Genomic DNA, 144179 nt, shown 5'->3' with positions numbered 1-144179 from the left:
ATTCCAGTGTCAGAGTATTAATGCTATTGGTTTATTTTTAAGTTCTCAGTGAGAGTAAATAAATATTTTTGTTTAACAAAATTTTAAATTATCCTTGGAAATTATTACAATTAAGGATTTCATACAGGTACTGGGTTCCAGATGGATTTAAAATCAAGCTGCTTTTCCTTTTTTTCTCCTATCTAATACCTAATTGGTCTAACCATATTTCATGTAGGTTTCTTTGAACAGTGTTTTAAACAGATTTCTGTCCCAAATTTTATATTAATTAAAATTGTATTTAATCTGATATATTATCTCTTACTTTCAATGTAAATTTAATTTTGTTTTTTCTGCTCACATTTTTATCTTTAGACTTACACCATATTTCTGTCTTTCTCAACGTCTTAATTCTTCTCCATTTAATATTATCTGAAATTTGAGACAGGGTTTTGATTCTTCAAGTTTACTACAGAGCTTATAATTAAGTTCAAATTTGATATTATTTCATCAGCAATTTTCCAAAAGTTTCCTAAGATGACTTCATTTATAGAGATTATTATTTGCTGTTTATATTCTGATTCCACATTGATTATATATAACTAGAGGTATCACTAAATCTACTTTATAACTACATATAAATAGAGGTTATTGTAACATTTGAATGATAATGGTACTGCTCATAGTAATTGCATTACAATGCAAAAGCTATGGGAATAGATGAAATGCTGTTTTCCCGTAAAAATCTATTCTGCATTTGTTCCTGATGCCATTGTACTACCTCACTATCTTCTTATATATTAATATCAGCATCATGCAGACTAGTTTTTTTCTATTCAAAAGGAAATGGATTGCTTATTTATATTTTCTCAACATTATGCTTTGTTTTTGAATTTGAACTTTTTTTTGTTTCAAATAACTTTAAGTGGTCCAGAATGTTTATCTCTTCCCTTAATAGTCTAAGATGTTTGTCATCTGGACCTGCTGATTTGCATATGTTAAATTTCCCAAGTATTATCTTTGCCTGATTTTTGTCAACAGCTATTTTGTAAAGTCATAATTACTCTCTGATTACTTTCATGTTTTCTTAGTTATTGTCAGAAAATCACACAGGCATAAATAAGGTAATCATTCCTTCCAATCCTAAAATCATCACAATGAGTTTTGTAATTAAATATTCCAGCTATTTATGAATAATTGTAAACAACAAAATTTGGTTCTTAAGTGAGGACCTTGAACAATGACGAAGGAAATTGATCTTCACACTGTCTACATCTTAGAACATGTTAAAAAATACTGGCCAGATCACTTTGAAACTGATATTTTTATTCAGTGCAATATGGAATCATGTTATATGCAAACAACTATCTCTTTATTATGACATTTTTTTTTTGAGACAGAGTCTCACTCTGTCGCCCAGGCTGGAGTGCAGTGGCACGATTTTTGCTCACTCTAACCTCGGTCTCCTGGGTTAAAGCAAGCCTCCTGCCTCAGCCTCCCGAGTAGCTGGGACTACAGGCATGTGCCAACACTCCTGGATAATTTTTTGTATTTAGTAGAGATGAGGTTTCACCATGTTGATCAGGCTGGTCTCAAACTCCTGATCTCAGGTGTTCCACTTGCCTCAGCCTCCCAAAGTGCTGGGATTACAGGCATAAGCCATTCCACCCAGCCTATTATGGCATTTAAAAAAAACCAATGAATTAGGGTTATTAAAAATAATCACTAACTATTTCTTATTTGGAAGGAAACACATTGCTGAACAAAGGTTTAGGGAAGCTTACTGATTATGAATAATCAATGAGTCATGGATTTATTATTAACTCTTTAGTATAAGATAGACTTTCTACTAGGCAATAAAGATTCAATGAAAGACACATACATTTTTTTCTCCCTTAACAATTATTCTCTTGGATAAGACAATATGTATGCATGTATGTATGTATGTATGTATGTATCTATCTATCTATCTATCTACCATCATTTATGTATGTGTCATTTTTACACAGATGCTGTATTTGAAGGACAGTGTTTAAAAGAGTGTTGTACATGATTTTACTCTGTTGGGTAGGATATCAAAAATGGCCTCTCTAAAAAGATAATATTTGCATTATTTTAAAAGAAAGAAGGAGGTTTTGAGGTGGTGGGAGCATATTGGGTATCCTTAAAATAGGAAAGAGCTTGATGTATTCTACAAACAAAGGGACTCTTGGATGTGGATGGACCTGAGTGATTAAAACAACCAAAATTTATAGAAATAGGCAAAGATGGATCCATCACTTCATTTATATTGTAAATATAGTTCGAACTGCTCTTAGAAGACAAATACTAGCGGTCAATAACTGCATGAAGAAAAAAAAAGTTTAGAAAAGCTTAGCATAATCCAGATGAAAATTTACCAGACTTGGACTAGGGTAAAAAACATTTGTACCTTAGTAAAACTGACAATTTTCCCAGATGAACTGGATGTGGCAGAATAAGATAAAGCAATGACTAAGAAGAATGCAGATTAAAAAAAAAAAATGAGCAAATAAGAAAACAGTGCCATAGTTTTGCCTTTCCTTGGCTTTAATAGTGAGAAAATTAAGAGAAAGATTATTTTATGACATGAATCAAGAATTCAAGAACTCTTTTTTGACTATGGTAAGTTTGAGATGTGTGAAACACAGCCCAGCTTCACTGAAACTCTGGAGAGCAGTCTGAAATAAAGATGTAAATGTGTGAGTCTTCAGCATATAGATTCTATTTCTCATCACAATATTGAATAACCCATTTAAGTTAGAGCTTTTAACAAAAAATAAAGATATAGATGGAATCTAAAGATTAATATGGGTACAAATGTTTGCATTTTATTTTTTACCAAGATTCATTAACTAGCATTTTCTTCATTACCAAAAGCAAAAATAAATAAATAAATAAATCATCTACAGGAATTATAGCTATTGTTTTAATCATTTTCGTTTTGCTGATATCTCAAAATGTGGTTTATTGTAGTAGTAGACATGCCTGAGATTTTCCTATTTAATATCTTAAAAAGTACACATATTACTAGAATACAAATCTTTTAAAAATATATTTTGATGCTTGATTTTCTTTATACTATTTTATCTTTTGCATAAAAACAATATTCTAAGAATGGGTCCTGATGTTTTACCAGGCTAACAAAGAGATTCATGTCATATACACAAAAATAAAAATCTTAAATTACCTCAAAAGGGGAGACTGTAGAGCCTAGGAGACTTGTCAAAACTGAGACAGTAGATCAAAGAGAAGGAGTCAGTAAATAAGATGAGGAATGACTGATCAATGACTCAGAAGAGAAATCAGAAGCATCTGGCCATTATTAAAGAGAAGATTAATCACATAAATAAGAATATACATTATTTACATGATGAATACATTGTCTATTAACTTATTTATTAACATTTATTGTAGGCCAATGTAGCACTAAACATCTGGGATTCAAAGATGTGAAGTGCGTGTTGACTGCTTCCAAGTTGTCCATAATCTGCCTGATTTGCACTCAACTATACCCTCACTTATGTTGACTTAAAAATGCATCCTTAATGTTATTGTGTAGTATAAGGCAATAAACAGGTTGACTCTTTCTAGAGACCTAAGTAGAAGCCCCAGTAGAGTCTTATTTATTTAAAAAGTTGCACGGAGCTGTGAACAAGCTAGGAATGCTGGCTGGGATAGATAAGTTAGCCTACAGGGGGTCGGAAACAGTGGAAACAAACCTATTTATTGAATTGTGTGAATCTGGTCCTGGAACAAAATCTCTAGTAAATGCCTTCAAGCAGTTATGTCACTATTTATTTTTCTGAGAACATAAATTTCATTAAATAGATGATCATCCTAAAATGTTGAAAACAGTAATTGATGGATTTGAAATAAACATAACTTTCATGCCAATGGTCCTTAAAAATAATCTCCCAGGCCAGGCACAGTGGTTCACACCTGTAATCCTAGCACTTTGGGAGGCCAAAGCGGGTGGATCACCTGAGGTGAGGAGTTCGAGACCAGTTTGATCAACATGGTGAAACCCCATCTCTACTAAAAATACAAAATTAGCTAGGTGTGGTGGTGCACACTTGTAATCCCAGCTACTCGGGAGGCTGAGGCAGGAGAATTGCTTGAACCCGGAAGGTTGCAGTGAGCTGAGATCATGCCATTGCACTCCAATCTGGGCAACAAAGGTGAAATTCTGTCTCAATAATAATAAAAAGAAGAATTTCCAAATAGGTTGTGGGCTGCTAAAAAGACGTTCTAGGTTTTATGGAAAACCTGGGTTTAAATCTTGGCTTTGTCAACTGGTAGATGAATCCTAATACAAAGTGACTTCACACTGATATGAGTTAATTGAAGAGGCATTAAGAACAAGTTGTTGTTGTTTTTTTTTAATTTACAAAAATGTATAGACCATATTAAGAAAAAGAACAAAGATTGTGTAAGTCTCCAAAGTTAGAAATACTGGGGAACTTTCGTCACTGCTAGGCCTGATAAAGTGGGAGAGAGAATATGTAATTCAGATGGGGGATATAGCTGTAGAAGGAACTGAAAGGTAGGAAATGTGACTTGAGGTAGCAGAAAGCACACTTAGATAGAAGAAAACAGCCAGGTAGAGGAAGCACTGGAGGACCATTTACTCTGTCCTCTCTTTCTCACTGTTTTCTGATCTTCCTCTGTTGTCTTCCATTGGCTGAACCCAACAAGAAATCAAAATGCAAGAGATCCCTTTGAAGCAGTCCATGGATATCAGTGATCTGGAGAGCAAAGTATCTTGAATAAAAGTTGGATAATGAATAAGAAGGATTAATGGTGATTACCTAGGATGCAAACCAAAGAAGGTGATGTCTCTGAGACATTTTTTTCTTGTCTAAAAAAGGCAAATAAAACCTCTCATAGTTTATAGAGAATGTGAAACAGACCCAGATGCCAATCCTAAGTTATTAGTACTGCTTCCCTCAGCTTTACCTTCTCTGTGCAGTCCACAGCAACACAGAAAGATTCCATTGTAAGAAGCTCTACAAATAATAGTCATTTGATGTTCTGTCTCACTCTAGTGAGACAGAAACAAATTTGTTTCATTTTTTTAAAGTTACTATATCAATCTTATTTCACCAATTATTTCTCATTCCAAGAATGTCTGTAAGTTGTTGGTTGACACTGGAAATTTCCACAAACCCTGCCACATTTGCCAGTGTTATTACCTCTTAATATTCTTTCTCAACAGCCAGAGACATCCTTCCCTCCTTTTCACTTTGTCTCTTTTATCTCTTCCTCTACACTATTCCTTTCCCTTTTATTCCTGTATCCACACCTTTCTTCTCTCTCCTCATTTCTGTTTTATTTTTGTTTTTCCAGGTGAGAGAATAATGCTAACTGTTAAGGAGTGATTGGAAAAGTCTGAATATTATCAGGCTGTGAGAAAAAAAATGATTTTTTCCTGTAAGTTTGCCAAACTATAGCCATGGGAGTAATAGACTCCAAGCCTTCATATTTCTTTACTGTAAAGCCATTTTCTGATTGAGCTAATGGAGACTTTAGAGTGATGGCTTGTCAGGTGAGCATATTCCTGCTGTGTGTCAAGTCATTTTTCTTCTCTAAAAATGCTATGGATTAGTTATGCAGTTTCATTTGTAAAATCAGTGAGAAGAGGAATGGTGATAATTTTGATTCATATGAAGAAAAACTGATATAAATATTTTATATGGCAGACTGTGAAACCCTCTCAAAAAGAATATATTGTGACTATTAATCAGTCAGATTAAAGTTGAAAATAAATTAATTTCAAACGTGTAAAATAAACTACCACATATATATATATGGATCTTCTAACATGGCTTCTAAGTTTCTGTGTACCTAATATTTTTATAGGTCTGGGTTGTCATTCAAATTCTTCCTCACTGTGTAAGTTTTTTGAGATTAAGGCTGAGGTTAAAGCAAGTATAAAGAGTGATTCCATCTTACGGGGCGTCATTAATGGAAAAGTCCCCTTAAAATATCTGAGTATAATAATTTGAAATTTCTATTTTTGTGAGTTCAATCCAAGATATAAAGTACCATTCCTTTATGTTACGTTTATAATCCAAGCTAGTGTTCAATTGTAGGTGAAGACAATTAATTAGTATTAAGAAGTCCACATATAACCATTAAATATCTCATTGCTCTCTCTCCTTCCTCAACTCTCCATAAACACTGCCCCAAATACCTCTCTGTTTTCACTTGCACTGTCTCTCCAGATTGGTTTCATAACCTTTGCTAAATCTATAAAGCCAATTTCACAAATTAAAAATAAATAAATAAAAATTACCAGTTAACTCTAAGGAACTCCCTAAAAAATGGGCAATTGATTCTGAATCCATGTAATGTTATAACATGGACTGATGCTTATAGTTAACTTTTAACTTTTAGATTAGATTAATCCAGTATATGTATGTTACAAAACAGACCTTCTGGTAGAAGTTTGTTAAACTTAACGAACATATGGATCTAAACCTCTTCTTCTCTCCTTTTTTTATTAGCTGATGAACTGAACTTGAAGGTTAACAAAAACCTTTACTAATATCATCATTTTGTAAAAATAAAAAAGATGAACATAAATACTAGATTAATAAATTTGTATATAAATATTGAATTATTGTTTAATAATTCATTATTGTTCTACAATTATTGTTGAATAATTAAGTTGGACTATTCTACCCTTTAATACTTACAAAAAAAATAACTGGAAATCCAATTGTACGGTTTTATAATATCTCTTAATCTCTCACAATGTCTCTGATTTATAGGACTATGGGCAGCTATCTTAGTCCCTTCTGGACCCTAAGTTCCAGCTTTGTGTAAATTAATTCTGTCTATCAATCTTCCAATAACAATAGATTTGCTGTCCTTGTTCTGCACTGGGTGGATCCAGTGCCTTTCTTTAATTAACCTTTTCTATTGATAAAATTCAATTTATACAAAGTATTAAGTTCATACAATAGCTTTGAACTACAGAAATAAAGTAAAAGTTAGATTCAGGATCAGGTGTACCTGTTCTAAATGATCACTGAACAGTCCCATTGGCAGTGCTCACTGGCATGCTATTCTATTCTATATCTCTGCTTTTTTTTGATTCTCCCATTTATCCTCTTACCTTACCCACCCATCCCACCTCTCAGTACCTCTATTCTGACTTATGCCAAGGAACCCAAGGCTCGTCTTTCTCTATTTTGAAAATCCAATTCTCTGAAGCCCTGAATCTGAAACACAGATCCAGTTCCACATTCTCCTTTCTGAAACCTACCAACATGCATATCTGATAACTACTTAACAACAAAAAGGAGCAGCAGAAAACAAAAAATTTTACTAATAGCATTTTTGCATTATATATAATAAAGCAGCCATAACAAAGACTCAGAATACTAACTTTAAAGATCAATGTTGTCTGTCTTGTAAATCCTACTTTTTACAGAGTTTGCCTTTTCCATGATTAAAACCCTGTAAAATAGGGTTTCCCACTTATTCATGTAACAAACATTAAAGCCTACCTACCATGCCTCAGTTACTAAGTCAGGAGCTAATGAGTATAAGTCATAAAACTATACATGTTCATTGAACCTAAAATGGAGAAAAGCATCAAATCAATAATGAGAAACTGGATGAGGTTTCCTAGAGAAAAGTATAGATGGCTGTGAATAGGGACTTAACGTGGTCTAGAGACCATGGGAATCAAGAGATCTACAGTGCAGAAATCTTTCAATTTGGTAAAAAAAGATGGGTAAACATAACAGCTGATTTTTACAAGTATCAGTTATTTGAGCAGTATGTTCATAATTTTGTTATATGACTCTTCAACTTATTATTATTTAACATTTTATTTAAATCAACTCATTTTTAAAATTCTTCTTTATCTAAAATGGTATTATCCATTAAGTCATGGGAATCATGCATTAATTACTTTATGCAATACAGTACTTACATAGCCATTAAAAGTAGTTCATCTAGGTGACTACTGAAAGCATTTTTATTATCACCAGTTCAGGATAACAGTGGACTGTATTATAGAAGATTTGTAAGAGCATGTGCTCAGGGTCTAGCTGGGCTAACTGCTTGCCCTTGAACCAAGTCAGGAACCAAACAAAGGATTAGTCATTAAATGTGCAGAATAAGCCATGCTGTTATTCCTCCATTTAAAATTACCTGCCCCCTCCAAAAAAAATTGATGCAATGTACACTTCTGATAGATCATGAGATATGGCATTCTTCTTCAGTACAGAAAATAATAGCAATGCTAAAAGTGGTATTTAGTTTCTGAAGAAATGGGTTATTAGAGACGATCATCACTATCAAGACACGGTAGAAATGTTAACAGGCTTTACTAGAGTCATGAAATAGGGATAACTGCAAAAATGCAATTCTCATCTAAATGAAGAAGTGACAATGGAAAAAAAAAACAGCTGGAAGTTATGAATTTGCTAATAATCCTGCACCTGTACACAACAGAAATACAAATAGATTGTAGAATTTCAGAACTCAGAAAAAGAGAACTAAAACAATTTCAAGGCAGATTTTAATGCGAGAGAGAAGCAAAAGAACGTGGATATATTTCTTTAAAATTATTTGGTATTTTAAACAAAAATGTAATTTATTAGTTTTTGATAAAAATATTTGCCATGGTAGAGCTATCATATAATAAACTATAATATTTAAAGAAATTTCATGTCAAATTTAAAGAGACTGAGAAGGCACTGAATGAGTATTATAATTGTTACAATATTGGAGTTCACATTCTAGGAAAAACTAAAAGAGTGGTCCTATTATTTCTGAAACAAGCCTATGATCTTTTATTTAATTACTTCTGTACAGTGAAGGTGACTGTCCTGAAAAAGCAAAATATTTGACATGTTGGTTGAAACTGATTCAAGTACAGAATTAATTAAATTATTGGAATTTCACTGATTGTTAAGATAATAAAACCAAAGATTCTTTTTTTCTATTTCTAATTCTTAAGAAATGTTATTTTCTAGAGAGTTATTAGAAAATTCCATCAATCTCATTTAAATGTAAGTCCTTTCTAATTTTTTTTTTTTTTTGAGATGGAGTCTCATTCTGTTGCACAGGCTGGAGGGCAGTGACATGATCTTGGTTCACTGCAAACTCCGCCTGCCGGGATCAAGCGATTCTCCTGCCTCTGCCTGCTAAGTAGCTGAGATTACAGGCACCCACTACCATGCCTGGCTAATTTTTGGATTTTTGTAGAGACAGGGTTTCACCATGTTGGCCAGGCTGGTCTCAAACTCCTGACCTCAGGTAATCCGCCTGCCTCAGCCTCCCTAAGTGTTGGGATTATAGGCATCAGCCACTGCACCAGGCCTCTAAAGTTTTAAGACACTAAGTTTGGGGGTAGTTTGTTAACAATAATAGATAATCACAGCACAGGGGCCGGGCGCAGTGGCTCACACCTGTAATCCCAGCACTTTGGGAGGCCGAGGCGGGTGGATCACCAGGTCAAGAGATCGAGACCATCCTGGTCAACATGGTGAAACCCCGTCTCTACTAAAAATACAAAAAATTAGCTGGGCATGGTGGCGCGTGCCTGTAATCCCAGCTACTCAGGAGGCTGAGGCAGGAGAATTGCCTGAACCTAGGAGGCGGAGGTTGCGGTGAGCCGAGATGGCGCCATTGCACTCCAGCCTGGGTAACAAGAGCGAAACTCCGTCTCAAAAAAAAATAATAATAATAATAATAATCACAGCACATGGCAGGGTATGGAAAAAACATGTAATGAAAACATAAAACCTGCTGACAAGAATTACAAATTAAAATATGGGGCATTCTAGCTTTCCTTTTATAAGGACAGAACTGGATATCAGGTGAAGATATAAAATTGACAGAGAAAAACTGCAGTTTAGAACTAAAATTTTAAAAAATTATAATAAAAATAAGTTTATGTTGAGGACTTACTTTGTTTCCATGACAGAGCTAAGTATTTTAATCTTTATCTCATTTAATTCTCACAAACTCTGAAGCATGCACTATTAGTATTCCTATTTTACAGATGAAGTAATTGAACATGAAGTAGCTGGCAGATAAGAATGGCAGAGCTGGGGTCATTGCAGCCCAGATATTTTGAGCACAGAGCCTTTCCTATATAACCAATATACTGTAACAGTTTTATATGATATGATTGAAATTGTTAAATATGTATACACACACACACACATACACACATACATATAGGATGAGTGATCATGGTCTTATTTTCCAACTTCTCTACATAATAAATGTATCAAAATATTTATAGAGCATTTAATATGATAGAAAGTTAGTGGTGAAGAAAACAGACAGGGCCTGGAATACTAGCTTAACAATTGCATCAGAGAGGATCTTGCAGGAAGGCAGTAAATTAGTTTAGGCATTGAGCTCTCACTTAGAACACAGAATAATATTACAGGGATGTCAGTCTAGTGTTGGATACATGAAAGCAATTTTAATATGCTAATTTTGAATAAAAAGTTTTAATACATATGAAGAGCAGTAGTGAATATCAAATCTGCAGCAGGCATATAATATCCTACAACTTCGTCCACCTTAATCACTAGCAAGACATAAAAAATCATCAGCATCTTCAACATTACAGTGGAATCCATTCCCTTCCTAGCTCTGGCCCTGTTTTTTGCTCATTATTCTTGAGGACTTTCCATAGAAAAAAGAAAAGAGACACTCCATTTAAAGTGTATTTCCTATAACTCCTTTTTTGGTTCTCGTTTTTGTTCTGTTTCATATACCCCACCCTAAGTGTTACAATTGTCACTGTCTGTGTGTCAAATTAGCCCAAAACTAGTGATGACTTAAGAAACAAAGATGATGTTTTTTACTCAAGAATTTTCTATTTGAGCAGCACATGCTAAGGAAGGCTACTAGTGTAGGCAGTAAACTGGAATTGGAAGATCCATTTTTAAGACTTCTCAGACGCATGGCTGGCAAGAATGTGCTGGCTGTTGTCCAGTGCCCCCCCTTCTTCACAAACACTTCTCTCTGTGACTACCTAGATTTCCCTGTAGCATTGTGAGTGAGTTCTAAAACACAGTAACAAGAATGTAAAACATGTGGCATTATTCAGAGCCAGAGGCAGCTCCCAGTTTTTTGAGGACTGGGGTCAAAAATTGGCAGTGGGCTGGGCAGTGGCTCACATTTCTAATCCCAGAACTTTGGGAAGCTAAGGCAGTTGGATTGCCTGAGGTCAGGAGTGCGAGACCAGCCTGGCCAACATGGCGAAACACCATCTCTACCAAAAATACAAAAACTTGGCTGGGGGTGGTGGCAGGTGCCTGTAATCCCAGCTACTCTGGAGGCTGAGGGCAGAAGAATCACTTGAACCTGGGAAGTAGACGCTGCAGTGAGCCGAGATCGTGCCATTTAACTCCAGCTGTTGTAACCAAGCGAGTTAGAAGGAACACACCACACTGAGTTCCAAATTAAGAGTCCTTTATTGATTTGCCGGCGACCGAGAGATAGCTAATGCTCAAAATTCTCTTGGCCCCGAAGAAGGGGCCTGATTATGTTTTATACCTTGATTTAGGTAGGGGAGGGAAGTACCTAGCTGAAGCAGAATTTTTCAGAAGCAGAAAAGCAGGTTAGAGGAAGGGGCTGTGGGCACAGCTGGTTACCAAACAATTACCAAGAAGCGGGGCGATCAGTCTCCTTCTACACAATGATCAAAGGGAAACTTTTCTTACAATAGCAGGGGGGAGGTATGCCAAGAAGGATGCAGTTACAATGGTTACCAGTGTTGAGAACAGTAGGCTTCAATGCTTCTAAGTGCAGCATGACCCAGTTATGCACCCAAAGGGGCTGTGGTAAGGAGGGGGAAGCCAGGTTGGAGTTTACAGCTAAAATAGAGTCAGTTATGCTAGCCCAGGGTAGGTTATTACACAGCCTGGACAACAAGAGCAAAACTTTGTCCCAAAAAAAAAAAAAAATGGCAGTGGATCTCTTTTATCATATTCTAATGATTAAGTAGCCATGGAATCCACCCAGATTTACCTGTAGAGTATATAGACCACTCATTTTGAGGAAAATATATGGAAGCATTTGCAGTGTAATCTATTTTAATCCACACTGGTCAAAAAGTATCCACTTTTTTGTTTGTTTATTTTAGACTGACCCTTGCCAAGGCCTACCCACATTTCATCTCATTAAAGCTAGGATACTGTTGTCTAAATCAAATTCAGATATGGATGAGGCTTCTTGGGTGCAGTTCATATTAATATAAAAACAGGTGAATTAAACTGTTGTCTGCCATCCCCATACACGACACAAAGTGCTGGAATCCTGGGAAAGTAAGTTAATCATATTTACTACCATTCCAAAAAGGAGTGGGGTTGAAAGACAAACGCTTATAGTACTCATGGGTCCGTACAAATTCCTAAATCCATCGGGCTGCATGTTGCCAGTTCTTTCAGTAGGGCCCAGTCCTGCTATCTATGATTGTTTGTAGGTATTGACTTGGCTCTGGAAGATTTTCCTTCCTTCTTTTAAATTATAGTTCATTTCTCACAAGAAATGGCCCAGATGTTTGCAACTGAACAGCCATTTTAGTCTGCTCTCTGCCCACAGAAGGTAGAGAATCCAAAGGTCTTTTATGTATTTATTGACTTTTTAATTAATTTATTTACTTAAATTTTATAATCTTTCTTTCCCATCCAGTAAAAGAGGGTACAATTTCAAAGGTTTTAGGTTTTTCTTATGGCAACACATCACATTCAAGGACAAAAAACAGAATTCTGTTTATCTATTACCATGTAAAAACAATGAATCTGCAGTGTGGGCAGGTTTTCCTAAAGACAACAACACTTTGCTCGATGGCGTGTCATCTGGGACAGGTTACTTTGAAAATAGCTCAATCACAAGGGTAGAAGATATAAGCTGGCTATTTTCTGGGAACTCAGTCAGGTATGCAGGCTTGAGGCCCTCGCTCATTCTGTACATGAGCCTCTCCATAGAAGCATTAGGTCTCTTTTTGCAGTATGGTAGCTCATTTACAAAAGTGAGTTTTCTAAGACACAAGAAGTAGAAACTCAGCTTCTTGAGCGCCTTAAACTACTCTGACAACAGTTCTGAAACTGACGTGTGAATAATAAATAGCATCACTTCCACCATACCAGAGCGCATTCTGTTATAAAATATCGGTACTTAGACTCTGACTCTCAGAGTTAAGAGTATCCAAAAATTTGTGCTTATCTTATTTTATACCACTAGTTGAGATTATTTCAATTTTCTTGTAAAACTTATATATCTGAATATTTCCACAATTTTGATACATTCCATCTTTTCATCTTTATAATTCTATCTGCTTCATGTTAGAGCTGAAGCCTCTTCCAACTACAGAAGTGAGCTTGTATTCTAGTTTGGACAATTACAACACTGTATCTCTTTACTGGGATTGAATCCAGCCTGGGCATATGAATCAGTCAAAGTCAAAGTAAATAATACTAATAAATGTTAATCAAATATTGGAAAAGATGTTCTATGCAATATAATGTGTGTGTGGGATTTCTTTTTACTTTCCTTTTTTTTTTTTTTGAGATGGGGTCTTGCTGTGTTGCCCAGGCTGGCCTGCCACTCTCTTGCCTCAGCCTCCTGAGTAGCTGGGATTACAGGCACATACCACCCTGTCCAGCTAATGTCCTGTATGTATTTTTGGTAGAGACAGGTTACGCCATGTTGACCAGGTTGGTCTCCGAACTACTGACTTCAAGTGATTTGCCTGCCATGGCCTCCCAAAATCCTGGGATTACAGGCGTGAGCCACTGCACCTGACCTGTGTGTGGGATTGTTAAAAAATATTTTTGTAATTATTTGCAGAGTCTATCTGAAAATTATAGCAACACAGAGAAAAACTGAGGCTAGAATTAAAATTATTGTGTCAGCATCTAAATCCAACTATGCCTGAAATAAAACTTCATTGTAGATTTTTCCATTCTGTGAATATATATATTTATGTTGTGATAGTTGGTTAAGTTTGCTTGATCTAGATTTTCTTTCACTTTCAAGAAATGAGCCATGACTATAGATCATTTTCTTCTTGCTCTCTATCTCCAAGATGTTTATTTAAAATAACATGTTCAGAAGATGTATAAAACTTGTCTAAGCTTGACTGAAGCCTACATCTTCTGCCTCATTTTATTCCTGTACCCACACCTTGCTCTTAAAGTACAGTTATATTGGCTTGCATCAAGTTTTAATTATTCAATGAATTTTCCCAAATTTCACCTTTCACTCAAACAGGTCTATCTTTTCTATTCATAAGACAAAAACGTACTCATTTTTTAAATTTTGGTTCAAGTATCAGTTGCCTGTGAAGCAGTTAATAGCCCACAAAAGGGAGTGGCACATTTCATCTATGTCACCTTTATTATAATTCTGTATGTAAACTACACTATAGATCGTGCACCCAGAGTGTTTTTATTACTATTATTTCTTCATGTATGTATTCCATTATTAAATTCCATTCTTTTCCTAGAGAGACAATATGTAATTAATTTGTTCTTCCCCTATTATAAGCATATAAATTCAACATACTAATACAGACTAAAACATTTAAAGTAAATAAAAGATCAGCTGGTGAAAATTAAGGTAACCATAAGGTGTTAAATATTTCTTTTTTAAACTTTGATTTGTTGACATCTTGGAAGACAACTTTTCTTCTTATTTTTTGTTCGTGATTGCTACAATGCTTTCATGTAAGGAATAAATTCAAGGTGAAGAATAGAGTTAGCAATGTTTGGCAATACTTAATATATATTAAGTAGGAAATTGTAGAAATAAAATAATGTTTTAAAAATGTAAGTATATCATGAAAAACTAAGAAATATTGGTTTAATATGAATAGAGTAGTGGAATATGGATTCATAAACCAAATTCTTGTTTCCATTTCTTATCCAGAGTCTCTAAAAATTATATTACCTTACATGCCTCATTTTTCCTTCTAATCTCAATAATTTCAGTTGCTGTATCTTTTATTTATTTTTAAAGTTTAGTATTTTTTCAGTCTTATACATATCAAATTGTAAATAGTCATTATAAAGTTAAGAGCTCCAGATAATATATTTCAAATACTAGTATGACTAATACTGATTACTCTGGGAAAATAATAAAACTATATTCATGTCACTTTTTGATTTACATATTTCGATGACAATGTTAAAACAAGTGAAGTTATTGCATTAAGATTAATACAAATACTGCAGATTTTTGTGAGGTGATTGGAAACATCTGCACATGCACTGTTGTATGTCTCGGATTAGTTTTATAAGTCTGCATTTAAATATTAATAAAATGTTATAACTTCAACAGAGAGAAAAGCAGCAGAGAACAGGGCTTTAGGAAAAGATTAGACATTCTGTCTTTGTCATAGAGCATTTGATGTGATAGGAAGACACTTAAGTAGAGATGTCTGGGAGACAGAGAGAGATAAGAGACTAGACAGAAAGAGATCAGAAGCAAGAAAGATCATTCTATCAGGATAGATAGAAAGCTGTGGGGAAATGAAAGCTCTAACTATATGATTATAGAGAGGTAAGAAACCTGAGAAAGTACATAAAACATAAATGAAATTACCAGTGGCGCCCATCAAAGCAGACTTTTTGCTACTAATATCATTTGTATAGCTTTTTGTGATTTATGAAAAGTCTTCACATGCATTATATAATTGTAATAATGTTTGCAAGAGTGACAATTACCATTCTTTTGTAGACACTAGTGGTCTGGTCTATTGATTTAGTGGCTATGTTTTTAATAAGGCAGAAGTGTCTCTTAAGAGGTCTCGGACCTATCTATTCAATAAACATTGTGGTAGGGAATACATTTGAATAAAAACAGTACAACATTTTCTACATTTAACATCCTCCTCCCTCAGCCAAATAATTAGCCAAATGCCCTCATTTTGTCTATCTGCCAGCCTAAGCTTCTTTGTCCATCTCCACTGTAAACAGCAATTGCCAAATTTTCCCCACATTTCTGAGCTAACCTCATTTCACTCATCCAAACCTCTCAACTACAATAATAACAGCAAGCAATTACACAAGAATTACATGCCCTAGGACTACTTTAAATTTTTGAAAAAGATGAATTATTTAAAATTCAGAGCAACTAATGAGTAAGAAGTATTATTCATATTTAACAGACAAAGAAACTGAGGAACAGAGAGGACAAGTGATTTTCCAAAGATATGCAGCCAGTATTTGTCAGAAATGAAACTGATTCTAGGCTTTTTGAGTGTATGTATCTATTGTGCTGAAAGATGGTAGTTCTTGAAAAACAGGGAGTAGGCAATCTACTGATCAAAACTTAAAATGTTTGTCTTATGTAAAATATATACTGATTTAGTCTAGAGGTAACTAGTAAGCATGTATTATGTGACAGACATTCTTCTACACATAGTGGATATGTTCTCATATCTGTTTAGGCCTATCTGATCTGCAGAAATACTCTGAAGGGAAAAAAAATTATGTATTTTATGAAATAACTTTTATATAATATAAATTATATATACATATATTTATATATAATATATAGTAATGAATTAATTGCCTGGCATGGAATATATATTTGGTTGACCATAGTAACCTCCACTAAACATTTGCTAGCTTTACACTGCCATCAAAAATGTATGAGAGTTCTTTTTTTCTCCACACCCTTGCCAACTTGTAACTCAAGTACATGTGGAATATTTAGAAATTTGATAATATACAGTTCATTAATAAATATTCAAAATATCAAAAGATTGAAGTTGTAGAAAATGTGTCATATTATTACTGTAAAATTATGTTTCAGATGTTTAACAAATAGGTCACTTAAAATCCACTTAGATCGAGAAGTTAAGAAACACATTTGAAATAACCCTATATAAAGCAATACATCATGATAGAAATTATTAAAAATACAGACTTGAATGACAGTTAGAATACTACATATTAAAATTTGTGAAATGCAGATAAGAAAATATACAGCTTCCAATACATATATTGTAAATGGTTCAACCTCAGAAATAAATAACTGAATCACGCATGATAAGAAGGTAGAAAAGAAAAGAAAAATAAACCAAAAAGATTTGGAGAAATAAAGTTATTCTTAAAGGACAGTATATTATTAAAATAAGTAAAAGCAGCTATTCAATGGATGGCATCAATAAATTCTAGAGGTCTCTAGAAAAGCTAATATAATTTATAAAACTCTAGGGAGCCCAATTAAGAAATCAAGAAAATACCGTGAAGAATGTGGACAAAGGTCATGAAGAGACACTTCTCAATAGAAGACATATATACGAACAAGAAGCATATGAAAAAATGCTCTGTATCATTATTCATTTGAGAAAGGCAAACATAACTGTCCATGAGACACCATCTCACAGTAGTCAGAATGGCTATTATTAAAAATTTTTTTTAATAACAGATGCTGGCAAAGTTGTGGAGAAACGTGAACACTTATAAACTGCTGGTGGGAGTGTAAATTAGTTCAGCCACTGTGGAAAGCAATTTGGAGATTTCTCAAAGAACTTAAAACTACCATTCAACACAGCAATCCCACTACTTGATATTTGCCTAAAGGAATGTGAACATACATATGCATGTATATGTTCATTGCAGCACTTTTCACAACAGCAATGACATGGAATTAACCTAGAGCTCTGTCAATGGTAGACTGGATACAGAAAATGTGCATATAAATCATGGATTACTATGCAGCCATAAAAAGAATGAGGTCATGTTCTGCATGGCAACATGTATGGACAAGAGGCCATTATCTTAATCAGGAGACTCCAATATTTTGGCTTCCCTGGGCCACACTGGAAGATTAATTGTCTTGGGCCACACATAAAATACACTAACACTAATGATGGTTGATGAGGTGAAAAAAAATGCAAAAAAAAAATCTCAAAATATTTTAAGAAAGTTTATGAATTTGTATTGGATTATATTCAAATCGATCCTGGGCTGCCTGTGGCTGGTGGACCACAAGTTGGGCAAATTTTTCCTAAGTATACTAATGCAGGAACAGAAAGCCAAATGTCACATGTTGTCATGTATAAGTGGGAGCTAAACATTGAGGACATGGACACAAAGAAGGGAACAATAGACACTGAGATCTACTTTAGGGTGGATGATAAGAGAAGCCTGAGGATTGAAAAACTACCTGTCAGGTACTATGACTAGTACCTAGGTCATAAAATAATCTGTATGCGAAGCTCCTGTGACATACAATTAACCTACACAGAAAACCTCAACATGTATATATGAAAGTAAAATAAAGTTAAAAAAGAAACAACTATATAGATATAGTTATAGAAATATATATTATATATAAACATATATATCCTAAATACCTCTTCTAATAAAAAAAGAATGTCAATAATCAAAAATAACACCATTACAGGTCTCAGAGATATTAAAAATGACAAGAGAATACTATATATTCTATTTTTAAGAATTACACTGCATTTTAAAAATGTAATTTAAAGGGACAAATTTCTATAAATAATTCAAATTATCAAAATAATACTCAAGACAGAAAAATGAAATAAAAAAGGGGCACTTATTTTCACCATTTTTATTCTACACCACACTACATCATTAATGCAAGAAGCAAACAACAACGAAGTAATGAGATTTCAAAAGAGCAAACTGAGACAACTGGAATTACTTTTAAAAATACGATTATATAGGTGGAGATAAAGTAATAAAATTAGTAGGAGAATTTAGTAAATATGTTAAATGTAAAATCAATTTGCATAAATTTCAGTCATAATGCTCTACATTTGCAATATTTTTAATAGAAATAGAAATTAAAATATAAAACCATTTTAAATTGCTTGAAAATTATAAAATGCCCAGAAATAATTCTAACCAGGGCTGGACACAACCGCTACATAATTCCAAAACATAGAAACCTCGAATAATTCTATTATCATTAAAATTACTAGATCATTTACTAAAAATATTAGAAAAAAATCTATAACCAAAACGATTTTATGTCAAGTTCCAAATAAAAATTTTTCTAAGAAAGTATAAAGTGTTCTAGAAAAAGTTAAATAATATCAAATTTAATGAAGACGTGAACCATGCTCATTTACTGAATGACTCAATATTATTAATATGCTTGTTTTCTACAAATTGATCTATAATTCCAATGCAATGCCAATAAAAGTCTCAACAGTTATTTATGTGGTTTTACTTGTTTATATCCATATGTGTGCCTGTATAACTGAAAATCTTGACTCTAAAACTTCATGGAAATGCAAAAGGCAAAATGTTGCATTTTGAAAGACAGCAAGGTTGGAGGAGTCACTCTACTCAATATTAACACTTGTGAAGCTGCATAAAGGCAGTGTGGTATTCACGCAAGCGCTCAATACAAACCCACAAGCAGATCTATACTTATGGACACTTTATGAAAAATAAAGTGTAAAAATATTTTGTAAAGTAAGTATCAGTATAACTGGTTGGTCTTAATAAATGAAGAAAAAGGAGGAGGAGGAAGAACAAAAAGAAAAGGGGGAAAAAAGAGAAGAAGCAATTAAAAAAAGGAAACTGACTACAAATTTTACTAAACAAGCAAACAATAAAAATTAATCATATACTTAAAGATAAACAATGAAGCTTTTACCACATAACATAGAAAATATCTTTCTGTCCTCAGAATACAGGAAGCTTTCTGTTGTGGACCTATAAAACTGAAACCACAAAGTAAGAAGCTTCATAAAAATAAGTATTTTAGAAAAGACCTTGTGTTTGCTGAGAGGCACCTTGACAGCAATGGTCAATAAACCTGTAAAAATGTTTTCAACTTTTTTAGTAATGAGAGAAATGTAAATTAAAGCCAAAATGTAAAACTATTACACACCCAACAGATTACCAAACATTTAAAAATATGCAGCTGGGCGCAGTGGCTCATGCCTGTAATCCCAGCAATTTGGGAGGCTGAGGTCAGGAGTTACAGACCAGCCTGGCCAACATGGTGAAACCCCATCTCTACTAAAAATACAAAAATTAGCTGGGCGTGCTGGTGGGTGCCTATAATCCCAGTTATTCAGGGGGCTAGGGCAGGAGAATCGTTTGAACCCCAGAGGTTTAGGTTGCAGTGAGCTCAGATTGCACCATTGCACTCCAGCCTGGGCAGCAGTGTAAGACTCTGTCTCAAAAAAAGGAAAAATTCCAGGGGCTGGCTTGTTGGAGTAAAAAGACCTTTCATAAACCACTGTAATTCCAGATTAAAGCAGCACACACCCAATGCTATGCCTATTAAGAAGTAACACCAAGGGTTTAACACTGCAGGAGAAATAGTCTTCACTAAATCAATCTATTCATTTCATAAAATAAATAAGCAAGTAAAAAAACACCAAAAATGAGCCCAGAAATGAGGAGATCAATATCTAGAGTAGCTAACATAAATTACCGAAAATACTAGTTTCCTACAAAAAAATTATGAGGCATACAAAGAAACAGAAATATGAAACTCAAGAACAGGAAAAAGCAGACAACAACAATTTTCTGTGAAAAGGAAATATTGAGAGATTTCAAACAGCCATTATAAAATATGTTCAAAGAACTAAAGGAAACAATTTTAAGAAGTAAAGGAAGGCATAATGTCAGTGTCCCACCAAATACAGTCTATCAACAACGAGGTAAAATGTATGAAATATAAACCAAATGATAATTCTGGAGCTAAAAGTCACAATAACTGAATGAATTATTCATCAGAGGGGTTTAACAATAGATTTGAACAAGAAGCAAGAATCAACAAACTGTAAGATAGATTAGTCAATCCAAGAACAGGGAGAAAATGGAATAAAGAAAGTTGAATAGAGTCTCAGAGAAGTGCAAAGCATTTTTAAAAGCAACAACATATGCATACAAGAAGTACTAGTGGGAAAAGAAAAAGTGAAAGAAGCAGAGAAATACTTGAAGAATATATAATAACAAGAAAACTCACCAATTTACTGAAAAACATTAAGCTGCAACTCCAAGTAGAATAAATGCAAAGAGATCCACACTTAGATACATGATAAAAAAACTACTGAAAGCCCAAGACAAAGAGGACATCTGATGATAGCTAGAAAACTAAAACCAACAAAGCAACCTCAATAAAATTAACAGTTGGTGTCTGTATAGAAACAATAGAGGCCAGAAGATATTGAAATGGCAGATTAAAAGCAGTGAAAGAAAATGAAGAGCAAAACAATAATCTTATATCCAGCAAATTATCTTTCAAAACTCAATGCAAAATAAATGCCCATATATAAAAAAAGAGAATGTGTTGCTAGATTGCCTGCTTTACAAGAACACTAATAAAATTCTCAAGTCAAAACAAGTAAACCCAGATAGACATCTAAATCCACTGTATTAGGCCATTGTTGCATTGCTATGAATGTAAGGAACCAGTCTCCACATCACCCATGGGTACCCCGAGTTCAGTGGCGACAAAGGATTGAGAAAAAGAGATTAAGAGTGAAAGTGGGACCAGAGGCCATCATCATTTATTACTGCGGGCAGTGAAGGCCCCGAGCTGAGTTTCCCCACAGTATTTATTGGTTACAATCACTTTGATCTGTAGGGTAGGGGTAGAGTGATGGTGAGGAGAGGGTAATGTGATAGTGGAGTGAATCGGTGAGCCAGAAGTGGCTCGTCATTGTAACGATTGATAACAGTGATAGTTTGGGAGTTTCATAAAACAAGAACATATGGTTATCTTTAGCCTATTATCTATGTGCAGCTGGTAGAACTCTGGCCTCACAAGGAGCCAACAAGTCTGGCTACACCTTAGTGCTACAAAGGGGTTTTACATCCTTGAGCACAATGTCTACGGTAACAGAGTCTAGGTCACCCTGCACCGGAACATGAGGCATGAAGAAGCCTTCGTCTCCTGAGGCCTCCTGGGTCCTTCTGCAGTTTATTGCTCCTGATGTCTTTTATACATATAACCAGTTTATGTATGCACACTGTAAGTCCTTTCTCTTTTGCTGCTTCCACCAACAATAATTAAATACCTGAGATTCAGTTATTTATTTAAAAATGAGGCTTAACTGGCTCATGGTTTTGCAGGCTCTGCAGGAAGCATGGCTCCAGCGTCTGCTCAGCTTTTTGGAAGGCCTTAAGGAGCTTGTTTTTTTTTTTTTTTTTAAAGAAAAAAAAAAAGGAAGAAAGAAAAGAAAAAAAAAAGAATGAAGGAGAGGAAGAAAAAGGAAAAGAAAGAGGGAGAGAGAATGGGAGTATTGCTTTATTGCCCAGGCTAGAATGCAGTCTAAAAATGGGAATTGAAAACCTCTTTTATGCCAACAATTGTGCTTAACAATGGAGACAGGAAGGAATAAGGGAAGAAAATAACAAACAAGCAGCCAACCAATATTTCATTTAAACCTATGAAATGCTACGCAATTATTGAGGAGTGATTTACTTCCAATTATGTAGTCACTTTGGAATAGGTGTGATATGGTACTGATAAGAATGTATGTTTTGTGTATTTGAAGTGGAGAGTTTTATAAATGTTTATTAAGTTTACTTGCTCCGGGTCTGCCTTGTTAATTTTCTGTCTTGTTGATCAGTCTAATATTGCCTTTTACCATTATGTAATGTCCTTCTTTGCCTCTTTTGATCTTTGTTGCTTTAAAGTCTATTTTATCAGAGGCGAGAATTGCAACTCCTGCTTTTTATTTATTTATTTATTTTTGCTTTCTGTTTGGTTGGTAAACTTCCTCCGTCCCTTTGTTTTGAGTCTTTGTGTAACATTGCATGTGAGATGGGTCTGGATACAGCATACCGATGGGTTTTGGCTTTTTATACAGTTAATAATACATATGAGTTTAATACTGCCTTTTGATGCTAGTTGGCTGTTTTGCCCATTAGTTGATGTAAGTTCTTCATTATTTTAATGCTCTTTACTTTTTGATATATTTTTGGAAAGGCTCATACTGGTTGTTCCTATATATGTGTAGTGCTTCTTTCAGAAGCTCTTGTAAAGCAGACCTGGTGGTGGTGAAATCTCTAAGTACTTGCTTGTTCGCAAAAGATTTTATTTTTCCTTCACTTGTGAAGCTTAGTTTGGCTGCATATGAAATTCTGGGTTGAAAATTCTTTTCTTTAAGGATGTTGAATATTGGTCCCCACTCTTTTCTGGCTTGTAGGGTTTCTGCTGAGAGATCTGCTGTAAGTCTGATAGGCTTCCCTTTGTGGGTAACCTGACCTTTCTCTCTGGCTGCTCTTAGTATTTTCTCCTTCATTTCAACCCTAATGAATCTGAGGATTATGTGCCTTGGGGTTGGTCTTCTTGAGGAATATCTTTGTGGTGTTCTCTGTATTAGCTGGAGTTGAATACTGTCCTGCCTTACTAGGTTGGGAAAGTTTTCCTGAATAATATCCTGAAGAGTATTTTCCAACTTGGATTCATTCTCTTCACATTCAGGTATACCTATCAAACGTAGATGAGGTATTTTTACACAGTCCCATATTTCTTGGAGACTTTGCTCATACCTTTTTATCCTTTTTTCTATCCTTTCTTCTGCTTGATCAATTTGACTGTTAAAACTTGTGCATACTTCGCGAAGTTCTCGTGTTGTGTTTTTCAGCTCCATTAATTCACTTATATTCCTCTAAATTATCTATTCTCGTTAGCATTTCGTCAAACCTTTTTTCAAAGTTCTTAGTTTCTTTGCATTGGGTTAGAACAAGTTCTTTTAATTCACACAAGTTTCTTCCACAAGTATCATCCACCTTCTGAAGCCTACTTCTGTTAATGGAATGCACTCGTTCTCCATCAGACCTTGTTCCATTGCTGATGAGGAACTATGATCCCCTATAGAGGGAGAGGCATTCTGATTTTGGGTATTCTCAGCCGTTTTATGCTGGTTTCTTCCCATCATTGTAAATTTATCCACTTGTCGTCTTTGTGATTACCAACTTTCAAATTAGGTCTCTGAGTGGACATCCAACTTGTTGATTCCCAGCACCGAAATCTGAGCAATCCACTGTGCCGGCCAAAACAGCGATGTTAAGGTTGATGGTGCTTTTCTGCCTGGGAATCTCTGGTCTAGCTCCCTTCTTGAGGTCATCCTTCAATCAGCTGAATAGGTGACTCTGTCTTCCTGGAGCTCCAAACGTCAGCCAAAAGGGGACCCAGTCCCGCTTACTCTGCACCAAGAACCGTAAAACCGCCACGCCGCCCACAAGAGTCGCACTGGCGACCCATGGGGCTCCTCCGCTGGGAATCTCCTGGTCAGTGAGCAACAAAAATTCATCTGAAAGTGTGGCGTCCTCTCGTTCTCTGCGCTTTCACTGGGAGCTACAATCCCGAGCTGCTAGTGATCAGTCATCTTGGATCTCTCTCCAAGGAGCTTGTACTCTTGACAAAGACAAAGTGGGAATAGGCACTTCACTTGATGAAAGCAGAAGCAAAGGAGTGGTGGGGGGTTGAGGTAGGAGGTGGGTGCCATACAATTTTAAACAACCAGATCTCATGTGAACTCATTCACTATTGGGAAGACAGCACCAAGGGGATGGTGCTAAACCATTCATGAGAAATCCACTCCCATAATAAAATACCTCTCACCAGGCTGCACCTCCAACAATGGGGATTACATTAAACATGGGATTTGGTGGGGACACAGATCCAAACCATATTATCCACTAAAACATATTATATGGAAAGAGAAAGAGGAAGAACCAGTACAATTAATTGCATAATTGCAAAAGGCAGTACAAATGCATATTGTAGCTTCTCTTACATGATTCAAAAGCAATCATATAAAATAATTGTATATATCAATATGTATATAATTATGTTGCAGTTTATAACATATATAAATGTAATATATTTGACAATAATAGTACAAAGAGATGGATGTTAACACAGTTGTATTAGAGTAAAACAATGACATTGTGAACTCTACCCCATGGGAACATGTGAAAAGAAGCAAAAGCGATAAATAATGCAATAAATACAGCAAATTCTATAAATACATACTTGTGTTTCTCTCCTTTTTCAATAGACATAAAATTACATAAAATAATCATTATAACAATGTATTTTTGGGCCCATAATAATATATACACACAGGAAACATATGCATAACAGTAGTCAAATAAAGAGAAAAAAGAAAAGGAGAGACTAAAGCTGTATATAAGCAGTTTACTTGTCATGTGAAGTACCTTCCGGTAATTTAAGATGTATATCGTAAGCCTAGACAAATTGCTAAGAAAATAACAAAAAACTGGGCTGAGCACAGTGGCTCATGCCTGTAATCTCAGCATTTTGGGAGCCTGAGGCAGGTGAACCATGAGGTCAGGAGTTCAAGATCAGCCTGGCCAACGTAGTGAAACCCCATCTCTACTAAAAATACAAAAATTAGCCGGGCATGGTGGCATGTACCTGTAGTCCTAGCTACTCAGGAGACTGAGGCAGGAGAACCACTTGAAGCTGGGAGGCAAAGGCTGCAGTGAGCCAAGATCATGCCATTGCACTCCAGTCTGGGTGACAGAGTGAGACCCTGTCTCAAAAAAAAAAAAAAAAAAAAAAAAGAAAGAAAGAAAGAAAAGAAAATTAAAAACAGAAAATAACATAAAACTTTTAGCTAAAAAGAAAAAAAAGACCTTTAAGGGAACTAAAATATTGCAATAAAAAATATTTACTTAGTGCAAAAAAATCAATAAATTAAGTATAAAATGAAGAAGATAAGAGGCATTTAGAAAACAAAAAGTATTATAGCATGCTTAAATTCAATGAGATTATTAATAACAAATTCTGAATGAAATACATAATCTAATTAAAGGCAGACATTGTCAGACTAGCTAAAAGTCAATATGTAATTATACATTGCCTAAAGAGACACATTTTAGATTCAGAAGTACAAATATTATATATGAGAAGTAAAAATAGAGAAATATATATATATATAAAATAAATAATCACTAGAAATTTACAGTGGCTATATTAATTCCAGACAATTTGACTTTATAAAGAAAAACTAACAATAAATAATATTGGAGATCAAAAGGGTAAGTGGAGATCAAAAAGGATATATAATTTCATAATAGGTTCAATTTATTAGGAAGTTATAACAATGATAAACTTACAGCAAACAACTAAGTCCCCAAATACGCCAAGCAAAGGCAGACATAATTAAGGAACAAAATAGATAATTCAATAATAATATTTGGAGATTTCAATATCTGACTTTAAGTAATGGATAGAAGAACTCGACAGAAGATCAACAAGGGAATTAAAACATACACACCAGTAACACAAATTAGATCTAATAAAACTTATAGAACACTCAACAAAACAGAATACACATGAAAAACACAAGAAGGCCAGGTGAGGTGGCTCATACCTGTAATCTCAGTGCTTTGGGAGGCCAAGAGGGGCAGATCATTTGAGATCAGGAGTTCGAGACCCAGCCTGGGCAATATGGCAAGACCCTGTCTCTACTAAAAGTACAAATAGAAAGTTGGGTTTGGGGTTACGCACCTGTGGTCTCAACTACTTCGGAGGCTGAGGTGGGAGGATTGCTTAACCATAAGGAGTGGACTTGCAGTGAGCCGAGATCTACCACTGCACTCCTCCAGCCTGGATGGCAGAGCAATACCCTGTCTCAAAATAAACAAACACAAGAAACATTATCCAGATTTAGCATTTGTTAAGACCATTGGTTAAGCCAATAAACAAGCCTCAATAAATTTAAAATTATTGAAATCACACAAATTGTACACATTGAGTGAAATTTAAAATGAAGAACAAAAAGAAATGTGGGAAATTCACAAATAAGACTACTAGATAACAAACTGGTCAAGGAAGAAATTACAAGTTGAATTAGAAAATATTCTGACTTATTGAAGATGATTATAATGTAAAACACAGAAGATGCTAAAACAGTGCTTAAGGGAAAATGTACACCTTGAATGTCTAAATTAAAAAGAACACAAAACTTCCACCTTAAAATACTAAAAGAAAAGCAAGCTAACTGCAAACCAAGCAGAAGGAAAGGTATAATATGAATTCATGATGAAATTAATAAAGTAAAAAATAGAAAAACAATAAAGTCAAGAAAACCAGTTCTTTTAAGGTTTACAAAATAGATAAATCTTTAGCTAGACTAGCTAAGAAAAACTGTTTAAAAAGTATAACGGAATAAAACAAACAGTTATGACATGGTTGGTTATCCAAAAGAATTAATTTTTAAAAAAAATCTACATAAGAACATACACATGAATTTCCATAGCTGCATTTATAATAGTTAAAATTTGCTAATAACCCAAATGTCGATCAACTGATGAACAGACATACAGAATGGTAAACCCATGCAATGGTGTATGATTCAGCAATACAAAGAATTGAATTGTTGTTATGTGCTATGCCATGGAAAACCTTGCAAACACTATGCTAAACGAACTAAATCAGGCACAAAAGACTACACATAGGACAATCCTACTCATATAAATTGTCCATGGTAGGCAAATCTACAGAAAGAGAAGGTAGATGAGTGGTTGTCTAGAGCTGTGGGTGGGGAGTGGGATGGGTGTTTTATTAATCAGGGTTCTCCAGACAGACAGATTTAATGGGATATAAACATATCCTGTTACAAACTACTATATATATATATGGTAGTTTATTAGGGAGAATTGACTCATATGATCACAAGATGAAGTCCCAGGATAGGCAGTCTGCTTACTGAAATGCTAATCTCTAACGCCCTCACAGACACACCCAGAAACAATACTTTGCATCCATCAATCTGATCAAGTTGACACTTAATATTAACCATCACAGGGGTTGTAGGGTGATGACTAAGGCTAAGTGTACTTTTTTTTTGCTTCTGTTTCTGTTTTTCGTAATGAAACTATTCCAAAACTGATTGTGATAACTGGTGCACAACTCTGCAAATATACTAAAAGTCATTGAATTGTGCACTTCATGTGGATGAATTGTATGGTATGTGAATTTTATCTCAAGCTATTTAGAAAAAAAATATCTAAAAGGGTATTAATAAAATATTATTCCCATTTTTAAAAACACATGCAAATATATTAACATGAAACAAATAACAGATAAAGATATCTGCCAATTATAGGGAGATGGATATTGGGGAGAGATATATAGATAAAAGAACGTTAAAAAAAAAAAAAAGAGTGAAACCAGCCAGGTGCGGTGACTCATGCCTGTAATCCCAGCGCTTTGGGAGGCTGAGACAGGCAAATCATAAGGTGAAGACCAGCCTGGCCAACATGGTGAAACCTTGTCTCCAAAAAATTAGTTGGGCATAGTGGCCAGCACCTGTAATCCCAGCTGAGATTACAGAGGCAGGAAATTCACTTGAATCCGGGAGGCAGAGGTTGCAGTAAGCTGAGATCACGCCACTGCACTCCAGCCCGGACAACAGAGTGAGACTCCATCTCAAAAAAACCAGACCTCTAATGTGAAAAATAGAGATTCCTTCTTGTCATGACTACTACTGCTATAGCTTGTCCATACATCTGCTGAAGTGCTCGTAGAAACAAAAGTTGACCTCAACAAATATTAGGCTTCTGCCAGACTGTACAAAATTTTTCTAATGTGCACCTTCCCTTCTTCTCCATAGCCAATGAAATAGGGAATTATAAAAAAAAATTCTTATGTGTACATTGCATTAATTCTTCACTGTTAACCATAGCCTCTGGGTTATTGAACAAAGCTTATTGTAATTTAAATATTATAAGTGTGTATACATATATAATATACATATATATATATACATATATGTGCATGTTATTTTATATAATCTTATTGAGATTAATAACAACTGGGAAATGCCCCAAAATGGTGTGTAATTATAAAACTTACCGGTTGACTTAGTAGTTAGCTTAGGAGTTAAACTTGGGCTAGATTATATATTAGTTATGCATCTATTGACTAGTCACTTACGCCTCTAACATTGTTTAATTGCCTGTAATTTTGGCAAAAAACTACTTATTTTGAGGATTACAGAAAATTGTATGTTATGCTCTTATCACATCGTAAGCACTTCATAAACACTTGTGTTATGCCACCGTCTTACTGCAGATCACTTTGAAATGCCTAGTATGTCAGATGTAGCAAACAATGCATCTGTTAATTATTTGCAGAAATATGATACAACATTGATGTTCAAATGAATACAGCATAACAATTTTTCTTGAATGAAGCCTTGATTTTGAGGCACAATACATGGAAAGATAGTTACTCTGCAGAAAACATAAATAAAAACAAATTATAAAAAATAGAGATGTAAAGAATTTGTGGGTAGAATGCAATATAAATCCAGATTAGAATGTGAAAAGTTTTGAAAATAGTAGCTATAATAAAACCTTTCATCACATAACATCTAACATCATATTCATTTTTACGCTGATAAAACTATTGAGCTTTATAATCAAAAGTGACAGTATTTTGCCAACCTAAGATAATTACTGCTCCCTACTTATGGATTTTTCTCTGAACTCATGTTTTTAAAAGTCCTACAATTTGCTTTGAAATCATTTATTTCTCTCTCACAGAATGAATACTCTTTAAAATCAGGATCTGAAATAGCTACCTTTTCTTAATGATATTTAATAATTCTCTAACATGCATGCATGTGTGCATCCATGGGTGTATGTGTCTACATGCACACACATATACACATATGTGCACATATACACAGATATATTAGTGTATGTTTATGTATATATACAAACCACAATAGCCCCAAACAGAGGTAGTCTGATAGAACTATATAATCTCATCCATCCGTGGTTTTTATGTTGTGCTTTAAGACACACTAAGGAAAGATGATTGACTTATATAGAAATACTAGGAGAGGAATAAGTTTGTAGGTTTCTGTGTCTTTATTGCCCTTAAACAGAGCAATAAGGTCTTGCTTGTCTTTCATCTGTTTATTTTTATACTTTTACATAGAATTATTTGAAGAAAAAGCACAAGGATAAAAAATAATGTTAGAAAATTACCTATTTCAGAAGATCAGCATTCTTGCTGTTAGCATGCACCTGCATCTTATCACATCCTAGCATAAAGTGAGCAGAGGCTTGAGAAACACCAGCTTGATTATTGGCAAGCAGTAGTAGAGCAAAACTCTTGAGGTATTGTTTTCACATATGACCATATGACTCATGCTTAAGCACGGTACAGAAAGAATTACAGGCCTTCTTAATGAGAAAAAATAAGCAGACAAGAAGGAGGGAAATATGTGGAATATGTGTACCTTTAATTAAAATAATAGAAAGACGGTGTTCGTAGGATTTTTATAGAATTAAAAATAAATTCCAGATCTTAGAAATATCTAAGAATCGTAGGCCGGGTGCGGTGGCTCACGCCTGTAATCCCAGCACTTTGGGAGGCCAAGGCGGGTGGATCACGAGGTCAAGAGATCGAGACCATCCTGGTCAACATGGTGAAACCCCACCTCTACTAAAAATACAAAAAATTAGCTGGGCACGGTGGCACGTGCCTGTAATCCCAGCTACTCGGGAGGCTGAGGCAGGAGAATTGCCTGAACTCAGGAGGCGGAGGTTGCGGTGAACCGAGATTGCGCCATTGCACTCCAGCCTGGGTAACAAGAGCGAAACTCCGTCTCAAAAAAAAAAAAAGAAAAGAAAAAAAAAAAAAAAGAAATATCTAAGAATCGTTTAGTTTCATGTTAGGAAGACCTGCCTAAAGATGATATTTTGATCCCCTTTTTGCCCTCCAGAAAGCACATGGATTAGATATCAGACAACTAACTAGATTCTGCATAAATGTTAATAAAATGATAATTATTTTAAGGAATTTTTAAAACATAAATACCTGGATTATCATTACATATCAAAGAGACAATAATCCTGAGAATCATGAGTCATGAAAACATGCTTTCTTTGGAGGGAAAATTTTCATACTAGATGAATATTCAATTTATTATGCCTGGATACTTGTATTTCATTCCATCAGTTATGGGTTCACTCTATGCCATCAAGAGAAGAAATAATTATTTCTTAATATTCAGCCATGTAAAGGTGGCATTATATGCAAAACTAAATCAACTTTAAAGACTGGCATAGGGTAACTTCTTTAATTAGCTAAGGCTAGGATCTTTGCAAAAGCTCTGCAAAAAGACTGTGTCAACTGTAGTATGAACTTGGCACCTACAGCAGATGACGAGATTATGCTGTAGCTGTATTCTAATTTGACAGAATAAACACCTGCCAGTAACAGGGCTATGACACCAAAAGCCTGTGCACATGTGCTGTGGCCTTAGTTTGGCCTTTCAGTGAATCTAGAAATGTCAATGTCAGAAACTGTAGATTTCTAACTCTGACCCTGTGAACAAAAGCATGCTATAACTCATTTTCCTACTCTGAAAAACATAGTCAATTAAGAGCCAAGAAAAATGAAGGAGGTTTTTGACCTCAATTCCACAAGCACTTTCACTTTATTTCTGAAAGCATACCACAGTCACCAGGCTGGCCACAGAATTCCCTAGCAGGTGCTTTGTGGTGAGCTAAAGCCTGGCTAGTAAGACAGAGAAGCTGTTTAAGGGCACTAAAGCAAAAATTAAAGTGGCACAGTACAGTGGCTTGTTTGGTGGGAGATCAGGGAGTAGCAGATGGAACAGACTAGAAAGTAGCAATCAAAACTGTGTACCATCAGAAACATGGGAAGATACTGTTACAAAGCAAAGGAGAAAAGCAAATTCTGCCAGTCATGGCAAAATGTGACTAGCATTGATGGACAATTCTCATGAGTTATTGTGTTACTTTTCACCATTGATTATGCTAGCATAGCATTGCACAGATAGATAAGGAAAAGGTTGTTTGAAATCCTACTTAGTATTTTAAAAGCAGAAGGCACTGTGCTAGATCTTGAGAGGAATCAAAATAAGAAGCACTCTTTAATCTTAAGTACAATACAAAGAAAAATGTAGCTTCCACATAAGTATATTCAATGTACACATGGATTATTTCTTCAGTCATGCAGGTAGACAAGTACTGACAGGAAGAGCAAATATGAAAATGCATCTCCAAAATTAAAATATATCATAGCCAGTCACATGGACCATTATTTATAAAGCATATCTGGCTTTCTAGTTACAAAGACAACTATGGCTACATACCTGGATTTCTGGAATAAACCATTTCATACAAAACAGAAGCCACAAAGACTGTTCTTAAATACTGTTTGCAGAAGCATTTTGTTGGGAATGGAGGAGCAAATAAAGGTAAATATGTCTGGATCCTAGATTTTAAAAAATACAATGTTCTGTGATAAGTATGAATATGGAAAAATATAATTACAAGAGAGCTATAGATGAAGTTTCCTCAAAATATAAAGTATAAAGGAAGCAAGATTTGGAAAAGAGAGATAACATTTAAGGTAGGTCTTGAATAATGAGCAGCAATTTGATAAACAGAAAAGCGAGATGACATTTCTGGTATTATAACAGTAAGTAGAAAGACACAAAATATTAAGTATCCTGCCATTCGATTGCTCAGTATGCTTCTAAAACTGCACTTTCCTATTAGTAGTCTATATTACATTGGATTTTTTTTTTGGCTTCTAAACTGTCTAAACTTTCTATAAGCTTTCTAAACTCTCTACAGAAATCATTGTTGCATTCCCCATGTCGAATACAATGTTTCTAATTTAATAAGTATATAATAAATATTTTAAATGATGACTAAAATAGTGAAATTTTTATTTTGGCCTGTGTTATGATCCATATAACAAAACTGGCTTACAAGATGATATAAATTCTAGATATTTTAATGGATAAATTTCAAACTAACAGTGGCTTCACAAAATTAAAGTTCATTTCAACTCACAACACATATTTCAATGCAAGTGTACCTGATTTCATAGTTCTTCTCCAGTAAATGACATAGGGCTTAGGCATCTTTCATGTTGTGGATCTTTTGAGGTCCTCTCTTCAAGGCTCTTCTAGATGGCAGACATGTAACTAAATCTATTTCCTTTACTTCTTATAGATGGTAGACATGTAACTAAATCCTGCCATCTTTAAGAAGCAAAGAAAATGGGGCCAGGTACGGTGGCTCACACCTGTAATCCCAGCACTTTGAGAGGCCAAGTCGGGTGAATTATGAGGTCAAGACATCAAGACCATCCTTGCCAACATGGTGAAACCCATCTCTACTAAAAATACAAATATTATTTGGGTGTGGTGGCGTGACCCTGTAGTCTAGCTACTCGGGAGGCTGAGGCAGGGGTATTGCTTGAACCTAAGAGGCAGAGGTTGCAGTGAGCCGAGATCAAACCACTGCACTCCAGCCTGGTGACACAGCAAGACTCCATCTCAAAAATAAATAAATAAATAAATAAATAAATAAACAAGGATTGTGTGAGGTATCTTTTTTAAATTTTAAGTGAGAGGATTTAAAATAATGTATAGTCACTGTTGTGCTAAAGTTAGCTTACAATGATTTACTGTCCTTGTCGTTTTTACCTGTATATTCAGTTTATGTTGTTAGCTTGAAATTGGCTATGGGAGACTATTTAAATAACAGAGATTGTCAAACTCTATAAATCTAGGTTGTTTTTATCATCATCATTATTACTATTAATTTAATTATTTTATAATTAGGCAGCCTACTAGCAAACCAGTCTAATATTTCCATCCACTTTCCATTGATTTGGTTTTGTTAGATAAAAAAAGGACATCCAGTTATATCTCAATTTCAGATAAGCAACGATTGTATTTTTTGTATGATTATATAGTAAATATTTAAGGAATTATACTTTTACTAAAATAAATATTTGTTTATTTCATATTTAAATTTAATTGAGTCTCCTGAATATTTATCTGTTCAATCTGTCAATATATGATGATTCAGACTACTGTAATATGACCACATAAAGTAAGTTTGAAACATGTAGTTTACCTGTATTTTTAAGAAAAATCTAGATTTTAGTTAGTTGTTTAGTGTATTTTTTATAGCTATAACAGAGTACTTGACAGCTGGTGATATATGATGAACAGAAATTTATTGACTCACCATTCTGGAGGTTGGGGAGTTTAATATTAAGATGTTGACATCCACTTTGGGAGGCCGAGGCGGGTGGATCACGAGGTCAAGAGATCGAGACCATCCTGGTCAACATGGTGAAACCCCGTCTCTACTAATATAAAAAATTAGCTGGGCATGGTGGCGCGTGCCTGTAATCCCAGCTACTCAGGAGGCTGAGGCAGGAGAATTGCCTGAACCCAGGAAGCGGAGATTGCGGTGAGCCGAGATCGCGCCATTGCGCTCCAGCCTGGGTATCAAGAGCGAAACTCCGTCTCAAAAAAAAAAAAAAAAAAAAAAAAAAAAAAAGATGTTGACATCTTATAAGGGCCTTCTTGCTGTGACATCACATGGCAAAAGTCAAGAGGAGTAGAGAGAGTAAGGAAGCTGATCTCATCCTTTCATAATGCATCAATTGCACCCATGAGAGTGGAGCTGTCATGGCCTCATCACCTCTTAAAAGTCTTACCTCTTAATACTTTTACAAAGGCAATTAAATATCAAAAAAAGTTTTAGAGCAATATTTAGGCTATAGCATTAACACATAGAAATATGTGTCACACTAATTTAAGTTTCCACTTAGCTATGTAGGTTAAATATCTTTCTTTTGGCTCTCCAGATATAATCTCCTTCTTTCTTCACCTTGCTGGGTTCCAGAGTTAGCTGTCGTGTAACAACCGCATCAAAATGTTTCTTTACTCTCTAGCTTCTAAGTTAAATCATTTGGCAGCACAGAAAAGACACTGAATTAATCAGAGTAAACTGGGGTCCAGAATATTTATTCTCTGCCATGTCATCATACCTTGACCATACCCCCAAGCCTCTACTAAAGACCATAATCCTTTCAGGATTACTTTTTTTTGTTTGTTTTTGACACAGAGTCTTGCTCTGTCACCAGACTGGAGTGCAGTGGCACAATCTTGGCTCACTGTAACCTCTGCCTCCCAGGTTCAAGGGATTCTCCTGCCTCAGCCTCCCGAATAGCTGACACTACAGGCACAGGCCACTACGCCTAGCTATTTGTATTTTTAGTAGAGATGGGGTTTCACCATGTTGGCCAAGATGGTCTTGATCTCTTGACCTCATGATCGGCCCACCTTGGCCTCTCAAAGTGTTGGGATTACAGGTGTGCGCCACCATACCCAGCCAAGATTATTTTTTAATAACTATCATGAGATTTATTTCTCTATATGTGTAGATAAAATTTTGTAGGTCTTCTCTTCTTTATGGCTGTTTTTTTTTCTGCTCCTCTTGTTGATATGTCACTTTCTGAAAAGGTTTGGTGAGATTTAAAATAAGGTTTCCAACCATTATTGTCCCAGGAACATAGATCATGTGGCTGAAAACACTGAACTCTTCAAGCACCCTTGAACTTTTTTTCAGTAGAAGAAAATGACTCCACTGCTCTGAAATAAATTAGTATTGCCTTGAAAAATATACCAAAGACTAAATCTAAGAGAGAGTTGTCCAACTTCCCGAAGTTTCAGAAATTCCTTCTGTTATGGCACTTTACTGTTATACCATTTTAGTCAGAAAAAAATATATTCTTTATATGATTTCAATTATATTAACAATTTTAAGGCTTGTTTTGTATCCTTAAGTATGATCTATCCTGAAAATAATTCCATGTACAGTTAATAATAACATGTATTTTGCTATTGTGGGATGAAATATTCTGTTAATTTATGTTAGGACCATTTGGTCTAGAGTGCAATTTCAATCCAATGTTTCTTTTTAAATTTTCTGTATGGATGATTTGCCCACAGCTAAAAATGAAGTATTAAAATCCTCTACTATTATTGAATTGCAATCAACCTCTCCCTTTAGATCTATTAGATCCATTAATATTTTACATATACATTTAGGTGCTCCAATGTTAGGTGTATATATATTTGGAATTCCTCTGTCCTCTTGCTGAATTAACCCTTTTATCATTATATTATGAATTTCTTTTTCTCTTGTTACAGTTTTTGATTTAAAGTCTGTTTTATCTGTTAAAACTATAGCTACTTCTACTTTTTTGGCTTCTATTGCTTGAAATATCTTTTTTTACCTCTACACTTTCAGTTCCATGTGTATGCTTACAGATTAAAAGAGTCACTTGTAAGCAGAATTTAGTTGATTCTGACATTTTCATCCATTCAGCTATTCTATGCCTTTTAATAATTTAACCAATTTAAGTTCAAGGTAATTATTGATAGGTAAGGACCTACTACTGCCATTTTGTTAATGACTTTCTAGTTGTATTGTAGGTAATTTCTCCCTTGTTTTCTCTCTTCCTCTCTTCATTTTGGCCAAGTAATTTTCTGTAGTAGTATATTTTAATTCCTTGCTTTTAATTTGTAGTGTATATTTTTTAAGTTTTTGCTTTGTTGTTTTCATGAAGCTTACAAAATACATCTTATAGCAGTTTATTTAAAGCTAATAAGAACTTTGATTGCAAATAAAAAAAAAAAGAAACAGGCAAAACCCCTACACTTTATCTCCACTTCTCATCCACATTTTGAATTTCCAATGTCACAATTTACGTCTTTCGACATTTGATGTTACCTAAAATTCAACAGATTACTAAATCATTATTATGTAAATAAATACTATTTTAATAGTTCTGTCTTTTTTTTTTTTTTGAGATGGAGTCTCTGTAGCCAGGCCAGAGTGCAGTGGCACGATCTCAGCTCCCCGCAACCTCTTCTTCCTGAGTTCAAGCAGTTCCCTTGCCACTGCCTCCTGAGTAGCTGGGATTTACGGGGTGCACCACCATGCTTAGCTAATTTTTGTGTTTTTAGTAGAGACAGGGTTTCACCACGTTGGCCAGTATGGTTTCCATGTCTTGACCTCGTTATGTGCCCACCTCGGCCTCCCAAAGTGCTGCTATTACAGGCATGAGCTGCTGCGCCTGGCCAGTTCTGTCTTTTAATTTCATACTTAAGATATAAATGATTTCAGTGCCACTATTACTTTATTAGAGTATTCTGAATTTGACTATGTACTTACTTATACCAGTGAATTTGATACTTTCAGATGTTTCCACGTTACTCATTAGCATTCTTTTTATCAGCTTGAACAACTTCAGATAAACTTGCTAAGTATTTTCTTGGAAAAATTAATATTTCTTTATTTCTGAAGGAGAGATTTCCTGGGTACAGTATTATTCATTGGGATGTGACAGAAGTGAGCTTCCTTCAAGGTGTCCCAGAATGCTAAGGAAGCTGAATGTCCACCTCCAATTCACTTTTTCTGTTGTAAAAATTATGGGTCTAGGATATTTTTGTGTGGGTGTCACTGCACTGGCTTGGAGTATGGTCAGCATGGTAACAGTGAACAATTCTCTTACTATTTGATCACATGTGTCTTGCTTCTGTGGTCCAAGTAGGTATCTTAGGCTCACTTCCTAGTACAGGGACATTAAGGGTGATATTCTTGTATGTGGATAATTGCAAGGTTAATGTCTTGCAATTATCTTATTTTCTAATATTTTATAATAACCATTGATATTTTAAGCAATATTCACAATAGGTTTAAAATAAGATATAAAACTATGACATAAAAGAACCCTCAGCATCATGTGAAACATAATCCCATGAAGTTTCTAATATTTTGGCAAGAAAAAATTAAGAAAATGAACAATTATTTATGAGAGAAAGATATTGAAAGAAATGATCTGATATAGTATATTAGTAGTTTATCTGAAATGCAATTATAATGGCCACACATCAGATTTCTGTGTGGGAAAGTGAAGCTGGGGAATTTCTATTTTGCCATTTTGTGTATGTCACTTTTTAGATGGCAATTTAACTTCTATAAATAAAGAATGGAGGCAAGTATGGGGCCAAAAGGTGTCATCCCATGTTATTACTGATATTTTCTCTCCTAGTAATTGAGTTAAATAATTTTTTTCTTATCATTAACTGTGCAACAATTGTGCTTAAGAGTTTTAATACTATCATAGAAAAAAACAGTAACTTGTTTTCTAATATTTTATAACTATTGATATTTTAAGCAAGATTCACAATATGTTTATAATAAGATAAAAAACTATGACATAGAATAGCCCTTAGCTTCATGTGAAACATAATCCCATGAAGTTTCTAATATTTTGGCGAGAAAAAAATTCAGAAAACAAATACTTATTTGTGAGAGAACTATATTGAAAGAAATGATCTGACATAGTATATTAGCAGTTTATCTGAAATGCAATTATAATGACCACACATCAGAATTATATAATTTAGAAAAATCCATTCCTTATTTCTTATGATTATGGTTGACTCTATTTGCAGACTCTACACATTTTGCGAAATATCAATCTTGAAAGAAAATGGATTGTGCAACCTTCAAAGAAAATAAGATCTCAGTAACTAGAGGTATTTAACTGTAGACTTGTGACCATTGCAGGGAAAATGCTTCATCTACAGTCCAAATATTGATTACTTCATTGATCTTAGTTGTTTTTAAGATCAGTCTCCTGAAACCCTGAGGTTTTTTTTTTCTTTTTTTTTTTTTGAGACGGAATTTCGCTCTTGTTACCCAGGCTGGAGTGCAATGGCGCAATCTCGGCTCACTGCAACCTCCGCCTCCCGGATTAAAGCAATTCTCCTGTCTCAGACCCCCGAGTAGCTGGGACTACAGGTATGCACCACCATGCCCAGTTAATTTTTGTATTTTTAGTAGAGACGGGGTTTCACCATGTTAGCCAGGCTGGTCGTGAACTCATGACCTCAAGTGATCCACCTACCTTGTCCTCTCAAAGTTCTGGGATTACAGGCATGAGACATCACACCCAGCCTGACCTCTTAACTTATGTTGGCTTATGTAGGTTTATTTTGTGCTCTCAAAGCAATTTTTTCATAGTTCCATAATAGATTTATTATTTTGCAAAGAATTATGTATTTATTTGTCAGTTTCACCAACTAACCTGTTAGTATCTTGAGAACAGGGGCCATAGTTTATGTCTTTAAAAAATTTTTTTTTTCAATTAGAACAAATGACAGAATACAGTAAATTCTAGATAAATCTTCATTGATTTCAACTTTTAGGCTGCTCTGTTGTATCAATGACAGTTTCAGCAGCAAGTAGATGTCACACCTAAGCTAAGGAATTTCAGAAGTTTTTAAAGACAGGGAAATTTAAAAACCTGTGAATAGGTTGAGGCCACACAACAAAGATTACTGCAGTACCCTGGGATTGGCAGCAAAACTCCTTTACTCCAATACCGGAAAGGCAGAATCCGGACACAGTTACTGTAAACCCAAGAAAATATTTTGATGATAAAGGTCACCTCAGATGAGTTAGGAATCAAGAACCAAAGGAATAAAACTTCTATTATATAATCCCTCAATTCTCCAGGTTCTTTCCAGTTGCTACCATTTGGTAAACTCAAATAAAACAATAGAGCAAACTTTTTGCGTCAGCCTCCTAAAGAAAAGCACAGGATTGAAAACGGTGAAATTTGAATGAGGAGAGTCAATAGATGACGATAACCACCAAATATATGTTAAATATGACATGTGAAAGTCAACATAACCCAGATTAAAAAAGAAAATACAAATAAAAGGCAAAAACTGTTAAGAAACAACAACAAAAATCCCACATCTGTAATCTTTTGTTGGAGAAACTATCAATATGAACTCATTTATTTTTCATAGTGAAATAATGCATGTTTGTAGGCTCTGAACACAAAAGTAGATTAGAAATAATGACAACCTAGCATCAGTGGAGACCCTAGTGTCTAGATTATTTTCATTAATACCATTTTTCCACTGAAAAGAATTTCGGCTCTTCAGCAATGTGACTAATTTCAGGTGTGATGCACAGAGATTACCAAATCATCCTGATTATATTGTTGGGTCAGAAGGCAAAGGAAGCAAAGATTGCTTGAGTTTTGTGAAAAGGACACAAAAAATAAGGTAGATGAATTACATCAATGTCAATTTTTATTGTGATATAGAATTATATGTAATAGATATGATATAGAAACATATGTAATATTTTACCATTGGGGGAAACAGGTTAAAAAATATATAGGATCTCTTATTTTTAAAATTTCTTTCAACTGCATGTAAATTTCCAGTGATGTCAAAATTCAAAAAATTAAAACCATAACACCAGTAGATACCAGATATCTATTGTAAATAAAAAGACAATAAAGAAAATAAACAGAAACAAAAGCTCAAATGGAATTTAATGACTTTTGAATTAACAAACAGAATAGCTTGACCAACAAAAATAGTAACACACACAGTATATTAAAAGACATGAAATATCTAAATATCCATAAGTCCACAATGATATTTAAAGATAACATGTAATATGCCATACACTTTGTTAGGACACCAATTATCTTGAAAATGGATAAATGTAAGAAAAGGTTCAAACATTTATACTACTTTCCTTGGTAACCTGTATTTCAGGTTAACCAAATAATTCACCCAGAAAACTTGTTTTATGTAGCAATGAACTGAATCTAAAATTTTTTGACATTATAATTTTAGCTCTCATGAAATAATAGACTTATGCAATGGTTATAAATGCAAGCTAAAACTGTCAGGTGAATGATTAATGGGTACATTTATAATGAATACATCAGGCTGATACAATAGATGGAATTATTTTAGAAAATGAAAAGTGAGGAGGATGAAAAAAAAAAGAAGGAAGATTCAAAGAACAAAGGAGAAAGAGGAATAGTAGAAGGAAAATGAGGAAGAAGAAGGGGAGCAGGAGGAGGAGTGGTGAGTAAAGTACAAGGAGCACTGCTGGTAGAAAAATACCAAAACATGTATTACCAAAATTTAGCATTTAGATGTGTACAGTTGTAACCACTCCAGGAAGGGAAATGTCCCCCAACTCATTCAAGGAAGAGGGATGTTCAAAGGTGAAAACACTTCCAGTTACTTTTTTTTTTTTTTGAGATGGAGTCTCGTCTGTCACCCAGGCTGGAGTGCAGTGGTGCGATCTCGGCTCACTGCAACCTCTGCCTCCTGGGTTCAAGCAATTCCCCTGCCTCAGCCTCCCAGGTAGCTGGGACTACAGGCACGCGCCACCACACCCAGCTAAGTTTTTTTATTTTTAATAGAGACGGGGTTTCACAATGTTGGCCAGGATGGTCTCACTCGTGATCCTCCCACCTTGGCCTCCCAAAGTGCTGGGATTACAAGCGTGAGTCATCATGCCAGGCCTCACTTACTTTTTGAAGAAAAAAAAAAGTTTGCTCCTTGCTTTTAGATATTAGAGTAGATAAAGAAAATAGTTTAATCCTTTTGTGACAATGACCTTTGACATGTTTGGAGTCATTTCACACATTCCCCTTCAGATATTTGGGCTAAACCACAACTCCAAATATCTGAGGTCAAAGAAAAGATTGTTACTTTTAGCTAAAAGAAAGTTTTTCCACAATATCTAAAACAATGTGACATATTTTATTATACCCCTTAAAAAAGCAGTTTGAATATTTTTGGATTCAGAAAGTGATAATCATCAGTCAATTCACTATAGCTTTTCTATTCCTACTCAATTTTGAAAATGTTTTTATGCCTCCTATAACTGAGGATTATTACTCTTCTAAAGGGATTATTTCAATTCTGTTTGGTTTATTCTACCAACATATAAAATAAATGCTGTAGTGGTAGTATTCATGGTTTGTTATTTTTCACAGGGAAATTATGAGCACATCACATAGAAACTATCTATTTCACTGCCAATTTTTCTCACATTTAGTTCTCTCAAAAATGTAAACTCTGTTTTGCCATCTATTTCTCTTTTCTGAATATTCTCAAAATTAAAACTACCACTTCCTTCAAGGATATCTTGATTATATGTGTGGATTTGAACACTTTGCTCTCTAAGGACAGTATCTCATTTTGTCCATACAAATAAAGCTAAAGACAGTAGATGCAAGATGTTTCTTAATGTAAATATCCAATGAGCTTATGCCATTTTATCTCACTTGTTTTCCTATTATTATTTATAATTTTGTGCCATAGTTTATTATCCATTTCCCTTGGGAATTAGTGGTATATATTGACCAGCAAATTTTTTTTTTTTGAGTCAGAGTCTCACTCTGTTGCCAGGTGCCAGGCTGGAGTGCAGTGGCATGATCTCGGCTTACTGAAACCTCTGCCTCCTGGGTTCAAGTAATTCTCCTGCCTCAGCCTCCCGAGTAGCTGGGACTACAGGCTCACGCCACCAGGTCCAGCTAATTTTTGTATTTTTAGTAGAGACGGAGTTTCAGGATGGTCTCGATCTCTTGACCTCGTGATCCGCCTGCCTCGGCCTCCCAAAGTGCTGGGATTACAGGCATGAGCCACCGCGTCCAGCCCAAATTTTTTTTTTTTTTTAGTTATAACTAAGAGTAATGTCTCATCTATCTATGGAATAGAAGATGAAGAGGCAAGTAAAACTTGCTTTTTTACTTCATAAAGTAAATATTTTCTGTCCCTGTTTCTTCTGTTTATAATTACTACATAATTACTTCTTTTTTTATTGCATTTTAGGTTTTGGGGTACATGTGAAGAACATGCAAGATTGTTGCATAGGTACACATGTGGCAGTGTGATTTGCTGCCTTCCTCCCCTTCACCTATATCTGGCATTTCTCCCCATGCTATCTCTCCCCAACTCCCCACCCCACATTGTCCCTCCCCTATTTCCCCCCAACAGACCCCAGTGTGTGATGCTCCCCTCCCTGTGTCCACGTGCTCTCATTGTTCAACACCTGCCTATGAGTGAGAACATGCGGTGTTTGATTTTGCGTTCTTGTGTCAGTTTGCTGAGAATAATGGTTTCCAAGCTCATCCATGTCCCTACAAAGGACGCGAACTCATCGTTTTTGATGGCTGTATAATATTCCATTGTATATGTGCCACATTTTCCCTGTCCAGTCTATCATCAATGGGCAAAGCGGGAGGCATCACACTACCGGACTTCAAACTATACCACAAAGCTACAGTAATAATCACTTCTTAATAATGAGACTTGAGAATACTGGAAGTTAATTTTGCTGTTCCTCCCCTTTATCTTATTTATAACTTATATCTGCAGAAGACAATATATTGTTCCATAATATATAATTTGAGTGGGTTTAGTTACAACCGTACCTGGCTTGTCAGAAACTATTCTATTATGATTTGGGCCTAATATCTATTTGAATTTTAGAATAAAATAATTTCCTTTATTCTATGTTTACTATTTCAGACATGCCCTCTTTCTCAGAAGTCAGTACTAGGTAATTTTTTCCTTATAGATGCTTAACCCACCTGTTTATTTTCTTTGCTATAAACTATTTATTCTGTATTACTGACTTACTATCTAAAACTTTATCCTAATTGTTTCCTCAACATATCAGCTAAGCATATAATTGTTTGCCTAAAATTATAATTCCTGACACATGTGTCTAATTTGTGCTAGGCATGCTATAAGCACTTTACATATAAAATAGATTAAACCTTTAAAAACTATGACAAATACACTTCTGATAGTTCATGTATTCATCAATATTTAGTTCTATAGTTCTAGGCATACAGAAAGATTACACTTCCCCAGTATGTCATCTCCTTTGGCCAATTAAATGTGAGCAGAGAGCCTTTCCTTTCGCTTGAGAATAGGAGTATTTAACTGAGTTGGTTCAATTCCCCAAGGCCCTTATGAGAATTATGAGATCATGGATATTCTCTGTAGGTGACTTGATACTGAAACCATCTAGGGTTGTAAACCTATTCATGAATGAAAGCTGATCTCATCAATCACTCAAACTGACAGTGGACTTTGCATGAGTAAATAACAAAGGTTGGTTGTATTAATTCACTGAGAGTTTGATACAAGATTCTAAATTCCCTAGTTATTATCAAAGAGTTCTCTGAAAAAAAAAATTTTTATATATACACAAATAAATTATATAGTTACATAATTTTATGTAAATAAATTTTATATTATAAAATATATAAAATTGTATAATATATAAAATTATATATTTTCTAATATGCACACACATACACACACAGAGTGATTAATGTATAGAGGATATATGAAGTCATAACACTAAAGGAAGTACTCAAGGAAAAGGTAAAGACTAAGTCATGCAAACACTCTCAAGTTAAAAAAAAAAGGGAAAAGCAGAGAGCAATAAAGAAACAAGGGAGAAGGAAAATAAAAAGAGTGTGGTTAACCATCGAAAGCTATGACAAATTTGCCAATTAAGATTTGACAATTGCATTTAGCAACATGTGGAATATCAGTGAACCCAACAAACAATTTCAGAAGAGTGATGTGAAAAAATTATTTATTTTAAAATAAATGCACAGCAACACACTATATCACAAAGCATATTAAAAGACTCATTTCAATAACAGAAATGAATTGTTTAAATATAAAATATATTTTGGCAACAACATGTATTAGTCCGTTTTCATACTGCTGATAAAGACTTATCCGAAACTGGGAATAAAAAGAGGTTGAATTGGACCTACAGTTCCACATGTCTGGGGAGGCCTCAGAATTATGGCGGGGTCGGGGAAGGGGGTTGAAAGGCACTCCTTACATGGTGATGGCAAGAAAAAATGAAGAAGAAGCAAAAGCGGAACCCCCAGATAAACCCATCAGTTTTCATGAGACTTATTCACTATCATGAGAATAGCACAGGAAAGACCAACCCCCATGATTCAATTATCTCCCACTGGATCCCTCTCACAGCACATGGGAACTCTGGGAGATAAAATTCAGACTGAGATTTTGGGTGGGGATAAGCCAAACCATCTCACACCACAATGTGAAAATGTATAATATTAAATATTATTTTTGACCACTTGAACTGCTAAAAGGTCTACTGCCTTAAACACACTAATTTGAGAAGAGACTCAGACTATAGATAAAATTATTTATGCAGACATATTTTATGTGACTAATGCAATTTAGAAATAATATTAACAGTTGAAATAGGTTTCACATCTTACTAAGTTGCATTTTCCAGAGTCCATTGATATTAATGATACCTATGGTATTTAGCATATTAACCTCTTTCACCCTGGCAGCAGACTATTTCATAAAAACTAAACACTACCCTGGATTCTCATAATATTGTAGATAAAAAAACAGTCTATGATCTAACTTTGGTTTAATGACAATATAACAAAACTAAATTATTCAAATGCTGGTTTAAAGTTAGAGTAACTTATTAATGCATGTTTCTGTGATTTAGAAGGCAGTTTGATGAAGTAAAATTATTCCAGGTCATTATTAGAGATAAAATGTTTTAAGGCACTAAATGTGAGATTTACTGCTGTTTAATTAAGTGAAAAACAAAACACCTTTTATTGACTTGTGATAATGAGATCACCATTTATACTGCCATTGCTTTTACTTTCAAGTCTTCAAACTTTTAACTATTTTTACACCATTGGTGATGTAATAAAATTAAAAATTTAATTTATTTCAGCATGAAGTCTTGAGATATGCATCATAGTCACAAGAAGAAAATGCACATTTCTGAGCATATTGTAGCAAGTAATAGATTTTGGATTAGTACTTATTTATTCAAAACATGTGCATTGGGTGCCTGTTACATGCTTATACCATGTTATGTTTACTAGCATTTGCATAAATAAGCATTTGTATTTTAATTTAATAATGTTCAACTTCTTGCAAGTAAACAAATAAAGAATCTCTGTTACCAAATATCATATATTTTAAGATTTATAATAAGAATTTAGACACTGAAAATCTCTTATGTCTGATCAACCCATTCACAATGTTGTTCTCTCCCTGTCATCACAAGTTAAGAACTAGGTCACGCCTGTAATCCCAGCACTTTGGGAGGCTGAGGTGGGCGGATCACGAGGTCAAGAGATCGAGACCATCCTGGCCAACATGCTGAAACACCGTCTCTACTAAAAATACAAAAAAATTAACTGGGTGTGGTGGTGTGGGCCTGTAGTCCCAGCTACTAGGGAGGCTGAGGCAGCAGAATTGCTTGAACCCAGGAGGCGGAGGTTGCAGTGAGTTGAGGTCACGCCACTGCACTCCAGCCTGGCACCTGGTGATGGAGTGAGACTCTGTCTCAAAAAAAAAAAAAAAAAAAAAGAACTAGGAAATTCTTAGAATCCTGATAAAAGGTTTAAATGTTAATATAGTAATATCCTTCTGTGCTATTACTACAGAATTAAGATGTTAAGTAGAATAAAAGATATGTATAAGTATTAATACCAATTTTCACCAAAAAGTAGTCATATCTACAAACTTCTAATGATGAATTGGAATTTTAACTGACAATGTTTTTGTCCCAGTACAGGTTATTAGTCTTAAAAGTATTACTCTATCTTATGCGTATTTTGGTAATTTTTATTCTCTTTACAAAGGATATAGTAACTCATTTGTCTTGAAAATACCTCAGTGAGAATTCTTAACACTAGTGACCAGATATTTTTCATCAGAGCTATATATAAATTACAAGGATTTATAATCAGAAAATTTGGTGCCAGATAAAATTCTGGGGATGATTGAGTAGGAAAAATCAAGGATCATAAGACTTATGGTTCTATGTTGGAAAATTCTATGAATGTATATATTGAACATTCATTGACAAAAGAATACGGAATAATGAGACACAGGGTGTTATTGGAAATGAGAAATCTAATAATGTAAATATTTGAGTTCATAGCCTTCTAGGGCAACAAGAGTCAGGCATTTTGGCAGATGAAAGGTTAATCAGACTATTTGATTTATAATTCTAAAGGTAATATTAATATTAGGTTCCTAGTATTCAACTGAGTAGGGCATTAAAAAAACATATTCACCATGTGACTAAGATAAAATTAAATGTTAATATCACTGTCTTGTAGCACCATAATGAATGAGGATAAAAGGGTAGTATCCCTAGCTTATTGGGTAGTAAAACTTATATTTTGGAATTTAACTTCTGAAACACAGAATTTGTTGGTGAGTGAAAGCAGGAAATGAAAAAGGCTAGTAATTGTGTTGCAGATATTAAATCCAATAAATATAGGCAAAACACAGGGCCTCATCCTTTCATCTAACATCCAGGTATGGCAGGTCAAGTAATCAGGCAGGAACCTGATTACTGTCACTCCAACTTGCTTATAAGGGTAAAATTCTACACTAAGAGAGACAAGCCAAGAAGAGCTGAAACTATTGTCCATGTAAAGCAGTATTCTCATAAAGTAGAGATGCCACTCCAAAACAAATAGGTCATTATTCCTGCACACTGCTCCAGAGCAATGACTCAGAGGTATTATCCAGATGCAGAGGCAGACCATCAGAATTGAGAGCTCCAAAGATTTCCCCAAGGTAACAGACATTATTTGAAACAGTGGGAAAAGTTCAAGCCTAAAGGCGCACTCAATAAAAAAAGATTTTGGAAGTGAGCAATTAAAAAGAGACTGACTGATCCATGAGAGCAATAAGCTAAGCAATATACCAGCAAATTTATTGAGAGAACCAAGAAAAGAGATAGGTAAAAAGAGTCTTTCTAAGGTCAGAGCAAATCAAGACGACTGGCCTCAAATATTGCCTTAATAAAGGGGGCCAAATTTAATTAAATCAGACTTTGGAGAAATTCATGCCCAAGGGCATTCATGAAAATATCACCCAAAAGACCACTAGTAGGCTATATTTTAGAAAGGAGAGCTTTATTGGCTATACTGGTGTGCAAGGTGGGAAGAGAAAGTCTCCAGCATGGGCCAAGGGTGTCCTTTCTTTGAAGAGAGTAAGGACAGGTTGTGTATAAAACCTCACAAGGCCAGTATTATACATTTTCAGCAGGTCTGGGAAAAAAGGACACAAAAATGGTGTGTGTACAGCCTCTAAAAGCTGACTGAAACTGGTTTAAGGTATGCAATAGCTTATCCAGAATGAAAAAAATGGCTGTAAAATAGGTCCTCTGTCCAATCAGAGCTGCATTTGTTTCGGCTGTAATTAGCCTGATAGATAGCTCAATTTGTTAGGGAGTTTAGCCATATAAATTAAAAAATTTGCCAAACCAGCCAGACTTATCTCTCAACCCATAATTATCTTGGTTTCCTTAACCTAAGGCTCTATCTGAGTTGATAAAGAGATGTCTACTTTAATCCCTCAGATTACAAGGACAATATGTCAATCAGCAAACATTTATAGATTCCAGCAGCTGGGTGACAGCAATAGAGGGAACCAACTTAAGAGAGAAGTCAGAGAAAAAATCATTTAAAGGGAGCCCTGCTAAAACAGTAGTTACTCAGAATGACTGTCCCCAGAATCAATGGAGAAACCAGTAAAATCATTTAAAAAAAAAAAAAAAAAAACCTTATTGCAAAGAGCAACTAAAGAAAGCTGGAATGATTATATTAACATTCAAAAAAGTATAAATTAAAAACATATATTACCACAGATAAAAAGAAACATTTTATATTAATGACATTATATAATAAAGCCTTCCTTATGAATATAAGGAAGATATAACAATTATAAACATATATGCAAATAAAGACAATTCCATAATGATAATCAGAGATGTAATTAATTTTCCACAATGGATACAATTGTGCAGACCATCAACAAGGAAAGGAAAGACTGGAAAATAATATACACCAAGTAGTTCTAACAGATATTTATAAATTCTAACAGATATTTATAAACCATTCATCAAATAGCAGCTGAATATAAATTCTCCTGAAGTACAGATGGAACATTCCTGGGATAGACCATTTACTAGACAATAAAAGAGCCTCCCTAAATTTAAATAATAAAATTAAAGTATGTACTCTTAAACCAAAATAGTATTGAATTGGAAATTAAGAATACAAAGATATTTAGGAATCCACAAATGTATTGAAATAAAACAATAAAATCCTAAATAATCAAGGGATTCAATTTGGTTTGGCTGTGTCCTCACCCAACTCTCATCTTGAATTGTAGTTCCAATAATCCCCACACACTGTCGGAGGTACCAGGTGGAGATAATTGAATCATGGGGTCAGTTTTCCCCATCCTGTTATCATGATAGTAAGTAGTTCTCAAGAGATCTGATGGTTTTGTAAGGGGCTTCCCCTTCACTGGGCATTTATCTGCTCTCCTGCCACCATGTGAAGAAGGATGTGCTTGTTTCTTCTTCTGCCATGATATTAAGTTTCCTGAGGCCTTGCCAGCCATGCTGAACTGTGAGTCAGTTAAACCTCTTTCCCTTACACATTACCCTATATCAGGTATGTCTTTATTAGCAGTGTGAGGATGGATTAATAAAGTAAATTGGTACCAGGTAGGGTGGTGCTACTTCAGAGATACCCAAAAATGTGAAAGTGTCTTTGGAACTGGGTAACAGGCAGAGGATGGAGCAGTTTTGAGGGCTGAAAAGAGAGGAAACTGTGGGAAAGGTTGGAATTTCCTAGAGACTTGTTGAATGTATTTGACCAAAATGCAGACAGTAACATGAACAAAAAAGTACAGGCTGAAGTGGTCCCAGATGAAGATGAGGAACTTGTTGGGAACTGGAGCAAACTCTTGTTATGCGTTAGCAAAGAGACTGGCAACATTTTGCCCTTGCCCTAGAGATCCGTTAAACTTTATACTTGAGAGAGATGATTTAGGGTATCTGGAAGAAGACATTTCTGAGCACCTTGACACGTCTTGAATGCTCTGCTGCTTAGAAATGTCTTCTTTCAAATACCCTAAATCATCTCTCTCAAGGTGACAAAGTATAAAAGTTTGGAGAATTTGTAGCATGAATGATGCAGTAGGGAAAAAAAAATTTCTAGGGAGAAATTCAAGCCAGTGGCATAAATAATGAGGAGCCAAATTGCCAAGACAATGAGGAAAATGTCTCCAGGGCATGCATGTCAGAGACCTTTGCTCCCATCACAAGCTCAGAGGCCTAGGAGGAAAAAATGATTTTGTGGGCTGGGTCCAGGGTCCCCCTGCTGTGTGCAGCCTAGAGGCTTGGTAGCCTGCATTCCAGCTGCTCTAGCCATGGCTAAAAGGGGCCAATGTACAACTCAGGCTGTGGCTTCAGAGGGTGAAAGCCCCAAGCCTGGCAGCTTCCACATGGTGTTGAGCCTGCAGGTGCATAGGCGACAAGAACTAAGGTTTGTGAACTTCTGCCTAGTTTTCAGAGGATGTATGGAAACATGTGGCTGTCCAGGCAAAAGTTTATTGCAGGGAAGAGCCCTCATGGAGAACCTCTGCTAAGGTAATGTAAAAAGGAAATGTAGGGTCAGAGCCCCCACTCAGAGTACCCACTGGAGTACTGCCTCACGGAGCTTTGAGAAGAGGGCCAGTATCCTCCACACCCCAGAATGATAGATCTACTGACAGCTTGCACTGTGCACCTGGAAAAGCCATAGGCACTCAATGCCAGCCCATGAAAGCAGCTGTGAAGGGGGCTCTAACCTGCAAGAACACAGGGGCAGAGCTGTCCAAGTATGTGGGAACTCACCTTTTGCATCAACCTGACCTGGATGTGAGACATGGAGTCAGAAGGAGATGATTTTAAACCTTTAAGATTTATGATTGACCTATTCTATTGGATTTTGGACTTGCATGAGTCCTACAGCCCCCTGGTTTTGGCCAATGTCTCCCATTTGGAATGCGAATATTTTACCCAATGCCTGTACTCCCATTGTATCATGGAAGTAACTAACTTGATTTTGATTTTACAGGCTTGTAGGGGAAAGGGATTTGGCTTTGTCTCAGATGAGACTCTGAACTTGGACTTTTGAGTTAATGCTGGAATCAGTTAAGACTTTGGGGCACTGTTAGAAGGGCATGATTGTGTTTTATAATGTGAGGACATGAGATTTGGGAGGGGTCAAGGGTGAAATAATATCGTTTGGCTGTGTCCTCACCCAAATCTCATCTTAAATTGTAGTTTTCATAATTCCCATGTGTCATGGGAAGGACTAAGTGGAGATAATTGAATAATGGAGGTGGTTTTATCCATCCTGTTCCAGTGACAGTGAGTTAGTTCTCAGTAGATCTGATTGTTTTATAAGGGGCTTTCCCCTTCACTGGGCACTTATTCTCTCTTCTGCCACCATGTGAGGAAGGACATATATGCTTCCCCTTCTGCCATGATTGTAAGTTTCCTGAGGCCTCAGCCATGCTGAACTGTGTGAGTCAATTAAACCTCTTTCCTTTATACATTACCCAGTCTCTGGTATGTCTTTATTAGCAATGTGAGAATGGACTAATACAAGATTTAAGATTAAATAACAAGAAAAAATTAAAAACACTTTGAAAATAAAAAAAAAAATATGGTTGTACCTAAAGCAGTGCTTACAGGGAAAGATACATCTGTAAAAAACTACAAAAGAAGAAAGTTTACAAATTAGCAATCTAATTGTATAGGTTATAACAGTGGAAAAAGAACTGATGACAGAATTCATCAAAAGGAAGAAAATTATGTGATTAGAGCTTAAATGAAAGGGTTGGAGAATAGAATAAACAGAGAAATAAATGACAGTAAGTGTTGGTTCATCAAAACAATAAAAAAATTGCAAATCTTTACCTATAGTAAGTAAAAATACGGAGAGGTAGCAGATTACTAGGAATGGAATTGGGATACAACTGATACCGGTGGGTTGGGATATATTCCTAAATGTTGGTAGGACATCAATTTAGCTAGTGTCCATGCTCTGTACACCATCAGGGGAAGAAATTAAAGGATGAGTCAGAAAATAGTGAAAATACAAAGATTTATTGCAAAGGGAAGAATACGCACTCAAGAAAGGGGATTGTGGGCAAACTCAAGAAAGCCATACAATGGGGTTTATGATTTCTACCTGTATACATTTCTTTAAAGGGTGGAATATTCATGAAAATTTCTTGAAAAAGGTGGAGATTTCTCAGAACTGTGGTGCCATCAATTTTATGCCAAATGTGGATGTTCTCAGGACTTTCGTGGTGCTCGTGGGTCAGTGATTCAGTATGTTAATGAGTGTTTAATAATGTCCTTGGTGAAACTACATCAAATACAGAGCCATGTTTGGTCCAGTCAGTAGCTTGCTCCACGTACTTGTTTTTTAAGGTCTTATCAGCCCCTTGCCTTTACTCATGTGAAACTGCTGCTTGAAATTTGTTATTCTTCTGTGATGACCCTGTATTATTCCTATCTCATAACTACTAACGTGAAAGAATTTTTTATTACAATGGACTATAATGGAGTCCCATATAAGTGAGCACTATGAATGACTGTATAGGAACACATTCAATAGACTAGGTGTAATAAAACACATTCTAGACTGGCACAACTACCAAACATAACCAGAGAAAAACTAGAAAACCTGAGGTCTATGCCTTAAATAGAAAAAAAAAATGAATTGATAATTTTAAAATTTTCCAAAAAGAAAAGGTCAAGCCCAAGAAGGATCACTTACGAATTCTTCCAAACATTAAGGAAGAATTAATACCACAAAGCATTAAAAAAATTAAGGGATGCAAATACTTCTCAATGCATTACATGAGGTCAGTATTACTTCTCAACTCATTGTATAAAGTCAGAATTGGCCTTACATCCAAATCTGAGAAAGATATCACAAAAAAACTATCAATCAATTAGATGGTGTATTATACACCTGCTAGGATGGCTACAATCAAAATAAAAACCAATAACAACTGTTGAGGACGTGAAAAAATTGAAATCAATTTCTCATTCTTATTTAATTTCTCAAATTGGAAATCTGTCTAGTAGTTCTTAAAAATTTTAAAAAATAGGGTTGTCATAAGATCATATGACAACTTGCAATTCCACTCTTAGGTATATATTCAAGAGAAATTTTAGAATATTTATATAAAAGCTAGTACATCTGTATTCACAGCATGTTATTATTATTATAGCTAAAAAGTGGAGAAAAAAGCAAATGTTCATCACTGATTAATGAATAAATAATATATGTTCATAAAATGGAATATTATTTTACTATAAAAAATGAAGTATTGATACTTTGACAACATGAACCTGGAGTTTATTTGTTAAGTTAAATAGCCAATAAAAACTGATCACATATTATATGATTATATTTATAAAAAATTGTCCAGGACAGTTTTGTCTGGTCATTTAAACCTACGTGAATGACCTCTAATAACTGGATGAAAATGATACTTTCATAAAAGATAATGAGATCATTTAAGTTTACCATAAGAACTTAAAATTGATTCCTAATTTTTATGATTGGTGTGTAAAATATGAATATATTTACTAAAAAACTGTCATTTCTCCTATTATTCAGTCATATGAAATATCTGTACAGGGAATGTATACCGAATAATAAAGGCAGTGAAATAAGCAGAAAGAACTATGCATAACAAAGCAATGCTGAAATAATTGAGTGAAAGTATTTCCTCTCTTTTAATTTTTTGGAAGATTTTGAGAAAAATTTGTATTAATTTTTAACATATTTGTTAGGATTCAGCTACGAAGCCATTAGGTCCTGAATTTTTCCTTGTTTGGAGAACTTTTATTACCAATTCAATCTCTTTAATCGCGATTAGATTTTCTCATTCTTCATGATTCAGTCTTGGTAGGTTGTTTGTGTCTAAAATACTTTCTGTTTTTCTAGGTTATCCAATTTGTTGGTGTATAAAATTGTTCAGAGCATATCTTATTATCCTTCCCTTGTATTTCTATATTATCAGTTGTAATGTCTCCTGTTTCATTTCTAATTTTATTTACTTGAATCTTTCACTTTTTCCTTAGTCTAAATGTTTGTTGATTTTTCTATATTAAAAAATGACTTTTAACTTCATTGTTTTAAAATTATTTTTCTAGTATCTAATCTATTTCTGTTCTGACCTTCATGATTTATTTCCTTCTACTAAATTTGGGTTTAGTTTGTTCTTTTTCTAGTTCCTTGAGGTTAACTTAGTTTCTTTATTTGAGATCTTTCTTCCTTTTAATGTAGGCATTTATTGCTAGAAACTTTCCTCTTAGAACAGTTTTTTGTTGTATCCCATATGACATGGTATGTTATATTTCTATTTTATTGTCTCAACATACTTTTAAATTTTCATTTTACATTCTTCTTAGACTGCCCTCAGCTGCTACTCTCTGCCTACAGGGTAGTCCTAGCTACAGATCAATCACGGATCTGTAACACAACTGGAGCTGTAATGCTGCCTCTTCAATAAAGTTGTTTTCTTCTACCTCTGGCTTACCTTTGAATTCATTCCTGGGCAAAGCCAAGACCCCAGCAGGCAAACCTGCACTTTGGGGCTTGCCTGCCCTATATCACATATGGCAATTAAATTAAATTAATTAAAAATTTCAGTTTTCAGTCACACCAGCTGTGTTTCACATGTGTAACAGCAACATTTGTCTAGTAACTACCATAATAGAAGGTGCAAATGTAGAACATTGTCATCATTTCAGAAAGTTAGTTTGCTTGCTCTCAGGAATCAGAAATGGGAAAAATTAAAGTAATCCAGGTCAAAGTAAGCTTATCCTGCAATAGTTTATGCAGTATATCTTTGTATTCATCTTAAATTTCCTGGCTAACTTCAGATTACTGTGTGAAGGAAAAATAAATGTCTATCTTTTTTGAGTCACTTGTTGCAAGGTTATTTTATCAAAGCAGGGTAGCCTGTACATATATACATACTTATATACACATATACATACAGATATAGATATATATACATAAATACATATTAATATATGGACACATATATACACACATATGTATATGTATGAGAGAGAAGGAACGAGAGAGGGAGAAAGACAGAAAGACAGAGACAGGCACAGATATTATAATTTGGAGTACAGTATCTAGAATACTTCACTACAGTAAATTTCACCAGATATTTCCAAATTGGTCATATGTGTAACTCCCATTGGTGGTTTTTGAGAGCCCCTGGCTCCTACACCTTTGCTGATAGTTGACATTTCTAGTGAAGACAGGCTTTTCTCAGACCTCTCATTATTCTATGTAAAGGTATTTCAGTTACATTAACAATACTTTTCACTAGGGAATTTGTGAGAGATGGAGATGGCACTGAGCCTTCAGATGTTCAGATGATCTTTCTATTGTCTGATCTGTGTGCTTGAAGAGAAGGGAAATTCTGATGTCTCAGAGATCTGGGAAAAATGTTGTGAGGTTGGTTCTGCCCCTTTGCATGTGGTCTGTCTTTGATCAGTGCTGCCTGGGACTGGACAGAAAAGATTATCTAATTTAGAATGTGATACTAAATCTGTTTGGCTGCACACTTAGACCAGGCCTTTCATTTATGCTTTCAGCAGTCATTGAGCTAAAATTTGGAAATCTATTATTTGATATTATGTTCATACCTCAGGTGAGGAAACAACAATTTTTTTAATAAACTGACTTCTTAAAACTCCAATTGACATTATAGAAATGTAAATATGGCCGGGTGCGATGGCTCAGGCCTATAATCCCAACACTTTGAGAGTCCAAGGCAGGTGGATCACGAGGTCAGAGTTTGAGATCAGCCTGACCAACATGGTTAAACCTTGTCTCTACTGAAAATACAAAAATTAGCTGGGTATGGTGGCGCACGCCTGTAATTCTAGCTACTCAGGAGGCTGTGGTAGGAGAATTGTTTGAACCAGGGAGGTGGAGGTTGCAGTGAGCCAAGATCGTATCAATGCACTCCAGCCTGGGCGACAGAGTGAGACTCCATTTAAAATAAATAAATAAATAAAGGTAACTATTTAGTTAATCTTGTTATTTTATTTTGCAGCTATGATTATTGGTAAGGTTGAGTATATCTTTATGTTTATTAAACATTTGTAATTTTTTTCCAAAATGGCCTGTTTATATCTTTTATCTAGCAAAATTAAATTTGCATATAGAGAGAAAACAATTTTAATAATTTTCTTTTTTATGTAATTTTAAAAACTAAGACAAATCCCAAATAGGTAATAAGTTTTAAGGCAAGAATACTTTTTAATCCATCCAAATAGACTAAGGAAATTGTCTACAAACAGTAAAGTTAGTTGCTCCCTCACAAAAAAAAAAAAAATATTTTATTGTAATATTCAATAACAGAAAAGTGTATTTATAAAGTTAAGGGAAAAAGAAAAGCTCTACTGAGAATATTATATCCAGCCAAGATTTAACTAAAAGTATACCTATAATACATAGAAATTTTCAAACTTGAAAGGATTTGGATACAAAATACCTGAGATATTGCTGAAAAAATTAATATGAAACTCAAAATAAAGAATTTAAGAATAGCAAAGCCACAGTGCAAGGACTAGAGATTGGTGAAGATGTTAATCAAACAGATAAATACTGAACAATTCACTAGTTATAATTACAAAATAAACAAAATAATAAAGCAATAGTTAACTATTTCATGCAGCTTACTCAGTGAGGCAAATATATTATTATTCATATTCAATGCATGAAGAAACTGAGAAATAAAAAAGTAAAATAATGAGATAAAATGTATATAGCTATATGGCAATGTTTTGATTGAATCTGAGCAATCTGAATCCACAGTCTATGGTATTTATTACCATACTATACGGAACAGAAAGTAACATCTAAACCTAAAAGGGAGGAATAATTTATTAAAACAATTACTGGGAACAGTGAGATGAGACAAAATAATTAGAAGATTATACAAATTCCTTGTAAAAAATGATTAATAAATATACTGCCTAAAATTTAAAAAGTTTAACTAAATGAATTGTTTTCTTAGTTGTGTTTTTCATAATCTATTTTATTAGTCTTACAGAAATCCTTTAAGAAATTGTCTTTCGAGAGAGATCCAAGATGGCTGATGATTAGCAGCTCGGGCACGTACCTCCCAGTGAAAGCGCAAAGAACGAGAGGACGCCACACTTTCAGACGAATATTTGTTGCTCACGGACCAGGAGATTCCCAGTGGAGGAGCCCCACGGGTCGCCAGGGCGACTCTTGTGGCCGGCGTGGTGGTTTTGCTGGTGCCTTAGCATGCCAGTTCTTGGTGCAGAGTCCGGAGATTCCCGGGCAGAAAAGCACCATCAATCTTAACACCACTGTTTTGGCCGGCTCAGTGGATTGCTCGGATCTCGGCGCAGGGAATCAACAAGTTGGACGTCAGAGACCCAGTTAGAAAGCCGGTAATTATAAAGACGACAGACGGACAAATATATAATGAAGGGAAGAAACCAGCGTAAAAAAGGTAGAGAACACTCAAAATCAGAATGCCTCTCCCTCTACAGGGGATTGCAATTCCTCATCAGTAACGGAGCAAGGCTCAATAGATTACACGTGTGTTCCAATAACAGAAGCAGGTTTCAAAACGTGGGTGATAAGAAACTTCTGTGAATTAAAAGAACTTGTTCTAACCCAATGCAAAGAAACTAAGAACCTTGAAAAAAGGTTTGACGAACTGTTAACGAGAATGGACAATTTAGAGAAGAATATAAGTGAATTGATGGAGCTAAAAAACACAACACGAGAACTTCGCGAAGTAGGCACAAGTTTAAACAGTCGAATTGATCAAGCAGAAGGAAGGATATCAGAAGTCGAGGACCAGCTCAGTGAAATGAAACGAGAAGACAAGAATGCAGAAAAAAGGATGAAAAGGAATGAGCAAAGTCTCCAGGAAATATGGGACTATGTGAAAAGACCTAATTTACGTTTGATAGGTGTACCTGAATGTGATGAAGAGAATGAATCCAAGTTGGAAAATACTCTTCAGGATATCATTCAGGAAAATTTTCCCAACCTGGCAAGGCAGGGTAATATTCAACCCCAGGTAATACAGAGAACACCACAAAGATATTTTTCAAGAAGACCAACCCCAAGGCACATAATCGCCAGATTTATTAGGGTTGAAATGAAGGAGAAAATACTAAGGGCAGCCAGAGAGAAAGGTCAGGTTACCCATAAAGGGAAACCTATCAGACTTACAGCAGATCTCTCAGCAGAAACCCTACAAGCCAGAAAAGAGTGGGGACCAATATTTAACATCCTTAAAGAAAAGAACTTTCAACCCAGAATTTCCTATCCAGCCAAACTAAACTTTATGAGCAAAGGAAAAATTAAATCTTTTGCGAACAAACAAGTACTTAGAGAGTTCACCACCACCAGGCCTTCTTTACAAGAGCTTCTGAAAGAAGCACTATACATATAAAGGAACAACCAATATCAGCCTTTCCAAAAATATATCAAAAAGCAAAGAACTTTAACACAATAAAAAATTTACATCAACTAATGGGCAAAACAGCCAGCTAGCATCAAACGCCGGTATTAAACCTATATATATTTTAATTGGATAAAAAGCCAAAACCCATCGGTATGCTGCATCCGGGCCCATCTTACATGCAACAATACACAAAGACTCAGAGAGAAGGAGGAAGATTTACCAATCAAACAGAGAGTAAAAATAAACTAATAAACAAAAAGCAGGAGATGCAATTCTCGCCTCTGATAAAGTAGACTTTAAAGCAACAAAGATCAAAAGAGGCGAGGAATGACATTACATAATGGCAAAAGGATCAATGTAACAAGAAGAGCTAACGATTCCATAGATCAACGAGATAGAAAATTAACAAGGATATTCAGAACTTGAACTCCGACCCGGAACAAGTAAACTTAATAAACATTTATAGAACTCTCCACTTCAAATACACAAAACATACATTACCACCTCACACCTATTCCAAAGGTGACTATATAATTGGAAGTAAATCACTCCTCAGTAATCGCATAGCATTTCATAGGTTTAAATTAAATATTGGTTGGCTGTTTGTTATCTTCTTCCCTTATTCCTTCCCGACCACATCATTAAGTATAATTATCAGTTTAAAAGAGCTTTTCAATACCCATTACTAAATTGCATTCTAGCCTGGGCAAGAAAGCAATACTCCCATTCTCTCTCCCTCTTTCTTTTCCTTCTCCCTCCTCCTCCCCATTCTCTCTCTCTCTTTCGCTTCCTTTTTCCTCCTTCCTATTCTCCCTCTCTCTAAAAAAAAAAAAAAAAAAAAAAAAAGAAATTGTCTTTCATAAAAATTGAGTTTCAGATATTCTTTCAATGTAAATTCAGGATTTTTTTTTTCTTTTAAATATAGAAAAAAATTAATTTTACTGTATTTTGTAGTTTTTAATAAAGTATAATCTCATATAGTTTTTACTTTCATACACGATGTAATTCTTATAACCTATTTTCTTTTCTTTTTCTTTTTATTTATTTATTATTATTATTACTATTATTTTGAGATGGAGTGTCCTTCTGTCACCAGGCTGGAGTTCAGTGGTGCGATCTCGGCTCACTGCAACTGCTGACTTCCAGGTTCAAGTGATTCTCCTGCCTCAGCTACCTGAGTAGCTGGGACTACAGGTTCGAGCCACCATGCCCAGCTAATTTTTGCATTTTTTTTTTTTTTTTTTTTTGAGACGGAGTCTTGCTCTGTTTCTAGGGTGGAGTGCAGTGGCGCAATCCCGGCTTACTGCAACCTCCGCCTCCTGGATTCAAGCGGTTCTTCCGCCTCAGCCTCCCGAGTAGCTGGGACTACAGGCGCGTGCCACCAAACCCGGCTAATTTTCTTTTGTATTTTAGTAGAGATGGGGTTTCACCATGTTAGCCAGAATGGACTGGATCTCCTGACCTGGTGATCCTCCTGGCCTCGGCCTCCCAAAGTGCTGGGATTATAGGCATGAGCCACCACACTTGGCCTTTATTTTCAACCTGCATATGTGTAGGAATGGGCTGGTATGTATTAAATTGAATTAAATGATGATCTGGGTAGAGAAAGCCAACGTATTTGTTTTTATTTTTATTAAATTTGTATTAAGGATTATTTTTATAAGCTTGTTATATTTTTATTGATATTAGATTTTCTTAATCATATTTATTACTGACTCTTTATCCATAACTTTTCTATGTGTAAACATCTATATCTCTGTTCTGCATGACTAGGTATACGATTTTTTTCCTGATTAGTTACGCGTTGTTCATTACTTCACATCCATTTAGCATTTAGGCATTCTATGTAGGTTATGGGTATCTGCATTTTTGTTTGTGAAGTTTGCATTCTTTATTGTTTATTGTATGTATTTAGTTTTCCCAAAGAGCTTGCATATTTGCTAAGGACTATCCCACAGTCCTGCTACGAAGTGAACAACTTGAGAGCAATTACTAAAAAATAAGTTTTCTTATATCATAAAATCATCAAAATAAACTTTTCTAGTAAACAAATTATCTTCACAGTCAAAAATGTAAAAAAGAAAACAGTCTAATTTAAGGTATTATAATCTTGTTACACTCTAATAGCCTCTCAAATTAGGTTGATAAAGTTCTTTAAATAATTTCCTTAGGGTCATCTATAATCAGCATATTGCATTGCCTTCTCCAAATTAACTAAGATTTATCAAGTATTGATTATGTGCCAAACACTACGTGAAGTACTCTATACATCTCCCTTAATTTATTTCTTATAACAGTTATATTAAGTAAATACAATGGCTGCATTTTACAGAGAAACTGAGGCATAATTACTAAGTAATTTGCCTGAATTTATGTATTAAATAGTTATTAAATAGGAGATACTGAAACCCATATCTGACTCCAGAGTATGGAAATTTAACCAGTACAACATATTGCTTTATAAATGTTTTATGTTTCTTCGTGTTTTGTCCTCATAAAGACATTAATGAAAGACAGCCATGGCAGCTTATAAACTCTGAAAAAGCACTGAAACTCCTGGAATGTTCTCAGTTATGATAGAGTGCATGTTTGTGGCTATGGCAAAGACGAATAGGAATTCGAGTCTGTCAGAATTAAGGGATAGCTTCCTTGATATGAAGTGATGGCTGTTCTTGAAAGTTAAAATAAAAATAATAGAGACTTTGATCTTAAAAACAATTTAAAAATCATAAATAGTTTCATTAAAGAGATCAACCTGCATATTTTGAACATTCCAAAATAAAAAAATTCCTGATTTTCAACTTCCTGTTTTTTTAGTATGTATCCATAGTCTGAACCCAGGTGATAGAAAAAGCAGAAAGGAGAGTGCATGAAAAGTGACATCATCCACAACTTTCATGGATATCAATTTTGAATGCTATAATTCATCTACTGCTATTTTGTGGCATAAGTGACAACTGTAGCCAGAAGGAATAGGTTAATTGATAGGCAATAATGGAATAAAAAGCAGTATATTATAGAGTGATTACGCCTTTATGCCTCAGGTGGCATAATGTAGCATTAATTTTGAGAAACATTCTTACCAACCAAGAATTGCATAAGACTTTGTGGAAATCAATTTGATGACACCTAATTGGTATTATAAAATTAAATTTGTAAATAAACATATGGGAATTAGTCAGCTTCATGCTGTTTATAACTGACATTGGTAGAATATTACTATAGCCAAATATAAAATGTTTAGAATTCACTATTCCTATTTTGTTCCCTTGGAAATTTCTGTTCATATAAAATGAGCCAGTGATCACAATTGTGGAAAAAATGTTTAAACATATTTGTCAATTTAAGAAAATAGTCTCTCCTTTTTGTAATTTCCTAGCATAATCAAAGTTACACAGGAAGCTGAGCTCTACTATTGAGCATATAGAGCATTTCCTGAAAATTTGCCAACTTAATTTGAATTCTGTGTATGTTAGACTGTCTTCTTGTGTAGTGGTATCTGAGTAAGAAGATACATAAAATATCAGATATTACTGTGATACTATCTGTTACTAATTCCACTTTTATGGGAGCTATTAGAAAGTTTATAGATGCATATATAAATTACTGATAAATGAAAACTACATACTGCTTTTTATCACTTTTTTAGTAAGTCTAAACATTAAAGATTGGGATAGAGAAACTAACTTCTTAGAGAACTGTCTTTATAACTATTCATTTACATTTTAAACCTACGTGAATGACCTCTAATAACGGGATGAAAATGATACTTTCATAAAAGATAATGAGATCATTTAAGTTTACCATAAGAACTTAAAATTTATTCATAATTTTTATCATTGGTGTGTAAAATATGAATATATTTACTAAAAACTGTCATTTCTTCTATTATTCAGTCATATGAAATATCTATACAGGGAATGTATACCGAATAAAAAAGGCAGTGAAATAAGCAGAAAGAACTATGCATATAGCATTGTACATATCTATCTTTAAAAATATAATTCTCCAAAAATGAAATTAGTCATGTTTAAATTTTAAGAATTTGAACACCTAATTTATCTTAAGGCAAAGTTGTTTGCACCTACAAACTAGGAAATATAAAGTACCTCTTTATTCACATTGAGTGAAGAACTATGTTTTGAGCTTTTATTAAAAATAAACATTATTGGGTTTTAATATACGAATATGTTAAACTTTGCTAATAAAGTCAGAGTCCATGGAGAAGGAAAAATTAAAACTATTACTAAATAAGCCTTTCAAAGAGGAAACCACTAACTGATACTGATATTAAAAGGGCTTCTAATTCAGCCTGTTAATGCTGGTCACGTCTCAAGAGTCAGATTGTGGTTTTAACATCTCTTTTATTTTACTAACTATATAAAACTTATTTACTATGTCTTGATTTCCATATGCTATTCTTTAAGCAGTTCTCCCCCACCCCCAACATCATGTGTTGCTAACCTAATTTTTAATGAAACAGCATTTTGAGAGGTTGGACCTAATGGATTAGTAACATTATAAAAGAAATTTGTCAGAATAGGTTTGCACTCTTCTGTTCTTCCATGTATGCGTGTCAGGAGAAGGCCATCGCCAAATAGCAACACCAGGATCTTGGACTCCATAGCCTTGAGAACTGCTGTGATAAGTAAATTTCTGTTATTTATGAATTACCCATTCTCAAGTATTTTGTTATAAAATGGACTAAGACATCATGCAAAATGGAGATAATACTCATCCTTATTTAATATAATTGCTACCAGGACTAAATAAGCAACGTATAAAGTACTTGCCATGGTCCTTAGACCTTAGCGCATAATCAGTGCTTAATAAATCATAAGTTACTTTCTGGTTCAGTAATCATTATCAATCTTACAATACTCCCTCTCTGTCTCTCTCATTCTTATATCCACACGAACATGCAAACATATATGGAAATTCTTCATACAACTTTCTGTCTCCCCATCCCACATCTTGAGTGCCCTACTCCTCATGCCAGTTTACTCTTCAGACTACCTCTATTACAAAAAGTTTTCTAATAGTATGTCTACTTGTATAGCATGGAATATTAGGGTCTAAGTCAGAATAAAAACAAATGCTAAATCACTGAATTTGACCTGGGATAGAAGTAGATGAGGATTTAGAAGTTAATAGTAAGGAAATAGAATGAAAGGCAAGGGAAGACTCAGGTTTGAAATATTCAATGTTCAGTGTCAACAATTTTAAGGTCTCTTTTTCTCTTCTTTTTAGTCCCTGGAAAATAATTCTCTATCCCTTGAGTCACTGCCTGAGTGAAAGGAGAAGGAATAGTTCAGAAAAGACAACTGAGCCCCTCTTTCCATTCAACACCACCTACTCCCTTTGCCTCCTAAAAGGAGATAACAGTTTACTGCAGTGCAACTCCACAGAAGAGTAACATAGGTATAATATAAGATCTTGGACAACTAAAAGTTTCCTTATATCCATGAAAGTTCTTCTTTCAAAGAAATTGCATATAAATGCATAAGGGCTGCATAGCCTTTGATGATAAGATTATATTTTTGAAAGCTTAAAACTCAAATAATTTCTTCTGAATGCACCAAAATTTCTTTGTAAGATAACATATGCTAACTCTTTTTTTTAAATTTCTGATTCTAAATTTTAAATTTTCCATGCTGCTTCTTTATAGTTTGATACATCTTTTTTTTTTTTTTTTTTTTTTTGCAGTTTGAAGAAACTCGTCTGAAGAATCAGAGCAAATATTTTCCACTAAAAGAAACTTATTCCAAAAAGTGAGACATAACCAAAAACAAAACTGATTCATATTCTCAATAAGACTTGAGACTCAAGCACTCACTCCATCCACAATTAACATACTGATATCAGAAATATTACTCTTAAATATTTAAAAAATTAAATGTGAATTTATCTTTTTTTTTTTAAGAATCTGAAGTAAAGCATTAGTTTTTTTTTTAAAAAAAAAAGGAAGAAAGAAAGAAAGAAAAAAAAGAATGAAGAGGAGGAAGAAAAAGGAAGAGAAAGAGAGAGAGAGAATGGGAGTATTGCTTTCTTGCCCAGGCTAGAATGCAGTTTAGTAATGGGTATTGAAAACCTCTTTGATACCAATAATTACACTTAATGATGTAGACAGGAAGGAATAAGGGAAGAAAATAACAAATAAGCAGCCAACCAATATTTCATTTAAACCTATGAAATGCTATGTGATTACTGAGGAGTGATTTACTTCCAATTATGTAGTCACCTTTGGAATAGGTATGAGGTAGTAATGTATGTTTTGTGTATTTGAAGTGGAGAGTTCTATAAATGTTTATTAAGTTTACTTGTTCTGGGTCTGAGTTCAAGTCCTAGATGTCCTTGTTAATTTTCTGTCTGGTTGATCTATAGAATCGTTAGCTCTTCTTGTTACCTTGATCCTTTTGCTATTATGTAATGTCCTTCTTTGCCTCTTTTGATCTTTATTGCTTTAAAGTCTATTTTATCAGAGGCGAGAATTGCATCTCCTGCTTTTTATTTATTTGTTTATTTTTACTCTCTGTTTGGTTGGTAAATCTTCCTCCTTCTCTTTGTTTTGAGTCTTTGTGTATCATTGCATGTGAGATGGGTCTGGACGCAGCATACCAATGGGTTTTGGCTTTTTATCCAATTTGAATATATATGAGTTTAATACTGCCATTTGATGCTAGCTGGCTGTTTTGTCCATTAGTTGGTGTAAATTTTTCATTGTGTTGATGCTCTTTGCTTTTTGATATATTTTTGGAAAGGCTGATATTGGTTGTTCCTTTATATGTATAGTGCTTCTTTCAGAAGCTCTTGTAAAGCAGGCCTGGTGGTGGTGAAATCTCTAAGTACTTGCTTGTTCGCAAAAGATTTAATTTTTCCTTCACTTGTAAAGCTTATTTTGGCTGGATAGGAAATTCTGGGTTGAAAGTTCTTTTCTTTAAGGATGTTAAATATTGGTCCCCACTCTTTTCTGGCTTGTAGGGTTTCTGCTGAGAGATCTGCTGTTAAGTCTGATAGGTTTCCCTTTGTGGGTAATCTGACCTTTCTCTCTGGCTGCCCTTAGTATTTTCTCCTTCATTTCAACCCTAATAAATCTGGTGATTATGTGCCTTGGGGTTGGTCTTCTTGAAGAATATCTTTTTGGTGTTCTCTGTATTACCTGGAGTTGAGTATTACCCTGTCTTGCTAGGTTGGGAAAGTTTTCCTGAATGATATCCTGAAGAGTACTTTCCAACTTGGATTCATTCTCTTCGTCACATTCAGGTACACCTATCAAACGTAAATTAGGTCTTTTCACATAGTCCTATATTTCCTGGAGACTTTGCTCATTCCTTTTTATCCTTTTTACTCCAATCTTGTCTTCTCGTTTCATTTCACTAAGCTGGTCCTCGACATCTGATATCCTTTCTTCTGCTTGATCAATTTGACTGTTTAAACTTGTGCATACTTCGCAAAGTTCTCGTGTTGTGTTTTTCAGCTCCATTAATTCACTTATATTCCTCTCTAAATTGTCCATTCTCGTTCGCATTTCATCAAACCTTTTTTAAACGTTCTTAGTTTCTTTGCATTGAGTTAAAACAAGTTCTTTTAATTCACAGAAGTTTCTTATCACCCACCTTTTGAAACCTGCTTCTGATAATGGAACACACTCGTTCTCCATTAAGCCTTGTTTCGTTGCTGATGAGGAACTGTGATCCCCTGTAGAAGGAGAGGTATTTTGATTTTGAATATTCTCTGCCTTTTTAGGCTGGTTTCTTCCCTTCATTATATATTTATTCCTCTGTCGTCTTTATAATTACCGACTTTCTAACTAGGTCTCTGAGCGGATGCCCAACTTGTTGATTCCCAGCGAAATCTGAGCAATCCACTGCACCAGCCAAAACAGCGGTGTTAAGATTGATGGTGCTTTTCTGCCCGGGTATCTCCGGACTCTGCACCAAGAACTGCCGTGCTGAGGCGCCAGCAAAACCGCTGCGCCGGCCACAAGAGTCGCCCTGGTGACCTGTGGGGCTCCTCCGCTGGGAATCTCTCAGTCCATGAGCAACAAAAATTCGTCTGAAAGTGTGGCGTCCTCTCATTCTCTGCGCTTTCACTGGGAGCTATGAGCCCAAGCTGCTAGTGATCAGCCATCTTGGATCTCTCTTCGCTAACTCTTTATAAAAATGTTATAATAAAAAAATTTACCATAAAAATATGACATAAAGAGAGATCAACTAATTTGAAAAAGAAATAGAAAATATGAGAATCAAAATTTGAAAGTTTAAGACTTAAAAATTTTACCTTGGACTAATACCGTTGCTGTTAATAGAAATCATGTTGCTATATACTTATCTACAGTCTGTCAAATGTAAAATGTGTAGGAAAGTATTCCATGCCCTGATGAATATGAATAAAATACTTTAACAAATGCCTCAATGAATAAACCTTTCTGTCCAAAGCTAGGGATTAGAGTCTGGTTGCTTAATTTATACCTGAAAAGTGAGAGATAAGTAATTAAGTCTGGAGCATAATCAATGAAGGAAACTATCCAAGTTAATTTAGTTTCTAAATTATCCTTTTTCCATCAGCAATATTTAGTTTTGGGTTTTTTTTTTTTTTACCATTTTGAGAATAGAGGAACATATATTTATCTAAATGAAGGTATCTACTTATCATTTTTGCTTTACCAATATACATGAAACCCTTCCTAATTCACTGACAGAGAAAACATCTATATCCCTGAAATAATTCATTTAAAAATTTTTAGATGAATTTAATGAACAAATACCCTAGGGGACTATAGATTGCATCATATATTCGAAACACTGGGCCAAATAACTGGAAGCCTCAGCTTTTACAGAAGGGGCTGTCTAGATGTATCTTTATTTTGATTAGCTAAATTACAATTGCATCACAAGTAAAATCATATGACCCACAGGTTTTTTCTAGAGCATAAAACAATACTTTTTTCTATTTTAAATTAATATTATTAGTTCTTAGAGAGAACAAAAAAGGCAAATTGAAGAAATGAATTGAAGGGAGGGGCCATAATTACATAGCACTGCCAAATCGAGTTCTTATAATCATTAAAGGGCTGAGAAAATGTAAACTAATTTCTCATGAACAGCAATTTGGAAAATCACAATCATCAAAGTGAAAAGCCATAATTTGAAAATTATGACAGTTTATCCTGGCCAACAAAAGATTTATGCTTCCTATGCTTTTGTAATTAAAAAAAAGTTCTCCTCTGGAAATATTAATAGCATGATTAATTTTAATCTCTGACTCTGCTACTCTAGCAATGTAGGCTTGTGTTAAGTCACTGTTTTCTTATCAGTATGAAGGAGACATAATAATTTCATGCTTACAATGTTTAAAATAAATTATGTATTTAAAGTAACATAATGTCTGGCACATACTAAACTAATGCTGGTTTACATCATAAATCAATGTTAGTTTATGTATAACAAAGCCTAGATTATTAAAGAAACCTTCGCGGACAATTTTTTTTTATTTTCACAAAAACAATAAAAGCAAGAATTGCCTGTGGATTTAATTTTTCTTTCAAAATGTCTGCTATAAAAGAGTATTCTTTTTTATTGTTAGGTTGATGGAAAGTGAACTGAATATGTTAATCAAAGTTATAATTTTTGCTGCCGAAATATGGGACTTGGAGCATTAGATATACAATGTAACATCTTAATCTGTCTAGGATATCTTTATCAATATCCAGTAGAAAGCCTCTCTCACACTTTCATCCATCCATGAGGAAAAAATATTGATTACATATTTTTAGGTCAAAATTGGAATGCCTTTCACTAAATAAGTCAAGGGACCCTAGAAAATGACATATGTAGAATGGCGACATATTTTTCTACCATGAAAAGTATATAGATAAGTGAAAATTGATAAATTGTTTTTGGCAAATTACTTACTACAAATGTCAGATTAATGTGCTGGCTACATAAATAAAATAGAAATAAGAAAATAAACACAGATTTTTAAAAAGAGACAGAAAAGACTGCTAAGCAATAGAAGGAAAGATATGTAAATAAGGAAGCAAACAAAACAGTTTATTCCACTTTAAAATATATATTTATTGAATATTTTTTAGTAATGAGTAGTGCTCAGAAACATTTTTAAGAAATACTTTGTCTAAAATGTTAACTTTAGAATTTTAGTACATGGTTCATAGAGAAAATAGTGAGAGTGTCTTCAGAAAGTTGGGAAGAACGTTGCACATTGAATTTTAAACTATTTTTTAAATAATCATTTAAATTAGAGAGGTATATAAAAATCACAAAACAGAAACAGAATAAGCTCTAGCCAAGACTTGAACAAAACTGCTTAAATGTACTAGCACATATAGAGTAAAAACATGGCTATCTTTAAAATATTTAGTCAATAAAAGATGTTTAGGAAAAGGAAAGTTAAAAAAAAAGTGAAATAAAAATAAAATAAAATGTTAATTTTACTTTGTATGTAACAACTATTTCTTCTGTAGGAACAAATATTCCAGAGCATTATTAGAATAAGTTGAATATTTTAGAATATTATCATTAGTAGAAGATATTTTTTTCTATTGAAATTCTAGTTAACTACATATTTCCCAGATTACTTGTTTTTCACCTTTTTTTACCGAAGCATAAATTGCTCACTTTATCACTTACAACTAACTATAGGTAAGGAAAGAGTAGTTTTAATAATATCTGAGCTTCAAGTTATACATCAATGGTATTCAGTAATATGTTTTTGTAGCATAGACAAAAGCTGCTAAAATTGTTAAGGGCTTGGAAAAAATTTCAGGGGCTAATCAATTGAATGACCCTCACTATAAGATTCTTTGAATAATTAATCACACTTATTTTCTTCAAAATTGGTTAATGTCTAATAGAATATTATTTCTTGACTGCTAAATTGAGGTTTATGGTTTCAATATTTACTAAAAAATAAAAGACCTCTGCTTTACTATTTTCAATTGAAAGTTATATCAGATAGCCTTTAGATTCTGGGAAGAAGATATTTTACCTGGGTCTTAACTGTATAAAATATTTCTCCAAGAGTAGAAAAATAATGGTTGATTTTCTTCATTTACTGTTATAGAAATTGGCTTTAAAATGTTTTTTTAAATTCTGGAAAAGCAGTTTGACGTGTTCTGTGGCAATAGAAGCTCTACTTATACCAAATACACTGATACAGTCTGTTCATTTGTTATTTAAGGCAGTACACACAAGCTTAAATCAAGTGATGCTTTTCCAAATATTTCCCTAGTTAAACACATAAAAGACTTGCCAAGATTTTGACCATAACAGAACATTAACATAATTGGAGTAATGCTTCCTAACATGTCCCTAAAGGGTCTTTGGAATGGTATCATTACAGCTACTTTTCAACTCTGAACCATGAAAGCTTATAAAAATATTTTCACAAGCTGCTTCCTTTTAATTTCATGTTCTTGGCACCTTGGAGCTGTATATTTTCTGGTCCTGTACATTTGTAGCTTTTAATAACATCCTGATATTTCTTCAGTGGTTTTGAGTGTTAGAGGAGATATATATCAAGACTGACCATCTAATCCCATGAAATTTAAGTTGCAGTGTAATTTTGCCATAGCAACATATCAATACACTGTTTTTTGTTTTGTTTTCATGACGATTTATATGGAAGGTTTCATGAGAATAGAAAGGGACAAAAATGAGACTAATTGATGACAGGCTTGGTGTTACTGATCATACATATTATTTTACTGTTAAGGAAGTAGATCAATGTAGAGATTAAATGTCAAAATATTTACTTTTCACAATGGCATTAAATATCACTAAAAGGAGTACAGACAATTATCTGTGATCTAGGTATTTGATAACTAGATAGCATAATAAATAGTAAGTAATGTTCATTCTGACTCAAGGTCTTTTACTAATTACATGTAGACATTATTGATCATATATTATCTTAATAAATGTTAATTAAGTATACACGGCCATTAAATACATTTCTTTTATAATTGAAGATTTTTATACAAACAATATTTTTGTAATTATAAATGTAGGTTTGCTATTATAATCCACTAATTAAAAGCTTATTTTTTCCCAATTGACTTGAAGAATCCAACTACAGAGATGTTTTCATTTAAATTTGCTGTTGGGAGGCTGAGGCGGGTGGATCACGAGGTCAAGAGATCAAGACCATCCTGGTCAACATGGTAAAACCCTGTCTCTACTAAAAATACAAAAAATTAGCTGGGCACAGTGGCGCATGCCTGTAATCCCAGCTACTCAGGAGGCTGAGGCAGGAGAATTGCCTGTACCCAGGAGGCGGAGGTTGCGGTGAGCCGAGATTGCGCCATTGCACTCTAGCCTGGGAAAAAAGAGTGAACCTGCATCTCAAAAAAAAAAAAAAAAAAAAATTTGCTGTTTGATATTAACCTTTAATTTTATCAAATTAGCGGTATTAGAAAAAATACAAAATAGAAAAAAAAATGGGAGACAAAGTCTTAACTGCTTGTGACATCTTTAAGGTACCAGAATTATTTCTAAATCTTACTCTATAAATTTATCACCAAGTCACTAAAGCAAATTCAATCAATACTTTGGCTATGAGTGCATTTTAGAACGTTATTAAGCAGTTTACAACAACATCAGTTAAATTCAGGGTTTGAGATGTGGTCTAGTTAAAAGATTTTTTTTATATTTGGATTTGACTTACCAAAAGCAAACTTTTCTCTATTATTTAATTCATTAAGCTTTCTTACTGGAAGTTAGCTTGATTTTATCCATAAAATGTGTGATTTTATCCATAAAATGTGATATAATGTTCATTTTTAATTAGCTAAGCAACATAGTTACATATTTATTTAATGTATATATCATGTTAGACAATTTATTTAATGAAAAAACCTCTAAAATATGGGAGCAAATTTGTACTTCATGGGAACAAATTTCTATTTCTACTCCATCAAACTAAAGAAAAAAATTAAAAATGGGCATGGGCTGAGGTGGGTGGATCACCTGAGTTCAGGTGTTTGAGATCAGCCTGGCCAACACTGTGAAACTCCAGCTCTACAAAATTTAGCTGAGTGTGGTGGCGGGCACCTATAATCCCAGCTACTCAGCAGGCTGAGGCAGGAGAATCACTGGAACCCAGTAGGCAGAGGCTGTAGTGAGCCGAGATCGCGCCACTGCACACCAACCTGGGAGACAGTGTGAAACTTAGTCTCAAGAAAAAAAAAATTCCTGTTAAAACACCTGTAATGAAATGAGTACTGTTATATCGTGTACTGCTATATATTGTTGCTGGAAAGACACATATAAATCTTTAGAATGGATATGTAGTAGTAAGTTTTGCAGAAAGTAAGTACATATAATATTAGTTAAAAAATACAATATTGAAAGGAATAATTACAAGCATTTTACATCAACATTCTTAAATAATTAAGTTATTGTTTCTACTGCAGGGTAAATATGCAGAGATAAATGAGTAAAAGAAGGTTCATCTATAGTGTCCAGTCATTTGAAAAGAAGCAGACGTTTACTAAAAATATGTGATCCCCAGCATATATATTTAACTAGACATGTTTCTAGACTGGTAATTTAATATTTACCTTTCCTTGTCTCATTTACTTATTTATTTTGCTACAGAATTAACTTTTGTGTTATGATAACTAAAATTACAAGATGTGTAATTTTTAATAATATTGGTTAAATATGTGAAATTCTAGTTTCAACACATTCAAAGAGACACTTTTCAAATAATGAATTAGGTTAAGATGTCAAATAATTGTTTGAGTATGTTAGCTCATAACACTTAAAAATGATGTATTAATTTTATATTGATTTGAAGTTCACTTTTTATCAATATATACAATATTCTCCCCTCTGACTAAACCAAATGCTTTGGGGAGATTTAAAAGGGAGGAAATACCTGCTATATATATAGACATATATAGTAAATATTTTATTGAAATATAGGTAATTAAAGGTAGTTTCATGCATGTATATATGTTCTCACCTGTTTTTCAAGGACAGAAGTTATTTTGACATATGCTCAATCGTGGTTGTTACAGCTCATTGCAGTGCTAATTGACTTGGTTTTCCTCAAGTTAATTAGAATCTTATTTGCCTATACTTTAATTTTATTCTTATTTGATTAATAATTGTTTGTCTTTTGTAGTGAAATTACAGAACAGTTTTTGTATCATTTCTCCACAGTGAGAATTGAAACTTTAATCATTCAGGTTTACTAACTTAAATATCATTATTACATTTAATCATTCACTTTTACTAACTTAAATATCACTTTTATCTGGATAGACACTTTCAAACTGTAAACATTTGATATATTTAAATACTATTTAAAATCTCTGTTTGGTTACAAAATAACGTGTAAAATAAGATTTAAAAAAATGTTGCTTCTATAAATGGCTGAGTAGACTTACTTTCACAATAACTCTTCTGTTTGAAAAAAGTGAGAAAAAATAGACAAAAGCAATATCTCTTTTTGTATGAAACTCTTGTCAAATAAGGGAGAATTTGTTGCATTAAGAACAATTAGATATGACTAAAACATTAAGACCCATATTTGGGACTGATGTAACCTTTAAGGAATATTCTAATCCCTAAAATGGTAGCATAGAAGATGAGAAAAACAGAGTGGTTTATAGATTCATGCATCAGATACCAAATAGAGTTCGGGGTTCACCAAAGTGTAAAATTTCTTCTTCTTCTTTTTTCTTTTTTTTTTTGTGGGAGCCTGAAGAAATACAAACTAGGAGTAACACTAAGATGCAACTAACATGTCTCTCCTGAATTGATAAATATATTCAAATAATTTTCCCTTCTAGGTGTATTAAGAAAATATTGTCTGTTAAAATGTAACTATAAAATAGTGAGCAATACATCATAAAATGGTCTGATATCTAATAATTTCAAAATAACTTTTAAAACAAATAGTAAATTTTAATATTCTCATAACTATCAGAAAACAGTGAAAACTATAAGAAAGAAAATAACAAAACTCCTCAAGTAAAATGTAGTATGAAACACAAAAATGGTGTTATGCAATAACAGATTTACCAGAAGATTAAGCAGATCTGTAGGGAAGATTATAAAACAGTAGATACAATTGAATAAATATTCACAATCAGATACAGAGAGATAAAAGTTGGGAATATATAAAAAGTGTACAAAATTGAAATGAAGTACTAATTTATGTATCATTTGAATCCTAGAATGAGAAGAAAAACTGCCTGCTGGAATAAATAGACCCCAAAATAAAAATACCAGGGAGATAGCCTGCAAATGAACTTATATGAATATTTGCCTGGAAATTTTTAATTAGTTGTTAAATTCCAGGCATTGGCTAGTGTGTGAGTAGCAAGCCCACAGAGACCCCAGTCTCAGGGAAGTTTACACATTTGTGTCAGCTTTTGCTACCAGACAGCCCATATTTTATTAAAGATAGGGATTAAGGTAGAACTTGACTCCTTTTCCTTTGAAAGTGCACTGGACTAGTGACTGACTTCTAATAAACAGACTGGAGAATTATAAAAATAGAAACCTTAGAATGGAAAAACCTGGTAGATATTCCTTCAACCAAATAATTAAGGTGAATATCACTCATACTGAATTTTATGTGTATAATATAACTCCGATGCATTGTAATGAAAAGAGCGCATAACTTTTGTGACAGTCTTTTTAAAAAACAAAAGCTTAGTATAATCATGAGAAAACATCAGATTAATCCAATTTGTAGAACATTTTTCAAAATGCTTGGTCATTACTCTTCAATAAAGGTGTCAAATAGAAATGCTAATTTTTAGTCACAGAAAAATGGTTATTTTGAGGACAGAATATGGTATTGATTGTGAAGGAACATGACTAAACCATGCACAGTGCTACAAATATTCTGTTTATGATAGAGGTGATCATGATGAATACACTGGTCTGTACAAGTGTATACATATGTATGTATGAATTCACCAAATATATAGTATAAATTCACCAAATATATATGTATAAATTCATCAAGCTGTACAATTAAGATTTATTTACTTTACACACCTCAAGACATTTTTACACAGATAATTTTATACTTCAATAAAAATGTTAAAAAGATAATAACAAAAAAATGTTAAAATGAAACACTCCTAAAAGACACAGAAGTCACTTCAGCAAATGGGAAACCATCTTCATTTCTTGCTTAGGATGATTTAGCATGTAAAAATGTTTTCTGCAAATGAATATACAAATTTGGTATAATCCAAATATAAATACAAAGTTTTATTGTCTGTGTTTTATTGTCCTTCTGGAAGTGACAAGATGATTGTTGAATTCATATAGAAAAACAAGCATTTCACGTAATAAAAGACATCTAATAAAAATGCCATTGAAAAGGTAAATATCCTTTCCAAATACTAAAATATTTGTAAGGTCTCTAAAATGGAAATGCTGCACTGGTATATAAATAGACGGATAGACCAGGGGAACAAAATATGAAGTTCGGAAAAAAAATAAGTATATTGGAAAATCCAATTCCCATTAAATGGTTACAGAAAGTATCGAATTTTTAATGAACTCAGTTGCGATCTTTTAATAGTCATTTGGAAATAATAAAACCTGATTCATGGCTCATGTTAAACAACACAAAATTTTTGTTATTGGTAAGATCTCTGTATATTAAAAACATAAATATACTAATTAAAACATAGATTGCCTGATATATCTGAATATAGAGAAATAGCTTCCAACTATAAGTTAAAATTGAGTTAAAATTTTTAAAATCTTGATAATTTGTTTACAACTTATTTAAAAAGGATTTTATAGTGAAAGAAAACCACAAACAATGTCAAAGTAAAATATTAAATGAGAGTTCTCACAAATGAAATAATACAGGACAAAAGAAATGAAGAGTTTACGTTAAAGCATACAAATCACTCCTACACACATGAAAAGTAAACTCCAATTATTCACAGTAAGAGAAAAGCAAATTAAGTTATACTAAAGTGTCACTTCTCAATCCTTTCTTTAGAAATGTGCAAACCCTTGGGCCAGGAGTGGTGGCTCACGCCTGTAATCTCAGCACTTTGGGAGGCCAAGGCAGGTGGATCACTTGAGGTCAGGAGTTCGAGACCCGCCTGACCAACATGGTGAAACTCCATCTCTAATAAAAATACAAAATTAGCCAGGTGTGATGCCGCATGCCTGTGATCTTAGTTACTCAGGAGGCTGAGGCAGGATAATTGCTAGAATTCAAGAGGCGGAGGTTGCAGTGAGCCGAGATTGCGCCATTGCACTCCAGCCTGGGCGACAAAAGGGAAATTCTGTCTCAAAATGAAAAAAAATTAAAATAATTAAAAGGCCAGGTGCGGTGGCTCACGCCTGTAATCTCAGCACTTTGGGAGGCTGAAGAGGGAGGATCGCCTGAAGTCAGGAGTCCATGACCAGCCTGACCTGATCAACATGGGAAAACTATTAGTAAAAATACAAAAATCAGCCAGGTGTGGTGGCCCATGTCTGTAATTCCAGCTACTCAGGAGACTCAGGCAGAAGAATTGCTTGAACCTAGGAGCAGAGGTTATGGTGAGCACTTCAGCCTGGGCAACAAGCGTGAAACTCCTGCTCCAAAAAAAGGAACAAAGAAAGAAAGAAATAAGAGCAAACACTTGACATTAAACAATTTTAGTGAGACAGTGATGGAAACAAGCACTCTCTTGTACAATGCCAGAAAAAGTGAAAAATGGTAAAACAAATATGGAGGCAAATTCACAATATATCTCTGCATTTTATTTTTTTGATGGGGTTCCACACTATCTCTTAAAAAAGTCCTAAAGTGCTGGGACTATAGATGCAAACCACTGCCACTTGAGGCCCCAAATCTTAATGTCTTTAAAATTAAGGAGATAGTTAAAATTTGATCAGTAGAAAGGGAAATTTATAGTACTAAATTTATACAAGAGAAAACATCAAAACCAATAACCCAAGCTCCTACCTCTAGATACTAGAAAAAGAAAATAATTCAAAACAAGCAGAAAAAAAAGTTAATAAACAAGAAAAATTAACACAATAAAAAAATAGAAAGTTAATGACACAAAAATTGACTCTTTAAAAGGCAAATACAATTGGTATGATTGCAGGATTACCAAAAGACAGATGTAGATAGAAAGAGGGAGATAGAGTGAAAGCTCGAATGATAAATATCAGGAATCAAACAGAGGATATTACTACAGAAGCTGCAAACAGTAGCATAATAAAAAAGAAATAACTGTAGGCCTGGCGTGGTGGCTCATGCCTGTAATCCTAGCACTTCGAGAGGCCAAGGAGGGTGAGCTCAGGAGTTCAAAACAAGCTTGGGCTACATGGTGAAACCCTGTCTTTACTAAAAGTACAAAAAATTGGCTGGGTGTGGTGGCATGCACCTGTAGTCCTACCTACTCAGAAGGCTGCAGCAGGAGAATCACTTGAACCTGGGAGACAGAGGTTGCAGTGAGCTGAGATTATACTACTGTACTCCATCCTGGGTGACAGAGTAAGAGTCTGAAAAGAAAAGAAAAGAAAAAAGAAAAGAAAGAAAAGAAAAGGGAAGAAAGAAGAGAGAAAGAGAGAAACGAAAGAAAGAGAAAAAAGAATCCACCCAAACAATTTTGACAATTAGTTGAGACAGAACAATTTCTTGAAAAACACAAATGCAACCCACCCAATAAGAGAGAAAATTTAAATAGCCCTATAATTACTAAAGACATGTATTTGAAATTAAATAAATATGTTTCAAAAAATAAATCCTCAGTTTCAGATTAGTTCATTGAAGGATTATTCAATATATGTAAATCAATAAATGTGATGCATCACATCAGCAGAATGAATGACAACAAATATGGTCATCTCATTAGATGCAGAAAAAGTACTGGGCAAAATTCAACACATTTGTAATAAAAACTCTCACCAAATTAGGTATAGAAGGAATGTAATTCAATATAGTAAAGACCATATACGAGAAGCCTCAGCTAATATTACACCCAATGATAAAAACTTGAAAGTCTTCCTGTAAGATCTGGAACAAGATAAGGATGCCCACTCTGAGCACTTTGAATCAACATAGTTTTCCAAGTGCTTGTCAGAGAAATTAGACATGATAGATAAATAGGAGGCATTTGAAAAGAAAAGAAAGAAGTGAAATTGTGTTTGCTGATAATATAATCTTATGTATAAAAACCTTAAATAATCCACCAAAAACCTTTTAGAACTAACAAACAATTGCAGTAAAGTTACAGGATACAAAATAAACCCACGAAAATCAACAGCATGTCTATATACCAATAATAAGTCATTTGCAAAAGGAATCAAGGGAAAAATCCCATCTATAAGAGCTACAAAAAATAAAATACTTAGGAATAAATTTAACCAAGGAAGTAAGGGATCTGCACACCAAAACCTTTAAAACATTGATGAAATAATTTAAAGGAGACATGAATAAATGGAAATATATCTTATGTTCATGGGTTGGAAAAATTGCCATTGTTAAAATATAGAAACTACCCAAGGAAATCTACAGGTGCTGTATAATCCCTATCAAAATCCCAATGTCATAGTCTCAGAAATAGGAAAAACACTGCTAAAATTCACATAGAAACACACACAAAAACCCAAATAGACAAGCCAATCCTATGCAAAAAGAACAAATCTGGAGGCATTACAGTACCTTATTTCAAACTACACTACAAAACTGTGTTAATGAAAACAACATCATATTAGTAAAAAAACATAGCTACATAACTAATGACACACAGATAAGTGTTGGTGAGGATGTGGGAAAAAGAGAACACCTGTATACTGTTAGTAGGAGTATAAATTAGAACAGCCATTATGGACAACCCTTTGGAGGTTCCTCCAAAAACAAAATAGAATTGCTACATGATCCAGAAATTCCACCTTTGGGTACCTACTTAATAGATTCAAAAGCAGTCTGTTGAAAAGAAGTCTGCACTGTCATGTTCATTGCAGCACTATTTATAATAGCCAAGTTGTGAAATCAACCTAAGTGTCCAACGAAAAATAAATGAATAAAGAAAATGTGGTATTTATACACAATGAAATACTATTCTCCCTTAAAGAAGAAATAAATTCTGTCATTTGTAACAATTTACATGTAATTGGAGAACATTATGCTAAGTGAAATAAGCCAGACACAGAAAAACAGTATCTGACTTTCTCATGTATATGTGGAATCTAAAACAATTGAACTCAAAGAAGCAGAACAGAATAGTGGTTACAACGGATAGGGGTGGAGGAATGGGAAGATGTTGGTCAAAGGTTACAAATCCCATCTATTTTTTTGAGATCTATGCACAGCATGGTGAATACCATTAATAATAGCATACTGTGTATCTCAAAAATGTTAAGAGAGTACATTTCAAATTTTCTCACCACATATATGATAATTGGGTTAATTATTTCACACTGTATTAATACATTATGGCATTATTCTATATCCCACAAATACATACAATTATAAATTGTCAATTTATAATGAAACTATTTTAAAATAATAAACACTAACTTGGGAATGTTAATGTTAACTTGCCAGACATTTTTAGTTTATTAATAAAGCTTTCATAACAAAGAAAAAAAAGCACATGAATGGATTCTTTGTGGAAATAGTAAGATGTGGAGAATCTAAAAAGACTACTCATAAGTTTGTACACACAACCATCTTCACACACAGCACAGCCAACTGGAATCTAAGTTATTTACTAAGAGATCATATTTATGATATGAATAAGATATATTTCCTAGAGAATATCTGCCGTTTTATACAATAGGGGGAAGAAAACAAGATAGAGGATAGACACACAGGTACAGTATTTCATGGCATAAAACTATGAAAAGGAAAAAACAAATTTGAGGTCATAAAAATGTAATTTTAATGATATTTACTTTTTATTACGGCATATAAATACTATAGCTATACAAGTGTTGAAAAGCTATAAAAGTGTTGTAAAAAGTTATACAAAATGTGGGAGTGGTATGTGTAACAAGAAAAATGCAAGCATATCAGAAAAGAATATTTAAATATTTAAATTACATAGGCTTATAGAAAATGTTGAGATAAATTTAATTGTCATATATTTAAGAAAAAGTTAATAATTTACTGTGTGACTTTGAGTATGTCACATAACCTGTGTTGCCTCTGTTTCCTCATCTATAAAGTGAAAATAATAATTATTCTTGTACCATGGGAAATTTGTGAGAAATAAATGATTAATAATGTATGTGTCAAGGAATCAGAACAGAGTCAAAAGTATGTGCAATGTCATTATTAATTACTATAACAATAAATTGGATTCTTATTTTCTCAGAAATTTTGATAATATTGAAGTGTCCAGAAACGTGATAATTTAAGTCTCCTTCCAACACTGTAATCTATGATTTCAAAAATGAGTTCTGAGTAATGTTGATAAACACAACTGCCTAAAACAAATTCAGATATTTGAATGAGTACATGGTCTTTGTATAATGGAAAGAAAGCCTTCCAAGACATTCCTTGTAGGATATTACATATTATTCTATATTTATTTTCCTGGCTTTGTAGGCTCTAACAAAATATTGCATGTTCAGCCAAATTTGAGCTATCTCTTTAGTATTCCTCGCTTTTATATTTCAGCATGAATGGCCATTCATACATTTATGTTTCCAAATGTAGCACACATGGGTCAAGCAAATATAAACATCATACCTTGCTCAAAACACTGATGCTTTCAAGTGTAAATAAAGTGTATGAGTCAAAATAAAGAGTCTGACACCACTCCATATGCCACAGTGCTATTTTCATATCATAATGTTGAACTCTGAGCTCTACAATATACTCTTATTCCTCCTCATTAATTTTTGCCAACACCCTGAAGAAGCCCTGCGTATGCTTGCTTTGTCTTGACTTTTCTCAGCTCATTACCTTATTTGACAAATATCCACTGAACAACTACTATGAATCAGGTTATCTCCAATGTACTACAAAAATAGACAAAATTCTGCATTAAGTTCTGTTGCTGAAAGCAAAACAAAGCAGAACAAAAATGATGAAAGAAATCAAAGACATAAATTTATAAATGTAGTGTGCCCAAGGATTTAAAGACACAGTATTAATAAGATAGCAAGACCTTGTCTCTACAAAAATGAAAAAAAAAAAAAAAACCACACAAAACAAAACTTAGCTGGGTATGGTGGCATGCATAGCCTGCAGACCTATAATCCAGTGAAAACTGTTTTCTTTATAAATTACCCAGTCTCAAATATTTCTTTAGAGAAACGCAAGAATGGCCTAATACACCATATAAAAACAGAACTATCATATGACCCAACAATCCTTCTTCAAGTATTTAACAAAAATAAATAAAATTAGCCCTCATAGAGATATCTATATCCCCATATTCTTTTCAGCAACATCCACAATAGCTAAGATACGGAAACAACTAAAGTGTCCACTGCTGGATGAATGAATAAAAAAATTGTGGTCTATATATACAATGGAATTATTTTCAGTCTTAGAAGGAAATTAATGGCAGCAGCAGCTTATCTGGGGCAGCTGCTGTGAGGGGGACACCAGCTGCAGCAGGAGAGATGTGGCCAGAGCTGTGTGCTCAGGTGGAGCTGGTGGGGGCCAGGAACAGGTGAGAGCCCCACCCGCTAGTGAGTTGGTAGGGTTGGAGCCCCATGTTCCCAGGCATACCTGTGGCTCCAGACCTGGGCATCCCTGTGCTCTTGGGGCCTGGGAAGCCCTCTGCCCCCACAGGCTTGAAGTGCTTACTCCCACTCCTTGGCCTCTCCCCATTCCCAGCACATGCTCCAATAAGTAGCAAAGTTGTGGCCAAGCCCAGCTACTGTTGTGACCTCGATAGGTATGCTTACACTCAAGGCAGTGTTGACATATCAGGCCCCTGCACCTTGGCCCCCTTTGGTCTTTGGGCACTGGTAAGCATGAGAGGGAGGCTGGGGAGCTGAAGGTGGCTAGGCAAAGAATTGCAAGTGCCCCTTGTATGAACTACCTGGGTGCTGTGGACAGCCTGTTGATGGCAGCAGGAGGCAGACAGATTCCTAGGTGGGAAGGGGTAGGCCCCTGCTGAATCCCTACCTTCAAGCCAGGGACAACCTGAAGCTTGGGGGCTGGGCTGCCAGTTCTGGTGGAGTCTACAACCTACAGTGAGAACCTCCTTAATGACTTTTGGCCTGTCTGATGGTGCCTTTTCCAGGCCAACCCACGGCCACCCATGGACCAATCAGCACACCTTTCTGCCTTCTGAGCCCATAAAAGCCCCCAGACTCATCCGAACTCAGACACTCTTCGAGAAGACCTGCCTGCAGATAGGAGCTACCCAGTTTGGGTCTCCTATGCACTTTTTAGGATAGCCTGCCTATGAATAGGAGCTACCCACTTCAGAAGCTGTTCTGTTGCTCAATAGTGCTCCTCTTCACCTTGTTTATCCTCCAGTTGTCCACATAACCTCATTCTTCCTGGATGCAGAACAAGAACTTGGGACCCGCTGACAGGAGTGAAAGGAGCTGTGACATGTTCCTGGCTGGAGTGCTGAGCTACAAGATGTGTCACACTCCCAGACTATGGGAGGGAAGAGTGGTGACCCTTCCATGGGCCCAGGCCTTGGGCTTCCCCCAGCTGAGCTACCCTAACACTATAGCCCTCCCATCTTCTGCTGGTGCTGGGCAGCTGCCCAATGCATTGGAAAGCAGTGGCGGGCTTGGCCATCCCAGGTGCTGTGGGCTGGAGCAGGGCAGCAGTACTGAAATAGCTGTAATATAGATGGGCTGAAATACACACTCCTGAAACACACACCCACTCCATGGCTCACTGCCCTTCAGGTGATGAGGAGAGAAGAGCTGTGGCCCATCTTGGGGCCCAGATTTTGGGGTCCCTGAGCCTGGGCTATGACACCCTGTAACATCCTTTTGGGGCTCTGTGGTTCCTAGCACCTCTGAGCATTTGGGTTCCACCATGTTCCCCAGTGACCAAAGTATGCATGGTACAGCTGCACCCATGCATGAAGCCATTGCCTGTGCTTGCGCCTGGAGCTGCTCATCCCGCCACAGCTGGTGCACGTGGCTGTATGCAGTAGCTGGACACCACACTCACTTGCTCACACATCACTAGAAGCTCTGTGCTTGGTTCGCCCTTGGGAGGCATGGGATCTGGGCTGGTAGCGCAAGCCAAGCACAGCTTACTGGGCCACATGGGTGGAATGCGTCCGGCAGGCGTCAGCAAACCCAAGCAGTGGTGCTGCCAGCCACAGAGGTTTCCGGTTGGCAACGGAATATCTAAGATTCTCTGTCACAATACAGCAATTTGCAACAACATGGATGAACCTAGAAGACATTATGTTAAGTTCAGTAAGCCAGTTACAGAAAGAAAAATACTAAATGATCATACTTACAAGTGACTTGAAAACAACAACAAAACCTGAATACATAAAATCAGAGAGAAGATAGGTAGTTACCAGGTAGCGAGATGGAGTGGGGGAATGGGAATATGGAGGCAAAAGTGTACAAAGTTACAGCTTCATAAGTCTAGAGATTTAAGATACAGCAATGAGGACCATAGACTAGTTCCCTCTTACAGCAGGAAACATTTTCTGAGACACTCTTGGAAGCCTCAAACCATGGATAGTATCAAGCCCTATATACACTCCATTTTCTATTTATATATATATACATATCTATGATAAAGGTAAATTTATAGTAAGATATTAACAATCAGAAGGAATAATTATAATATACTGTAGTTTATGTGAATGTAATGTCTCTCTCTCTCTCTCAATATCTTATTTTATATAATATTTGTGGATTGTGCTTGACCATGGGCAACTGAAACCATGGCAAGTGAAACCACAAGAATGGGGGGGACTACTCTAGTTAATACTATTGAAAATTTCATAAAAGAGTGGATTTTATATACTTTTACCAACAAAAAAGATAACCATTTGACATCATGGATATGTCAGTTTGCTTATCTGTAGTAATTATTTCACTATGTATGTGTATATTAAAATATCATGAGCCAGCCATGGTGGTATGCACCTGTGTCCCCAGTCAAGTGGGAAACTGAGGTGAAAGGATAACAAGCCCAGCAATTTGAGTTCAGGTTAAGCAACATAGTCAGATCCCATCTCTAAAAACAAATACAACAAAAAATAATTTTGTTAAATACATACAGTAAAAATCTAAATATGAAAATATATTTCTCAAGATAGTGTGGTATTGATTTGAGGACTGCCAATCCAACCAATAGACATAATAAATTCCAGAAACAAATAGATATATGCACCTGATTTATAACAATGTGATCCTAGAACAAAGTAGAGAAATAACTGTTCTACAAATTGTTCTTAGTCAATTTGCTATCTATATGGGAAAAAAGTGACTCTGGATCCGTACTTTATGTTATACACAAAAATGAATTCCTGAAGAATTGTAGTTATAAATGAGAATGATAATATTATGAATGTTCTAGGAAAAAAACGTAGAAAATCTTTATATCTTGAAGAAGGCATAGTTTCCATGTGAAAGATTCAAATACCATGAAGATAAAAGTTATAGTTGACTGTATTTAAATTAAGAACATGTTCTTAAAAAATTATAAGATTCAAAAAATAGTCACAGAGAGATGATACTTCTGATATCTACATATGACATAAAAATCATATTCAAGTACAAAGCAATTACCAATAACCAGTCAGAAATTGCAAACAATTAAACAACAAAAAAAAATTGCCAAGGTACCTGAACATGCCTGATATGGTTTGGCTGTGTCCCCACCCAAATCACACCTTGAATTGTAATAATCCCCACATGTCAAGGGTGGGGCCAGGTGGAGATAACAGACTCATGGGGGTGGTTTCCCCCAGAGTGTTCTCATGTGAGTAGAGAAGTCTCAGGAGATCTGATAGTTTTATAAATGGAAGTTCCCCTGCACAAGCTCTTTTGCCTGCCACCATATAAGACATGGTTTTGCTTTTCCTTTGCCTCATGCCTTGATGGTGAGGCCTACCCAGCTTTGTAGTACTGTGAGACCATTAAACCTCCTTCCTTTAAAATTACCCAGTCTTGAGTATGTTTATATTAGCAGTATGAAACAAACTAATAAAATGCTCTTTTCCAAACAAGAGGCCAATAATTACATAAAATTATTCTCAGCCCCTTTAGTTCTTAGCCCACTTTTTTAAAAAAATTATACTTTTAAGTTCTGGGGTACACATATAGAACATGAAGGTTTGTTACATAGGTATACATGTGCCTTGGTGGTTTGCTGCACCCATCAACCCATCATCTACATTAGGTATTTCTCCTAAAGCTATCCCTCCCCCCGTAGCCCTTTGTCAGATGGATAGATTGCAAAAATTTTGTTTCATTCTGTAGGTTGCGTGTTCACTCTGATGACAGTTGATTTTGCTGTGTAGAAGCTATTTATTTAATTAGATCCCATTTGTCAATTTTGGCTTTTGTTACCATTGCTTTTGGTGTTTTAGTCATGGAGTCTTTGTCCATGCCTATGTCCTGAATGGTACTTCCAGGGTTTTTATGGTTTTAGGTCTTATGTTTAAGTCTTTAATCCATCTTGAGTTAATTTTTGTATAAGGCATAAGGAAGGGATCCAGTTTCAGCCTTCTGCATATGGCTAGCCAGTTTTCCCAACACCATTTATTAAATAGGGAATCTTACTGATTGCTTGTTTTTGTCAGTTTTGTCAAAGATGGTTGTAGATGTGACGCATTATTTCTGAGGTCTGTGTTCTGTTCCATTGGTCCATATGTCTGCTTTGGTACTAGCACAATAATGTTTTTGATGGGATTTTTATTCTGATTGGTTTGAGTTTCTTGTAGATTCTGGATATTAGTCCTTTGTTGGATGCATAATTTGTGAATATTTTCTACCACTCTGTGGGTTGTCTGTTTACTCTTATTATTTATTTCTTTTGCTGTGCAGAAGCTTTTTATTTTAATTAATTCCCATCTATGTGCATTTGTTTTGTTGCATTTGCTTTTGGGTCCTTGGTCATGAACTATTTGCCTAAACCACTGTCCAGAAGAGTTTTCCTGATGTTATAGAATTTCTATGGTTTAAGGTCTTAGATTTAGAACTGTGATGCATCTTGAGGTGATTTTTGTATAAGGTGGGAGATAAAGATCCAGTTTCATTCTTCTGCATGTGGCTTGTCAATTATCCGAGCACCATTTGTCGAAGAGAGTGCCATTTTACCACTTTATGTTTTTGTTTGTTTTGTCAAAGATTAATAGGCTATAACTATTTGGCTTTATTTTGTGTTATCTTTTCTGTTCCATTGGTCTGCATGACTATTTTTATAACAGTACCATTTTTGGTAAATGTAGCCTTATAATATAGTTTGAATTCAGGTAATGTGATGCCTCTTGATTTATTCTTTTTGCTTAGTTTTGCTTTAAAGGCTGTATTTTGTTACATATGAATTTTAGGATTTTTTTTTTTTTAGTTCTGTGAAGAATGATGATGATATTTTGATAGGAATTGCATTTAATGATAGTATGATCATTTTTACAGTATGGATTCTACCCATTCATAAGCATGGCATGTTTCTATTTGTTTGTGTCATCCATAATTTCTTTCATCAGTGTTTTGTAGTTTTCCTTGTAGAGATCTTTCACATCATTGGTTATAATATATCAAATAATGGAGTGCTATACTGAGATAAGAATAAACAATCACAACCATAATGTTGAAACAATAAAGGCAGATGCAAAAATTACACACTCTTTGATTGCATTTATATAAAGTAAAAAAGCAAAAATAAATAATATTTACTGTTAAGACATCTGGATAATATTGAAAGGTGTAGGTTATTGACTGGAAAGAAGCAAGAGTGGGCTTCTCTGGTGTTCATAACGTTTATTTTTTTCCTTGATATGCTTGGAGGTTACACAAAGTGCAAAGTTTGTGAAATTCAGAGTGTACTTTTATAAAAATTGTCTGTGCATATCTGGAAGTATTTTTTACTTCCAAAGAAAGTACTGAATTTAATTCCCTAATATTAGATTTCTCAGTTAAAGGAACAAATATGGGGTAGGGGTCATATGGAACTCTCTAGTTGAAATAGTAACATTGCTGTTTATGCCTATGGGTATTTTTATTTTTAAAAATCCTGTTATAGGTACAATGAAACATAAAATACCTATAGACTTACAGATAGATTACCTGATAAAAAATGTTTTTTCAAAGAATTTTGAAAATAAATCTAATTGCTTTTGAACCCTTGAAATAATACTCCATTGGTCTATATGTCTGTTTTGATAACAGTACCATGCTGTTTTGGTTACTGTAGCCTTGCAGTATAATTTGAAGTCACATGTGATGCCTCCAGCTTTGTTCTTTTGCTTAAAATTGTCTTGGCTGTATGGGGTATTCTTTGATTCCATAAGAAATTTAAAATAGTTTTTTCTTATTCTGTGAAGAATGTCATTGTAGTATGATGGGAATGGGATTGAATCTATAAATTACTTTAGGTAATGTGACCATTTTGATGATATTGATTCTTCCTATCCATGAGGATGGAATATTTTTCCATTTGTTTGTGTCCTCTCTCATTTTATTGAGCAGGGGCTTGTAGTTCTCCTTGAAGAAGTCCTTGACATCTCTTGTTAGCTGTATTCCTATTTTATTCTCTTTCTAGTGACAGTGAATGGGAGTTCATTCATGATTTGGCTGCTTGCCTATTGTTGGTACATAGGAATGCTTGTGATTTTTGTACATAAATTTTTTATCCTGAGACACAACTGAAATCGTTTATCAGTTCAAGAAGTTTTTGGTCTGAGATGATGAGGTTTTCTAAAAGTAAATATAAAATCATGTCATCTGCAAACAGAGACAACTTGACTTCTTCTCTTTCTATTTAAATATGCTTTATTTCTTTCTCTTGCCTTTGTCTTGGCCAGAACTTCTAATACTATGTTGAATAGGAGTGGTGAGACAGGGCACCCTTGTCTTTTACTGGTTTTCAAAGGGAATCCTTCCAGTTTTTGCCCATTCAATATGATATTGGCTGTGGGTGTGTCATAAATAGCTCTTATTATTTTGAGATATGTTCCATCGGCACTTAGTTTATTGGGAGCTTTTCACATGAGGGGATGTTGATTTAATCAAAGGTCTTTTTTGCATCTACTGAGATAATGATGTGGTTTTTTCTTTTGTTTTGGTTATGCAATGGATTACATTTATTGATTTGCCTATGTTGGACCAGACTTGCATCCCATGGATAAAGCCATCTTGATCATGGCAGCTAAGTTTTTTGTTGTGCTACTGAATTCAGTTTGCCCGTATTTTATTGAGGATTTTCTCATCAATGTTCATCAGGGATATTGGCCTGAGGTTTTCTTTTTTTGTTGTGTCTCTTCCTGGTTTTGGTATCAGGATGGCACTGGCTTCATAAAATGAGTTAGGGAGGAGTCTCTTCTTTCCAACTGATTGGAATCGTTTCAGAAGGAATAGTATCAGTTACTCTTTGTATTTCTGGTAGAATTCAGCTGTGAATACATCTGGGCTTCTTTTGGTTGGTAAGCTATTAATTACTGCCTCAATTTCAGAGCATGTTATTTGTCTATTCAGGGATTCTTCCTGGTTTAGTCTTGGTAGGGTGTATGCATCCAGGAATTTATCCATTTCTTATAGATTTTCTAGTTTATTTGCATAGAAGTGTCTATAGTATTCTCTGATGGTAGTTTTTATTTCTGTGGGGTCATTTTTGATATCCCCTTTATCATTTTTTATTGTGACTATTTGATTCTTCTCTCTCTTCTTTTTTATTAGTGTAGCTAGCAGTTTATCTATGTTGTTAATTAAAAAAAAGAAAAAAAGAAAGAAACAGCTCCTGGATTTGTAGATTCATTGAAGAATTTTTTGTGTCTCTCTCCTTCCATGGCACTGGTACCAAAACAGACATATAGCCCAATGGAGCAGAACGGAGACTTCAGAAATAAAACCAAACATCTACAACCATCTGATCTTCCACAAACCTGACAAAAACAAGCAAAGGAGAAAGGATCTCTTAATCAATAAATGGTGCTGGAGAAATTGGTTAGCCATATGCAGAAAACTGAAACTGGATCCTTCCTAACACCTTACCCAAAATTGACTCAAGACGGATTAAAGACTTAAATGTAAAACACTAAACCATAAAAGCCCTACAAGAAAACCTAGGCAATACCACTTAGGACATAGGCATGGGCAAGGAGTTCATGACAAAAACACCAAAATCAATTGCAACAAAAGCCAAAATTGACCAATGGGAACTAATTAAACTCAAGAGCTTATGCACAGTTAAAAAAAAAGAAAAAAAAAAAACTATCATCAGAGTGAATAGGCAACCTGAGGAATGGGAGACAATTTTTGCAATCTATCCATTTGACAAGGGTCTAATATCCAGAATTCATAAGGAACTTAAACATATTTACAAGAAAAAGACAACCCATTAAAAAATGGGCAAAGGATAGAAGACATTCACCTGACCAGCAAACATGAAAAAAAGCTCAACATCACTGATCATCAGAGAAATGCAAATCAAAACCACAATGAGATACCATCTCTGGCCATTCAGAACAGCAATTATTAAAAAGTCAGGAAACAATGCTGGCAAGGCTGTAGAGAAATAGGAATGCTTTTATGCTATTAGTGGAAATGCAAATTAGTTCAACCATTGTAGAAGACAGTATGAGGATTCCTTAAGGATCTAGAACCAGAAATACCATTTGACCCAGTAATCCCATTAATCCCATTGCAGCACTGTTTCCAATAGCAAAGACATGGAACCAACCACAATAATCAACAATGATAGACTGGATAAAGAAAATGTGGTGCATATACACCATGGAAAACTACGCAGCCATAAAAAGGAATAAGATCTTGTCCTTTGCAGTGACATGGATGAAGCTGGAAGTCATCATCCTCAGCAAACTAACACAGGAACAGAAAACCAAATACCACATATTCTCACTCATAAGTCAAGAGCTGAACATTGAGAACACATAGATACAGAGAGGGGAACAACACACACCAGGACCAGTTTGGGGCTGGGGTGTGATGGGAGGGAAATTAGAGGACAGGTCTATAGATGCAGCAAACCACCATGGCACATGTATACCAATATAACAAATCTGCACATTCTGCACATGTATTCTGTTTTTTCGGTTGCTCTTTTTTATTGAAGAAATAAAGAAAAAAAAGGAAACCTTCAAAGAACTGGATACTATTTGATGATTTTATCCCTTCTAAAATAATTTTCATTTTAATTTCCTAATTTTTAGGTTTTTCTGGAAACCTAAGTCCAAATTAATTTTAATTCAGATCCAGTGTAATACTGTTCATGTTAAAGGCAAATATTATACCAAATTTCTATACCATAGTTCAGCTCCTTATAATTATATACATAGCAATTGTCAGACCCCCTATACACAATGTGTCAGACCCCCTATACACAATGTCTATACAAATAGAGAAATCTATATAAATTTCAAACAGGGCTGGTTTCCAGTGCTTTGGGAGGCCGAGGCAGGTAGATCACGAGGTCAGGAGTTCAAGACCAGCCTGGCCAAAATGGTGAGACTCCGTCCCTAATAACAACGCAAAAATTAGAAGGGCATGGTGGCAGGCATCTGTAATCCCAACTACTTGGGAGGCTGAGGTCACCAGAGAATCACTTGAACCCATGGGGTGGAAGTTGCAGTGGGCTGAGATCAGACCACCACATTCCAGCCTGGGCAACAGAGTGAGACTCCGTTTCAAAAAAAAAAAAAGTGTTAAATCAGTATTGAGAAACTGTGAGACAAGTTCAGATAATTGGACAGACTATATGCTTTGAAATAAGAGGCCACGCCTTATTCATATTTGAATTCCGTATAGGCCCTAGTAAGATGCCTTGAATAAAACAACCAATAAAAATCACTGAATGAGTAAAAATATGTAGAGAAATATTCATAAATGAATATCAACTTCCAAATTGTAATTTTAAGAAATAATAATGAAGCTTACATATAATAATTGAGAGGCAGATCTGAGTCTATAGGTAATTGACCTAGAATTAATTGTCCTCTACTTACGAAAAAACATGCCTTGAAGTACTACTGCACATAAAGTATAAAATATTTTTTCTCTATAATTAAGGATAGTAGACAGAGAAAAAAGACAAAGACTTTTACTCAAAACATGGTGTTTTGTGTTTAAAAATTGAGTGTGTGTATTTTTAAAAAATTATCACTCAAGTGGAAATGTTTCAGATTAAAGATATGGAAAATAAGAACATACTGAAGAGATCATAAAATAATAGACTAAAATAATTAAGAATCACTTTGGACAGAATGTTATGAGACAACTGTACTAGTAATTGGAAGAGTTACTAAAATCCAGAACTGTCATCTGTGAGTTTTCTCTGAAAATAAAAAAAAGTTTCAATGCATTTAATATTTCTTTGTAAACAGTAAAAGTGATATTTAGGGTTTGAGAGACTTAATGCACCATAATTTAATATTAAAAATAATTTATTATGACCTGCTTAGTATTATTCATGAATATCAAGGTGCCTATTTTCAAAACAGGATGAACAGAATATACTCAGATGTACAGGAAATTTTTAAATACTTTCTATCCTTCCTTCCATCATTTCTTCTTCTGAGTAAAATGTCTCTATATTTGCTTTTCTATACTGCTGAGCCATCATTGGTTTTGGCTAGTATTTCCTTTAAAATAGTGGGGTTTTTTTTGTTATTTTTTTAAAAAAATTCATCTGGCTGGGCTTGATGGCTCACGCCTGCAATCCCAGCATTTTGGGAGGCCAAGGTGGGCAGATTACTTGAGGTCTGGAGTTGAAGACCAGCCTGGCCAACATGGTGAAACTCTGTCTCTACTAAAAATACAAAAAAAAAAATTAGCTGGACATGGTGGTACACGCCTGTAAATCCAGGAGGCTGAGGAAGAAGAATCACTTGAATCTGGGAAGTGGAGGGTGCAGTGAGCCAAGATCACACCACTGTAAAAAATACCAAAAAAAAAAAAGAAAGAAAAAACACACACACATTAATCCTAGAGCTATTCATTAGGGGATATAAATGATAATACTTTATTTTCTATGTAATCTCCCTAGAAGATTAATTTTTACTGCTTGTATTGATTTTATTATTCTTTGATTTTTTTATAAAAACAAATAAAAAGCCCCCAGTATACAAAGAACTTATTAGAACTAAATTTAACAACATTTATGATGCCTTCTTTTTATTTAAAAATTTTTATTGTCACTTTGATTATAAACATAACTTCCCATTTACTCATTATTCTGTCTGAGTCAAGTGATCACATCTCCTCTGACAACTTTACTTTTGCTGTTTTAATATCTGAAACTATATTTAGAAAATAAAAAAAACTTTGCACCAAAGGTTGTCTTTGAAATTTCCCAGAAGTTCTTGAAATCACAAGGATTTATTATTTTACATTATAAAGAGAAGCACTAAAAATATTCCATATGTATGCAACATATATTATCTCATCACTGCTGGAAGAGCCCCTTGGTAAGAATTGTGAAATCAGAAGAGAAGCTCAGTCTTTCCTAGTTAATTTCATCCAGATGATGTGCTATTAAAGTGAATACTTCAGAAATTGTACTCATCATGGAGAGCACTGGTAATTCCCATGACTTTACTCTACCTACTGTGCTCTTACCTTTGAGGAAACATGGATCACACCATTAATAAATAGTTATGAATTGTAATTCAAAGAGGATTTTATACTCCTCGAGTTTTTATAATTGGTTACTGAAATAAATTAATCATAGCCATTTAGTCTTATTATCAAACATATTTCTGCTTTTCTATATATTCCCTGCCACAGTTTAGAAGCTGAGTGTTCAACAAATAAAGATATTCTCAGAGGTCTATGGAAGTAATTGCATCAAGTTGCTTAAAACATTCTTGCTTCAAAGAATGAAAACTTTTTAAAGCTACTGAGCTGACATTGTTTATACAACTTTTGACTGTATCATTGATCTCTGTATTTTAGGATTTTTAGTTCAGAAATAAAGAATGCTGACCCAACACCTGAAGGAACTAATTAAAGAAATGTATACTTGTTATTTGTTTGAAATGTTGTTGGCAATGTTTTCATTGTTCTATTGGTACCTGATATTCAACACCTCAGTTTTCATAGGTGGTAAGAAAGTTCATAAACCTTAACAAAATTTGAGGACTGCAAAAAAAGTGAATTCATTCAAATTAGATGTCCTGTGGGTTAAAACAAGGAGAGAGAGCATTTCTATTCAGTTTTTTAGTCTCAGTATTTGAGAGCAAATGATACAGAAGTTCAATCTAAGATTCCTTATGAAAATTTATAGATCAAAGTTAGTTCTCTGGTGTTGGGTAACACAACACAAGATACTCAAACAAGCCTATGCAATTAATTAACACTTCTGTTGGACCTATATATTTAATAATCCAACCAAACATAATAAACTAGGCTTATTATAATTAATAAAAATCTTCAGAGATTATCAACCAATGGGTGGTGAGAAACTGTTAGAAGAATTATTAGAAGCTTGGAAATAAGCAGAAGAGATTACTAGCTATTTATTTAGTGCATTACTGGTCTTAATACCTTTGGTTGCTTTCTGCTGACTGTGATATTTTACAGTTCTGTAAGGGCAGAATTTATTTTGCAGATTATTGACAAGTAAAAACTAAATTATTTCTGTTTGGTGGAAATATACTTTTAAAAGCTACAATGTAGCCGGGAGCAGTGGCTCACACCTGTAATCCCAGCACTTTGGGAGACCAAGGCAGGCAGATCATGAGGTCAGGAGTTTGAGACCTCATCTCTACTAAATATGGTGAAACTTCATCTCTACTAAAAATACAAAAATTAGCTGGGCATGATGGCATGCACTGGTAGTTCCAGCTACTCGGGAAGCTGAGGCAGAAGAGTTGCTTGAACCTGAGAGGTGGAGGTTACAGTGAGCCAAGATTGTGCTACTGCACTCCAGCCTAGGTGACAGAGCAAGACTCCATCTTAAAAAAAAAAAAAAAGATTACAGTGTATTGCCCTAAAAGACACCAACCTGTTTTCCAGTTTTGAATCTAAAAACCAATTTTATCCTAAAATTCCTTTATTGGATTGCCACAATTATACAGCAACTCAAAAGGAACTGTGAACTGGTTTCAACCCCCTACAGCTTTCCTCATCAATTAACAAGTAAAATAAAGTAGGTGACATATATTCACTATATAATTGCATGAGTCTTTTTTAAACTTTTGATATTTTATCATTAGGTAACGACAAATTAAAACCACATTGTTAAAGAGAAACACTACAAAGAGTGGTCAATAAAAAAATATTGTAAATGCCAAATGTTGGCAAGAATGTAGAGACACTGAAAATCTCATATACAATTTATGAAAGAATAAATTAGTAACCACTTAAATATTGGCACATCTACCAAAGCTCAACATATATAAATCTTATGACTGAGTAATTTTAGATACATATATGTATGTAAAATAAGTAAATAAATATTTATGAGGGGGTACATATGTTTGCATGTATTTATATATATAGAATACTTATATATTCAACATATATGCAAACATATAATGTTGAGAGAAGCCAGACGCAAAATATTCACACTCTGTAATTAATTCCATTTATATTTAGTGTAAAAGTAATCAAAATTAATCTACGCTATTAGAAATCAGGATTATGGGGTGAGTTGCTGGAAAAGAGCATTAAGGAGACATCCAGAGGACTGACAATTTCTTTGGTGTGTTCAGTTTGTAAACACTTTTGGGCTAGATACACAAAATGTGCACTTTTTTGGTATATATATTAGATGTTAGTAAAGGTATGTGTATAAGGTAATCATATATATAGTGTGTATATATTAATCTATATATACATATGCAGTAATATATATAGCCATGTCTCTATATTTTTACCTCTATCAAATTTGATGGTTAGCCTAGTGAGCACCTCACTAATGTTGGATGTCCCAGGAGACCCATAAACTGTGGCAGTCAGAGGAAGTGAATTTAATATTAACATGGTTATCAAATTATGCTCTAAAACTCAATAAAAATTGCCAAATATCCACATGTTGACTTTTATCTAAAAATTCATACTTCTGAGGATTTATCCTAAAGACAAACATGAATACATAAAATGATATGTGTAAAGGATATCTATTGCAGCAGTGCTTATCAGAGTGAAAGATTAGAAACTATTGATATAAAAAGGTTTTGAATATATACTAGTGAAAAAAGCAAATTATAGGACATGGTATATAATAGGCTATCTTTTGTGTAAAAATGGGGTCAGACAAATATGAATATATGTATATATTTGTGCAATAATTCCTTAAAGTATACAGAATAAATTAACATAATAGGATATTTATAGAGATTTAGAAGAAAAATATGATTAGAACACAATTGAAAGTAAAACATCTAAAGCTCTATCTTTAATACATATAACTGGAATTTGAATTCTGGGAATTTATTCTCTTTCAAAGATGTAAAATTAAAAAAAAATAAAGCAAATATGAGATTTATATTGAAATCAGCAGCCTACTAGATGACAAAATCTGAAAGAGCTGGACTGTAAGGTCAAGAGTTTTTATCCTGTTATATAACAGAGTAGAATGTTGTGGGTCTCTGTGAAAAGACTTTAGGTAAAATACAATATTCAGGAACCTATGCACCAACAGCAAGTAATAGCAAAATGGTGGCCTCAAACTGCAGCATGGATGACAGGAACTTCAAAATTTGTTTTGATGTTCTATATTCATTAAATTGTGAGTTCCTTAGGGGTAAGCGCTGCCTTTTTGTATAATTTATTTCATTTCTGATATTTCTATGTCATGTTAGCCTTTTAAGCTTATATATTCTGTTTATGATAACTCATAGGCTAGAATATTAATAATAAAACATTTAACATCTAATGATTACATAGCAAGTGTCAAACACTGAAAATCAATTTAAGTGAATTAGCTTATTTAAAAATTTCAATAATTATTTGTTGAGGGTTTTAGAGTGCTTATGTTATGTAAAAACCATTTTAGAGCTGTCAAGGTTGACTACAAAGACTTAATGAACACAGAGAATGTCAAGCTTTCCCTGATTTTCTGCTTCTTAAGCAGATTTGGCTTCCTTGGTTAAGTTTTCAAGGTGTCTTTTGCATCTCTAATCATTACATTCAGCATTCCAAACAGACAGAAAAACAAAAGACAAGGGAAATAGTGGAATGCTTTCTCCTCCTTCTTTTATAAGAAAAGCAAAAACTCTCCCAAACTTTCCGCAAAGAAGAATTTTCTTACTTCTTATTGGCCAGAAGCAAAGTACATGTATGTGCCTAGACAGCTATATACCTTAAGTGAATACTGATGAATGGCCATCAAGTGAAGAGGGGGTGGGTTTTGTAGCATAACTTAGCATACTTTTGAAAAGTTATTTGAAATGAATTTAAAAAGCATAGTGTAAAACAATTTCAATTTGTATTCAGTAAAATATTAACAGTGTATCATTTCTTTTTTCTAACTACTGATGTGCAGTTATGACTAAGAAGGGACTGATTTCTTCACGTGGGAGCCACTTCCATTAAAATTGATCTCACGGATATAACGCTAATCACATCAGGAAATTTACAGATAGGAAAGAAATTCAAAACTTGAATAAAATGGGAAAATTAAAAAGGGAGGAAACAAATATAAAAGCATGTTGAAAAGAATTTTAAAACAGGTTGTGATTAAAATCTTCAAAGAGTAAAAGGAAGTAATAGAATAAGCAAGCATGTGTAACTTGTACAAGGTTATATAATTTCAAATGATAGATCTAAATTCAAACTCAGATCATTATGATTTCACAGCCTCCTCTTTTAAAACTATTTTATTTTAATCCATTCTGCCTTATCTACTTATATTCTAATACTATTATACTATTTGGTTAAAGCATGCTGCTCAAAGAGACTTAATTAGTTCTGTGGCATTTCTAAGTCTGATTCTCCCATATACTGACCTAATGGCCTGGGGTAAGGTGACAGTATCTCTGAGATTCACATTCATATTCATAATACCTACCACATAGGGCAAGGAGAAAGATGAATAACAGTGATATGAAAATAATCTGGGTTCTAAACAATGACAGTACAAATCTCAATCATTTGATGATAGATGCATGCACTCAATTAAAAAAGTCTGGACGAAATGTAGGTCTAATAGCAATTATTGGAAAACAGAATATTTTCCTTTTGCTAGTGGATTAGCATTTTCCTTGTATTGCAAATTATTGCACACTGGAATTACTGGGGTGGGGGAAGAGGGTGTCGGCTGGTACTTACTGGTTTGTTGCTATTATTTTGCATTTTAAAAGCAAGTGAGTTTTAGACTTTGTGATCACATATGAAATATTTATACAGATTGGAAAATCCAGTATTCTCATTATCAAATTCTAAAGTATTTTACATGCAGAAATGTTTTTAAATTACCCTGACAAATATGCTTTCACTGCAAAATCAGACTCTCCTGAACACATTTGGAAAACATAATCAGAAATGAGATAAGACTATTTATATTCCATATTTATGCCATTTAATTAGTATTTTTATTGGAAAAAAAAATAACATGCGGCCAGGCTAGGTGGCTCATGCCTGTAATCCCAGCACTTTGGGAGGCAAGGCGGGTGGATCAACTGAGGTCAGGAGTTCAAGACCAACCTGACCAACATGCTGAAACGCCGTCTCTACTAAAAATACAAAAGCAGCTGAGTGTGATGGTGCATGCCTGTAATCCCAGCTACTTGGGAGGCTGAGGCAGAAAAATCGCTTGAACGCAGGAGATGGAGGTTGCAGTGAGCTGAGATTGAGCCATTGTACTCCAGCCTGGGCAACAAAAGCAAAACACTGTCTCAAAAAAAAGAAAAAGGGAAGAAAAGAAAAAATAATAATATGCATCATTAGGAAATGCTATCTAAGCCCATGCTGAGGATAGTATGTGTTATATATAAACTGTATCACATTTCCAAAATCCAAAAATCTCTCTATTGAGAATATTTCTGACCCCAAATATTTCCAGTGAGGGAACTTGGATTGATATAAATAAAAATAAGTAAATCTCTTTAAAAGTCTGTTTAAGAATCTACTAGCAGGCCAGGTATGGTGGCTCACGCCTGTAATGCTAGCACTTTGGGAGGCTGAGATGAGTGGATCATGAGGTCAGGAGTTCGAGATCAGCCTGGCCAAGATGGTGAAACCTCATCTCTACTAAAAATACAAAAAAAATTAGCCAGGCATGGTGACACATGCCTGTAATCCCAGCTACTTGGGAGGCTGAGGCAGAGAATTCCTTGAACCTGGAAGGTGGAAGGTGCAGTGAGCTGAGATTGTGCCACTGCACTCCAGTCTGGTCAACAGAGTGAGACTTCATCTCAAAAAAAAAAAAAAAAAAAAAGAATCTAGTAGCAGTGAAAAATCTCCCAATTACTATAATGCTATTTCAGAAGAAATACCCAAGAAGGAAATAATCTAATTCACTATTATGTTTAAATGAAGAAAATATATCCTGCAGATAAATTCTTAAAAGGGGGCTGACTGAAAGACTTTTAGTAATCATCGTGGGAATATCATTTTTGGTTTCTATATTTAAAGGAAGCTCTTTGACCTCAAGGAACAATAGGTCATTATAAGTTTAAGTAACACAAAGGAGAGGAAGAGCTGGACTGTGAATGGACCATCTACTAGCATTAACTCTACATTATAGGACAATGCTAATTTGTCCTCTTTATGAAATAGTAAATCAAGTGGTTCCTATTTTCTAGGAAGACATGTCTCCTAAATGACATGTCTCAAATCAGAATAATAATTACAAAGGTCAAAGGCCTTTGAACTGGTACTTAACTATGACACATAATGAGGATAGTTCCTAAACATTTGAATATCTGGATTATCTTTTCTTGATTCAATTTAAATGGCATTTTTCCTAGAAAAGTTTCTAATGGCTACTTAATAAAAATGATTCTAAACATATTTAGACTATGGCATAAGTGAAAATAAAGCAATACAAATATTCTGCATACCTTTAAGATGAAGACAACGATTTCTTGTAATTTTTTTCTACTTTCCACTCTCAGTTTAAAAGATCAATGCTATCTGCATTTTATTGCAGCAACCATGAAATACTATTAGATGTAAAACTACTTTTGGAAAATGTAAGTCACTATAAAATGCAATGTTATATTCATCCATAATTATAACTTAATATATGAAACATTTGTAGATTATGCATTTTACTAATTATTTTCTAGCTCTGGATTCCTAACTTCCCATTAGTTTTGGCATATTTTTATGAAAGCAACAATGATATATAAATAAACATACGTATATGAATGTTAGGTTCACATTAAAATATTATTTTTGAAGATATCCCAAATATTTGGATATACTTGTTGATAGAGTTGTAATTATGTAATTTTGTTTTGGCTTTATCAATACAGATTTTAACAATTCTCTGCCAAGGACATTAAAATTGAGGGGACTCATAAAAAATCTGCTAGCTTGAAATATTTTACAGCTAAGCGGAAAATGTTTTACTTTTTAAGTCTTAGATATCAGTGAGAATCATGGAGTAGATAATTGAGTTTGTTATGGTGAACATTATACCATCATTTAAAATAAAATTCAAGTTCAAGAAAACACAATATATGTATTCTAAGATTTTATATAAAGCATATCTCACTAAAAAGAGGAGCACTTACTATTCTGCATAACTTGAGAATGAATCATTAAATTCTCTGGCAGCCACCCTGTGTCTCTGGGCAGTTCAGTTTCCTCTCTGATACCTTTTCTTAGTAAAACAGAATTCATGAAAACTACTTATTCCAATTACTGAGAGGCTTTATAACACTGGATACAGCACAGTGTCTACAAACCAAAAAGATGTTAAGTTTTTGTTTTGTTTCTTTTTTACTGCCTAGTTCCTCTTCAGCACTCTCCAAACTCTGTAAAATGTTTATTGTGTCTGGACCATCTTCTTGATTAATATCATCCAGAGCTTTGTAACCAATCAAGAAAAATCTGTGGACCAAAAAATCATGCACTTACTTGTCATCAGAATAGGGAAAGGCCCTAAATGTTAAATCACCCATCTAAGGGTTGGGTTTTTTTCCAAGGAATCAGTCTTGGTGAACACAAGAAGCTAAAAAAAATCCTTTAATATTTGTACAGTGGACAGTAGATGACTATCTCTCTAGTACTCCTTCCTCTTAGTCGAAGTACTCTCTAGTTTATATTAGGCAATATGTAAGCAAGACTAAGAATTTTGGATCCAGCCAGGTTTGAATTACTATGCATTCCCACATTTGTAAAATAGAGATATGTATCCTGTACATTTGTTGTGTATAGCAAATGATATATTCTATTTAGAGTTCATATAATTTATAGTACCAGTAATAAAAATAAGTATATGATAAATTTTTTAGCATTTTATGACTACATACTTAACATTTACTTGGTGCATGTCACTTGTCAGACACTGTAATAAACTCTTTACATGCATCATTTCATCTAATTCATATATCCTATGAGATAGATTGAATTATTGGACAATTTTACAGATAAGAAAACTGACATTTGAAATTATGCCTGTGGAATCGTCAAAAGTGGTTGGATACTAAGGAAATCTCATGTAAATATTGGAGCAGCTTCACAATACTGTCTACTTCTGAATTTCTTCCCTTTAACCAGTACTGATAATCACTACCAAATTAAACACTTTAAATTTTCTATTTCAGAGTCATGTAAAACTCGTATTATTATCAATTGCTTGAGTTTAGCTCTCTTAGTCCCACTAATTACGTATTAATAATTTGTGCCTACCTGGAATTAGCCACTGTAGTGAGATTGAGTACTTTTCTAATATCCACAGATTTCTGTTTATTGACATATATACACCTGGGTCCTAAGTACATTGGACTGCTTGCAAGATGCAGAGACAGGACCTTTTATTACCTTCCTTTTGTCTATCATACCATGGGTATTTCACAAGCCTAACTCAGAGTAGGACAATTAACAAAAATTTAATAGTTTCCAATACTAGTATACATTCTCTAGGCTTCTGCAATTGTTCTACATTTCCATGAATGATCTAGTAGTGGGAATTGAATCATGCATTCATCACACTCGGCTGAAGCCCTGGACACCTCCTGAAGAAAATCATAGGCCCTCCACTCCACAGCCTGAAGTTCCAGGAGACGACCCTTCATACATCTGCAAGCCTTTAGAGGATCTACGTTTGCTCTCCAATGAGATCCCCAGGAAAGTAACTACTCATGAGTGTAACTTACATCCTGGCATTAACAGGACTATCACTCTTGACTTCATTATTTGCAACTGGACTCTATGTGGTCACCCCTATGGATTGGCCTAATAGCTCTTCTCCTCTCCCTCTGATATGACTCCCACAAATCATTGGGGGCTTACAGGTCCCTTGGTCACAACCTAAGAATCCCATCTACCTCAGACTTCACTTGTGTGAACTCTATTTAAACAACTCCAATGCTTCCCTATGCCAAAATTGGGTTGCCTTATCCCCAGATCTCAACTGCCTAGCACCAGGCTTATTCTTTGTGGCACCCCAGCTTACCACTGTCAGAACAATACCCCTAGGGAAATAAGCCTCCTCTCCTTCCTAGTGCCCCCCCATGACAATTTTCACCGACTCTCAGGTTCAGAGTCTTCACTTGCTAAGGCCATGCCATACTCAAACCCCCGTTACTCCGTTCATAGTGGTAGGGGGTGCTGGAATAGTAAGAGGACTTGGTACTGGAACTGGATGAATTACTACCTCTACTCAGTTTTACAATAAGCTATCTCAGGAGTTACATGATGACATGGAGAAAGGTTGCTAATTCTCTCTGCATACAGAGGAAGCTCACTCTGCAGAAGCAGCTTAACTCTTTAGCTGCCATGGCTCTTCAAAATAGAAGGGCCCTGGATCTGTGAACGGCAGAGTGGGGAGGAACCTGTCTCTTTTTAGGAGAAGAATGCTGCTACTTTGCAAACCAATCAGGCATGGTCTTAAACAAAGTTAAAGAACTCAGGGACCAAATCTAATACAGGGCTAAAGACCTTCAAGAAACAGGATCATGGAGCTTGTTTAACAACTGGCTGTCCTGGCTCTACCCTCTTCTAGGCCGATTTATAACCATTATTGCTTCCCCTGGGCCTCTCATCTTCAACCTTCTTGTCAAATTTGTTTCTTCTAGAATTGAGGCCATGAGCCTACAAATGGTCCTGCAAATGAAACCCTGAATGTCCTTGGCTCATGAGTTCAACCATCGACCTCTGGATCAACCTTCACCCCTGGAAGACTCTCCTCTGGAGGAAACCTCAACTGCAGGGCCCCTTCTATGCCCCAATTCAGCAGGAAATAGTTAAGGAGCAATCAACACTTGTGTCCCGACAGCAGTTGGACTTTCCTATTCAGATGGGTGACTGAGAGACTTCTCTTCCCCGGTCCACAAGGGGCAGGGTTGCAAAGGCAGGAGTTTCCCGGTTCCACGTCTCCATCTGGAAACCAGAGGGGTTTCAAATATAAAGGTTTTTTTTTTCTTTACAATTTGATATGTTTTTGCAGTGGCTGGTACCAGTTGCTCCTTTCCATGTTTAGTGCTTCCTTATATAAAGTTCTTTGTCTGGGTTTCGCACACTCGGAGTAGGTAGAGAAGGCCAGGTGAGGCTCCTTTGTCCAAAAAAAGCCACCCAAAGCTCTAGGAGGAAGGTCTCCATAACTCAGCATTGTGGACCAAGCAGCCAATCCAGTATCAGAGTCAAAGATCAATCACTCCAGGGGAAGTCTGAAAGAACTCCTTTCATTGGACAAGAACATGAATGCAGAGGGAATAACTCAAGCATTAAAATTCCGGCTGCTCCTACCTATATGGATTCCTTCTCTGGATCCCCTCCCATGACAGAGTGGGAGCTGTCTTTCTTTCTCTCTCTCTCTGTCTGTCTAATAAAAAACTTTTCTGCAAAACTCTTTGGGTCCACAATATTTACTCGAATGGCAAACTCACTGTGCCTCCAGAACCACTTACCCCATTTTTAAGAGTTAGCGAGGCTAAGAACCTCTTCGGAACTGGGAGCTGAGTATGCTCTCCAGGCTACATGCTCACCATGAACGAATATATTAGCAAACTAGCAAAATGCATGAATATCCAAAGCACAACTTTCCCTTACACATTTTTAGGTGGCAAAAGTAAACATTTCCTTTTCTATGACCCAGTAAATAGTAATTTCATAACATGAAAATATTATATCTAAAAATTATTCTCAGTTACCAATCAATATTTTCACCTTCTGAATTACTTAGATATTATGCAGTTATTTGAAGGGTAGTCATTAATTAAATACTCATTCAACGTTTCAAGTTACCAAAAGATTTTAGAAATAATGCCACATTAACACATTAAAAATACAATCGCTCATGGTGGCCCATGCCTGTTATCCCAGTACTTTGGGAGGCTAAGACAGGAATATTATTGAGGCCAGGAGTTATAGGCCAGCCTGAGAAACAGATCAAGACATTATCGCTACAAAAATTTAAATAATTAGATGGGCATGGTGGTACACACCTGTAGTTCCAGTTACTTGGGAGGCTGAGGCAGGAGTGTTGCTGAAGTCCAGGAGTTTGAGGTTACACAGAGCTGTGATTCTGCCACTTCATTCTAGCCTCTGTGACAGGACAAGACCCTGTCTCAAAAAAAAAAAAAAATAAATAAATATATAAAATAAATGATTGCTAACACAAAAAATTCATAGTTAAAACTCAATTTTGTTGAACACAATTTGTGTTTTTTATAATTTTAAAGACTTTACTAGAATAAAGCTTAATATTTTGATCAGAAAATTGGTATGAGATTAGAAATTCAAAATTAGAAATTCCAGAAGAAACAATCCTAAATAAGACTGAAAATATAAATTTCACCTTTACATTATATTCTATACTAATAAATCAGAGAAAAGATATAATCAGTAACTTGTTTCTATAAACATATAATACCTTTTTAATTGAAGAGATATACAATTTTAACTGATAAATACCCTCCATAGGTAGAAAAAGACTTTGCCCTAAGGTAAACAGCTTTCTGAGTTGTAGACAAAGAGACAAACAGGAACATATAATGCCTGCAATTTCAGTTCTACAATTTCAGTTACATGTCAAAAGAAGAAAAAAGAAAACAAATTAACAAAATCTATAAAAATTCACCAATCCAGATATCAAAAAATTAATTTCCTAACTGGGCAAAAAATAATTTTCTTAATTAATTTCAGTTCATAAATAAACAAAAAAGACTGAAAAAGTATATTTTCTGTCACCTTTTACCCAAAAGGTACAGATATTCATCATTTACTTGACAGAAATCTCCAAATTATCAAACTAAAATCCAAATTCTGAATCATGTCACCATTGGGAAATTAGTTACTGATATGTGTGAACTAGTAGCAATAAATAAAATTAGTAGGGGTGGAGAAGAAAAGGATAAATAGAGTTTACGAAATAGAAGTTCTGTGTTTCTTGGGTTTTCCTCTGGAAATCAGGAAAGAAAAAATGTGCCTGGACTTATGCAGCCCATAATGTAAATTACTTGACTCCATTAAATATATCCATTTGGGCTACTCAACAGGTCATCCAAAACTGCAAATATAAAGTGAACATGCAGCAAATTTTTATTTAAATAATGTGTTAATGAGGGAACAGGTAAGATGTTAAAACCAGTTTAAAGTGCATCTTAAGAGTTGAATATTGGAGAAAGATCCAAGATGGCCGGTTAGGAGCAACTCAGGATTACAGGTCCGAGTGAAAGCGCAGAGGGTGAGTGGACGCTGCATTTCCAGATAGATTTTTACTGCCCACAGACCAGGAGATTCCCAGGTGGAGGAGCCCCACAGGTCGCCAGGGTGGCTGTTTTGGCCGGTGTGGCTGTTTTGCCTGCGCCCCAGCACAGCGGTTCCCAGTGCAGAGTAAATGAGACTGTGTCCCCTCTTAGCCAGCAAGGAGAGCTGAAACAGGGAGCCAGGCCAGGAGATTCCCGGGCAAAAAAGTGCAACGAATCTCAGAGCTGGGGTTTCAGCTGGTGCAGTGGGTTGCCGCATGGGAAATCACAAAGACCCCAGCGCCTATTCACCAGGCGACCAGGTCACCTGGTAGAGAGCCAACCGTTCAACTAAAAAACAAAAGGCTCTGAGGCAGGGAGCCAGGTGATCAGGCACAGGTGGTCCCACCCCCACAAAAAAAAAAGCAAAAACAAAAAAAAAGCAATTGGAAACGCTCTGCGTTGAGACTTTCACAGCAAGCACAGCTGAACCCGGGAAGGTCCAGCTCTGTGGGGGAGGGGCGTCTGCCATTACGGAGGTACTCTACCACTACAGAGACAGTCCGCCATTCCTGAGGCAGCCTGCAGTTGCCAAGGCAACCCGCCATTACCGTTCCTGAGGCAGTTCTAACTACACCCATATACACAGGACTGCAGGGAAGTTCACAGGGCAGCTGGGCGGAGCCCACAGCAGCTCAATGAAGCCTCTGCAGGCTGAGAGTGACTAGATTGCCTCCTTGTGGGCAGCGCAGCCCTGAAGGAAAAAAAAAAAAAACAGGCAGCAGCACAGCGGAAACTCATAAAGCCCTAACTCCCCGGGACAGAACACCTGGAAAAAAAAAGGGATTTATGAGTTCTGCTGCTTCAGACTTAAACTTACCTGCCGAGCAGCTCTGAATGAACAATGGGACTCACAGCTCAGCACTTGAGCTACTATAAAAACAGACTGTTTCCTTAAGCAGCTCCCTGACCCCCATATATCCGAAGAGTCACCTCATAAAGGAGAGCTCAGACTGACATTTGGCAGGTATCCTTCAGGGACAAGCAGAAGAAACTGGTAGCAACCTTTATTGTTTGGCAGCTGCTGCAAGTGATCCTCAGGCAAGCAGGGCCTGGAGTGGACCTCGGCAGTCCTACAGCAGAGAGGTCAGACAGTTAAAATGAAAACTAAGAAACAGAAATAACTTCATCATCAACAAACAGGACAGCCACTCAGAGACCCAATCAGAAAGTCAACAACTACAAAGTCGACAGGTGGATAAATCCACAAAGATGGGAAGAAACCAGCGCAAAAAGGATGAAAAGACCCGAAACCAGAACACCTCTCCTCCTGCAAGGGAGCACAACTCCTCACCAGCAAGGGAACAAGACTGGATGGAGAATGAGTATGATGAAATGACAGAGTCAGCCTTCAGAAAGTGGGTGATAAGAAACTTCCGTGAGCTAAAAGAACATGTTCTAACCCAATGCAAAGAAACTAAGAACGTTGAAAAAAGATATCATGAAATGCTAACGAGAATGGACAACTTAGAGAGGAATATGAGTGAATTGATGGAGCTGAAAAACACAACACGAGAACTTTGCAAAGCATGCACAAGTTTCAACAGCCGAATTAACCAAGCAGAAGAAAGGATATCAGAGGTCGAAGACCAACTCAACAAAATAAAACGAGAAGGCAAGATTAGAGAAAACAGGGTAAAAAGGAATGAACAGAGTTAACAAGAAATACGGGACTATGTGAAAAGACCTAATCTACGTTTGATAGGTGTACCTGAATGTGACGAAGAGAATGAATCCAAGCTGGAAAATACTCTTCAGGATATAATCCAGGAAAACGTCCCCAACCTAGCAAGGCAGGCCAATATTCAAGTCCAGGAAATACAGAGAACACCACAAAGATATTCTTCAAGAAAAGCAACCCCAAGGCACATAATCGTCAGATTCACAAGGGTTGAAATGAAGGAGAAAATGCTAAGGGCAGCCAGAGAGAAAGGTCGGGTTACCCACAAAGGGAAGCCCATCAGACTCACAGCAGATCTCTCAGCAGAAACCCTACAAGCCAGAAGAGAGTGGGGGCCGATATTCAACATCCTTAAAGAAAAGAACTTTCAACCCAGAATTTCATATCCAGCCAAACTAAGCTTCATAAGTGAAGGAAAAATATAATCCTTTGTGAACAAGCAAGTACTCGGAGATTTCATCACCACCAGACCTGCTTTACAAGAGCTCCTGAAAGAGGCACTACACGTAGAAAAGAACAACCAGTACCAGCCACTCGAAAAACATATCAAATGGTAAAGAACATCAACACAATGAAGAATCTGCATCAACCAACAGAAAAAACAGCTGGCTAGCATCAAAATGGCAGGATCAAATTCACACATAACAGTATGAACCCTAAACGTAAATGGACTAAATGCCCCAATCAAAAGACACAGACTGGCAAACTGGATAAAAAGCCAAAACCAATCAGTGCGCTGTATCCAGGAAACCCATCTCACATGCAAGGATACACAGAGGCTCAAAATAAAGGGATGGAGGAAGATTTACCAAGCAAATGGAGAGCAGAAAAAAGCAGGAGTTGCAATTCTCATCTCTGATAAAATAGACTTCAAAGCAACAAAGATCAAAAGAGACAAAGAAGGACATTACATAATGGTAAAAAGATCAATGCAACAAGAAGAGCTAACGATCCTAAATATATATACACCTAATACAGGAGCACCCAGATACATAAGACAAGTTCTTAATGACTTACAAAGAGACTTAGACTCCTACACAATAATAGTGGGAGACTTTAACACACCATTGTCAATATTAGACAGCTCAACGAGATAGAAAATTAACAAGGATATCCAGGACTTGAACTCAGACCTGGACCAAGCAAACCTAACAGACATTTGCAGAACTGTCCACCCCAAATCCACAGAATATACATTCTTCTCAGCACCACATCATACCTACTCTAAAATTGACCACATAATTGGAAGTAAATCACTCCTCAGCAAATGCAAAAGAACGGAAACCATAACAAACAGTTTCTCAGACCATAGTGCAATCAAGTTAGAACTCAGAATTCAGAAACCAACCCAGAACCGCACAGCTTCATGGAAACTGAACAACTTTCTCTTGAATGTTGACTGGATAAACAATGAAATGAAGGCAGAAATGGAGAGATCCAAGATGGGTGATCACTAGCAGCTCTGGCTCGTAGTTCCCAGTGAAAGCGCAGAGAACGAGAGGACGCCACACTTTCAGATGAATATTTGTTGCTCACGGACCAGGAGATTCCCAGCAGAGGAGCCCCACGTGTCGCCAGGGCGACTCTTGTGGCCAGCGCGGCGGTTTTGCTGGTGCCTTAGCGTGCCAGTTTTTGGTGCAGAGTCCGGAGATTCCCAGGCAGAAAAGCACCATCAATCTTAACACCGCTGTTTTGGCCGGTGCAGTGGATTGCTTAGATTTTGGCGCTGGGAATCAACAAGTTGGACGTCTGCTCAGAGACCTAGTTAGAAAGTCGGTAATTACAAAGACAACAGATGGATAAATATATAATGAAGGGAAGAAATCAGCGTAAAAAGGCAGAGAATACTCAAAATCAGAATGCCTCTCCCTCTACAGGGGATCGCAATTCCTCATCAGTAACGGAACAAGGCTTAATAGATTACGAGGGTGTTCCAATAACAGAAGCAGGTTTCAAAACGTGGGTGATAAGAAACTTCTGTGAATTAAAAGAACTTGTTCTAACCCAATGCAAAGAAACTAAGAACCCTGAAAAAAGGTTTGACGAAATGTTAACGAGAATGGACAATTTAGAGAGGAATATAAGTGAATTGACGGAACTGAAAAACACAACACGAGATCTTCGCGAAGTATGCACAAGTTTAAACAGTCGAATTGATCAAGTAGAAGAAAGGACATCAGAAGTCAAGAACCAGCTCAGTGAAATGAAACGAGAGGACAAGATTGGAGAAAAAAAGACGAAAAGGAATGAGCAAAGTCTCCAGGAAATATGGGACTATGTGAAAAGACCTAATTTACGTTTGATAGGTGTACCTGAATGTGATGAAGAGAATGAATCCAAGTTGGAAAATACTCTTCAGGATATCATTCAGGAAAACTTTCCCAACCTAGCAAGACAGGGTAATATTCAACTCCAGGTAATACAGAGAACACCAAAAAGATATTCTTCAAGAAGACCAACCCCAAGGCACATAATCACCAGATTTATTAGGGTTGAAATGAAGGAGAAAATACTAAGGGCAGCCAGAGAGAAAGGTCAGGTTACCCATAAAGGGAAACCTATCAGACTTACAGCAGATCTCTCAGCAGAAACCCTACAAGCTAGAAAAGAGTGGGGACCAATATTTAACATCCTTAAAGAAAAGAACTTTCAACCCAGAATTTCCTGTCCAACCAAAGTAAGCTTTATAATCGAAGGAAAAATTAAATCCTTTGCGAACAAACAAGTACTTAGAGAGTTCACTACCACCAGGCCTGCTTTACAAGAGCTTCTGAAAGAAGCACTATACATATAAAGGAACAACCAATATCAGTCTTTCCAAAAATATATCAAAAAGAAAAGAACATTAACACAACAAAAAATTTACACTAACTAATGGGCAAAACAGCCAGCTAGCATCAAATGCCAGTATTAAAGTTACATATATTCTAATCGGATAAAAAGCCAAAACCCATTGGTATGCTGCATCCAGACCCATCTCACATGCAACAATACACAAAGACTCAAAACAAAGAGAAGGAGGAAGATTTATCAACCAATCAGAGAGTAAAAATAAACAAATAAATAAAAAGCAGGAGATGCAATTCTCGCCTCTGATAAAGTAGACTTTAAAATAACAAAGATCAAAAGAGGCAAAGAAGGACATTACATGATGTCAAAAGGATCAATGTAACAAGAAGAGCTAACGATTTTATAGATCAACGAGACAGAAAATTAACAAGGACATCCAGGACTTGAACTCAGACCCGGAACAAGTAAACTTAATAAACATTTATAGAACTCTCCACTTCAAATACATAAAACATACATTACCACCTCACACCTATTCCATAAGTGACTACATAATTGGAAGTAAATCACTCCTCAGTAATCACATAGCATTTCATAGGTTTAAATGAAATATTGGTTGGCTGCTCGTTTGTTATTTTCTTCCCTTATTCCTTCCTGTTTACATCAAGTATAATTATTGGTATAAAAGAGGTTTTCTTTTTTTTTTTTTTTTTTTTTTTTTTTATTGCATTTTAGGTTTTGGGGTACATGTGAAGAACATGCAAGGTTGTTGCACAGGTGCACACCTGGCAGTATGATTTGCTGCCTCCCTCCCCTTCACCTATATCTGGCATTTCTCCCCATGCTATCCCTCCCCAACTCCCCACCCCCCCCACTATCCCCCCTCCCCCCAACAGACCCCCGTGTATAGTGCTCCCCTCCCTGTGTCCATGTGTTCTCCTTGTTCAACACCCGCCTATGAGTGAGAACATGTGGTGTTTGATTTTGTGTTCTTGTGTCAGTTTGCTGAGAATGATGTTTTCCAGGTTCATCCATGTCCCTACAAAGGACGCGAACTCCTCCTTTTTAATGGCTGCATAATATTCCATGGTGTATATGTGCCACATTTTTCCTGTCCAGTCTATCATCGATGGGCATTTGGGCTGGTTCCAGGTCTTTGCTATTGTAAACTGTGCTGCAATGAACATTCGTGTGCATGTGTCCTTATAGTAGAACGATTTATAATCCTTTGGATATATGCCCAGTAATGGGATTGCTGGGTCAAATGGAATTTCTATTTCTAGGTCCTTGAGGAATCGCCACACTGTTTTCCACAGTGGTTGAACTAATTTACACTCCCACCAACAGTGTAAAAGCGTTCCTATTTCTCCACATCCTCTCCAGCATCTGTTTTCTCCAGATTTTTTAATGATCGCCATTCTAACTGGCGTGAGATGGTATCTCAATGTAGTTTTGATTTGCATTTCTCTAATGACCAGTGATGATGAGCATTTTTTCATATGTTTGTTGGCCTCATGTATGTCTTCTTTTGTAAAGTATCTGTTCATATCCTTTGCCCATTTTTGAATGGGCTTGTTTGTTTTTTTCTTGTAAATCTTTTTTAGTTCATTGTAAATTCTGGATATCAGTCCTTTGTCAGACGGGTAGGCTGCAAAAATTTTTTCCCATTCTGTTGGTTGCCGATTCACTCTATTGACTGTTTCTTTTGCCATGCAAAAGCTGTGGAGTTTGATTAGGTCCCATTTGTCTATTTTGGCTTTTGTTGCCAATGCTTTTGGTGTTTTGGTCATAAAGTCCTTGCCTACGCCTATGTCCTGAATGGTTTTGCCTATGTTTCCTTCTAGTGTTTTTATGGTGTTACGTCTTATGTTTAAGTCTTTAATCCATCTGGAGTCAATTTTAGTGTAGGGTGTCAGGAAGGGGTCCAGTTTCTGCTTTCTGCATATGGCTAGCCAGTTTTCCCAACACCACTTATTGAACATGGAATCCTTTCCCCATTGATTGTTTTTTTCAGGTTTGTCAAAGATCAGGTGGTTGTAGATATGTTGTGTCACCTCCGACGTCTCTGTTCTGTTCCATTGGTCTATATCTCTGTTTTGGTACCAGTACCATGCTGTTTTGATTACTGTAGCCTTGTAGTATAGTTTGAAGTCCGGTAGTGTGATGCCTCCTGCTTTGTTCTTTTTGCTTAGAATTGACTTGGCTATGCGGGCTCTCTTTTGGTTCCATATGAAGTTTAAGGTGGTTTTTTCCAGTTCTGTGAGGAAGGTCATTGGTAGCTTGATGGGGATAGCGTTGAATCTGTAAATTACTTTGGGCAGTATGGCCATTTTCACGATATTAATTCTTCCTAACCATGAACATGGAATGTTTCTCCATCTGTTTGTGTCCTCTCTTATTTTGTTGAGCAGTGATTTGTAGTTCTCCTTGAAGAGGTCCTTTACGTTCCTTGTTAGTTGTATTCCTAGGTATTTTATTCTCTTTGTAGCAATTGTGAATGGCAGTTCGTTCTTGATTTGGCTCTCTTTAAGTCTGTTATTGGTGTATAGGAATGCTTGTGATTTTTGCACATTGATTTTGTATCCTGAGACTTTGCTGAAGTTGCTTATCAGTTTCAGGAGATTTTGGGCTGAGGTGATAGGGTCTTCTAGATATACAATCATGTCGTCTGCAAATAGAGACAATTTGACTTCCTCCTTTCCTAATTGAATACCCTTTATTTCTTTTTCTTGCCTGATTGCTCTGGCTAGAACTTCCAGTACTATATTGAATAGGAGTGGTGAGAGAGGGCATCCTTGTCTAGTGCCAGATTTCAAAGGGAATGCTTCCAGTTTTTGCCCATTCAGTATGATATTGGCTGTCGGTTTGTCATAAATAGCTTTTATTATTTTGAGATACGTTCCGTCGATACCTAGTTTATTGAGAGTTTTTAGCATAAAGGGCTGTTGAATTTTGTGGAAGGCCTTCTCTGCATCAATTGAGATAATCATGTGGTTTTTGTCTTTGGTTCTGTTTATGTGGTGAATTACATTTATAGACTTGCGTATATTGAACCAGCCTTGCATCCCCGGGATGAATCCTACTTGATCATGGTGGATAAGCTTTTTGATGTGCTGTTGTAATCGGCTTGCCAGTATTTTATTGAAGATTTTTGCATCTATGTTCATCATGGATATTGGCCTGTAGTTTTCTTTTCTTGTTGAGTCTCTGCCGGGTTTTGGTATTAGGATGATGTTGGTCTCATAAAATGATTTGGGAAGGATTCCCTCTTTTTGGATTATTTGGAATAGTTTCAGTAGGAATGGTACCAGTTCCTCTTTGTATGTCTGGTAGAATTCGGCTGTGAGACCATCTGGGCCTGGGCTTTTTTTGGGTGGTAGGCTCTTAATTGCTGCCTCGACTTCAGACCTTGTTATTGGTCTATTCAGGGTTTCGACTTCTTCCTGGTTTAGGCATGGGAGGAGACTACTGTCCAGGAATTTATCCATTTCTTCCAGGTTTTCTAATTTATGTGCATAGAGTTGTTTGTAATAATCTCTGATGATGGTTTGAATTTCTGTGGCATCTGTGGTGATATCCCCTTTATCATTTCTTATTGCATCTATTTGGTTATTCTCTCTTTTCTTTTTTATTAGTTTGGCTAGTGGTCTGTCTATTTTGTTGATCTTTTCAAAAAACCAGCTCCTGGATTTATTGATTTTTTGTAGGGTTTTTCGTGTCTCTATCTCCTTCAATTCTGCTTTGATCTTAGTTATTTCTTGTCTTCTGCTAGGTTTTGAGTTTTTTTGATCTTGCTCCTCTAGCTCTTTCAATTTTGATGATAGGGTGTCAATTTTAGTTCTCTCCTTTCTTCTCATGTGGGCACTTATTGCTATATATTTTCCTCTAGAGACTGCTTTAAATGTGTCCCAGAGATTCTGGTATGTGGTGTCTTCGTTCTCGTTGGTTTCGAAGAACATCTTTATTTCTGCCTTCATTTCAGTGTTTATCCAGTCAACATTCAGGAGAAAGTTGTTCAATTTCCATGAGGATGTGCGGTTCTGGGTTGGTTTCTGAATTCTGAGTTCTAACTTGATTGCACTGTGGTCTGAGAGACTGTTTGTTATGGTTTCTGTTCTTTTGCATTTGCTGAGGAGTGATTTACTTCCAATTATGTGGTCAATTTTAGAGTAGGTGTGATGTGGTGCTGAGAAGAATGTATATTCTCTGGATTTGGGCTGGAGAGTTCTGTAAATATCTATTAGGTTTGCTTGTTCCAGGTCTGAGTTCAAGTCCTGGATATCCTTATTAATTTTCTGTCTCGTTGATCTGTCTAATATTAACAACGGTGTGTTGAAGTCTCCCAGTATTAATGTGTGGGAGTCTATGTCTCTTTGTAAGTCTTTAAGAACTTGCCTTATGTATCTGGGTGCTCCTGTATTAGGTGCATATATATTTAGGATCGTTAGCTCTTCTTGTTGTATTGATCCTTTTACCATTATGTAATGTCCTTCTTTGTCTCTTTTGATCTTTGTTGCTTTAAAGTCTATTTTATCAGAGATGAGAATTGCAACTCCTGCTTTTTTTTGCTCTCCATTTGCTTGGTAAATCTTCCTCCATCCCTTTATTTTGAGCCTTTGTGTATCCTTGCATGTGAGGTGGGTTTCCTGGATACAGCACACTGATTGGTTTTGGCTTTTTATCCAATTTGCCAGTCTGTGTCTTTTGATTGGGGCATTTAGTCCATTTACATTTAGGGTTAATATTGTTATGTGTGAGTTTGGTCCTGTCATTTTGATGCTAGCTGGCTGTTTTGCCCATTGGTTGATGGAGATTCTTCATTGTGTTGCTGCTCTTTACCATTTCGTGCATTTTTGGAGTGGCTGGTGCTGGTTGTTTTTTTCTATGTGTAGTGTCTCCTTCAGGAGCTCTTGTAAAGCTGGTCTGGTGGTGATGAAATCTGTGAGTACTTGCTTGTTCACAAAGGATTTTATTTTTCCTTCACTTATGAAGCTTAGTTTGGCTGGATATGAAATTCTGGGTTGAAAGTTCTTTTCTTTAAGGATGTTGAATATCGGCCCCCACTCTCTTCTGGCCTGTAGGGTTTCTGCTGAGAGATCTGCTGTGAGTCTGATGGGTTTCCCTTTGTGGGTAACCCGACCTTTCTCTCTGGCTGCCCTTAGTATTTTCTCCTTCATTTCAACCCTGGTGAATCTGACGATTATGTGCCTTGGGGTTGCTCTTCTAGAGGAATATCTTTGTGGTGTTCTCTGTATTTCTTGGACTTGAATCTTGGCCTGCCTTGCTAGGTTGGGGAAGTTTTCCTGGATAATATCCTGAAGAGTATTTTCCAGCTTGGATGCATTCTCTTAGTCACATTCAGGTACACCTATCAAACGTAGATTAGGTCTTTTCACGTAGTCCCATATTTCTTGTTGACTCTGTTCATTCCTTTTTACCTTGTTTTCTCTAATCTTCCCTTCTCGTTTTATTTCATTGAGTTGATCTTCAACTTCTGATATCCTTTCTTCTGCTTGGTCAATTCTGCTGTTGAAACTTGTACATGCTTCGCGAAGTTCTCGTGTTGTGTTTTTCAGCTCCATCAATTCATTCATATTCCTCTCTAAGTTGTCCATTCTCGTTAGCATTTCGTCAAGTCTTTTTTCAAGGTTCTTAGTTTCTTTGCATTGGGTTAGAACATGTTCTTTTAGCTCACAGAAGTTTCTTATTATCCATTTTCTGAAAGCTGATTCTGTCATTTCATCACACTCATTCTCCGTCCAGTCTTGTTCCCATGCTGGTGAGGAGTTATGCTGCCTTGTAGGGGGAGAGGTGTTCTGGTTTTGGGTGTTTTCATCATTTTTGCGCTGGTTTCTTCCCATCTTTGTGGATTTATCCGCCTATTGACTTTGTAGTTGCTGTCTTTCTGATTTTGGTAATTTTAAGTCTGCAGCAGCTGAACTCATAAACCCCCTTTTCTTCTCCCCAGGTGTTCTGGCCCAGGGGTTTAGCACTTTATGTTTTTCAGCTGTGTTGCTACCGTTTTCCCTGCCCACAAGGTGGCAGTCTAGTCACACTCAGCCTGCAGAGGCATCGCTGAGCTGTTGTGGGCTCCACCCAGCTTCCGTGTGAGCTTCCCTGCAGTCCTGTGAGTGTAGTTAGAACTGCTTCCGCTATGCTGGCCCGCCCCTGTAGTGACGGAGTCTCTGTAGTGGCGGGTTGTCTTGGTTACGGAAAATTTCCCCGGGAACTGTAGGGTGTTTCCCGATGGAGGACGCTCCTCCCCCACAGAGCTGAACCGTCCCGGGTTCAGCCGTGTTTCCAGAGGGGCCCTCTTTTTCCTGTAATCTCTTGGCTTGCCTCCTTGCCACAGTTCCCCTTGCTGGCCCAGAGGGGACACAGTCTCGTTCACTTTGTTCAAGGAGCCGCTGCTCCCCGCCCCCCGTGCAGGCCGAGCGGCTGCTCCGGTCCAACCAGCGGCGCTGGGAATGCGGGGAGCTTCTCCGCGCAATTAAAATCCGCTGCCCTGTGTGCCGCTGCGTCAGCCGAAGCAGCGGCTCTGAGATTCGTGGCACTCCCTTGCCTGGGGGTCTCCTGGCTTGGCTCCCTGCTTCAGCTCCCCTTTCTGGCTCAGAGGGAACTCTGTCTCTCTCGCTCTGCGCAAGAAGCCACTGCCCCCCGCTCCAGGGCGTAGGCTGAGCGGCCACTCCGCTCAAACCAGCGGCGCTGGAGACCCGTGGGGCTTTTCCTCCTGTGAATCTCCTGGTCTGTGGGCAGTAAAAGTCCGTCTGGAAATGCGGCGTCCACTCACCCTCTGCGCCTTCTCTCGGAGCTGCAATCCCGACTTCCTCTTAAGTGGCCATCTTGGATCGATCCAAAAGAGGTTTTCAATACCCATTACTAAACTGCATTCTAGCCTGGGCAAGAAAGCAATACTCCCATTCTCTCTCTCTCTTTCTCTTCCTTTTTCCTCCTCTTCTTTATTCTTTTTCTTTCTTTCTTTCTTTAAAAAAAAAAAGAATCAGATGGTGGTTCTTAGAATTGTCAGATACCGACTGAGCTCCCAAAATGCACAGATCTTGCTTTCATTTTTCTTTCAAAGTAGGATTATTAAAAAAAAAAAAAAAGAAAGAAATGAAGGCAGAAATAAAGATGTTCTTTGAAACCAACGAGAACGAAGACACCACATACCAGAATCTCTGGGACACATTTAAAGCAGTCTCTAGAGGAAAATATATAGCATAAGTGCCCACATGAGAAGAAAGGAGAGATCTAAAATTGACACCCTATCATCAAAACTGAAAAAGCTAGAGGAGCAAGATCAAAAAACTCAAAACCTAGCAGAAGACAAAAAATAACTAAGATCAAAGCAGAATTGAAAGAGATAGAGACATGAAAAACCCTTCAAAAAATCAATAAATCCAGGAGCTGGTTTTTTGAAAAGATCAACAAAATAGACCACTAGCCAGATTAATAAAAAAGAAAAGAGAGAATAACCAAATAGATGCAATAACAAATGATAAAGGGGATAACACAACACATTCCACAGAAATTCAAGCCATCATCAGAGATTACTACAAACAACTCTATGCACATAAACTAGAAAACCTGGAAAAAATGGATAAATTCCTGGACACTTGCCTCCTCCCAAGCCTAAACCAGGAAGAAGTCGAAACCCTGAATAGACCAATAACAAGGTCTGAGGTCGAGGCAGCAATTAAGAGCCTACCACCCAAAAAAAGCCCAGGCCCAGATGGGTTCACAGCCAAATTCTACCAGACATACAAAGAGGAACTGGTACCATTCCTTCTGAAACTATTCCAAATAATCCAAAAAGAGGGAATCCTTCCCAAATCATTTTATGACACCAACATCATCCTGATAGCAAAACCCGGCAGAGACTCAACAAGAAAAGAAAACTACAGGCCAATATCCATGATGAACATAGATGCAAAAATCTTCAATAAAATACTGGCAAGCCGATTGCAACAGCACATCAAAAAGCTTATCCACCATGATCAAGTAGGATTCATCCCGGGGATGCAAGGCTGGTTCAACATATGCAAGTCTATAAATGTAATTCACCACATAAACAGAACCAAAGACAAAAAACACATGATTATCCCAATTGATGCAGAGAAGGCCTTCCACAAAATTCAACAGCCCTTTATGCTAAAAACCCTCAATAAACTAGGTATCGACGGAATGTATCTCAAAATAATAAAAGCTATTTATGACAAACCAACAGCCAATATCATACTGAATGGGCAAAAACTGGAAGCATTTCCTTTGAAATCTGGCACTAGACAAGGATGCCCTCTCTCACCACTCCTATTCAATATAGTACTGGAAGTTCTAGCCAGAGCAATCAGGCAAGAAAAAGAAATAAAGGGTATTCAATTAGGGAAAGAGGAAGTCAAATTGTCTCTATTTGCAGACGACATGATTGTATATCTAGAAGACCCCATCGTCTCAGCCCAAAATCTCCTGAAACTGATAAGCAACTTCAGCAAAGTCTCAGGATACAAAATCAATGTGCAAAAATCACAAGCATTCCTATACACTAATAACAGACTTAAAGAGAGCCAAATCAAGAATGAACTGCCATTCACAATTGCTACAAAGAGAATAAAATACCTAGGAATACAACTAACAAGGAATGTAAAGGACTTCTTCAAGGAGAACTACAAACCACTGCTCAACGAAATAAGAGAGGACACAAACAGATGGAGAAACATTCCATGTTCACGGTTAGGAAGAATCAATATCGTGAAAATGGCCATACTGCCCAAAGTAATTTACAGATTCAACGCTATCCCCATCAAGCTACCAATGACCTTCCTCACAGAACTGGAAAAAAACACCTTAAACTTCATATGGAACCAAAAGAGAGCCTGCATAGCCAAGTCAATTTTAAGCAAAAAGAACAAAGCAGGAGGCATCACACTACCGGACATCAAACTCTACTACAAGGATGCAGTAATCAAAACAGCATGGTACTGGTACCAAAACAGAGATATAGACCAATGGAACAGAACAGAGGCCTCAGAGGCAACACAACATATCTACAGCCATCCAATCTTTCACAAACCTGATAAAAACAAGCAATGGGGAAAGGAATCCCTGTTTAATAAGTGGTGTTGGGAAAACTGGCTAGCCATATGCAGAAAGCAGAAACTGGACCCCTTCCTGACACCTTACACTAAAATTAACTCCAGATGGATTAAAGACTTAAACATAAGACCTAACACCATAAAAACCCTAGAAGAAAACCTAGGCAAAACCATTCAGGACGTAGGCGTAGGCAAGGACTTCATGAGCAAAACACCAAAAGCATTGGCAACAAAAGCCAAAATAGACAAATGGGACCTAATCAAACTCCACAGCTTCTGCACGGCAAAAGAAACAGTCATTAGAGTGAATTGGCAACCAACAGAATGGGAAAAAATTTTTGCAGTTTACTCATCTGACAAAGGGCTGATATCCAGAATTTACAACAAATTAAAACAGATTTACGAGAAAAAAACAAGCCCATTCAAAAGTGGGCAAAGGATATAAACAGATACTTTACAAAAGAAGACATACATGAGGCCAACTAGCATATGAAAAAATGATCATCACTGGTCATTAGAGAAATGCAAATCAAAACTACATTGAGATACCATCTCACATCAGTTAGAATGGCGATCATTAAAAAATCTGGAGACAACAGATGCTGGAGAGGATGTGGAGAAATAGGAACACTTTTACACTGTTGGTGGGAGTGTAAATTAGTTCAACCATTGTGGAAGACAGTGTGGCGATTCCTCAAGGACCTAGAAATAGAAATTCCATTAGACCCAGCAATCCCATTACTGGGTATATATCCAAAGAATTATAAATCGTTCTACTATAAGGACACATGCACACGAACTTCATTGCAGCACAGTTTACAATAGCAAAGACCTGGAATCAACCCAAATGCCCATCGATGATAGACTTGACAGGGAAAATGTGGCACATATACACCATGGAATATTATGCAGCCATCAAAAACGATGAGTTTGCGTCCTTTGTAGGGACATGGATAAACCTGGAAACCATCATTCTCAGCAAACTGGCACAAGAACAGAAAATCAAACACCGCATGTTCTCACTCATAGAGGGGTGTTGAACAATGGGAACACATGGACACAGGGAGGGGAGCACTATACACTGGGGTCTGTTGAGGGGGAGTAGGGGGGACAGCGGGGGGTGGGGAGTTGGGGAGAGAGAGCATGGGGCGAAATGCCACATATAGGTGAAGGGGAGGAAGGCAGCAAATCACACTGCCACGCATGCACCTATGCAACAATCTTGCATGTTTTTCACATGTACGCCAAAACCTAAAATGCAATAAAAAATAAATAAATAAATAAATAAATAAAAATAAATTATTCTGTAATAGAAAAAAAAAGAGTTGAATATTTATAGGAATTTTAATAAATGTCTATTAGGATATAAATGCTAGATTTCTATAAAACTGATTCATGTCCAACAGGACAAAAATCAATAATCCTTTAAATTTTATCTCTACAATGGCAGGAAGTATTTGCACTTTTTGAGGTCAACATATAAAAGATAATCTCTGACTCTATGGACTTGTAAAGTAGCTCACCAGCTAGTAAAACCACCAAAGCTACAAATACAGTACTGCACTACAAAAACATACAATAATCTCTGGTGTATTAACAAGTTTCAAATAATTTTTTAGATCTTTTAATTAAACTATTGGCTGTTGTTAACTGTCCAAGATTTTTAAATTATTTTTCCATTTTATTCTCTGTTTTTATATTCATTTTTAGAATGAATATATATGTATATATTCATATGTTTATATATATTCATCCACATATAATTTTTTTAATTGTTTTTGAAATTTTCTCCTCTTTCAGTGCTATAATGCTCTGCATAACTATCATAGTCACAAATTTCATTATTTTATTTCTTATTATACATAGAAGAACAATAGGGTATTACCTTTTCCCTCTTATAGAAAATTAAATAAGAGACAAAGGGAATATTTTTTTATTCCAGGTAACCCAACAAAGCAGTGTTGAAACAAACATTCAGAGTTGTATTTAAATATCTGAGTCTTGTTTTAATACTCTAACAGTGTCTTAAGTAGCTCTATTCTCTGAGTTTCTACATTGTTAATTATACAGGAGAGAAAATCATACATTTTATAACCTATTATAACTTAAAATTTAATTCACATCAAGGACTGGGGGGAAAAATCCCAAGACAAGTTTTTAGGTCAGAGCTTTGTATAATTCTACCTCTTAAAATAATTTTTATCTTATGGATTATGATAATATATTTAATGTTCTTCTATCACAGTAATACTCATGAAAAGACGTCGGAGGAGATGATAAAAAATATACTAAAATACATCACTTTAAGAAGGATTAAAATAATTAGGCAAAGGGAAATTATTCAGGTAGGGTTTTAAGTATTTATTTAGTGATAAATACTACTAATGATGCCAATAGATTACGTGCTATTGTTATAGAAAAAGCAGGGGTCCAGATAATCATCGTAATATTAAGATTATTGAATTATTAAATATATATGGAAAAGTCAAACAAAAATTGTCAGAGCATGGCACATGACGGAGAAGATTTATTTGGTCTGTTTTCCTCTCTAGTGGCACATCTTCTAAGAGAACTGAAAAGGAAAAGTGTTCTGAATTCAAAGAAATCTGTACAGTTTACATTTTGTCTTCCTTTCTCATTTATTTTTCCCTTTGTTATCTCAGCCATTTTCCATCTAGTGAAATTGACCCAAAAGTCCCCTAGACTGTTCTTTTAAATAAGCATAGAAATGGACTGACTATTCTGGTCTTAAAGCTCGAAACTTAACATTTGTTCTATCTGAATTTTTTCCTCAGGAAAGGGCCTTCAGGCCTCTTAGAAAAAATTATCAAAGAACTGAAACTCAGCAGATCACCACATCCTAACAATGAGATGCCTGATTCTTATTTATCATGATTGCATCCTTGCCCTTCCCTAGTTCCTGTTTTCTTACACATTGTTTCATTTCTGCCCTGCTATATAAACTCCTGGTTTTAGCAGATGGGAGATGGATTTGAGACAGAGCTCCCATCTCCATGGCTGCAGCACCGGATTAAAGCCTTCTTTCTTGCAATAACTGTCGTCTCACTGATTGGCTTTCTGTGCTGTGAGCAGCAGGATCTAGACCAAACCCCTGGTGTTTCAGTAATACTGAGATAATTAGTATTAATTGAAATCAAGAAGAGAATTTTGCTGGCACAGATGTAAAGATTTTGCTAGACAAAAAAATGAAACAAAACTACCAAGAGTTTTAGTAATTATATATGGCTAAAACCACAAATGGGAAAATTGAGGCAACACAAAAATGGAGCCTGTTTACCCCAATTTTTTTTTTTTTTTTTTTTTTTTTTTTAGATATTTGTTTTTGCAGATGTGTCTAGAAATTTTCCTTAGGTCTATACATTCAAAGCAAGAGTAGAATTTCCTGCACTCTTGCGGTAATTTTACCAAAACAAAATGAAACTGAACTAAAAAGCCCACCAGGTTATGGGCCTTTTTTTCTGAGTAAAAGCTTTTCTACCTGAAACCACTTGCTGTATTTTGAAAGTAATTTTGATATGAGACTTGAGAAATGGGCTGGAAAATATCTCAATGGTAGAGCTGTGTTTTACACTCTCAGAATGAAGAGGAAAGAAATAATAGGGCAGAAGATCCCTTCAAATATAATATTTAAGAATTTTCAGAGACTTTTAGCATTTATAAATTAAACCCTTCCATACTCATACAAAACTCAATGAAAGCATAATTTGCAAAGGTCAAGTCAGATGAAGATTGCAGTTACCAGCCCCAAGTCTATCAATTAAATGATCTCTGTTGAAACATAATATCTGGGTGTTTTATATTCCTTTTCATATATAATGGCTGATAAAAGTAATAATAAATGTGGAGAGGCAAGAAAATAGGATGTAATCACAAGAATGATAGAAGGTGACTCAATGATCATTTAGATACTGCAGTTAGCAGAAACTGACTTAAAATAACCATGATTAACTTTTATAATAACAAATCAGTGACATGTCAAATTTCACAGAAAAATTGAATCAAGAAGAGCAAAATTGTATTCTAAAATTGAACAACTACACCTGAAATTTAGAACAAAATGTATTATTTTACACAGAACACAGGTTAGTGACCAAATAATAAAATTAAAATATTTACATTTTTAAAAATCATAGGGAAATTTTAAAATATGCAAAATAGATAAGAATAGGTAAAATATATGACATAAATGAGGAAATGTCAAAAGGTTTTACAGAAACATTTAATAATTTTTCAAAGTATATACACATATAATTATTTTTAAAATGTTTTCACACATATTTAATAGTTTACAAAAGCACAAATTCCAGTTAGAAATGTAGAGACCATTTAGAAGGTTATTAAAGTATCCTAGGTAAAACGTGATGGAAGAGCAGACTAGGTAGTAGCAGTGGAAGTGGTATGAAATGATCATACAGATCCTTCATTTCATCTTTTATTCAAAAAATATTTAATTTGTATGTGCAATGTGAAAAGACAGTAATCTATAGATTAATAGAATACAGGACAAACAGCCACTGCTACTATGGAACATGTTAAAAATCATTAACTACATAGTATAAACTATAACTAATAGTAAACTGTAATTCAAACTCGATTGCTATGTTTTTTTAACTATCAAGAAATTTGTCCATAACAATTCTCAAAAACAGTCCAGCTGTAATTTTTATTTATTTATTTATTTATTATTGACACAAGGTTCTACTCTGTCACTGAGGCTGGAATGCAGTGGCACAATCATGGCTCACTGCAGCTTGAATTCTTGGGCTTAAGGGATATCCCACCTTGGCCTCTCGGCTAGCTGGGTCCATATGCACATACAACCATGGCTGGCTAATTTTTAAATTTTGTTTGGTTTTCTTTTCTTTTTTTTGGTAGAGAAGGGGGTGATGGTTCTTGCTTTGTTGCCCAGGTTGGTTTTGAACTTCTGGGCTCAGTAATCCTTCCACCTTGACCTCCCAAAGTTCTGGGATAGAAGATTAACTAAAAGTGGTAATTGGCAATGGTTAAGAGGGTAGTCATGTGTATCGTGCTGACTAGGGGTGAGTGAAGAGACACGTTTTTTTCCTGGGACTTTTCCTTGTCTAATTTAATCCAAACCACATATGGTGAATGTCTTTATTTAAAGATCCATAAGATCAAAAAAAGATCATCGTCATTCTCTGTGAAGTCATGCTGAAAGGGAGGGATAGAAATACATCTGGCAAATGTTATGTTAAATTCACCATCTGGGACCCAGACTCTCTCAAAGTAAAAAAAAAAAAAAAAAGATAAACACAAACTGAATGTATTTTATTTTTTAGAATAAATATACTTACATTCCTTGTTTTGAACTATCCCATTAATGACAAATTTTTTAAGCAAACACTAATAGTTCATGTTAAATATTTGTAACCATTTTTACTTACTTTTTAAAAAAATTTATAATCCTCACAGAATACCTGTGAGGTAGAAAGAGACTTTTTGCATTATTTTATAGCTGAGAAAACTGTGGGTCTGAAAGTTTCCATGAAAGGCGTACCAACTCTCAACTGATAAGAAGGAGCAAAAACTTGAACTTATGCTCCTCTTCCTCTATCAATCTCTTATACTTTCCATAATAGCTCAGTTTTATGAGTGTTTGCTGATAACATTTGAAATAGCAATTTAGAGCAATTCATAACAATATCCTACTGCTAGCCTGTCAGAAGTCAAACTAAAACCTACCTTTATTGCTACTTACTCAGTATAATTTTACCATGGTGCCTTTCCCCCTTATGCTTATGTACTATTTTCTCCTAGGAATCGAAACACTTTACAGACATTATCCAATTAAACCTCACAAATTCCCTTTGAGGTAGATATGGAGTAACTGTTAATCATTTTTCTCTCTATATTTATATCTGTTAAGAGCGATAGAGGGCTTAGCAAACTGATAGCTTATAAGTATCCTTCTTAGATTTAAAGGAGGAAAAAGCTCATACCACTAGGGCAGCCTCCATTAAATTTATATAACAGCAATAGAAATGGAGAAGCTTAGAAATGACATAATAATACAAAATATGAGCTTTGGCTCATACTGTGAGAGCTAATACGTGGAAAGAAATTCACCATTATTGCTGGATATAAGAGAAGGTTTATACTTTTTACATCATATTCTTTTTAATTTTAATGCCAGTATACAAACACACACAAGACAACTTTCACCGAATTCTGTCCAATTTAGTGATATCTGTGGAATCTTCAGACATTTTAAAAACTGCAATGTGATTTTCTTATGTTTTAAAACAGGTTACTTTTAAATACCTCATATTTTCACATCTACTTGGGGAAGATGATTTCAAAAACATACCTAGTTATTTAACAACAAACATTCCTAAATACATAGCTTTGCACTTACTATCTTGACTATATATTACATTTTTTGTTAGCTTTTTTGCCGTAACACAGATACTGTTCACAGATGTCTACCCTCTGAGCACTCCATTACATTTTATACACTTCCTTTTCTTCCCTCCCTCCCTCCCTTCCTTCCTTGAGATTACAGGCGTAAGACACCACACCTGGCCTTTTTTTTTTTTTTGAGATAGGGACTTGCTTTGTGGTGCAAGTGGCACAATCTCGGCTCACTGCAACCTCCACCTCCCAGGTTCAAGCAGTTCTCATGCCTCAGTATCCTGAGTAGCTGGGATTACAGGAGTGTCCCACCATTTTTGTATCTGTAGTGAAGATAGGGTTTCGCCATGTTGATCAGGCTCCTTTTTCTAATCCATTCTCTATTCCCTATTACTTATTGAAATAAAAGCTCTTCATATTTGTCTTATGTATTAAAAATGAATATGTTTGCTAATTTATGGTAAAATTTCAAGACATTAACTGTATGCTGTAGTACTTAATCATACACATACAAGGAATTATTTTGATTCTAATAAATAAGATCTAACACAGTTGTGAGAATATCATACTTCTTCAGTTTTTCCACTTTGTGACTCTGGATCTTGGAATGTTCTCTATATTCCAATTGAGATTATTTCTCTATTTCCTTTTTATATACAAAAAAGATGATTTTTTTATCTAAAGATTAGACGTTATTTCTGATTTCAGTCATAATTTTCTTACACAATTTTCTCGTATATTTGTTATTAAACAGCTTCCGACCATCTTACTTTTCATAAATCTAAGCATATTCATTAAAAGTAAATATATAACAATGTCAAGACACAGATAAAATTTACAAACTGTGTGATTGGAAGAAATTTTTAATAAAAGATCTCTTTATAAACATGTGGACAGGGCTTGGTGGGGGTGGGTAAGAATAGCAGAGTAACACAGGAATCACAAATTTAAGGTTCTAATATCATTCCTAACCTGAAAAAACAAAGAATAAAGCAATTGCTATAACCTGGAGAGTATAGTTGTATAGAGATGACTGTTGTCATCTGTACTAAAATGTGACAAACCTATGAACTGGCAAGGAGAGAAACATTAGAAGCAACCAGAGTGGGGCATAGTGGTAGCTCACTCCTGAAATCCTGACACTTTGGGAGGTTAAAGAGGCAGTATTCCTTGAGCTCAGGAGTTTCAGACCAGCTAGGCAACATACTGAGGCCCTTTCTCTCAAAACATTTGAAAAATTAGATGGGCGTGGTTATGCCTGACTGTAGTTCCAGCTACTCAAGAGGCTGAGAAGGAAGAACCACCAGAACCTGGGAATTTGAGGCTGTAGTGAGCCATGATCTTGCCACTGCACTCTTTCCTGGGCAACATCCTGTCTCAAATATTAATAAATGACACACCTTTTTATCCCTGCTTTTGACACCTACTGGTGTCTTGTATTGACAAATTCCAGAAGTCAGAAAGCAAAACAGCTCAATGATATATCTGAGTCATTTTTCTAGAACACACAGCATGATGTTTAAGTGTGGAGTGTAGACATGGGGAGGCAAACAGGAAATATATAACACAACAGGCTTTAATGTCTATTGGGTATTCTACTGCTTTCACACCTGAGCTATTACTTATGAATTGCATATTATAATGATTTTCCTTGATCTTATTTATCTTTCGTATTTATGTTATTGCCTTCTCAGTGATTTAAAAATATGTAGAGTTAATTAGGTTCTATAATTCATGAAATACATTTTAGGATGTAAAGGAAGTACCAGAAATGATATAGGTCAGGTAGGAATGAGAACCATAATTTTGGAGAGTACTAATAAAGCTACATTGTTTGAATAACTTCAGGACCTCAAGCTGAAATTTTTTTTCCTCTGGCTTTTAGAGTGTCAAGAGCTGTAGATAACAGCTGAAAAGATTTCGCTATAGTCACATGATCTGCCCATCATCCAGTATGTGCATCGGTGTCCTTCTGTGTCCTAACTCCATGCAGTGTTCTGTCCATCCTCTAGGTATAATTTCATTTTACTATGCTTTGTTTTTTGTAAATAAATTCTACAAATAGAATTTAGAGTGAATATTTTGGGTCCCAGAATGTTGATCCTTTAGTTTTCTAAACTTTTTCTTATTTTGCAACTGTATTAGTTTCCTCTCCGTTTCTTACCCCAGCTAGCCATGACTTTAAGCCTACTAGAAATAACATTTCAGTCAACTCATATGATATAATTAATTTCCCATGTATTTATAACTTTTTAAAATGCAATTGAGGCACTGTATATTTTATATTTATTGTTTGTCTTTGGCCTTTATCTCCATCTCTGCATTTACATGTCCTCTCCCATATCAGTGGAGTTTAGAAGGCTGAAGACTATGTTTCTCATGTTCTCTTGTCAACCAATGGGAGATAGTGAAAGAAAACTGGAAGGTGGGAGGAGAAGAGACAATGTGTTCTTTTCTCTTTTTTGGTCTATTCATGTGTCCAGTAGCAGCAACAACAGCTTCTTATTTAGGCAGTGTTGTGTCAATAAAACCAGTTGAAGTAAATCCCAGTACCCTCAGTCAGAAGCATAGCACTCATGGACCTGGGTCAGGAAGCAGAAGCAACAACAGTAAGCACCACATTAATCTCAATAGCAGAGTGCCCATAGACTGACTTCTGCATTTGACTACAGCAGTAAAAGCTTTGGGCAATTTGAGGCTGCCAGGCCTGGCTTGTCTAATAGAACTATAGACTTGTGGCTCCTGCAAAGCTTCAGCAATGGTGATTCCAATAAATACAGCACCATAGATGCTCCAGAAGCCTATGTGGCATATGGATCATTGGCTTTGGGCAGTGTTCTCTGTTATTTTTCCTAGCGTGATGAACGGTGGTGTTTACTATAATTTCTCCTCTATTGGAAACCACATTTTTTTCTTTCATTTTGTTTTTAGCTTTTATTTTGGATGCATGGGTACAGGTAAAAGTTTGTTATACAGGTAAACTGCATGTCATGTGGGTTTGGTATACAGATTATTTCACCACACAGGTAATAAGCATAGCTCCCAATAGGTATTTTTTCTGACCCTCTCCAACATCCCACAAACATGCAGTATTTGCATGTTTTAAAATCATATAAAATCGTATCATCAGTGAAGATAGGTTGGTATTTTCTTATCCTATTTGGATGCCTTTTATTTCATTTTCTTTCCTGATTACTCTGAGTAAGACTTCTAGTACTATGTTGAAGAGGACTGGTGATAGTGAGCTTCCTTATCTTGTCCTAGTTCTTCAGAGGAATGGTTCCAGCTTGAGTCCACTCCATGTGATGTTGGGTTTGAGATTGTTATATATGACTCATTATTTTGAGGTAGGTTCCTTCAAAGCCTAGTTTGTTGAGGGTTTTTAAAAATAACATTTAAGTGCATAGCCCACAGATGTTATAAAGCAACTGAATAATTGAGAATACAAAGCAACCAGCTTACAATACCTCTACAGAAACAAAACCCCAAATATCAGTATTAACCTTGAATGTAAATGTTCTAAATACCCCACTTGAAAGGCACAATTTGGCATGTTGGATAAAAAAAGAGTAACAAACCGTCTGCTTTCTTCAAGCGACCCTTTGTGGGTTCCATATAATGTGGATTCCCTATAACAACACCCACAGTCCTAAGGTAAAGTAAGAAAGAGCACACTAATGGAAAACAAACAAACAAAAAAGAACAGTGGTCACTATTCCTACACCAGATAAAACAGACTTTGAACTAACAACAGTTAAAAAAAAAAAAGTAGGTCGTTACATAATGATAAAAGGGTTCAATTCAAAAAGAAGACTTACCTATCCTAAATATATACACATTCAACATTGGAGCACCCAGATTTATAAAACTAGTACTAGCAGATTCATGAAAAGACTTAAACAACCACACAATAATAATGAGAAACTTCGACACTCTACTGACAGCATTAGACAAAATCGTTAAGGCAGAAAACTAACAAAGAAATTGTAGACTTAAATTTTATACTAGACCAGTTATACCTAATAGTCATTTACAGAATATGCCATCTAACAACGACAGAATATACATTCTTTTCATCTGCAAATAGAACATACTCTAAGATTGACCACATGCCCAGTCATAAAGTAAGTCTCAATAAATATTTTAAAAATCAAAATTATACCAAGCATACTCTCAGACCAAAATGGAATAAAAATATAAATCAATAAGATCTCTCAAAAACCACACAATTACATAGAAATTAAACAACTTGCTCTTGAATGACTTTTGGGAAAACAAATAGTTTAAAGTATCACAGCAATGTAGTGGTCAGGCTGTCAGGTGTAAATCGAGGTTCTAATATACACTATTGTGAGCAACTTATTACTCTTGTTAAGCCTAATATTCTTTTCTGAACAATGGAGATAATAAAAGACTTCCCTTTGGATTTTTTATTAGAATTAACTGGGAAAACACATATAAAATGTTTATCAAAATATTTTTAGTACATATTAGTTCTAGTCTTAAATTTATATTACTTTCTGACTTACATAACTTTTCAATAATATTCCAAAATTTGATAAATTTTAGGCTCATTGATGAGAATAGCTTACTCTTTAATACTTTCTCATTTTGCCTAAATGTGCTCTGAATAGCATTTTTATTAAACACTTGTGATATTTCTCTTACATGTACAATGCACTGTAATGAGAACATACAATAAAACAATATGAGGTTTTAGTTTTATTCTTTCCCCATTCAATAATGTCCCTCCTTTAATCAACACGTTAATATCTCAGTAGGGAAAAGCTATTTGATCTGACTGGTTATGGATTATTTTTGTAAGTGTAATACCTTATCCCTTCAAGCTTATCTTAACTATTTATTTTCAGTAATTTGTATATAATTTGTCTGAGCTCGAGCTATCAAATTTAGAAAAAAATCACTGTGAAATCAAAGTGCATTCACTTATTTGGTGATATGGCATTAATTTCTAATTAACATTTCTAGAAATAAATTGATATCACCTGTTTCAATTGAATAACGGTGATTATGGGACACGGCCTTTGTATATTTTACCTTGGTAGAAAATACTTTTTGGTAAACTCTCCTCAGTAAACAGCATCAGTATGCAAATTTTGAAGTGTACCTTTTGCAAAGGTTCCATTTTTCATTGGATTTTAACATTTCTGATGCTCTAGATTTTGAGGTCATTAATTTTATTCCTTCCTGAATTTAAGAGTTTGTAATTTATACTCACACACTCCAATTGCTTTTGAATCTTACTCCATTATTATCAAGTACATAAATTTTCACACAGTAGCATCATATTCTACTGCTCTGCCATATTAGTATTCTTATAACTATGTCTTCCTACTTTCATTTAAATATGACCCTTCCCTTCTAAAAACTCACTCCAAAAATCAGGTTTTATGCCAACAATATTAAAATATTATTATGTGATGAGAAGATAATGTGTTACACTGACCACATGATCCATCTATGTTTTTATAGACATGTGCAAGATAATGCCTAAGTGCCTAAAGGCTTGAGTGCATTGGCTATCATATTAGGTGTTATGAACAAGATATCTATAGGGAAAGAGACATTTACAACTCAAGCAATATTACAGAGGGTACAATCTGATTTGTATATGTTTTCAGCAAGTTCTTTATTCATGCATTGCATAAGTATTTGTCAAATGCCTAGTATATATCAGGCACTTTTTTAGGCATGGGAGAAAACATAGGCAAATTTAGATGAAAATCTCTGGTTTATCAGAATTAACTTCTAACAGCTAAATGCCATCAATAAAAAGTAAGGATAGAATTTAAGGAACTCATATAGTCTCTTAGAAGGGGGTAAGTGCTGCTAGAAGGGGAAATGGCAGAGAAATGAAGATCAGCACCTTCAGGGAGGGGGTTTATACAATTGTCAGGATAGCTTCATTGAGAAGCTGATATTTATGGAGAAGATCGAAGGTGAGAGTTTTAACCATGTGGGCATGTGGGGCAAAAGCATACAAGGCAGAGGGAAGAATACTTGTATGCTGGCACATTCCAGAAACAGAAGGAAGAGCAGTTTGGCTAGGGGACAGCAAGCCAAAAACAATGTCATTAGAAATGAGGTCAGAGCACTGAGAAGGAATAAGTTACTTAGAGTTTTGCTGGCCATTAAAAGTATGTTTGTTTTTACTCTCAGGGGAGTAAGAAGCCATTGGTGATTTCTGTGGGGAGAAATTACAGTCACTGATAAAGATGATAAAAGGATCACGTTGACAATTGAGATGGTAATATACATAGGGAGACAAAAGTTGATGACGGAATACTATTTTGGTGTCTTTTGCAATAATGCAAGTGAAAATTGTGGTGCCTGGATGAATCTGATATCCTCATAAGTCATTAAAACATTATGTAATTTGGAGACACTCTAAAGATAGAAATATGTTGGGATTCACTCAGGGGGGTTGGCCAAATATTAAGGAAAATATTAGGGAAAGTTGTAAGAATATAGTCTCAAACCTTTTGGAAGGCTGAAAGGTTTTTATGATTTTTTAATAATGGGACAGGCTAAAGGCAGTCAGTTCTTACCTTAGAGCATGAGGTCACAGGGTGAAGATTAGGGATAATAGAAGCTTCCTCAGTTAAGTCTGTTTGCCTCACATTCCTTTGTCTCTACTGTAACTACTGTTTACTCATGTGAACTTTGTCCCAGATGGCCCTCTCAGGGGGAGGTCAAAGGGGGATTACCCATTAACGGTGTTTACTCTGCACTCTGGAACCAAAGCTTTTATTATTCCTAAAACCCCTCTATTTACCATGTTAATTATTCACTAGTATGTTGACTTAGAACCTCTGTTATTAAATCTATACTGAATAAAAGTGAGGGGGAACAGCCAGTAGGAATCTGGTAGCTGCAATAACCCTCTGAGAGCAGCTGGCGACCTCCCTAGCTCACTCGTTCACTGTACTTGGTGTGTGAGTGTATTTTATTTATTCAACTATCTCGGAGTCAGGTTTTGCAAGACAGACCCCCACAGGTGGTGATCAATGTCTCACTAACAGAAAGCCTTAATTGATTAAAAAGATGATAGGAGAGAAAAGGGAGAAGTCAAAAGAATTCCAAAACTGCCAGTTGAGGTGGCTCACGCCTGTAATCCCAGCACTTTGGGAGGCCGAGGCAGGTGGATCACATGAGGTCAGGAGTTCAAAACTAGCCTGGCCAACATGGTGAAACCCCATCTCTACTAAAAATACAAAATTAGCCGGGCATGGTGGTGCATGCCTGTAATCTCAGCTACTCGGAAGGCTGAGGCAGGAGAATCGCTTGAACCTGGGAGATGGAGGTTGTGGGGAGCCAAGATCGTGCCACTGCACTCCAGCCTGGGCAGTAAGAGCAAAACTCCATCTCAAAAAAAAAAAAAAAAAGAATTCCAAAACGTGGGTTATGCAATTTTTAGAATGGACTTGCAATCAACTGGAATTGGGAACTCTGAAGCTGCAGCAGATTTGGAAGATAGGGGAAGGAATAAATTCTGGTGTTGAAAAAGTAAAATTACAGATGTCTACTTGATCTCTAACTAGAGGTGTCTATTTAGCAGTTAAATAATGGGTATAAAATTCAGGCTGGGTCTGCATATATAAATTTGGGAGTGTTTGGCATGCAGCTGGTATTCAAAAGTGACACAGTTAAAAAATCACCAAGGGGATATAAATAAACACAAGAGTTGCAAATACTCAGATTTAGATGTTCCAATAAGAGTAAAGAAAAAGAACAGTGCATCAAGGACACCAAAGAAGGAGTATCAATTAGCCAGGCATGGTGGCAGGTGCCTTTAATCCCAGCTACTCAGGAGGCTGAGGCAGAAGAATTGCTTCAACTCAGGAGATGGAGGTTGCAGTGAGCCGAGACCATGCCATTGCACTCCAGCCTGGGCAAAAAGAGCAAAACAAAATCTCAAAAAAAGAAGAAGAAAGATTATAACCTCAGAAAAAGAATCAGGAGATATTCCGAAAACTAAGAATTAGTCACAGACTAACTTGAAAAGCCCAAGATTTAAATAAGTTGAGTAGGATCTGCTTGTCTAGAGTATCCTATTTCTAAACTATTCACAAGCAACAGATAAATCTCATCAGTATAGAAAGTCCTAGTCTCAATGTATATATGTGTATAACATATCTCAGTACATATTATTTGACTACACTGATCTTCAGCTTAGATGATAGCAACTATTAAATCTCTATTTTATAAGATTAAATTATTGGATTTGGGGGAAAGGAATATGGTGAAAAGTGAACAAAAAAATTATTTCTGAGCACTATAATAAAGACAACACTTGCAAGTTTTCAGAGAAATTTTATCATCTCAAGAATAAGAAACAGCCCCAAACCACTGCTCCAAAATCAGTTTTATAATTTCTCTTTAGAAAATCTTTAATTGACATCAGGTATTTAGTTTCAGGTAAAACTTACATCTTCAAGGTTAACTTATTCTGACCTCACCAGTCTTTCAGAGGACATTCATGAGTAACTTGCAGCTATTTTTAAGCTGAGATACTCAAAACTGAGCCAAGAAGAAAACAAAATGGTTTTAGGCTAGGGTGGGTTCCCAAAGGCTGTCTCACTTTGAAATCAAACTTCTACTTTTTCTCTCAAAGAAGATTTTCTTCTGAACTTGAAGACATTTTTTCCTTCTCCTTCTTCCTATTTGCATAGTCACCTTCAATTTACAAAATATTTATCAAACTTATTTAGGCATTTACATTTTAATTTGTATTATATTAATATTTGGCAAAGTTTCTGTCCTGGCTATTTTTACATTTTAATCTCTATCACAATACTTTTCAGTTTTTTGCAGTTTGTTTCTCTCTTAATTTGAATTCTTCGAAATATCTTTCTGATTCTTCTTTGTAACACAATTTCCAGGACATATAGCAGATGCTGAGGGAAATTTTTACTGAATTAGTTAAGAGGTCTGACCATTACCATGCCCCCTTTTTATACTAGCTGTTGTCACCACCACTAGCTTTATAAAGATATAACCGAAGTTTCCATCTACTGAAGCATGCATCTTCTACTTTCTGCACCAGGGCTTCTCTGATCCACTATGCAGGACGCCTCTAGGAACACACCTGGCACTCATGTATATGCAGCCTAGAAGCATGGAGAACACATCATAAGTTAGTCATTGCACAGTAGAGGAAAATGTGAATGTGTGTTCCTATCTTCAATTGCTCAGGTAGAATGTACCGAGACACATTAGCCACATTCTTTCAGAAGATTCTGGGATATTTGTATTATTTTTCATTCTTCTTTGTTTTATGCTCCCCAGACTCCACTTCCATTCCATGAGATTGCTTCCCAAATCAAACTACAGCATTCATGACGTCTGTTGTTAGATTTCCTTTATGTGGGGAGAATAGACTAAGATGTGTCCTCTGCTTGCATGCAGTTGATCTATTTTATAGGTACTGCAGATCTTCAGGCTTCAAAAAATGCACCATGCAATATGTTTTTTTCTGTCTATAAAAAGTCTGGATTTTCTTACCTCCATCATAATGGGTACTGTGCCCAAATGTGTTCCCCTAACAGGAATTTTAAAAGTTTTAATATGTAATATTAGTTGTATCAAGCTTGCAATGTTAATTTTTAAAAAATATATTTTGTCCTCAAACTAATAAAATTTTTTTTATTTTGGAGATGGAGTCTCACTCACTTTGTTGCCCAGGCTGGAGTCCGTGGCATGACCTCAGCTCACTTCTGCCTCCCCAGTTCAAGTGATTCTCCTGCCTCAGCCTCCCAAGTAGCTGGAAGTACAGCTGCCCACCCATCACCATGCCCAGCTAATTTCTGTATTTTTAGTAGAGGTGGGGTTTCACCATGTTGGCCAGGCTGGTCTCTAACTCCTGACCTCAGGTGATCCACCCACCTCAGCCTCCCAAAATGCTGGGATTACAGGTGTGAGCCACTGCGCCCAACCAGTTTTTTAAACATAAGAAAAATTCTTTGATTAAAAATATTTTTCTCAAAGTAACTAGAAGAGTGCTTTCATACATTAGGGGTTAAATAATTCTTGATGAGTTGAATTAAATTTCATTTTTTGAGAAATCCTATAAATGTCTATATCCTATCAAAACCCCATGATTTGTGGAAATACAACTTTGAAAATAGATAATAAATTGGAAGTGCCACACAGTAGCTCAGAGATTTTAATATCTTGCATTTGGACTTTCATTAATTCTCAGAAGCCAGAAGCAATAAAAATTGGACACTAATCACATCAAATATAAAAACTGCAGTGGAAATATCCTTGTCTTTTGAGCCATCAATTGAAGTTTTGTGTGTGATTTGGTGAACTATCCCTCTTAAATACTAATTCTCCATATATATAATAGGGACTAAAAAACCTGCCTTTCCTCTTAGACAGAATACTACTCTTAAGTTCAAATACATAAATCTTTGAGAAATAATTCAGTAATTTATGGAAATTATTTTTATCCATAAAAGCCTTCCTAAAAATTTATACTTGAGAATCCATTGCACCCTACTTAAAAAACAGTCTTTAAGATGTCTTATCACATCTAGGTATTGCAAAACAAAAACAAAAAGACACTCATAATTTTTTAAATTATATTTTATTTAAAAACTCAAGAAAGCCCACTATCAAAACTCTTAAACTTAACACAGAGACACTATGGTAGGAAAAAAATGACATCAGCTTTACATATATTATAAATATTCTTTAAATAATTAATTTATTTAAATATATAAAATTAAAGTACATTTATTTTATTTTATATTTGGATATTATTCTGCCAAGATCAGTTGCATGTGGTTTATGAACCATACAAGACCCATCAACACAAAGAAGTATAATATTTATAAAAAGCACAAATTAAATTCAATAAAAAGTATACATGGAAATTATATTAGTGTCTATTTTTAACTATCTCAAGTTCTCTTTGGGAGTACATTGTGTGTGTGTGTGTGTGTGTGTGTGTGTGTGTGTACTAAGCATAATAATATAGACATCACAATAATTGTTTGTTGTCGGATTTTTATGGAGTTTTATTTAGCATTATGTATTTTGTTGCCTTAGAGTAATTAAATTTTATCACTGTTTTTCTTTTTTATTCCTGTAGGTATATTTTTAAATACCAATGAATAGAAAAAACGCACCTTTTACAACAGAGTCAACTAAGTTCTGAGATTCCATGCCAACCACAATCATTTGGTAACTCTGTCATTTTTGATGTTTCTTCAATGGAAAGATGCTACATGAATGAGCAAGTAGACAAAACAAATATTGAATAAGCCAAATGCCTGTCTGACCACAAGAAGATAACTGCACAGTTAATGTGTATGTTTAATCATGAGACTAAAGGTAATAAAAATCCACTAAAGGACAAACAAAATAATACTCTTGCTCACAATTGAATGTTGTAAAAAATTGACACATTCACTTCTTCTTTCAGACTAAAATATGAAGTAAAAACCACCCATCATGTCTGGTAAAATTTGAACGTCCAGATCACTAAATTGGTTAAAGAACATTATTCCAAAATTAGATAAAAAGGAGAAATGTACAAGAACAAAACATAAGGATATTTTTTATCTCCACTTTCCAGGCCCCAGAGATCAACAGAGTTTGAAATAAACATATACGTACAATAAAGCATCACGCACATTTCAGAAAGTTTGAAAATGAAAAGAACATAAATGTCCTCAAATATGGAGACATGACAAAAATGTGAAAATTCAGAATATATACATGTTCATAAATCTTCACAACAAGAAATGGCACTTTTATATTTTAAGATTTTCTAAAAAGTCAATTACAACAATGTGCTAGGGATTTTCAGTTTTATATTCCCCATAAGTTGAAAATATGATGTATTAAAAAGAAGTTGTAGGCCAGGTGTGGTGGCTCATGCCTATAATCCCAACACTTTTGGAGCCCAAAGCAGGCAAATAACCTAAGGTCAGGAGTTCAAGACCAGCCTGACCAACATGGAGAAACCCCGTCTCTGCTAAAAGAACAAAATTAGCTGGGTGTGATGGCACATGCCTGTAATCCCAGCTACTCAGGAGGCTGAGGCAGGAGAATCACTTGAACCTGGGAAGTGGAGGTTGTAGTGAATTGAGATCGTGCTATTTCACTCCAGCCTGGGCAACAAAAATGAAACTCTATCTCAAAAAAAAAAAAAAAAAAAAAAAAAAAAAAGACCTGAAACACAGAAGTTTCGAATCAGAGGTGAATGAAAAGAAACAAAACAAAACAAAAAACTAGTCTTTAAAATAATTCAAAATACTTACTTCCATCTCTGAAATGTTAAATGGAACTTTTCAATGTTTTTATTTATATTAGAAAGAATTATGGAGAACATATTTCTACCTTTTGTAGATTGCAGATTCCATGATGCAAAGATGACCTGGTCATTTCAGTAATGGAAATAACTAAATAGATGTCCATTAGGCCTGCTTGGTATGTAGCTGAGTTCAAGTCCTGAACATCCTTGTTAATTTTCTGTCTCATTGATCTGTCTAATATTGACAGTGGGGCATTAAAATCTCCCACTATTACTGTGTATGAATCTAAGTCTCTTTGTATGTCCCTAAGAACTTGCTTATGAATCAGGGTGCTCCAGTATTATTGTTGAATTGGTCCCTTTACTATACTATTATGTAATGCCTTTCTTTGTCTTTTTTGATCTTTGTCGGTTTGAAGTCTGTTTTATCAGAGACTAAGATTGCAATCCCTGCTGTTTTTTGTTGTTTTTTTTTTGCTTTCCATTTGCTTGGTAAATATTCCTCCATCCCTTTATTTTGATCCTATGTGTGTCTTTGCATGTGAGATGGGTCTCCTGAATACAGCAAACCAATGGGTCTTGACTCTTTATCTAATTTGCCAGTCTGTGTCTTTTAATTGAGGCATTTAGCCCATTTACATTTAAGATTATTAAGATTTAATTGAGGCATTTAGCCCATTTACATTAAGATTATTATGTGTGAATCTGATACTGTCATATGGTTAATTTGCCCATTAGTTGATGCAGTTTCTTCATAGTGTGGTCTTTACAATTTGGTATTTTTCCAGTGGCTGGTACCTGTTTTTCCTTTCCTTGTTTAGTTCTTCCTTTAGGAGCCCCTATAAGGCAGATGGATTTACAGCCAAATTCTACCAGAGGTACAAAGAGGAGCTGGTACCATTCCTTCTGAAACTATTCCAAACAATAGTAAAAGAGGGACACCTCCCTAATTTATTTTATGAGGTCAACATCATCCTGATACCAAAACCTGGCAGAGACACAACTAAAAAAGAAAATTTCAGGTCAGTATCCCTGATGAACATCGATGCAAACATCCTCAATAAAATACTGGAAAACAGAATCCAGTAGCACATCAAAAAGCTTATACACCACAATGAAGTCGGTTTCATCCCCAAGATGCAAGGCTGATTCAACATATGCAAATCAATAAACATAATCCATCACATAAACAAAACGAATGGCAAAACCACATGATTATCTCAATAGATGCAGAAAAGGCCTTTGGTAAAATTCCACACCCCTTCATGTTAAAAACTCTCAATAAACTAGGTATTGATGGAACATATTTCAAAATAATAAGAGCTATTTAAGATAAACTCACAGCCAATATCATATGGAATGCGCAAAAGCTGGGAGCATTCTCTTTGAAAACTGGCACAAGGGCCGGGTGCGGTGGCTCATGCCTGTAATCCCAGCACTTTGGGAGGCCGAGGCGGGTGGATCAAGAGGTCAAGAGATTGAGACCATCCTGGTCAACATGGTGAAACCCCGTCTCTACTAAAAATACAAAAAATTAGCTGGGCATGGTGGCGCGTGCCTGTAATCCCAGCTACTCAGGAGGCTGAGGCAGAAGAATTGCCTGAACCCAGGAGGCGGAGGTTGCGGTGACCCGAAATCGCGCCATTGCACTCCTGCCTCGGTAACAAAAGTGAAACTCCGTCTCGAAAAAAAAAAAAAAAAACTGGCACAAGACAAGGATGCCCTCTCTTACCACTCCTACTCAACATAGTATTGGAAGTTTTGGCCAGGGCAATCGGCAAGAGAAAGAAATAAAGGGTATTCAAATAGGAAGAGAGGAAGTCAAATTGCCTCTGTTTGCGATGACATGATTATATACTTAGAAAACTCCCATTGTCTCAACCCAAAAACTCCTTCGGCTGATAAGCAAAAATAATCCATGTGCAGAAATCACAAGCATTCCTATACACCAATAACAGACAAAGAGCCAAATCGTGAGTGAACTCCTATTAACAATTGCTACAAAGAGAACAAAATACCTAAGAATATAACTTACCAAGGATGTGAAGGACCTCTTCAAGGAGAACTACGAACCACTGCTCAAGAAAATAAGAGAGGACACAAACAAATGAAAAAATATTCCATGCTTATGGATAGGAAAAATCAGTATCATGAAAATGGCCATACTGCTCAAGTAATTTATAGATTCAATGCTATCTCCATCAAGCTGTCATTGACTTTCTTCTCAGACTTAGAAAATATCTTAAATTTTATATGCAATAAAAAAATTCCATATAGTCAAGCAAAAAAGAACAAAGCTGGAGGCATCACGCTACCTGACTTCAAACTATACTATAACGCTACAGTAACCAAAACAGCATGGTACTGGTACCAAAACAGATATACAGACCAATGGAAAAGAACAGAGGCCGCAGAAATAACACCACATATTTACAACCATCTGATCTTTGACAAATCAGACAAAACAAGCAATGGGGAAAGCATTCCTTATTTAATAAATGGTGTTCAGAAAACTGTCTAGCCATATGCACAGAACAGAAACTGGACCCCTTCCTCACACCTTAAACAAAAATTAACTTCAGATGCATTAAAGACTTAACCATAAGACCTTAAACTATAAAAATCCTAGAAGAAAATCTAGGCAATACCATTCAGGACATAGGCATAGGCAAAGACTTCATGACTAAAACATCAAAAGCAACAAAAGCCAAAATGACAAATGGGATCCAGTTAAACTCAAGAGCTTCTGCACATCAAAAGAAACTATCATCAGTGTGAACAGGCAACCTACAGAATGAGAAAAAAATTCTGCAAGCTATTCATCTGACAAAGGGCTAATATCCAGAATCTACAAAGACCTTAAACAAATTTGCAAGAAAAAGACAAACCACCACATCAAAAGTGGGCAGAGGATATGAACAGACACTTCTCAAAAGGAGACATTTATGTGGCCAAAAACTTATGAAAAAAAGCTCATCATCACTGGTCATTCGAGAAATGCAAATCAAAGCCACAATGAGATACAATCTCATACCAGTTAGAATGGTAATCATTAAAATGTCAGGAAACAACAGCTGCTGGAGAGGATGTGGAGAAGTAGGAATGCTTTTACACTGTTAGTAGGAATGTAGATTAGTTCAACCATTATGGAAGACTGTGTCTCGATTCCTCATGGATTTAGAACTAGAAATACCATTTGACCCAGCAATCCCATTACTGGGTAGGTACCCAAAGGATTACAAATCATTCTACTATAAAGACACATGCACACCTATGTTTATTTCAGCACTGTTCTCAACAGCAAAGACTTGAAACCAACCCAAATGCCCATCAATGATAGACTGGATAAAGAAAATGTGACACATCCACCATGGACTACTATGCAATCATGAGAAAGATGAATTCATGTCCTTTGCAGGGACATGGATGAAGCTGGAAACCATCATTCTCAGCAAACTGACGCAGGAACAGAAAATGAAACACTGCATGTTCTCACACATAAGTGGAAGCTGAACAAGGAGAACACATAGACACAGAGAGGGGATCATCACACACTGGGGCCTGTCAGGGGGTGGGGTGCTAGTGGAGTGATAGCATTAGGATAAATGCCTAATTAGACAATGGTTTGATGGGTGAAGCAAGCCACCATGGCACATGTATACTTATGTTACAAACCTGCATGTTCTGCACATGTATCCCAGAACTTAGAGTATTATAATAATAATAAAAGAAATAATAGTCTTTTTAAACTAGCACTCTTCCCAACTATACTGTGTGTGCCTATAATATTCTTAGTACTTGGTCCTCAATTGTTATATGAGCAAAACACAAGCCATCACTGCAGTAGTATTCCTATGGTGAGACAACTATTCATTAAACACTCAGACAAATATATGAAATCCAGGGGAAACAATGGGATGATTTTAAATGTGGTCTATGTGACTCTAAAGCCCAGGCACAAAACTAGTATCCTTATGAACCCGGGAAGCTGTTTTAGATTCTGGCCTTCAATTCTCTTAAGATTTATGACCTAATTCTCTCATTTAGTGAAGTGTCATTATTATAATCAAATCTTCTTTCTATATTTTAATTCTTTATTGCTAGCTTTTATAGGCTTCAGTATGTCTATTTAACATCAAATCAAATCTGTTTGTGTGTGCGCGCGCGCGTGTGTGTGTGTGTGAGAGAGAGAGAGAGAGAGAGAGAGAGAGAGAGAGAGAGAGATGGAGTTTTGCTCTTGTTACCCAGGCTGGAGGGCAATGGCACAATCTTGGCTCACCGCAACCTCTGCCTCCCGGGTTCAAACAATTCTCCTGCCTCAGCCTCCTGAGTAACTGGGATTACAGGCATATGCCACCATGCCTGCTAATTTTGTGTTTTTAGTAGAGATGGAGTTTCTCCATGTTTGTCAGGCTGGTCTCAAACTCTGCACCTCAGGTGATCCGCCTGCCTCAGCCTCCAAGGGTGTTGGGATTACAGGTGTGAGCCACCGTGACTGGCCAATTTGTTTTTCAATTCTGAAGTATATGGACTAAAATAAAAATATACTGTACTTAGTAACGAAAGAATTTTATCAGGTATCTTGAAATTTTGAGGAATAAGTACAGAAGCCAATAAACTGGATGATTTGTAGACCGAGTGCAATTGCATCAGCCTGTAAGAATTAAGAACAAATCTAACTGTGATAATTACAGCAGTGTTTTTAAAAGAACATCTTAGAGATATATATTACTCAGGAAATACAATTTGAAATATTTATTTGTGTGATAGATTTTTATGATTAAATAAAATATAAATGAGAGAAAAATTCTGTTAAGTTGTCTAGAGTCTAAAACAATCTCTAATGGATGCTGGACTTAATATTTAGGTGATGGGATCACCTGCACAGCAAACCACCATGGCACATGTTTTCCTATGTAACAAACCTGCACATTTTGCACATGTATCCCCGAACTTAAAATAAAAATTGGAATTAAAAATAAATAAATAAATTGGAAAAAAACATGAAAACAATTAATGAAGAAGAACTCATCTTTGGTAACATGAGAAAAATACTGTCCTATAAGCAAATACACTTTTGGAAGTTCAAGAAATTAAAACATAGATATATCTATCATTAAGTAAAGTTCACTTTATGTGCACTGCACATTTGTTGTCTTGATAGAATCATTAGTCTGTTTTCTTTTCATTAAAAATGTTGTAATAAATTTTGTAGGAAAAACTATAATTCTTAGCATAATGTGCTTATTATTACTTTGAAATCTACTGGGCTTACCATAAAATATATAGTTGATTCTTTTTGTTTTTTTTTTGAATATGAATCTTCATTAAGGTTTACAGGAGAAGGTAATGTGTACATATAACAATGTGATCTAAAGTTGTAGAAGTATATCTACTTTAAAACAGAGAGATAATGATGTCTGAAGTATTAAATCTTAAAAAGAAGAAAGTCATGGTGTTCTAAAAAAGGCAGCAGAATCTCTTCTTTTCCTCCTTTCAAAAGAAGAAACTTGAACATGACTGCAATTAAATTGAGTTCATGAATGCTTAAGATTTTGAAAGAAATTTGGTCTTTATGAGTTTTGCTCATTGAGACAGGTAAGGGTGAAGGAGAGCACTTTCGAATCCAAACATGGAATATATGTTTAATGCATTGAGCTTTTTACTTAGATGCACAGATATTGTATTTTAGAAAGCACTACTACTTCACATATAATGGATATTTAATGATGAACTTTAAGAATTTATTATGGGAATGTATTTCCTTTATGGCAAAGATTGTTTATGTTAGAAAAAAGGAACATACTTAACTATAGTAAAATGCAACAAGGATAGACATAATGCATGCAGAAACAAATGCCAGCACATGTACACACACACACACACACACACACACACACGGACACACACAGAGCTATGCTTCCTGAATCCACAAAACATTGTTAATGAAATGGTTAAAATTGTATATATTATGTCCATTATAGGTAAGTATTTAATAGCTTTTCAACAAAACTAATTCTCATTTACATTTGTCTTTCTTTTGCACGGATGTATGAAGCATTTGTATGTAGACAGATTAGTATTACCTCAATGAAAAGCAAACATATTTTTATCTATGTGTATCTTTATTATCTGTATTGATAGGAAGAAACCTGCACTATTTAGTTATTAATGCTGCTGATCATTGAGCTAGTGCCAATTATTTGTTTTAAGACCATCTTACCTCTGGCATAATGACAATAAATTATCCTTTTCTTCAAAGGCCCATTACCTTACCTATGCCATGCACTAAAGCCTGTATAAAAATGGCATTGTCATGACTTAAGTATATTCTCAGCACATTTGTTCAACTATATATTATTTTCATTAAGCTCACTTTTTAAAAGAACTCTGACATGCATTTATATCTAAGAAAGATGATCAACAAGAAGAGGAAGTAAAGAAGCAATTTCACAAAATATGTATAATTTTAAAATGGATTAATAATAGTGATGACATATTAATTTGAGAAACAAGATAATTTAAAGGTTCAGAAGGTGGGTTGTAGAATCACAGTGCTAAGTTTCAAACACTGATTCTTCTACTTAAAAGCTCTGTAACTTTCTCTGTGCCTCAGTTTTATCTTTTGTAAATTAGTTATCACACCTTATTCCATACAAGTTTGTGAGGATTAAATTAATATGTCTAAAAATTTCAGCACCCCACCATTGTGAGGGCTTACATATCAACTAAAAGCTTCTATTATTTTTGTTACATAATAATTTTATTATCTAAAGTTTTTAATACTAACATCAAATTTTATGTATGCTAAGTTGTCATAAAAATAAGCTGTAAGTATTTAGACATATGCAATCCTCCTTGCTCACATCTTTCCCCAAATGTACACAATCCAGATATTATTTTCAAACCTCTTTGAGTGTGTTTTCATACCTTTTTTTTTTTTTTACTGTCTGGAATATTCTGCTCCCTTATCATATACGAGAAAAAAAAGCAATAAAGCCAAACAAAAATAAACCTAAAAAAAATCTCCCCTTGGAAGGCAGTGAGGACATTCTAGGGACACACTGAACTGGAAAAGGAAAGAAAACCTCTGCTGGGCATGCATGTAACTTCCTAAGACACACTGCACGAGCTCAACTCCAAAGCGTAAAGAGAGTACTGAGCATACAGAAAGGGCACCTTGAAAGAAGAATCATGGGAAAGAGACAAGCCTCTGAAGTCCTAACATCAAGGTCAAATGCCCTTTTTTGCTCACTTGGGTCTTTTGCAAGCAAATTTTCCTTTTTTTCCTGTTGAAAATCCTTTTAAAATAAACTTTCTCTCCTGCTTTGGAACTTGCCTTGGTCTCTTTTCTGTTGTATGCCCCTCAGTCAAATTATTTCTTCAGAGGAGGCAAAACTGAAGTTGCTTCAGACCCATGTAGATCCACCACCAGTAACTCGGGGTAACTGGAATCTCTGCCACTCCTAGCATGTCTGAGAGGGTGCCTCTGGGAGATATTGGTATTTAAATTGGTAGAGTAAATATGTGCATTTGCCATCTCCTTTGTGGGTGGACATCATCTAATCCATTGAGAGCCTAAACGGAACAAAAAGGTAGAGGAAGGGAGGATTTGTTTTCGCTCACTCTGCCTGAAAACTTGAGTTAGGGCACTGATCTTCTCTTGGACTTACTGCCCCTAGTTGTCAGGCCTTCATACTTGAACTGAAATATATCCCATTGGTTCTCCGACTCTCAAGACTTTGAATTCACACTACTGGCCTTTCTGCATCTCCAGCTTGCAGACAGCAGATTATAGGACTTCTCAGTCACCATAATCATGTGAGCCAATACTTTATAGAAAATGCAATAAAACAATGTCTTGTTGGTTGTACTTCTCAGAACAACTCTTGAGTAATACAGCA

The 144179-nt window shown here is 35.4% G+C and overlaps 1 long non-coding RNA gene across 1 annotated transcript; it reads right to left on the bottom strand.

Moving 5' to 3' along the window:
• Nucleotides 1-26519: 26519 nt before the first annotated feature.
• Nucleotides 26520-130624, bottom strand: LOC135274554 (uncharacterized). Its single transcript, XR_010342351.1, has 3 exons — nucleotides 130559-130624; nucleotides 102732-102849; nucleotides 26520-26603 (listed from the first exon to the last, which is right to left on the bottom strand). It is a non-coding gene; the product is annotated as an uncharacterized LOC135274554 (long non-coding RNA).
• Nucleotides 130625-144179: the final 13555 nt, after the last annotated feature.

The sequence above is a fragment of the Aotus nancymaae genome, unplaced genomic scaffold (genome assembly GCF_030222135.1).
Source record: "Aotus nancymaae isolate 86718 unplaced genomic scaffold, 86718_ANA_hifiasm-v0.15.2.pri h1tg000012l, whole genome shotgun sequence".
NCBI lineage: Eukaryota > Metazoa > Chordata > Mammalia > Primates > Aotidae > Aotus > Aotus nancymaae.
This window is presented reverse-complemented; position numbering and strand designations above follow the sequence as displayed.